General features: G+C 43.5%; 1 protein-coding gene across 2 annotated transcripts; it reads right to left on the bottom strand.

Annotated features, from left to right (window-relative positions):
- Positions 1-52,439: 52,439 nt before the first annotated feature.
- On the bottom strand, positions 52,440-118,044 carry LOC126279078 (ubiquitin-60S ribosomal protein L40-like). 2 transcript variants are annotated; one of them, XM_049979536.1, is made up of 3 exons: positions 117,955-118,044; positions 75,219-75,418; positions 52,440-52,660 (listed from the first exon to the last, which is right to left on the bottom strand). In XM_049979536.1, exons 1-3 carry the CDS (start codon positions 118,020-118,022, stop codon positions 52,461-52,463), a joined length of 468 nt encoding a protein of 155 aa, XP_049835493.1. In that variant the 5' UTR covers positions 118,023-118,044; the 3' UTR covers positions 52,440-52,460. The 2 variants fall into 2 exon arrangements, with proteins under 2 accessions (XP_049835493.1, XP_049835495.1); XM_049979538.1 differs by lacking the exon at positions 117,955-118,044 and adding an exon at positions 94,441-94,511.
- Positions 118,045-132,916: the final 14,872 nt, after the last annotated feature.

Raw genomic sequence — 132,916 nt, 5'->3', positions numbered from 1 at the left:
ACATTTTATGTTTCGTCGTAATAATCAGCAGGTAGTCTTGACAGAGCAACAGTTAAAAGATTTTAAGAGACGCAGCGTTCAGTCAGCAAGCAAACGTACATCCAATATTAGACGGGAAGGTTTCAAGTTATTCGATCTATCCATCTAATGCACACCACTATTCTACAGCACCACATTTCAAAAGCATTTACTCCCTTCTTGTATGAGTTGCTTATCATCCAATTTTCTTTTCCGTAGAAGGTTACACTCCAAAAAGCCACCTTCAGAAAAGATTGCCTAACACTTAAATTTATATCGATTCTATAAAACTCCTCTTTTTCAGAAATGCTTTCCTTGCTACAATCCGTCTGAATTTTATATCCTCTCTACTTCAGTCATCATCAATTATTTTGATGCCCAATAGCAAAACTCTTCTACTAGTTTTAGTGTCTCATTTCCCAATCTAATTCCCTCAGCATCGCCTGATTTAATTCGATTACTTTCCATTTGTAAGCTCTTCCGCCGGCCTGTGTGATCGAGCGGTTCTAGGCGCTACAGTCTCGAACCGCGCTGCTGCTACGGTCGCAAGTTCGAATCCTGCCTCGGGCATGGATGTGTGTGATGTTCTTAGGTTAGTTAGGTTTAAGTAGTTCTAAGTCCTAAGGGACTGATGATATCAGATGTTAAGTCCCATAGTGCTCAGAGCCATTTGAACCATTTGAAGCTCTTCCCGAGACACTACCCATTCCGCTCAACTGACGTTCCAAGTCCTTTGTCGTCTCTGACCAGAACATATCATCGGCAAACTCAAAGTTTCTGTTTATTCTCTCTGGACTTTAATTCCTTCCCCAGATTTTTCTTTTGTTTGCTTTCCTGCTTGCACAATGTACAGCCTGAATAACGTAGCTGATAGGCTGCAACCCCGTCTCATTCTCTTCTCAGCTACTGCTTCCCTTTTGTATCATTCAACTCTTCGAACTGCTGAAAGAGAAATACCGACATTAGCCGCATGTTAGCTTTGAAACAAATCTTTGACGACAAGCAAAAATTTGCGCCGTACCGGGACACAAAAAATGACTTCTAACTTTACGCGACCGTTCACCTTAACCGATCCGGCTATCCAGACACGCTACCCGACCGATCCAAATTCCCAACTTATCGCTCACTATTTCCGTAGTGCTCTCCTGTCCACCATCCCCACTGCTCACAGAATTTTGAATGTTTCTCGCAAGAGGTCGGCTCTTGAATCCACACTGAAGATGTGTAATGAAATGCCTTCAAGAAACATAGATATTACTACTATATGTGTGATGTCCGTTCATTTGGACATGTCCGAAGGAACAGACACCACACATACGAGGGTAATCCCAAAAGTAGGCCTCCAATTTTTTTTATAGGTACAGAACTCTGTTTGTGTGGCAGTTGGTCACACTGTTATGAAGAGTGCTTCATGCGCTGTGTGTAGAACATGCGCACGCTGCGCTGAGGCGCTTAGTCTTGGCTTGACAGCCGTTGAGGATGGAGCTCCCGTTGGATGTTACCACCAAGTGCGAATTGCGCGCAGTAATTCAGTTTTTGAACACAAAGGGAACTGCACCAATTGAAATCCATCGCCAATTGACTGAAGTGTATGGTGAGTCATACATGCATGTCAGAAACGTTCGTAAGTGGTGTAGAGAGTTTGCAGCTGGTCGGACCGAATTCACGACGAACAAAGGAGCGGGAGACCGTCAATTTCTGAGGAGACAGCGTTGGAGGTTGAGTAAAGCATGCGTGAAGATCGGCGGAGCACCCTGGACGATCTCTGCACGTTGGTTCCTGAGGTTTCCCGTAGCCCCGTTCACAGAATTTTAACGGAAACATTGATCTACCGGAATGTGTGCGCAAGATGGGTGCCACGCATGCTGACTGAGGACCACATGCGGCAACGAGTTGATGCTTCCCGCGCATTTCTTCACCGCCTTGCAGCCGAACGGGACAACTTTCTGGACTCAACTGTTATGGGTGACGAAATCTGGGCATACCACTTTACACCTGAGACCAAGCAACAATCACGCCAGTGACGGTATCCCTCTTTGCCAAAACCGCGGATATTCAAACAAACACAATCTGCAGTTAAGTCATGACAACCGTTTTTTGGGGATCGGAAAGGGGTATTGTTGGTCGACTTTATGTCCACTGGGAACACAGTTAACACTGACAGGTACTGTGAGACTCTGAAAAACCTCAGACGGACAATTCAGAACTGGAGAAGAGGAATGTTGAGCAAGGACGTACATATTCTCCATGACAACGGTCGCCCACACGTCACTCGGCAAACCGTTGCTCTCCTGCAACAGTTTCAGAGGAACATCATCACCCACCTACCCTATAGTCCTGACTTGGCGCCCTGTGACTATCACCTGTCCCCTAGGTTAAAAGAACACTTGGCCGGAAAGCGATTCAGCTCCGACGACGAGGTGAAAGAAGAGGTTCATAACTTTCTGAACAGCATGGCAGCGATCTGGTATGACATGGGCGTACAAAACTGCCACAGCGTCTACAAAAATGCATCGACAGAAATGGTGATTATGTCGAAAAATAGCTGAATGTTCAAGCTGTAAACTTATGTAAACCATTGTAGAAATTAACAGGTCTATGTACTTATAAAAAAAATAGGAGACCTTACTTTTGGGATTACCCTCATATAATAGTCTTATAAATGGGGTCCGGTTTCTCTGCAAACTGTATGTAATCTTTCGCTCTTTATAGTTTATCCCTACCATCTTCAAAATTCCAATGAATGTATCTAATGAACACTCTCAAAAGAGTTCTCTAAGTCAACATATGCTATAAATGTAGTTTTGCCTTGCTTTAACTCATCTTTAAGGTAAGTCGTGGGGTCAGTATTGTCTCGCGTGTTACTACAAGACCCTGAAACCAAAATTAATCTTCCTCGATGTTGACAATTATCAATTTTTCAATTCTTCTGTAAATAATTCGTGTCAGTATTTTGCAACTATTACTTATAAGAGTGACAGTTCGATAATATTAGCCCCTGCTTTCTTTAGATTTGGAATTATTAGATTCTGCGTGAAGCCTGAGGGTATTTCGCCTGTCTCATATGTCATCCACACCAGGTGGAGTAGTTTGCCATGGCTGACTCTCCAAGTGACTTCAATAATTCAGGCGTGTTGTCATCTACACTCAAGGCCTTCTTTCGACTTATATATTTCGATGCTTTGTTAAATTCTTCTCAAAATATCATGTCTCCCATTTTATCTTCATATACTTCCTCTTTACTTTCTATTATATTTTCTCTAAGTTCACATTCCTTATAGAGTCTCTCTACATATTCCTGCCACCTTCCAGCTTTCATTTCTGTGCTTAGTACTGGCGTGCCGTCTGAGCTCTTGATATTCATACAGTTTCTTCCCTTTTCTCAAAAGATCTCTTCAATCTTCCAGAAGTTTCTCCTAGTTATATATGCTTGCTGTTTAACCATTTTTCATTTTCTGCCAGCCTCACTTTTTCGTCGTCTGTATTCCCTTTCGTCTGCTTCATTTGCTGCATTTTTATGTAATGTCAAATAAAGTCAGTATGTCCTGTGCTGTGCAAATTTTTCTCATATGCCTTATCTTTTTATTAATTTGATCCTCTGCTGCCTTGGTCTCTGAAAGCTTGCCATTCGTCTTCTGCTATGTTCATTTCTTCTCTTTCAGTGAAGCGTTGTCTAACTATTCCTCCGAAACTCTCAATAATTTCTGGTTCTTTTAACTTATCCAGGTACCATCTCCTTATTTTCATTCCTTCTGGAAATTTCTTAAGTTTTAACCTAATGCCCATGGCTAGAGCTCACATCCAAACCTGAAAGCATCTTACAGTTTACAATCTAGTTTCGAAATCTGTTTTATTATCACATAATCTGTTCATATCTTCCACTATCCCTATGTCTCGTCCACGTATACAGCCTTCTTATACGATTCTTAAACGAAGTGTTAGCAATGATTAAAATACAGTTGTTCAAAATCCTACCAGGCGGCTTCGTTTGTCATTCCTTTTGCCCAGTATATCGGCACTCCAGCAATATTTTTCTAATCAGATCTTGAAAGGAGTCTTGTCTGGTTTTCACCCCTTTAATCATTTTGCATGTCTTTACAGCTGACAAGCTTCGATGCTGGGTCAGTTTACTCCTTGCTACGCAATGCGGCAAAAACAAGGAGTTGACCGTTACTGCACTACTGGCCCTTAAAATTGCTACACCAAGAAGAGATGCAGATGATAAACGGTTATTCATTGGCTAACAGCTTCAACACGATACCACAGTTCATCAAGAGTAGTGACTGGCGTATTGTGACGAGACAGTTGCTCGGCCACTATTGACCAGACTTTTCAATTGGTGAGAGATCTGGAGAATGTGCTGGCCAGGGCAGCAGTCGAACATTTCCTGTATCCAGAAAGGCCCGACAGGACCTGCAAGATGCGGTCGTGCATTATCCTGCTGAAATGTAGGGTTTCGCAGGGATCGAATGAAGGGTAGAGCCACGGATCGTTACACATCTGAAATGTAACGTCCACTGTTCAAAGTGCCGTCAATGCGAACAAGAGGTGACCGAGACGTGTAACCAATGGCACCCCATACCATCACGCCGGGTGATACGCCATTATGGCGATGATGACGAATACACGCTTCCAATGTGCGTTCACCGCGACGTCGTCAAACATGGATGCGACCATCATGATGCTGTAAACAGAACCTGGAGTCATCCGAAAAAATGACATTTTGCCATTCGTGCACCCAGGTTCGTCGTTGAGTACACCATCGCAGGCGCTCTTGTCTGTGATGCAGCGTCAAGGGTAACCGCATCCATGGTCTCCGAGCTGGTAGTCCATGCTGATGCAAACGTCGTCGAACTGTTCGTGCAGATCGTTGTTGTCTTGAAAACGTCCCCATCTGTTGATTCAGGGATCGAGACGTGGCTGCACGATCCGTTACAGCTATGCGGATAAGTCGCCTGTCATCTCGACTGCTAATGATACGAGGCCATTGGGATCCAGCACGGCGTTCCATATTACCATCCTGTACCCACCGATTCCATATTCTCCTAACAGTCATTGGATCTCGACTAACGCGAGCAGCAATGTCGCGATACGATAAACCGCAATCGCGGTAGGCTACAGTCCGGCCTTTATCAAATTCGGAAACGTAATGGTACGCATTTCTCCTCCTTACATGAGGCATCACAACAACGTTTCACCAGGCAACTGCTGTTTGTGTATGGGAAATCGGTTGGAAACTTTCCTCATGTCAGCACGTTGTAGGTGTCCCCACCGGCGCCAACCTTGTGTGAATGCTCTGAATAGCTAATCATTTGCATATAACAGCATCTTCTCCCTATCGGTTAAATTTCGCGTCTGTAGCACGTCATCTTCGTGGTGTAGCAATTTTAATGGCCAGCAGTGTATTACATTACTGTTACAGTCTGTCGTAACCCGCCGTGGATCGCGACTTACTTTAGAAGCTCAGATCAGAGGTGAAGCAGGGTTTTTGGTCATCTGCTCCTTGATACACGAGTGGTTGCGTACAGGAGTGAAACAGCAGTGGGTTGAAGCTAAAAATGTTCAGGTCCCTGTGGGTGGAGACAGCACAGAATGACTTGAATGGTAAGCTAAGAAGGTAGATATGGAGATGATAGGAGAAATGAGATCCTGGGTTGGCTTACTGGTCTGCTTCTTATTGTTTCTTCACGTGTCAGCAAGGGACATGCGGAATGGCACAGACCCTGTTTTTATAAGAACGTAGATGGTGCTTACTAGATTCTCCAATCAGTTACCAGAACGAATGGCCACCGTGGCCTTTAACTTAGTTAAGAATCGGTTATATACAATAGTGTATGGCACTGTAACCATAAACCATGGATGTGCCGCATTCTATCGTTCTAATCGAACCCCTTTAGATTCAAGTACTCGTCACAATTTAGGAGACATACAAACAGAGGTACACGAAGTCAAATGTACGATGGAAACCAATAATGCTAGCCCAGAGGAACTCACAGGCAAGCTTTGCAAGTTCTCCTTAGTGCACAAAGTTAACTGAGCTGTCTGCTAACTTACGTAGCATCTGCTGCAGGCTCGTACATTCGAGGCCGCTGTCGCTCACTGGAACTCCCGAATTCTGTCTTGCTTGGCGTTTGAGCGTCTATAGATACGACGTCTGATATTGTTTGCTTATACAGTGTGATTAAAAATTAGCAGTACACACTTCGGGGGTGTAATGCATGGATCGAAATAAGAGTAAAACGTTAAAGTTTTGTCTGACACTGCTTTATTTCCGAGTTATAATGCATAATGTCACTTGTGATAGGCATTACATCATGGGCCAGTACAGGCTTTCCGCGTGTCGTGTCCGCCTGCATGTCGACTGATGCTGTTTTGTCGGCGGTGCCCCAGCGCATTTCAGTCGGGAGGCAAGAGAGTATCTCAAATGATACGTGTACCGGTTCTGGAGGACCAGTTGCTCGGCCTGCCAGATCTCCGGATCTTAACCCATGGACTTCTACCTTTTGGGCTCTCTCGAGGAGCTCGCGTATGGTGTTGAAACTGAGAAAGTAGCACAACTACATCAGCGAATTGAAAGTGTGCAGAATGAGATGAACAGAGCCGGCATCGTTCCCGAGAGCGGTAAGAAGTCGAGCACGTCTCTGTCTTCTACTACATGGGCATCATTTTGAACCTGTCGTGGGGTAAACGTACGGTACGTAGCTAAGTTGAATTTCGGGTCCCTTCGTGTCATTGGTTTCTGAGAAGAATTAATTTTGTGTTGTTTGTGTTGCTCTTGTGGTCTACTGCAAGACCCTGAAATAAAGCAATTTCAGACAAAACTTTATTAACGTTTTACTCTTATTTTGATGCTTGCGTTACACCGACGAAGTGCGTATAGTCACTTTTGAATCACACTGTATACGATATGCGACTGCGTCGCTTTTTACCACCAATTCACAATCGGAGCGCGTGAAATCATCAGTTAATCTATGTGTATGGCTTCTTGTTGGACTGACGAAAGCGGCTTCCACCGTGTCCTTCTACATAGTTACAAGGCTTACAGCTAATATTCGTACTTGGGTGATTTTTTTCCCTGGAAACCTTTCATGATTAAGTCATTGAAAGCCTTCTAGGATTTATGGACGAGACTTGGTAGATAAAGTATTGATGGAGAACCCATATGCAGAAATGTACCTTTTGAATATGAAATAAGTTTGTAGGTAGGATCACTTTCAAGTTTCCCGCTTCAAGATACGCACACAGCAGAGACAATGAGCTCTAGCCGTTGTGGCCTTCGGAGACCATGGTATGGGCAGTGTTCTGTGTGCTCGTTGCCTTGGTCTCTTCTACCTGATGAAAGACGTCCCCTTCAAGGACGAGAGTGCGACTTGTTCACAGAACACCGCAGTCAACCACCCTAAGATGCAAACGTATTTGTCTCTCACAGTGCTACATCTCCCACGAGGAGATACTTGATAAGAAGTAATAAGACACAGGTAAAGAAGAACAAGAGTTTATTACGACGATAGTAGAGAGGCTTAATAACCAAGTAAAACTCTTCTCAGTCAAAAATAATACAGCTTCTCAGACACTCACAGGCATGCGCCTGGAACACGTAATGAGTAAACGTAGTGGGACGTGAAGACTATGCCACTAATAATCCCTAACGACGGAAGTTTAGTGCCTTGTGCACATGCAAACATGTGATGCTTTACTGTCTGAGGGGCTGTTGACCTCTTTAGGCGAATGGTGGGTACAAGGCACACAGCAGTTGTAGTGGGACGAAAATGGCATGTGATGTCATAATTTTCTACATAAGCTCGAAATTTAACGTGGACTTCAATGCGAGGTTCTTTTAACAGTTTCCACAAGGAAACGCAGTCTCAAAAACTGGCAGAAATTCCGAAAAGATTCTACTCGTATATAAACTACACTGGGCGATAGCAATGGCAATGTTACCGATGACAGCGCCACTAAAGTGGAGTTACTACAAACTATTTTCCGAAATTATTTCACCAAAGAAGATGCAGTAAATATTCTAGATTTCGAATCAAGAACAGTAGCCACCATGAGTAACTTACAAGTAGAAAGCCTCTTTGTAGCTAAGCAACTTAAGTCACTCAATAAAGACAAGTCTTCCGGTCCAAATCGTGTACTAATTAGTTTCCTCTCGGAGTATGCCGAGAAAGTGGTTCCATTTTTAGCAATCATAATCAACAGTTCGCTCGAAGGACTGGAAAGTTACATTGGTAACACAAGAACCGAAACCGAAGTAGTCCGCTGAATCATAGGCCCATGTCACAGACGTCGGTCTGCAGTAGGATTTTGGAACACTGAGAGGCGACAGGCCGTAGTCGCCAGCCATCTCGCATTTTACTTTTACTGACAAGATTTTCGTACAGGTTAATTTTAGTTTCATTTTCTATTTCGTTCGATTTCTCAACTTGAATGACCACAAGATAGAAGTGTCCAAGGAATAGAAAAGCAACTGGAATCACTCAACAGAGGAAAGTCCATTGGACCTGACGGGATACCAATTCGTTTCCACGCAGAATAAGCGAAAGAACTCCCCCCCCCCCCCCCCCCCCCCCCCCCCCCCCCACCCTTCTAACAGCCGTGTACCGCAAGTCTCTAGAGGAACGGAAGGTTCCAAATGAATGGAAAAGAGCACAGGTAGTTCCAGTCTTCAAGAAGGGTCGTCGAGCAGATGCGCAAAACTATAGACCTATATCTCTGACGTCGATCTGTTGTAGAATTTTAGAACATGTTTTTTGCTCGAGTATCATGTCGTTTTTGGAAACCCAGAATCTACTCCGTAGGAATCAACATGGGTTCCGGAAACAGCGATCATGTGAGACTCAACTCGCTTCATTTGTTCATGAGACCCAGAAAATATTAGATACAGGCTCCTAGGTAGATGCTATTTTCCTTGACTTAAGGAAGGCTTTCGATACAGCTCCGCACTGTCGCCTGATAAACAAAGTAAGAGCCTACGGAATATCAGACCAGCTGTGTGGCTGGATTGAAGAGTTTTTAGCAAACAGAACACAGCATGTTGTTCTCAATGGAGAGACGTCTACAGACGTTAAAGTAACATCTGGCATGCCACAGGAGAGTGTCATGGGACCATTGCTTTTCACAATATATATAAACGACCTAGTAGATAGTGTCGGAAGTTCCATGCGGCTTTTCGCGGATGATGCTGTAGTATACAGAGAAGTTGCAGCATTAGAAAATTGTAGCGAAATGCAGGAAGATCTGCAGCGGATAGGCACTTGGTGCAGAGAGTGGCAACTGACCCTTAACACAGACAAATGTAATGTATTGCGAATAGATAGAAAGAAGGATCCTTTATTGTATTATTATATGATAGCGGAACAAACACTGGTAGCAGTTACTTCTGTAAAATATATGGGAGTATGCGTGCGGAACGATTTGAAGTGGAATGATCATATAAAATTAATTGTTGGTAAGGCGGGTACCAGTTTGAGATTCATTGGGAGAGTCCTTAGAAAATGTAGTCCACCTACAAAGGAGGTGGCTGATAAAACACTCGTTCGACCTATACTTGAGTATTGCTCATCAGTGTGGGATCCGTACCAGGTTGGGTTGACAGAGGAGATAGAGAAGATCCAAAGAAAAGCGGCGCATTTCGTCACAGGGTTATTTGGTAACCGTGATAGCGTTACGGAGATGTTTAGCAAACTCAAGTGGCAGACTCTGCAAGAGAGGCTCTCTGCATCGCGGTGTAGCTTGCTCGCCAGGTTTCGAGAGGGTGCGTTTCTGTATGAGGTATCGAATATATTGCTTCCTCCTACTGGTACCTCCTGAGGGGCTCACGAGTGTGAAATTAGAGAGATTAGAGCGCGAACCGAGGCTTTCAGACAGTCGTTCTTCCCGCGAACCATACGCGACTGGAACAGGAAAGGGAGGTAATGACAGTGGCACGTAAAGTGCCCTCCGCCACACACCGTTGGGTGGCTTGCGAAGTATAAATGTAGATGTAGATGTAGATGAACATACTGAGGATTTAGATTAACGATCCTTTACTTTACTTTTCTTTCTCATTATACAGGGTGCCTCTAAAGTCACTATTCATTTCCACTAAAACCCTAATTGTTTTTCCTTGTCCCTTCAGATACTGGTACCTCAGTGAGTGTGTCTCTAAAGTCACTATCCATTTTCCATGAAAACGCTAATTTGTTTTTCTTTACTCTACAATACTGCCACGGTCGTGGAAGATGTTTTCCACAGAAGAACGGATTGCCACTGCTTTTGCACAGTTACGCAGATGGCATACGAAGACGCCAGAGTGGAATTTACCAGTTAATTCCACAAACCAGCCCCATCAAGGGCACACATTCGTCTGCTTGTGAAGAAATTGAAACGTACCGGCAGTGTGTGTGATGAGGCACATTATGGAAGATGACGCGTATCGGTAGAAACAGTGCACCAGGTTCAAATTGCCAGTGACAGGTGTTCGAAGGCATCAACTCGACGCCTCAGTACGGAACTGAAAGTCCCTCGCAACAAAGTGTGGTAAATCCTACCTTTCACTCTGCGAAAACGTTTTTATCACATTCAGGTTCTTCACCATCTCGCAGACGAGGATTTCGCCTGTCGTCGGGCAATGTTTTATGACTTCCTGGGATCTGCAGATAACGAGAATTTAATTGGTAACATTTCATTCTCCGATGAAGCCACGTTCCTCGTTTCTGGCAACATGCATAGGCACAACAGCTGAATATGGGGATATGAAGAACCACATGAGATGTCGGAATGGGAACGTCTTACACCGAAGGTCAATGTTTGGTTGGGTAGACAAAAGCAAAACTGTATGGCCCATTTTTCTTTGCAGAAGGAGCAATAACAGGTAAAGCTACCTCGACATGTTAGAACTGTTTCTTGAAGTGCAGCTTCAGGATGATGGCATACGGCATACAGTTGTGTTCCAGCAAGGTGGTACGCCTCCAAATTTTGCCCACATCGTCTGTGATTACCTGAACAAATCCTTTCCAGAGAAGTGGATAGGCTATGGGTTCCCCGTCCACCAGACCTTACTCCTTCAGACTTTTTTGCATGGGGGTGCATCAAGTCCAAAGCGTACGCTAGCAAAGTGAAAGGTCTGTCTATCTACGGAATCGTATCAGGAAAGCAGCAGGCTACATCACACTTCAAATGTTAAGGTCTACATTTCGTTCCACTACTGAAAAAGAGAAGAGAAATTTGTTAGCACCGAGTATAGATTTAAGTGTCAGGAAGTCGTTTCTGAAAGTATTTGTATGGAGTGTAGCCATGTATGGAATTGAAACATGGACGATAAATAGTTTGGACAAGAAGAGAATAGAAGCTTTCGAAACGTGGTGCTACGGAAGAATGCTGAAGATTATATGGGTAGATCACATAACTAATGAGGAGGTATTGAATAGAATTGGGGAGAAGAGGAGTTTGTGGCACAACTTGACAAGAAGAAGGGACCGGTTGGTAGGACATGTTCTGAGGCCTCAAGGGATCACAAATTTAGTGTTGGAGGGCAGCGTGGAGGGTAAAAATCGTAGAGGGAGACCAAGAGACGAATACACTAAGCAGATTCAGAAGGATATAGGTTGCAGTAAGCACTGGGAGATGAAGAAGCTTGCACAGGATAGAGTAGCATGGAGAGCTGCATCAAACCAGTCTCAGGACTGGAGACAACAACAACAACAACAACAACAACTGAAAAGTGGAATTTGTGTTTTGACCCAGATGGCGGTCATGTAGAAGGGCAGTACAATACGTGTAAAACTTCACAATAAAATTGATTTTTCAATCGATGTCTTCCTTCACTGACGTGGATAGTGACTTTAGAAACACCATGAACAATCAGACTTACTAAAGTCATTACGTTCATATTATTTACCCTTAACTCTACTGTGGGGAGACAAATACGCGATGCGGTTCTACACGCAAGCCTCTTGGGGAGTCCTTGCGTGCCCTCTGCTATGCCGAGAACCGAAGCTACCGTTTGTGGTGATCAAACTAATGCTCGCACAGAGGTCAAACGACTCGGAGGCCTACAGTGTACGGTAGTGCCTGTGAGTAGCCCAGCTCTACGGCTGGACGTTCCGTTAGGCAGCGGCTGTTTCGGCACGCTTGGGTAGTGATTATCTGGAGGATACGATACTATCTTTCAAAACATTCTTGGGAATTACAGCCCAAAATTTCCTGTTACTTCTTACACACCTTTTGCGGCGCGCTCGGAATATTCCTAGCGCGTCAGAACAAAGTTTCGGTGCTCTTTCCGCTTCACCTAGCTTCTGGATTGGCCTGTGCATATTTTACAAACCTGATGGGAGCGAAAAGCTACTATTACAAATCTGCCATTTCAGGGACGTTTGCACCATGCTCTGCAATTGGGCATAGCAGCAGGGAGAGAATGTCTCAACAAAGTTTAGGAGGAAAGCTTTAAGGGAAATTACGGAAGGCACTCTTCATTCAGTCTCGGTTCAGTGAACACACAACTATTTTACACGTACTTGCGCTGGGTTAAGAGTTCTGCTACTTGGGGGAATTTCGCTGATGAGCCGTGGAGGCATAGCGTGTCCTAATGCCACGAATATGACGCGAGTGTTCGGTAAGGCTGCGGAGCGATTGTAACAATACCGGCGAACTTTGTGACAGTTCATTTAGGACAAGTAGACAAATTTCACGTTGTCGGGTCATCTGAGATGTACCACAGGCAGGGGAATCGCTCACACTACCTGCCACATTCTTCTTTCACTGGGTAATTATTCAGGTGATCGTCCACGTTATCTCTTAATCTAAATGCGCTTGTGATCATATTTCGTAACAATCTTTCGGTCTGTCGAATCTAACGCATTTCGGTTTGTCTCTGACATTCTCCACGTTTTCTTTTCGCTTTTACTCTTTTTCATTTTATTATGCAGCTCCAGTTGCCCTATTTTGTAAATTCAAGTGGAATTTTATGTCATCTTCAGTGGAAACGACGGAATGCGTTATCTCACTGGTGGTGACCCAAATGTTATTCTTCTTATCCTTCTTATTCTTTCTTCTTTTTGTCGTTCAAGCTTAAAATCAATCCAGTGTCAATTGTGTTTTTCAGTCATCATTCCTATCGGATAAGCGTTAGTAAATACATCTGTGCCAGATAAACCTATATCATTTAACACCCAGAAGTTTCACCTTGTCAGATCTTAGCAACGTGTTATCTCAGCCAAACTCCGATGTGTTATGGCGAAACAGATGTTATCCAACGCGCAAACAGTGTGCAATCGCACATCATCACATTCGTGGGAACGCCCTACTGTTTCACTAGATCTGGAGTGGCACTGATTAGCACAAGTTCTCTTGTACGTCCACGAGACACCTCGTAGGGAAGCTGACGAGTCACACGACTCAACCAGCATTAGGCATAGTTTCACCATTCTCTTACACACACGCGTCCCTGACTCTCGCAACATGTGTTGTGTTCGAAAAGTGTGAAAAACCTCGAAGAAGGCGATCTACAGGGTGACAATTACTGAACTATATAAAATAAAGTCGTCATAACTTCTGAACGGTTTGCGTTAGGACGTTCAAATTGCACGGTTGGCCGCGGGGCATGTGGGAATTAGTATGCGCATTATGGTTCGGTTTAGTGACGAAGACCACTTTCATTTGAGTGGGTTCGTCAATAATCCGCATTTCGCGATCGAGGAGTCTCTTCTCCCTCAAGGGGGGGGGGGGGGGGGGGGCGTTGCAAGTCCAGTCACAGAATAATCGGTGCGATATCCCTGATAGCACGGTGACTACGAACGATCCCATCAACGCAGAAGAGTGTTTGATGTCCTGGAGGAGCACTTTGGGGACGGCATTCTAGCTCTGGGGTATCCAGAGGCCATTGGCATGGACCTCGATTAGCTGTCATATTCTGCGAATCTGAACATGAGATTCCTTTTTGTGGGGCTGTATTAAAGACAAGATGTACAGCAATAACAAAACCATTGTTGAGCTAAAAACAGCCATTCAAGAGGTCACCAACACCATCGATATTCCGATACTTCAGCGGATCGTGGAGAGTTTCGCTGTTCTTCTGCGCCACATCATAACCAATGATGGCAAGCATATAAAAAACATGTCGTAATCTAAATGCGAACATCTGTAGCGGCGTTTACATGGTGAATAAAGTGTGTTCACGCTGTAGTTTCACATATTTAAATAATTTCACCCTGTATTAACACACAGAAAATATCGTTCTTATGAAACACAACAGGCTCTGCATTAAGACGAAGTGGATCTCAAGTCCATTCGATATTTCTAGATTTCCTCACAAGCGACTTCTAATCAAACTGCGTACCTATTGAGTATCGTCTCAGTGCTGCAACTGCACTCGTGATTTCCCACCAGAAAGATCACAGTTCGTAATAACTGAAGGGAAGACATCGAATCGAGTGAAATAGAGGAGGAGGAGGAGATTAGAGTTTAACGTCCCATCGACAACGAGGTCATTAGAGACGGAGCGCAAGCTCGGGTGAGAGAAGGATGGGGAAGGAAATCGGCCGTGCCCTTTCAAAGGAACCATCCCGGCATTTGCCTGGAGCGATTTAGGGAAATCACGGAAAACCTAAATCAGGATGGCCGGAAACGGGATTGAACCGTCGTCCTCCCGAATGCGAGTCCAGTGTGCTAACCACTGCGCCACCTAGCTCGGTGAATGAAATAGAAGTATATATGATGTTCCCAGGGAAGTGTTATACGCACTCAGCTATTCCTATTCTACATAAACGATTTAGGAACCAATCTCAACAGCCGTTTTAGATTGTTTGCAGATGATGACGTCGTTTGCAGTCTAGTAAAGTCATTAGAAGATCAAAACGAATTGCGATATGACTTAGACAGGCCATCTGTATGGGGTGCGAAAAATGGTAATTGAATCCTAAACAACAAAAAGTCTGGCGTCCTGCACATGAGCACTAAAAAAATCCATTAAATTTCAGTTATACAGAGAATTACGCAAATTTAAAGGTTGTACATTCAACTAAATATTAAAGGATTACAATAACGTACAATTCAAATTTGAATCGTCACACAGAAAATTTTGTGCGAAGACGAACCAAATGTTGCACTTTATTGGCAGAACACTTCGAAGATGCAACAAATGTGAGAAAAAGGCTCGTTCTCTTCTGGAGTATTGCTGCGCAGTATGGGATTCTTACCAGGTAGAATTGACGGTGGACATCGTAAAAGTTGGAAGAAGGGCGGCTTGTTCCGTATTATTTGGGAATAGGTACGAGAGTGCCATGGATATGATACGCGAGATGGGGTGGCAATCAGTAAAACAATGTGTTTTTCGTTGCGGCGATATCTCATCACGAATTTTCAACCACAAACTTTCTCTTCCAGAAGCGGAAATATTTTGTTGACTCTCAGTTATATTACCTGATCAAAAGTATCCGAACACCTATTAGTGGCTTTTAATATGGGGTGAGTCCAACCTATGCCTTTACGACAGCTTGGACTCTGCTGGGAACACTTTCAGTTAAATGTCTAAATGTCTGAGGAGAAACGGAAGCCCATTCTTACTCAGGAACCGAAACCAGAGAAGAAGGAGCTGAGGCCTGGAGCGTAGTTGACGTTCTAACCCATCCCAAAAGTGTTCCATCGGGTTCAGTTCGCGACTCTGTGCTGGTTCAAAAATGGTTCAAATGGCTCTGAGCACCATGGGACTCAATATCTGAGGTCATCAGTCCCCTTCTGCCCTGGTCCATTTCAGGAATACTGGCTCACAGATGCTGCTTTGTGGCAGGGTGCATTGACATGCAAAAACAAGTATTGTCTCGAAACTGTTTCTCTACCGTACGCAGTACACAACGCTGTTACTGCCACCCTCCGCTATGCTCGTCGTGTGTGAGATCTGTCTGGTCTTGATTTAGCTGAGGTTGGTCCTTCGCGTTTCCACTTCACAATTACATCACCAACGCTCGATTTGGGCGGGTTTAGAAGGATTGGAACGTGCCTGATGGATGTGTCATTCAGCTGACGTCCAATGACTAGTACTCATTCAAAGTAACTCTCGTGACATCACTTGTCAACACCACATTATATAGGTTCTATATTCTGACATAACTGTCGTAAGGAGTGTGACCAAAATATAGCTTAAATGTTTATTTGACACTAAAATAATGAAGCCATAGTTACAGTACATAAATTTCTTTCTTAAAAAGGGAGGGGTTACATTGCCGTTTCGACCTACTACGGTCGTCATTTTCAAATGTAAAGCATCAGTTGGAGAATATATAATGGGAATTATGATCATACATCTGACAAAAATTACGAGAAATAGTGATACCAGGCAACCGAGGCAAAGGTGGCCCAACCAAGTCACTACAAGTTATGCCCATGCTTGCCCAAATGTTCATTCCATGTCCTAATGTAGAATATACACTCCTGGAAATTGAAATAAGAACACCGTGAATTCATTGTCCCAGGAAGGGGAAACTTTATTGGCACATTCCTGGGGTCAGATACATCATATGATCACACTGACAGAACCACAGGCACATAGACACAGGCAACAGAGCATGCACAATGTCAGCACTAGTACAGTGTATATCCACCTTTCGCAGCAATGCTGGCTGCTATTCTCCCATGGAGACGATCGTAGAGATGCTGGATGTAGTCCTGTGGAATGCCTTGCCATGCCATTTCCACCTGGCGCCTCAGTTGGACCAGCGTTCGTGCTGGACATGCAGACCGCGTGAGACGACGCTTCATCCAGTCCCAAACATGCTCAATGGGGGACAGATCCGGAGATCTTGCTGGCCAGGGTAGTTGACTTACACCTTCTAGAGCACGTTGGGTGGCACGGGATACATGCGGACGTGCATTGTCCTGTTGGAACAGCAAGTTCCCTTGCCGGTCTAGGAATGGTAGAACGATAGGTTCGATGACGGTTTGGATGTACCGTGCACTATTCAGTGTCCCCTCGACGATCACCAGAGGTGTACGGCCAGTGTAGGAGATCGCTCCCCACACCATGATGCCGGGTGTTGGCCCTGTGTGCCTCGGTTGTATGCAGTCCTGATTGTGGCGCTCACCTGCACGGCGCCAAACACGCATACGACCATCATTGGCACCAAGGCAGAAGTGACTCTCATCGCTGAAGACGACACGTCTCCATTCGTCCCTCCATTCACGCCTGTCGCGACACCACTGGAGGCGGGCTGCACGATGTTGGGGCGTGAGTGGAAGACGGCCTAACGGCGTGCGGGACCGTAGCCCAGCTTCATGGAGACGGTTGCGAATGGTCCTCGCCGATACCCCAGGAGCAACAGTGTCCCTAATTTGCTGGGAAGTGGCGGTGCGGTCCCCTACGGCACTGCGTAGGATCCTACGGTCTTGGCGTGCATCCGTGCGTCGCTGCGGTCCGGTCCCAGGTCGACGGGCACGTGCACCTTCCGCCGACCACTGGCGACAACATCGATGTACTGTGGAGACCTCACGCCCCACGTGTTGAGCAATTCGGCGGTACGTCCACCCGGCCTCCCGCATGCCCACTATACGCCCTCGCTCAAAGTCAGTCAACTGCACATACGGTTCACGTCCACGCTGTCGCGGAATGCTACCAGTGTTAAAGACTGCGATGGAGCTCCGTATGCCACGGCAAACTGGCTGACACTGACGGCGGCGGTGCACAAATGCTGCGCAGCTAGCGCCATTTGACGGCCAACACCGCGGTTCCTGGTGTGTCCGCTGTGCCGTGCGTGTGATCATTGCTTGTACAGCCCTCTCGCAGTGTCCGGAGCAAGTATGGTGGGTCTGACACACCGGTGTCAATGTGTTCTTTTTTCCATTTCCAGGAGTGTATATTTTCGTATTACGGAAGTATAATTACGAATTCCACCAAACACAACACTTTAGTTTCTGAAGCACTGAACTCCAGATTACGATATGCTTCTGTCAGCCAGTCATAGCTCAAGTCACGTTATCCACTGAGAAATGAAAGCAGGTATTCACAACGTAAGATACCTGACGTAGTCAGCCAATAGCTACATCAGTGTTAAGTAGAGCGGAAACACAAATAGTAAAAGTTTATGGTTTAATATACATTTAGTATAGCTACAACAAAAGCTAAGCTTTCACATTCAATAACTTTTTTTTTTTTTTTGCGTATGCTACCCTTTCAGATATATCAAACACAAACGTGCCAGTGAAATTTTAAATGATGATACAAATTTATTTTCTTCTGGGCCCGAAATTCTTCTAACAGTAAGGGTCTGGTCAGCAAAGTGTTAAGTTTTGAATGAGAGTCAATCGCTATGTGATATAGGAAATTCTTCGCACATTCTGAACGTAAAATAATTCATCTACCGTAAAAGGAAATTTACTTTGAAGATAACGCTTCTCAAACCACCATTTGGAATATTTTTCCGCGACGTGTCAGAAATGTAAACTTTTGTCACGTCACGCTTATCGAAAGCAGTTGTTATGAAGTATTGCTTGGTCTTCGTCCTGAAGCCTTTGATACATTTTGCTGTTGGCGAACACGAACTTGCGCACTACGTTTTGTTGTAAGTTTTACATTGGTGTTTCTTCCTCGTTTATCTTTTATTGCCACAATATTATTCTACAGTAGCAGGCTAAAGTACAATTCTTTGTTAGAGTATCGGTTCTTACCAGTCAAAATAACAAAAATTTAACTTAAAAGCAAGACAATGAAAAATTCCCGGAATTCCTGGTTTTCTAGCGGATGAAAAAATTCCCGGGTTTTTTCTGGATTTCCCGGTAGTCCCGGGGCGTATACACGCTTTCTATAGCTCTTAGACGACTCTAGTAGGAACTTGGAAACACCCTGTATATCGTTGGTCGTTTCCACCTGCTAAAATCTTTGAAGGGAGGGTCGCGTAGAAATCATTGGATTCTTGCTTCTGGTCGTGGCTGAGTGGAAAAACTAGTGTCATTCCGCTTCCTGGATTGTGCGATGCTGGTTTGGTGGTGCGTAACTTGGAGTGCTCGAGCACCAAGGAGTTGCAGGTATCACTCAGTATGACACTCTTCTGTTTCACTGCACTGTAGTTTTCGTTGAGTCGCGCTTTTGCTAAAACTTGTTTAAATGAACTATGGGTATCTGTGTGTCTAGCTGGGGATTTATCACGGTCACATAGAGCATAGAGAGAAACACACTCACATCGAACTGTGCTGAGCTTAAAGCTTTTTCTAATTCGATCTGACGATTTTCTCTAAACAAATGCTACTTTTGTACTCAATGTGATTCCTTTTTCTGCTGTTCTGTAACTAATCACTTCTTCAGACCAATGAAGCATTTGGTAGGAACTCAAGTGTTCTCCACCTTTTCTTACCCTAATATTGTTGTGAGAGGTAGTATAAGATAACTTAGGTCTGTGTACAGAAATGCATTCTCGTTCTCATCGCTCGGCGAGTCTACCCCTCTGTATCGAAAGTATGGCCGGCTTCTGTGCCGTGTGCTCCATCCGTTATGAACGAAACATTCTCTTCCGAATTCGGCGATACTGCGGATATGGAGGTAAGCGCATGCCTGCTCTTCTACAATCGTTATCAAACGATTTTAAAGAAAGTATTTGATAAAAAATGATTCTTATTTAATAGGCGCATTCGTAAGATGTATGATTAACTGCCTATCGCTTAGTTAATGATCACATTTATTTCGATTTTTGGCACCATGTAAGATATTGCGAGAAACGTGAATAGTTTGCAATGCAAAATAGGAGTCGCTATGGGTTTGCATTTGTCGCATATTACGTCATGTATTACCGCGTACGAACTGGAGTTAACATACTGAATTGTAGTTTTAAGTTGATACTAGCCCTGTGTCTATCTCCAGTGTCCAGAAAATAAATTGTATGTAGTGCACTCACTTCCGATCGTGTTCGTACAAGATAGAGTGAAAGTGAAGTATTCATAGCATCCCTCATATCTCATAAACGCTTCGAGGTACCGAAAAGAGCTCTTTGGCAAATGATAGCATGCAAAGTGGACAGTATTTTGCCGTATAGTTAACATGTGAAACTTTATCTACTGCGATACTGAGTGACTACAGATTTCTTCAGTGAAATAATGTAGTTATTTCAAGGACGATGGACAGCTCGTAAAATAATAATTGGTTGGTAACATTATAATTACAGTTGGACTTTCTCATAACGACATCGATTACAGCGGCGACTCGGATATAACGTAGTGATTTCTGTGGTACGACCATATTCCTCGACAGGAACATACTTCTCATCCTTGATTAATACGACAAATGTACTATATGCGTGTGCCACGTATATAACGTCATTTTCAGCCTCAGTTAGCAACAGGATGTTCCAAGAATCATTGTACTATACGAGGAAATCTGTTGTAATATGGCAGCCTGGCATATTATTCTCTCTGTCCTCCGTCAACATCAGGTGTATTATAGACTCCTCACTTCATTGTTACCCTAGCGCATTAATACTACAGTAATGACAATCATAGAATTCGCAAACAGTATACGTAATGTCAGTTTCCATAATAATTTGTTACGAAGCGCAAGCATTTTAGAACAGCATAGCCAGCAAAAGAAAAGTTTTAACGGTGGAAGAGAAGGTGAAAGTGATTCTTGAAAACGAGAATGGAGCTAAATAGGTACGTGTGTCGTCAGTTTGGCCTCGTAAATTACACGGTCCAAACGATTTGGAAGAACAAGGATAAAATTTTTACAGCGTTTGAACAAAATGGATCTTAAACGAAGCGGTTACGAAAATCTGAACGGAGCGACGTGGATGAAGCGCTGCTTCATTGGTTTAAGCAACAGAGAAACATCATTGTACTCATTAGTGAACTCCTCTTATGGTGAAAGCAGAACAATTTTTCAGGAAATTAAAAGATGAGGAATTTGTGTGTTGCAGTGGCTGGATTGACAACGTCACATTACTTTTGGAAAACTGAGCAGTGAAGCCAACAGTGTGACAGCGTGCTTGAAGGAATCCAATAATGCCTCACTACCGTATGGTCTACAATTCGTAAAGGATACGCAGATTGTGACATCCTTAATGGAGACGAGGCTGGCATTTTCTTTGAATTGACATCTGACAAAACTCTGAAATTCAAGGGCAATAAATTTGTTAGTGGCAAGTTATCTAAATAACGAATAATAGTTATGCTTTATGCTAAAGCAGATGGAACTGAGAAGAAACAATTGCTTGTGATAGGTAACTCACAAAATCCTAGGTGTTTTAAGCAGGTAAAAAATTGCCAGTGCACTACAATGCTAGTAAAAAGTCCTGGATGACTTCATAACTGTCTGAAGCTGAACTTAGCCGTTGAGATCGGGAGCTTGGAAGTCAGAAAAGGGAGATTCTGGCTCTTGTTGACCACTGTGCAGTGCATCTTGCACTCTCTGCTCCGGAGAATATTCCGTTTTTTTTCTTTTTTCCTGCAAATACGGCAAGCTTATTGCAGCCCATGGACCAAGGAGTAATTAGGAGTCTGAAATGCAACAATCGTAAGCTCACATTGCTGAAAATGATACAATGTATTGAGAGGTTGGTTGATTTGGGGTAGGGGACCAAGCAGTGAGGTCATCGGTCCCATCGGATTAGGGAAGGATAGGGAAGGAAGTCGGCCGTGCCCTTTCAAAGGAACCACCTCAGCATTTGCCTCAAACGATTTACAGAAATCTCGGAAAATCTATATCAGGATGCCCGGACGCGGGTTTGAAGTTTCGTCCTCCCGAATGCGAGTCCAGTATGGTAGCCACTGCGCCACCTCTCTCGGTAATGCATTGAGAAAAAGCAGGATTATTGTAATACACTGATGAACGCGAACAGACACATTACTGAGACATGGAACCATGTCCAACTGTTTTCGTCATGCTGGAATCACAACTGAAGGAATAAATGCAGTCGAAACTGAAGACACGTTCGATGCGACTGATGAACTGCCGTTATCTGCATTGCTGCCAGAAATCAACTGTGACTTTCTCAATCATTGCGACTATGAAATGTCTGCAACAGTAGATGGTGTCCTTGTTACACTTCGGAGATGAAATTGCCAATGAAGTGAAGAATCGGACCATAGTATCCATGAAGTGAGGGACGAAGAAGAAAAAAATGGAGTCCCAATCCCTAGGCGGCCGGAGTGGCATAGCGGTTCTAGTCGCGCAGTCCGGAACCGCGCGACTGCTACGGTCGCAGGTTCAAATCCTGCCTTGGGCATGGGCGTGTGTGATGTCCTTAGGTTAGTTAGGTTTAAGTAGTTCTAAGTTCTAGGGGACTGATGACCACAGACGTTAAGTCCCATAGTGCTCAGAGCCATTTTGAACCCAATCCCTACTATGAGTGACGCCGGAATCTGGGGTACAGTGCTATAACCTATTTGCAGATTGCCTATCTAACGGCTTCCAGGGGCAAAAAAATTGATTTTCAATATTTAGCGCATGAAAATGTTGTCACAATCTGTTCATTAAGAGGTGTGATCTTAGGTTAATAGTTTAACAAGTATAACAGTTAGAAACTATGTTTGTGTCGAGGCAACTTAACTGACAGTGCGCAAAAGCCGGGACTTTACTCATCTATTATTTGAGATCGCGAGCACTTGCCAACTTCCAACAAACTTTACACATAATTTCAAACCTTTTCGAAACTTCATCTCGTTGAAACTTCTCACAAAATGATGATAAAGAAAAGAAGAAAAAAAAAGATTATCGCGTCCTGCATTCTCGCTTTTCATGGAGTAAAACGGCAGCATAATTTATTACTTCTTTAATACCAACTCTACTTGCAACACATTTTGCAAACAGTATCCACGACCACCATTGAATGTGCCTGCAAAACTATATCATTGTACGACATATAGTTCAGGAGATCATCATCATCTTGGACAGTTTCCAGCCTCTTGCCAGGTCTGTATTGAACAAAGGCCTCTCCATAGTCTTCTGTCTTACCACCATCTCTCCGTCTTCACCTTGGTCCAGTCTCCCATAAGTGCAGCCTCTCGTCCAAGTCGTGGGAGATGGGCAACTGGATGAAGTAGGGGATTGCCTATAGGAGCGAGGTATCTACATCTACATTTATACTCCGCAAGCCACCCAACGGTGTGTGGCGGAGGGCACTTTACGTGCCACTGTCATTACCTCTCTTTCCTGTTCCAGTGTCGTATGGTTCGCGGGAAGAACGACTGTCTGAAAGCCTCCGTGCGCGCTCTAATCTCTCTAATTTTACATTCGTGATCTCCTCGGGAGGTATAAGTAGGGGGAAGCAATATATTCGATACCTCATACAGAAACGCACCCTCTCGAAACCTGGCGAGCAAGCTACACCGCGATGCAGAGCGCCTCTCTTGCAGAGTCTGCCACTTGAGTTTGCTAAACATCTCCGTAACGCTATCACGGTTAGCAAATAACCCTGTGACGAAACACGACGCTCTTCTTAGGATCTTCTCTATCTCCTCCGTCAACGCGATCTGGTACGGATCCCACACTGACGAGCAATACTCAAGTATAGGTCGAACGAGTATTTTGTAAGCCACCTCCTTTGTTGATGGACTACATTTTCTAAGGACTCTCCCAATGAATCTCAACCTGGTACCCGCCTTACTAACAATTAATTTTATATGATCATTCCACTTCAAATCGTTCCGCACGCATACTCCCAGATATTTTACAGAAGTAACTGCTACCAGTGTTTGTTCCGCTATCATATAATCATACAATTAAGGATCCTTCTTTCTATGTATTCGCAATACATTACATTTGTCTATGTTAAGGGTCAGTTGCCACTCCCTGCACCAAGTGCCTATCCGCTTCAGATCTTCCTGCATTTCGCTACAATTTTCTAATGCTGCAACTTCTCTGTAAACTACAGCATCATCCGCGAAAAGCCGCACGGAGCTTCCGACACTATCTACAGTGGGGACAGTGAACGCCCCGGGACTGCTACGGTAGCTGTGAAGATCCTACAGGAATCCTGAAAAGTGATCTGGTGAAGCTAAGATAGGCCCATCAAGCCAGTAGTGGATTATGACATCTGCTTTCCAAAATAGAACGGGCCTAGGACAGGACGGATTTAATCGACGACGAACTGGCTACAAACAAAGACTAGGTTCAGGAGACATGACGTCATAAACACTGAGTTGCCTGATACACTAGCTTTTGCTCAAAATGTAGCGCAAATTACTCAGTCCAGCATTTCTTAAAGACTGCATTTAGCGATTTATAACAAACATTACGCATAATTTCAAACCTTTCCTAAACTCCTTCATGCTTACATGCTTAAAGTAAATATTTCATTCCATGCTGCTTCAGCTCAGTGTTAGCATTTGCTCAGTCATGATGACTGGCGAGTGGTTTTGTTCCAGCCTCTCCGAAACCCATGAGCAGACGTTTTCTTAGCGGGTGAAAGGTGAGGAGAACGTGTGGGTGAGAGCAACAATTAAACATGCACTGTACGTAGTTATGTCAAGTCGGCTCAGGAAATATGCGGTCTTCCTTTATCTAGTTGAGAGACAAGTCACATAGACCTAGGTGATAGGACACGACCACCCAGCTTAACACGTTTGAATGTGAAGTCTGCCGTCCAACTGATCGGTTATGCCGGTGATCACCAAACTCATTAGTCAAAAGAGATAAATATTAACAGTACAAGGAATGAAATTTCTTTTGAGAGCAAAGCTTTTAAAAATTTAAACTAGACTGGTGGTTGCATCATTATTTACATAGTTATGGTATTCCTAATCTGGCCTTTCATGAAACGTCCACAAACTGAATAAGGTTCTTTTGCTCAGGTTGATCCATTCCAGACCTCCCATCGAAAACTCGTATGCTTGTTTCGTCTATCTCCTTTAGTTCATCCTTTCTAAACGTCCCAAACACCTCAACATGCCTTTCTCATTACTCCACAACTCCCCCTAAAATTAACTTAATAAACTTTAAGTGTAAGTCTCGTTAAATTTTACGTACATTGACTAAAAGTTGATATCATATACAGAAATGATATTATTTACTGATAAAATTAAATTGCAATGTACCCATAAAATTAAATGATGACAATAACTGACAAACGGTAGTGTGAACAATGGCGTTGCATCTCCTTGGTTTTCGTACGTTGTTTGTATTTTAGGCACGATTCCAGGTTCTCATCAGTAAAATGACTTCTCAATTTACTCCCGGTGAGGTTCATGCTTGAAAATGATTGTTCACGTAAATATGTAGCCTTGAATAAAGAAAGAACAGCAAACGCTAGTTTTTCAGCTGATTATGAGTCAGGAACACTATTCCTGGTCACTTTCAGACGAAAAGTATTCTTCTTTCAATGAAAATGTAAGAACTTGTAGCAGTCAGCAGCTCGATGAAATAGAAACACTGTGTGGGCGGTGCAACTCAGTAATGTTAACTTGAGATTTTCTCGTTGTCCGCGAGATCTTGACGAGAACTGGATACACATTTAAGGTATAATCAGCGTATGTGAAGTGAGAAACAGGTACAACTTAATACATCTCATTGCAGATTTATTGCACCCAGTGACACAGATGTTGCATCTCAAAACCTGTGATCAACAGCGCTCCCTGATTGCCAAAACGCAATCGCTTACATACATTTCGTGACAATAGTGACATTGTTGTTTGAAAAAATTGTGAGCTACAAATAAAAATCATAGCGTTTTGTTAATTTAACATACAGGTGGAAATGTTGCAACTGCTTTTATTCGATTCATGTAAGTAGATTGGCCAGATATTGTTTTTATCACATGAAATTACATCAGCTACGCTTTTCACAGTTTTGTTATTTACAAGCTAAATAATTTAGGTAAACAGTCCTATCATGTTTCCCATGTTTCATTAAACAGATCTTTCATCAGTATTAGCAGACGTTCTCACAGTTAAATGGAAAGTAAGTTTTAGTCGGTTTTTTTATAGTTTCTTACACAATAATTCGTAACATGTCATAACTACTCCGACAGTTAGTGAAGCAAAATAGCTCTTCACAAATAAGCTAATCTTTGCCTGAAGTGTTTTGGCTTATTCCATTATCTGCTAGTTACAACAGGATGTGACAATTTCAGATGTTCCTTCCAATTAACCGAGTTCCATAGATTTATTGCATTGCTGTTTCAAGATCATATACAGCTTGACAGTTATTGAACTACATGAAAAAAAACGTAAATTACTCACAAACTATGCCGTGCACATACTTTATTCAACATGTAAACGTCATTACAGATATTCGGATTTAGGTTGTGACGTTTTCGATATGCCCGCCATCATTGGCGATGACGTGCCGCAGACGAATAACGATATTCTGCATGACCCGTTGAAGTGTCGGAATATAAATGCTGTCGATGTCCTCCTGAATGGCTACTTTCAGATCAGGAATGGTTTTGGGGTTGATGCTGTACAACTCGTCTTTAATAGAGTCCCACAAAAAGGAGTCGCATGTGTTCAGATCCGGAGAATATGGCAGCGAATCGAGGCCCAAAGTGGCCTCAGGGTACCCCAGAGCCAGAATGTGGTCCTCAAAGTGCTCAAATGGTTCAAATGGCTCTGAGCACTATGCGACTTAACTTCTGAGGTCATCAGTCGCATAGAACTTATAACTAATTAAACCTAACTAACCTAAGGACATCACACACATCCATGCCCAAGGCAGGATTCGAACCTGCGACCGTAGCGGTCGCTTGGCTCCAGACTGCGGCGCCTAGAACCGCACGGCCACTCCTGCCGGCTCAAAGTGCGCCTCCAGGACATCAAACACTTTCCTTCTTCGATTGGGCCGAGGTCCATCTTGCATGAACCACATCATGTCGAAAACAGGGACACTTTGGATAATGGGGTTGAAATCATCTCCAAAACCTTCACATACCATTCGGTAGTCACTGTGCAATCAAGGAATGTCGGACCGATTATTCCGTGAATGGACATTGCATACCACACAGTCACCCGCTGAGGGCAAGGAGACTTCTCGATCGCGAAATTCGGATTCTCAGTCCCGCAAACGCGCCTATCTTGCTTTCTGATTAACCCATCCAAATTAAAGTGGGCTTCGTCGCTAAACCAACCATATTCACATACTAATTCAAATCATACAAGTTTGAATGTCCTAACATAAACCGTTTAAAAGTTATGACTACTTTATTTCATATAATTTAATAATTGTCACCCTGTGAATTACTATCATTCACGAGGTAGGGATTACTGGAACGGCCATTGTACTTAAATTATAATTATACTGTTAACTGGAATCTGGGTGATTATATATCCTAAATGAACTAAGGGTTGTTTTATCGATCGATGCAGTAAGCCTCCTAAACTGGTCTGTTGCGTATCGAGTGGCAAGAGCACATGGTCTGAGTGAAGTACACCCCGCCTAACGCCACTTCTTCAAAATGGACTCGCACAGGCCGAAAACTGAGTTCAGCGCATGGGCCACCAAGTTTCTTTCGCAATGTGAGAGTTATTTTCTGGAAGAGCCACACTCATGGGTCCAAAGAGCCGCACGTGGCTCGCAAGGCGCGGGTTGCTTACCACTGGATTACGCGAACCAAAGGTGATCTTGTAATGTACCTAATGGAAATTGGAAATTTGTGGTGAGTTCTATGGGACCAAACTGCTGAGGTCATCGGTCCCTAGGCTTACAAAGTTTACGCTAAGGAAACACACACACAGACACACACACACACACACACACACACACACACACACACACACACACACACACACACACACACACACACACACGTGCCCAAAGGCGGACTCGAACCTCCGACGGGGGGAAGCCGCGCGAACCGTAGCAAGGCGCCATAGACTGCACAGCTACCCCGCGCGGCATGTACCTAATGGCACCCCACATCATCGCTCTGGATCTGGGCCAGTATGACGATAACGTCAGTGTGACAACTTTCCATGGTTCCAACGTCCACCGTGATGTACGCATAACTGGAACTTATCTGAAAAGATAATGTGGGGCCACTCCTCTGTCCAGCATAGTCATTGGGCGCACCTATCGGCACGCCTCAATATGATGCCGCGATAATCATGGTGGTGTTTTTGTCACTGTATGCAGCCCTGTGTGTCGCCGTCATTGGTATTAGGTCGATACATGCGGTGCTATCATTGTTAATTCGGCTCCACTGGTTTGTTTCCAAAAAATGGCTCTGAGCACTATGGGACTTAACATCTGTAGTCATCAGTCCCCTAGAACTTAGAACTACTTAAACCTAACTAACCTAAGGACTCACACACATCCGTGCCCGAGGCAGGATTCGAACCTGCGACCGTAGCGGTCGCGCGGTTACGGACTGAGCGCCTTAACCGCGAGACCACCGCGGCCGGCCTGGTTTGTTTTACGAGGGGTGCTCAACTAGTAGTGCAAAACATTTTTTCCCTGAAAGCAGGTTGGTTTTATTCAGGATTCCAAAACACCATATTATTCCCCACTCCTTTGGCTACAAAACTCTATTTTTCAACACAATCTTCGGTCAGTGAGACGAACTTTCGCCACCTTACGTGGAGGAACTGTATGATCGCGTGGTACCCCTCTACTTTTCGACGTCGGATCCAGCGTCTTGCTGTATCAGTATCCTCCCAATCATCCACGGACTGCTTGCCGTGGAGTGCTTCCTTCGATGAGTCAAAAAATGGAAATCGGAAAACGAGGAACTCAGTGGACCCATACATTTGAGTAGCCCAGCTGTGGACGAGTGTGACAGAGCCACCAACACAGACGTCCAGTTGAACAACAGGGTGTTTGACTGTGATCCATCGATGACCTCGAATGAGAATGTCCGCACGTTCCAACACTGCAGGAGTCACATGTGTGTACTGCCAGCCCAGCCCACACACCGGAGCTAGAACAGGTTTGTGCGACCTTGTCGCCTTGTCAGACGACTCACCGTGCTTTTGTTCACGGCCACGTCTCTGCAGACATTCTGCGAGCACCTATGAAAATTTGCGATGCTGTGGTTTTCCGCCAAAAGAAAGTCAATGCCAGTTCTGTCCTTGGAACGCACCTCTGTTACAGATGTCTTAATTTTTAAGGCTACGTACAGTGCTGCCATCTATCGGAACTTCATGAAAATTTAGGAGCTGGAGTGAGATCATTGCACCAACAAATTCCACATCTTTTTCAACGTAAATGAGTGGAGAAAATAATGTGTTGCATTACCGAACGATCCTCGTATATTCGTCGAGTATGAAGCTGCGCTGATTTCATCATTTAAAATTAGACTGAGATTATCTGCGTATGTCTTTACTGCTACCTTCATCCCATGAATAGCAGCATCCAAGTAGAACAATCTGAGTGATATAGATTCTGCCGCTATCGAACAGACGGAAGTCAACGATGAGCAACTCTGACGGAGAGCCTCCCGTGATTATTATATCTGCTTCAAAAAATTATAATTGATCTTGATTCGAGTGCGTGCATTGCAAACGCATACAGAGACGATCTCGGCAAATTTTCTGTTATAATCTCTATTATTCGTAATTATTTCTAGGTAATCATCTTTCTACTGCATCATATAATTTATGGAAGTAGAGAAATACAATCCGCTCCACAAACCTACACACACTTCCCGAGAAATATGGATGAGGTCTCGATAGTTCTTCAGTGTAACAGTCTTCCGCAGTCCAACACCGCGCAGATTTTTTTTATACTGTCTTGAAAGACTCCTGACACTACAGTCTCACCAGTAACTTCAAATGAACACGGTCCTTTGTAGTTACTATTTACTAGACCTTATTAAATAAATATGTAAAAACAATCAGTACTCACTAAGGCAATCAGTCGTTTATTACCGGATGCAAAGGTTTAGATTTTTCGAGAGGGAGGGGGGGGGGGGAGGGGGAAGAAGAGAGAGAGAGAGAGAGAGAGAGAGAGAGAGAGAGAGAGAGAGAGAGGACTATTACAAAATTTGTGAATTCCAGCAGTAGTTCTTACGCCTCGCAATATTTTATTGCAGGTTTTCTCTAATGTTGCCCCAAGTAAGTATCAGAAATTGCTACAAAATTCTACCGGAAAACCATGAGACCAGCCGATTAATGCTTTGACGATATTTCAAGTACATCATAACTCTCGACCATATGGTTTGCGTCCATTTGATACCTATTCTGCTATTCGGTAATCTCAGATACTGCTCCAGTAACATTGCTTCAATAAGTGCGAGTACTACATTTTCAGTAGAATACAAGAAGGTGAAATATGGCGCTGTAGCCTGTTTGGTGCTCTGTCGTACGTCAAAACAACTCCATCATCCGTCCGAACATTTATTACAAAATGCTGTGCGCTGATTTGAGCTTCTGAACCTGATGTATGCGGTTTCTAATGTTGTCACATATCATTTTCGTCCCTGGCATTGACGCAATAACCTGTTGAGTGCCTCTTTATCAAGCTAATAATTTTGACCTTAATGCATCTTATCGTGACAATGTTATCTTGTGTGGGCGTGCTCGCCTCGTGAAACAGTCGCATTGCCTTTTACCAGGTAACCTTTTCCTTAACATACGAGAGGCTATACTAACAGAAGTCTGGGTTAGATTGTTTTCCGATCTTGAAGTCAGCTGCAATTAAGCTGCTATATGCCTTTACCCCTGCGGACCGTTTGTGTTACCTAAGCAACGATGACATTATATGCAGAATTATTTGAAACGGCTGTGGTGCCAGAATTATGCCGGATATACACTCCTGGAAATGGAAAAAAGAACACATTGACACCGGTGTGTCAGACCCACCATACTTGCTCCGGACACTGCGAGAGGGTTGTACAAGCAATGATAACACTCACGGCACAGCGGACACACCAGGAACCGCGGCGTTGGCCGTCGAATGGCGCTAGCTGCGCAGCATTTGTGCACCGCCGCCGTCAGTGTCAGCCAGTTTGCCGTGGAATACGGAGCTCAATCGCAGTCTTTAACACTGGTAGCATGCCGCGACAGCGTGGACGTGAACCGTATGTGCAGTTGACGGACTTTGAGCGAGGGCGTATAGTGGGCATGCGGGAGGCCGGGTGGACGTACCGCCGAATTGCTCTACACGTGGGGCGTGAGGTCTCCACAGTACATCGATGTTGTCGCCAGTGGTCGGCGGAAGGTGCACGTGCCCGTCGACCTGGGACCGGACCGCAGCGACGCACGGATGCACGCCAAGACCGTAGGATCCTACGCAGTGCCGTAGGGAACCGCACCGCCACTTCCCAGCAAATTAGGGACACTGTTGCTCCTGGGGTATCGGCGAGGACCATTCGCAACCGTCTCCATGAAGCTGGGCTACGGTCCCGCACACCGTTAGGCCGTCTTCCGTTCACGCCCCAACATCGTGCAGCCCGCCTCCAGTGGTGTCGCGACAGGCGTGAATGGAGGGACGAATGGAGACGTGTCGTCTTCAGCGATGAGAGTCGCTTCTGCCTTGGTGCCAATTATGGTCGTATGCGCGTTTGGCGCCGTGCAGGTGAGCGCCACAATCAGGACTGCATACGACCGAGGCACACAGGGCCAACACCCGGCATCATGGTGTGGGGGGCGATCTCCTATACTGGCCGTACACCTCTGGTGATCGTCGAGGGGACACTGAATAGTGCACGGTACATCCAAACCGTCATCGAACCCATCGTTCTACCATTCCTAGACCGGCAAGGGAACTTGCTGTTCCAACAGGACAATGCACGTCCGCATGTATCCCGTGCCACCCAACGTGCTCTAGAAGGTGTAAGTCAACTACCCTGGCCAGCAAGATCTCCGGATCTGTCCCTCATTGAGCATGTTTGGCACTGGATGAAGCGTCGTCTCACGCGGTCTGCACGTCCAGCACGAACGCTGGTCCAACTGAGGCGCCAGGTGGAAATGGCATGGCAAGCCGTTCCACAGGACTACATCCAGCATCTCTACGATCGTCTCCATGGGAGAATAGCAGCCCGCATTGCTGCGAAAGGTGGATATACACTGTACTAGTGCCGACATTGTGCATGCTCTGTTGCCTGTGTCTATGTGCCTGTGGTTCTGTCAGTGTGATCATGTGATGTATCTGACCCCAGGAATGTGTCAATAAAGTTTCCCCTTCCTGGGACAATGATTTCACGGTGTTCTTATTTCAATTTCCAGGAGTGTATTTCGTTTATTAGCTATTGTGATAAAAAAGTAGTCTATCCGACTTTCGGCTTTAAGCTGCCGTATATTGGTATTTCAACCTTCAGACTTCAGAAAACTGAAAGAGGTTGTACCTCGACGCTAACATTTATGTTGGGAGTTTCGAGTATATGCCTGAATTAAATAATAAAAAACCTCTACGAGTCTGATTTGAAGGCTAATGCATCTTGAAAGTCCGGCTATATCTGTGGTGAGCTGCTTGTATTTTTGGTTAGCGTTATATTATTAATCTGGATATCTAAAATGTCAGCTGCGACGCCGCACCCTGATTTGATAGCCGTGGGCGTGCATGATAGCTCTTCTCGTATTAATACTGTCATGCCGACTTCTTTGGCGAGATTCAATATCGCGTCATATCCAGAATATCCACTAATTTAGGGGCTGTAGTTTCTTGCATTAGAATAATATCAGCGTATGCAGCACTGATATAATTGTTGAAAACTTGTTATCTTAGTCGGTTTTGCTCAACTTGCTTCGTCCAATTTGGGCTTTGATCGAGATCAGGTGGGTGCTTCTCTCAGTTTGGCTCCATCATCAACTAGGAATGATTCTGTTTTTCCCTGGTTTGCATTGGTGAAATTGGTATCCATTTCCCTATCCGGCATACTGGTCAGTCTTCTTACAATATCGCTTAAAATGTAACTGCCAGGATGCATACTCATGGCGTGTTTGGTTTTACGCGTTCTGACTGTCTCGTTATAATCAGCCTCTGTCATCTCTTTTAGAGACGTTGTCTGCGATAGTCCCAGTAACTATTCGGATTCGTTTGGATCTCCAATTACTCGAAAGCCTCTTCATCTCTGCTGCATCCTACATGCATCTGAACCTTCTTACTACAGTCAAGCCTTCGTTTCCCTCTACAACGTTTACCCGCACACTTCATTATCAAATCGACTGTTCCTCAGGATGAATCCTGTGAATCAGTTCCTTCTTTTTAGACACATCCAGATAAGACATAATTTTCCCGATTTTCTCGTCGTGTTAATTTCCGTAATGTATGTGAAAGGAAGTAACATGTTGCCCGACTCTTCCTGGGCGTCTGCTCACAAAATTTTAAGAGTGACTCTCTCCGTAATACTGAAACGCCTTTCTCGTTATCTCTGTCATATCGATGCGCGATGTATAGGGAGTAGACAAAATAATATGAACACCCGTACTTACTTCAAAAAATGGTTCAAATGGCTCTAAGTACTATGGGACACTAACATCTGACGTCATCAGTCCCCTAGACTTAGAACTACTTAAACCTAACTAACCTAAGGACATCACACACATCCATGCCCGAGGCAGGATTCGAACCTACGACCGGAGCAGCAGCGCTGTTCTGGACTGAAAGTACTTACTTGGGAATGGTTTATTAATAAGGTGTTGGACCCCTATTTGCCCGTAATACAGCTACAATTCTTCTTGAAATACTGGCGTTTTAGGATTGTATAGTCTCCAATGGAGTGTTATGCCAATCTTTTCGATCAGAAACTCTTCTAAATCCCGTAGCGACGAGGGAGAAGGAAATACTGCTCTAGAGTCTGCGCTCCAATAACGCCCACAAGGGATCGATAATGTTCAAGTCCTGTGATAGTGGTGGCCAGGGAAGACGCTGCAGTTCGGTTGCATGCTCCTCATGTCACGATTGTATTGTCCTGGCTGTGTGAATGGGTGCATTATCATCCTGAAATACGGCATCATTGTTGGGGAACAACATTTGAATCATGGGGTGCACCTGATCACCTAAAATGTTCAAAGAGTCGTTGGCTGTAACATGGTATTTGAGAGTAATGATGGGACCAGCAGAATAGCATAACATGTCTGCCCACATCATCACACTTCCACCTCCATGCTTAACCGTTGGAATGAAGCAATCAGGATTGTAGGCTTCTTTTGGCGTTCTCCAGACGTAAACCGGGCCCGATGTTGCAAATAGCGAAAACGTTGACTCGTCGGACCATATGACGTGTTTCCACTGATCAGCCGTCTAGGATTTATGCTGCTCACATCATATTTTACGCTTCTTTGCATTGGCTGTCGTCACTAATAGTTTCGGTATAGCAGCTCGTACATGAATATTCGCTTTATGGGGTTCTTGGCGGGCAGTGGCTATTGAGCTCTGCAGTCACTTAAGCCGCGTTGTTTTGACACAATTCGTTTTAGCGTACTACGATCTCTGTCATTTAGTTTTGATTTGCGCCCACTATTAAGTTTAAACGATGATGGCTTTCCACGATTTGTTAAGGCTGTCATGGTTGTTGAAACAGTTGCTCTTGAAACATTTAATATGTTGGCTGTTTTGGTTACTGACGCTTCAGGTAATCGGGCCCCCATAATCTGCCCTCTCTGGAACTTTGTTAGGTCTTTCATTGTACGCTGACCATGGCCTCTGAATGCAAATACGAAGTGTGTACTACTGGTAAACAACCTGCACTGATGCCTACTCCGTACTGAACACGCACAGTCCAGCGCGACACATGCCTTACCTGCGTTGTTGACCGACGGACACAAGTATCCCATTACTACCACTGTTCATATTACACTCCTGGAAATGGAAAAAAGAACACATTGACACCGGTGTGTCAGACCCACCATACTTGCTCCGGAGAGGGTTGTACAAGCAATGATCACACGCACGGCACAGCGGACACACCAGGAACCGCGGTGTTGGCCGTCGAATGGCGCTAGCTGCGCAGCGTTTGTGCACCGCCGCCGTCAGTGTCAGCCAGTTTGCCGTGGCATACGGAGCTCCATCGCAGTCTTTAACACTGGTAGCATGCCGCGACAGCGTGGACGTGAACCATATGTGCAGTTGACGGACTTTGAGCGAGGGCGTATAGTGGGCATGCGGGAGGCCGGGTGGACGTACCGCCGAATTGCTCAACACGTGGGGCGTGAGGTCTTCACAGTATATCGATGTTGTCGCCAGTGGTCGTCGGAAGGTGCACGTGCCCGTCGACCTGGGACCGGACCGCAGCGACGCACGGATGCACGAAAAGACCGTAGGATCCTACGGAGTGCCGTAGGGGACCGCACCGCCACTTCCCAGCAAATTAGGGACACTGTTGCTCCTGGGGTATCTGCGAGGACCATTCGCAACCGTCTCCATGAAGCTGGGCTACGGTCCCGCACACCGTTAGGCCGTCTTCCGTTCACGCCCCAACATCGTGCAGCCCGCCTCCAGTGGTGTCGCGACAGGCGTGAATGGAGGGACGAATGGAGACGTGTCGTCTTCAGCGATGAGAGTCGCTTCTGCCTTGGTGCCAATGATGGTCGTATGCGTGTTTGGCGCCGTGCAGGTGAGCGCCACAATCAGGACTGCATACGACCGAGGCACACAGGGCCAACACCCGGCATCATGGCGTGGGGAGCAATCTCCTACACTGGCCGTACACCTCTGATGATCGTCGAGGGGACACTTAATAGTGCACGGTACATCCAAACCGTCATCGAACCCATCGTTCTACCATTCCTAGACCGGCAAGGGAACTTGCTGTTCCAACCGGACAATGCACGTCCGCATGTATCCTGTGCCACCCAACGTGCTCTAGAAGGTGTAAGTCAACTACCCTGGCCAGCAAGATCTCCGGATCTGTCCCCCATTGAGCATGTTTGGGACTGGATGAAGCGTCGTCTCACGCGGTCTGCACGTCCAGCACGAACGCTGGTCCAACTGAGGCGCCAGGTGGAAATGGCATGGCAAGCCGTTCCACAGGACTACATCCAGCATCTCTACGATCGTCTCCATGGGAGAATAGCAGCCTGCATTGCTGCGAAAGGTGGATATACACTGTACTAGTGCCGACATTGTGCATGCTCTGTTGCCTGTGTCTATGTGCCTGTGGTTCTGTCAGTGTGATCATGTGATGTATCTGACCCCAGGAATGTGTCAATAAAGTTTCCCCTTCCTGGGACAATGAATTCACGGTGTTCTTATTTCAATTTCCAGGAGTGTATTTTGCCTATCCCCTGTAGTTTCAATCAATGCAGTTTGCTGAGCATCTCTGTAACGCTCTCGCGCTTGCTAAACGAACCCGCGACGAATTGCGAGGCTTATTGTTGTATTTTCCCTATCTCTTCTACTAGTCTAACCGGGTAAGGATTCACGACTGGCGAGCAGTCCTGAAAAATCGTTCGGACAAGAGTTTTGTAAGCCACTGCTCAATGGATGAATTAAATTTTCTTAAGATTCTTTCAATGAATTCCTTGCACAATACCTGGAAAAAAACGCAACGCCTTCAAGGACTCTGGTCAGTGACACCAACGTATAATATATGCGTAAAGAGAGGCTGTAGTGTTACAGATTCATTTGTCACGGTCATTGGACATCAGATGGCGCTAAAGAGGCCTGCTATGCACCCTCAGTTTTGACACTGCAGCTAATTACTGTGCTGAGTTTATGGCACAACCATGCTCCACCGACGAGTAGGCTACAAACCCTTGCTGAACAACTTCAGCCATTCGAACAGGGACGCATTCCGGGCTTAAGAAGCTGAATGGATGTACCGACGGATGTCATATGTTGGGCACAATGTATCTTTCTGCAGTATCTGTGGAGCATTCCCACATCTGTAGAACAAGTTCTGGACGTTCGCATAGTTCAGACGTATGTTGAGATCGAAACATTTTGCGATTAGCGGTGATCGACCGAATATCGTCTAGGGATCAAACCTGGTCAAATGTCGTACTTGCAGCGTCATAGGGGCCACTTGGAGCCGTCTGCTTGCAGCAGGACTAAGAACACGTGCGGATCTGACCAGACTGCCAGTGACAAAATGATACCGCCAATCATGGTTACTCAGGTGTCGTGAAAGAGTTGACTGGAGAGTGGATTGGTGCTCGGTTGTCTTCAGTGATGAGAGTAGGTTCTGTCTGTATGCGAGTGATGAATGTACGAGTGTATGGTGTAAAATTGTTGAGCTACCTATTTCGGAGTGCATTCGCCTGCGACATGCAGGTCCAATCCCTGGTTTCATGATGGGCGGGAGGGGGGGGGTGGCCTTCATTTACAACTCGCCGTCACATCTGGTGTTTCTGCAGGGTACAGTAACCAGTGCCCGCTACACTGCACAGGCTGTTATCCCCGTCTACTGCCGTTTACTCGACAGAGGGGTGATGAGTGATGTGCTTTTTCAGCATGACCATGCACATCCACAAACGCCTGCTGCAACGCTACTGCCCTTCGCCGCGTCCAACAGCTACCTTGGCCAACAAGATCACCTCAATCTCTCATCGACTGAACATGTATGGCACATGACGAAGTGGGAGCTTACTTGTTCTTCAGAGTGTGCAAGAACGATTGCCGAATTGCAACAAAGGGCGCAAGATGCTTGGGATAATGTATCGCTGGATGCTATACGAACAGTATTGTCGTGTGCAACCGACAACATACGCCTGAGTTGCTGCCGGGGTTGGGAGAGGGGGGGGGGGGGGGGGGGAGCAGACAACGACGACATCATTTACTGTGACATGTGTGTTTCAGTTAGTATGAATTTGTTATAGTACACTCCTACAACGGTGAACTACCTGTATCTTCACTTGTCAGCTGCCGGCCGCGATGACCGAGAGGTTCTAGGCGCTTCAATCCGGAACCACGCGGCTGCTACTGTCGCAGGTTCGAATCCTTCCTCGGGCATGGATGTGTGTGATGTCTTTAGGTTAGTGAGGTTTACGTAGTTCTAAGTCTAGGTGACTGATGACCGCCAATGTTAAGACCCATAGTGCTTAGAGCCATTTGAGCCTTGTCAGCTACTATTGGTTATACGTATTGAGCTTACGGCAATTTAATTAAAGAGAATTTCACCACAAACGTCTCGCTTTTATTTACAAAAAATTTTCCGTGATTATTCTGCAAATTGGCTACATACGTTTGTACATTTTTTGTTGTTTAACGTTGAAAACAGAGTATTTTTATAAAGTTGGTGTGCAAGTTACTTACGGTGTTTCTTTACATATTCGGCTTTTTCCCTCCTTGCTAGCAGCAGTTGGCGTCGCAAGATTTCAATTCGCATATGCACTTGGCAGTTTTCGCCATTCTGCACCGTTTCTTAAGCTGGGTTATTTACACTTCACTTTCATAAACTATTTCTCACTCTGCACAGCAACAATGCTTATGTCTGTCAGTTTGTTTTCGTTCACGTTGTGAGTGTTGCCAGCCTGTGAAGCTACTTTGTGTGTGTGTGTGTGTGTGTGTGTGTGTGTGTGTGTAAGAGAGAGAGAGAGAGAGAGTTAGTGTAAATGAATGAATTGTCTTGTATGTGAGAAGAGATGAGGGGAGTGGTTTATTGCATTTTTTTGTTTTTTTATCCTTGAGGATGTTGCGTTTTTCTTCGGCAGTGTAGTTACATATTCTATTACTACATGCGCTTAATCTTCAAGTATGGAATCAGTTTTTGCTGGTTCCATGCACAAACATGGGCACAGTCCACAACTGTACGAACTAAAGAAGTGGATGATGCTTGTAAGAAGTAACTTGTGTTTATCACGTTATGCTGGTTGGCAATAACACACTTTAAATATTGTAAATGCATTTATTAGACACGAAGAAAGAAGAACAAAGCATGGCAGTACACAAGTTGCGCGCCAAGAGAGGCATAGAACAAAGCTGTTCAAAGAGATCAGAGTCAAAGGTAGGGCGCTCTGTGCCAGAGGCGCCACAAACCTATTGTGAATTACTACACTGAAAACGCTTTCCCAATACTGGTTTTAGTATTTTGACCCTGTCTTGGTTACCTTCCGATTTGATGCCCACATGACCACTTATTGACTGAATAGTTGATTTTGATTAGCTTACTGACTTTACTTAGGGCCAAAATTTATGAAGATATTTGTTCACATCGATTGGCAAAATTTGTTTTCGAATTCACTGAAAGCCTCTCGCATTGCTCTCCTTACGTTCATATTGGTTTCGCTCAGCTTTTGTTTGTCAACAAGCCTTTGACTTCACCTAACTCTGTGCTGAAGCAATCTGTGCTGTCGTTGGAACATATCAGCATGGCAATTGAACCACAGTGTGTTTTCTCATCCCTTACAATCTCGCACAGCGCATGCTGGTCTAAAAAATTTTGTAAAATTGTGTTGAAATTTATCTATTTGTGCTCCATATCTTCGTATCCAGAGCCGAATATTTTATCTTGCTTGCCAAGATGTCCTGTAAATTTATTTCTTGTCAGTCAACTAAGCACGTATATTTTGCAATCATTTTTCACTTTTCTTGTAGTCACCTCTAGTCATTAAGATATTACCGTTTTAACGACAATGATACCCATCTCACATTAATTGATTCGAAAAGCTCTTGTACATTTGCTGTTAGGAGCTTTAAGACGTTCCCTCAAGAAGCGGTTTTCAACTAACTGCCGGAAGTATTTTTCAGAAAAAAAAACGTTCACAACAATCTCACGCGAATTCTTGCCTGTGATATCAGTATTAACCTCACGCCTTTTGCATTCTATAGCTAGCAAATTATTCTGCCCAATTACAGTAGCATAATCAGGAAACATATTACAATATTCCATAGATTTTTTTTTGAAGAGTTCTGATAATTCAGGTCCTGAGACACATGGTCTATAAAAACATCCAACTGCATAGTCATTAAGGTCTCCAACATGTCAAGACTGGTTGATCCAGAATATGAGAAACGGTTTGTACTGCAAGATAAAAGATATTACCCTAGAATGTTTCCCTGTAATGACAGCATATCTTCAATCGATCATAAAATAAGGGAGACCTAGCAACTGATACCCACTGTCAAGTTAAGGGACATACAGTCTCAGCTACTGGCGTTAAAATACAGTTTTAAGACTGCTGACATCACCGGTCAAGTTATGGAGCATACACTCTCATCTTCTGGTGTTATAACACTATTTCAGTTCTGAACGCCTATTTGTTTGTGACAACTATCACTGCTTAGCATGTTATTTTGTGCATAGTTTTCAGATATCCAGTGGAACTTGACATGGGGAAAGAAAAGGTATAGGAGAGTCTCAAGTAAGAAAATTAAATTCTTCAAGCTTTGAAAGGTGTAAAAGTGGAATACCGATAGCAGGTGCTAGTAAATTGTACAAAGCTCCCAGAAGAACTCTGATGTATAAAAATTCTGAAAAATAACTTGTTTGAAGGTAGACAGGTCCTCCTGTAGAATTAATGAAAAATTTGAAGCTCAGTTAGCTAAGAGGATCTTGGAGAGTTAAAAAAATAGAGTCCTTGTTAGTAGATGTCAACTCATAGAAGACGTCCACAGACTAGTATCAGAGTTGAAGATTGACATGCCACTCAAAGATGGGACACCTGGCAACAAATGAATAGAATTATTTTTGCAAAGATGTTCATACTTATACAAAGTTTCCAGAGATAATTACTCCATCAAGATGTAGTATTACTTAAAAAAGAGCAAGACGTAGCATGTACAATATGTTATAAGTGTTTACAAAGAGTATCAGCAAAAGAAGGATATACTACTGGGGTGTTTGATAAACGAATACAGAATCTACGAAAAATCACGAAAAAGATATTGTACTTTTTTGTGTAAATGTATATGCACTAATCAATAAAAATAAATCACTTTAAAGATAGTTCACTTAACCCACGCATGTTTTGTACTGTCACAGAGATATCTTTACATATTTTGATAAATAACGCAGACAATTTTTAGAGTTTTTGGAAGTATTGTACAATGATAGAACTATTTCCATCAGCAAATTATTTTTAAAAGAGTATGTGTATTTTTCACTGCTATAGAAGAAAGCTCTTTGCATCTTGATAATTAATATAAACAATTTACTTGTTTCCTTAAAAATCGAACTATTCTTGTTGACAAGCACACTTCAGGATGTAAGTTAGATTGGCAGGAGTGCCAAGAGTGTTCAGTAATACTACAGAAGTAACTTTTACATATTTTGATAAATAATACAGGAAATGTTTGGTTTCTTTAAACAATGGTACAAAGATCCAACTAAGCATGTCAACATGTGCAGCTTAACCTGTAAGTTGTATCGGTAGTGCCAATATGGAAGCCTTGTGTATATTTTTATATCTCATAGAACAATTAAGTTAAGAGAGTAGTGTCACGTGTCCTGTGCTCGAAACTTTACATATTTTGATAAAAATGCAGACAATATTAATTTGACGCGAGATTGAATTTTTATTCATGATCAATGATCTGTAGTTATACTTGCGTATTACAATACGCAACCTGAATGAGTTTTGCACTTTCCAAGATCGTATTTTCGAGATATCGAACTTTCCTCTCAGTGTGGAACCTTGTTCCATCATTGTCTTGGATGACATTGTGTTTACATTTAGTGTTTGGTGCGTTATGAAGTTATACTTTTGTGTTACGAAAATATGTAGTTTAAGTGATACAAAGCAATGGCGGACTAAGGAAGAGGGACGGAGGGGGCAGCCCACCCTAGGCCTCTGGCCCTGGGAACTCTCCAAATCTCAAGGGCCTTGAGATTGGGAGGCCTCCAGGACCAGACAATTTTTAATCACATCCCGATAAGGCCAAAATATATTCAATAAATAAGAGGCAGACTGGAGTTCGAGGCCCCATACGTATGCAAAATATGAACATAGGTACCTAATTATCTGTTATCAGACCATGCCAGTTGTCAGTGAGTATGTTTAGAATTTTTAGAGTTTTGTAAAATGTTTCATGAAACTTAAAAACTACACTCCTGGAAATTGAAATAAGAACACCGTGAATTCATTGTCCCAGGAAGGGGAAACTTTATTGACACATTCCTGGGGTCAGATACATCACATGATCACACTGACAGAACCACAGGCACATAGACACAGGCAACAGAGCATGCACAATGTCGGCACTAGTACAGTGTATATCCACATTTCACAGCAATGCAGGCTGCTATTCTCCCATGGAGACGATCGTAGAGATGCTGGATGTAGTCCTGTGGAACGGCTTGCCATGCCATTTCCACCTGGCGCCTCAGTTGGACCAGCGTTCGTGCTGGACATGCAGACCGCGTGAGACGACGCTTCATCCAGTCCCAAACATGCTCAATGGGGGACAGATCCGGAGATCTTGCTGGCCAGGGTAGTTGACTTACACCTTCTAGAGAGCGTTGGGTGGCACGGGATACATGCGGACGTGCATTGTCCTGTTGGAACAGCAAGTTCCCTTGCCGGTCTAGGAATGGTAGAACGATGGGTTCGATGACGGTTTGGATGTACCGTGCACTATTAAGTGTCCCCTCGACGATCACCAGAGGTGTACGGCCAGTGTAGGAGATCATTCCCCACACCATGATGCCGGGTGTTGGCCCTGTGTGCCTCGGTCGTATGCAGTCCTGATTGTGGCGCTCACCTGCACGGCGCCAAACGCGCATACGACCATAATTGGCACCAAGGCAGAAGCGACTCTCATCGCTGAAGACGACACGTCTCCATTCGTCCCTCCATTCACGCCTGTCGCGACACCACTGGAAGCGGGCTGCACGATGTTCGGGCGTGAGCGGAAGACGGCGTAATGGTGTGCGGGACCGTAGCCCAGCTTCATGGAGATGGTTGCGAATGGTCCTCGCCGATACCCCAGGAGCAACAGTGTCCCTAATTTGCTGGGAAGTGGCGGTGCGGTCCCCTACGGCACTGCGTAGGATCCTACGGTCTTGGCGTGCATCCATGCGTCGGTGCGGTCCGGTCCCAGGTCGACGGGCACGTGCACCTTCCGCCGACCACTGGCGACAACATCGATGTACTGTGGAGACCTCACGCCCCACGTGTTGAGCAATTCGGCGGTACGTCCACCCGGCCTCCCGCATGCCCACTATACGCCCTCGCTCAAAGTCCGTCAACTGCACATACGGTTCACGTCCACACTGTCGCGGCATGCTACCAGTGTTAAAGACTGCGATGGAGCTCCGTATGCCACGGCAAACTGGCTGACACTGACGGTGCACAAATGCTGCGCAGCTAGCGCCATTCGACGGCCAACACCGCGGTTCCTGGTGTCTGCTGTGCCGTGCGTGTGATCATTGCTTGTACAGCCCTCTCGCAGTGTCCGGAGCAAGTATGGTGGGTCTGACACACCGGTGTCAATGTGTTCTTTTTTCCATTTCCAGGAGTGTATACAAAGATAACCAGCTGCCTGTTAAAAAGCCACAATTATTCTACTGGAAATGTTTATTGACATCTATGCCATCTACACAGGTGTAGTATAGGTACAGTTTCAAAATATGTGTGTAAGTGCAGTGAAGAGCTTACCAATGATTCATTAATTTTTTTTAAAACGTATTACATTCTAAAAATTACTTTTTTAAAGATTGTACACATTTATTATGCAGCTTATCTTATGAATACGATTACACAACTAGATGAACTAGAGAATATGTGAAAAGATATTCAACAGCGGCTGGAAAAATGGGCGGCATATTACGTTGAGCAGGGCCAAAGGCTATGGCAGTGAAGAGCTTACCGATGACTCATTATTGTTTTTAAAAACGTATTACATTCTAAAAATTACTTTTTAAAGATTGTACACATTTCTTATGTAGTTTATCTTATGAATGCGATTATACATGTACAGTATCAGGTGTATCTGGAAGAGCACTACGAAAACTTCGAGAATTTTATCCGAAAGCTTTGTTCAGTCCCTGTGCTAGACATCCCTTAAATCTTTGTGGAGTTCATGCATTGTTAAGCATTCCTTTAACGTTGTCTATTTTGTAACGGTAGATATGTTAAAGCTATTTTTCTCATCTTCTACTTATATGTGGGAACTAGAGAACCCGACAATGCATCACAATTGCTAAAAATGCATGGGAATTGCATGTACATCCTAAATACTTTGCATACTCCATCTCTGCCCATTTTTTCATTTCATTCTCTCTCTCTCTTTCTCTCTCTCTCTCTCTCTCTTTACATCTCCTCATCTCCCCATCTCTCTGTGCTTAACATCTCCCCTCTCTCTGCCCATCTCCTCTCCCCCTCTCTACGTCCATTTCCATCCCAAAGTTCAGCAGAGTATAATATAAAATTTTGAAGTAAATCCGACAAGATCTTCTCGAAAATTTTGGTAGCAACGTTTTTCCTTTATATTTTGCATATATGATACGTAATATATTACTTAAATATATATTCTATGTATGTCTGAGTTATCATTGAAGTATCATATAATAACAGGTAGTAATTCAGTCGCGATCTTTTCGAGATTTGTGGTAACAATGCTTCCGCACTGCGTATTTCATACATAAGAATGTATTACATATATTACAAAATGTATAGTCTATATTAGGTTGTATCTTAGTTAGAACAGTGTGTATAAAATTTGAAGTAAATCAGTAAAGAACTTATCCAGATTTGTAGTAACTATGCTTTGCTTTTATGTATTATGTATATATTTTATAAATTAGAAAAATATAAAGCCTACATCTGTCCAAACATTCATTAGACGGTGGTGTAAAAATTTGTAGTAAATTGATCAAGAACTTTTCGAGATTATCGGTAGCACTTTCCCTTTATATATTACATTTGCTTATATATATATGATTTTTTGTTACGAAAAATGTGATGGCAGAACTGTCAACATGACTACAAAATTTTTTACCATCCACAATTACAAAAAAAAAATAAATAAAGAAAAGAAAAGTAACAAATCAGCCAAATCAGCCAAGCCATTTTCAAGTGATGTTATTTCACAACTGATTTTAGTTTCCAAATTTTCTGGTTGATTTTGCAAAAAAATTCTTTAATATAAACTTTGTCCAGGCAGTTATAAACACGACAAAGGCAAAAATCAACCAAATCTGTCGAGTCACTCTTAAATGGTGAAATTTCATACATGTGGCAACTGATGTTAATTTTCGACTTTCCCACTGAATTTTCTACAAATTTTCTTACATACTAATCTTGTACTGACAATAACGAACACAAATAAAAAATCAACCAAACTGGTCAAGCCATTCACTGGTGATGTCTTTCACACCTGCAGCAACTGATTTTTATTGATGTAGATTACTTGTAGAAAAAACAGGAACTAGTTTGAAACGACTGTCCAATAGTCTTTGGAGTGCTCATTACAAAAGAAAATGTGGAAACCATTGTGAGCACTATGCACTATGAAAGATATGCAAGTTCCATCCAAGGCAAACCTTGATACTAGATCAGCAGCAAGTTTGTTCTTTCCAGCTGTATGCTGTTTTACCTTTTTGATCCACATCAACATGACTGTGGACTGAGGACTCACCAAATTAAAAACTCTGACAGAGTTTTAGTGACAGAATGAACTACAATTATAGACACTGCTGTTACTTTTGGCACTAAAAAATACAATGATATGGACATTAACACTGACCAAGAAAGAAGACGGAGGGTAAATGAAACAATGTCAGATGAATCTGCTTATGACGACAGATTGTCGAGTCAGGAAGTAGTTTATTGATCAGTGTTTGAATGTATAGATTGATTTATATAAGAACTGTCACAATGATACACAGCCATGAAAGTATTTAACAAAAGTTTCCAAATCGTTGAAACAAAATTTGTGCTTGAAGCTTCTGATGACGCTCTGGCTATAGCAATGGAGAATCTGGTACAAATTTATGATGAGTCTGATAAGGAGTATGTGCTGCAAGCAATGGGAAGGTATCATAGAATCTATGTGCAACTGATACCAATACAGACGTTGCTGTAAAAGAAATCTTCAGTTTATAATTAAATGGAACTTCAGTGAATCATTACCCTGTACATAACTTATAATGCAATACTTCTTCATCTCTTGTGTCTCTGTTACACCATGCAAGAGAAGTTTTTCTAGACTGAAACTAACAAAAAATTATTCTTGCTCGACAATGAATCAAGAATGACTAGCCACCCTGTCCATTTTATCAATTGAAAGAAATCCTGCAAATGAAACAGATAGCAGTGACATTATTTATTTCAGCAAAATAAAGAGTCAAATTACCATAATAATATCAATAATAACTAGTATCTTGTACTAAGGTTACAAAACTGATATTATAATAGTACATATTTTGTTTCCAGAGATACAAAATGAAAAGTAATTTTTTATTCTATTCTTTATCAATTCTTTGTACCTATCTGAGGGTTACTGTGCTAAATGCTGATTTGTATACTAAGCTTCTCGCCTGTATCTTTAGGATATATATTACAATTACTAGCGTGTGGAGACACACATTATACATAAGTAATTTTTTGGCAGCCATTACATATACATTATTCATTTTTTTACAAAATGCCCACAACAAATTCCTCAGTTTCTAAACAGACTGTGGACCTCATTCAGTTTCGTCTCCCAGGGTCTCTGTTGGGCTTGGTCCACTGCTGATACAACACATTTAAGATCTCGTTAAAAAGCACCATTTTGTATGGTTTGTTTTGTTAGAATGTCGGAAAAGGTAAGTTGGTGTATAAATGTGCTAACGCAAAAATTTTCACGTCCAAAAGTAATAAAAAATAAGCTATATTAGCCAGTCAGTAAAATTATTTCTCCCCCTAAAATCGTTCCTGGTCAAGTTTGTTTTTCTGTATAGCCTCATTTAGGCCAAAGATGGAACGTCACCTTCCTGCTTAGCATATTATTTTAGCAGAGCAATAAAACTGAGGCACATAATTAGAGATTCCACAGTGATGTTTTAGGCATCAAGTTTAGTATTGCATTCTTCCAGTAACTGGAACGTTATTGTAGCTAACTTGAGTTTTATTGAACAACAACACCAACATTTTACAAATGATAACATTGGCATAACCATTTTGTATCTGTTTGTGCTTACATAATTTTGATAAATAATACATTTTTATGTACTACCAGAACATAGCCTCATTTAGACCTATGGGGAACTGTCTAATATTACCACCCCATGTTATTTTAGCCATCTGTGTTTTTTGCTATTAAAGAACAATTTGGAAATGGAAATATTTAGTTTAAGGATCCCTTTGGGCCTTACACTAAATGTGGTACAGTAATCAAACTACGTCTGTTGACAAAAGCAACTCAACCTGTAATTTACATCAGCAGTAGTGTGCTGTGTATTTTGATAAACAATACAGATATTTTAGACATGGAAACATGGAATTTTAGAGCTCAATGTTCCTTTCATCAAATGCAGTCCAAGACCGAACTATGCTCATTGACACATGAAACTTAGCCTGTTAGTTACACCCTTTATGTATTTTTGAGAAATAATACAAGCCGTTAGAAAAAAATTGAACATGTCATCAAATTCAGTTTACATGGATACTTCTGTATGTGGTCAATATGGCGGCTCTGGAGCTACATTGTGACTGGCTTTTTCGATATAGTGGCCAGTAAATTATTGCGATGACTGACTGCTTCATTTTAATGACTGGTAAAATACTGGGCTATGATTGCAAGAGCTAAATATGGGTGTGGGAGCTCTCTGATTGCCCTAATTCTAAGGAAGTGCAGCATCGTTTAGGAGAAGGGGTCGTGGCTTACAGCCATCTTGGAATGTGCAAAAGATAGTCGTGCTAGTTAATGCCTCCTGGTAGCTAAACGACATTTACTCGATGCATTTTTTAGTTTACTTCTGGACAAAAGTTATTTGGCGTCGTCAAGACATCGAACACCCTGCATACATACTTGCTGCATTAGAAAAAATGTACTGATTGACAACAATACTATATTCTGCGTAACTGGCTAATCTGTAAACTGCCAAAGCCACTCTCTCTTTTAGTGGCAGAGACTCTTGGATATAATCAATGATTGTGTACAGCATGAACGTCAATGTTTCTCAGATGGAGAAGCCACTTCAAGTTTCCAGAAAGTTGGAGTACAGTTATCTTCCATCAGTGATCGTTCATACTGTTTACCACAAAATGCATAAGTGGGGTGGTTTCGTAAGACAGTTTCGAACACCTTAGTTGGTGTGGATAAGATTTTATAATGTCTCTTCTTGAACATTCTGTCGACGTTCTCCTCATGAGTTCACTGACTTTCATAAGGAAATTAGGCCCATCTCCTTTTAAAATATTATGAAAGCACTGGTAACGCCACTTCACAGTGAAGGTTAATCAGAAAATTGATTTACAGATACTTCTTCCTTTCCTAGCGTTTAACCATTCGTATGGGGTCCATTATTACACTCCTGGGAAAAATTAGTATATCCTTCTAGAGGTTTCCAATTCACTCAAGATTTACTGTTACAGCAATGCATATGGAGTATATGAAATGATTACCTGTACAGATCAATCGCGCAGGCGGTACTGAGGTATCAGGTATCTAGCCATGCTGAAACCCTCCGCACAAGTCAGTTCTCGTCCCACCACATCTCACACGTGCTCGGTTCATTACAAGTCCAGAGATTGTGACATCCAAGAAAGTTTCTGCATGTCTTGCAGTGCCCGTTGAGTTTCACAGGCAGTATGTGTCTGAGCATTATCCTGTTGAAACAGCACATCACCTTCCTGTTGCAAGAACGACAAAAGAATGTGTCTCAACATCAACCGAGTGATTATTAGCATCCCCTGAAGAACCACCAACAGTGAATGAGAGTTGTGGCTTATCGCACCCCAGACCACAAGGCCTGGGATGGAGCCAGTATGTCTTGGGCAAATGCACTGTATGAGGCAGCGCTCGCCAGGTCTACATGGTACATTCAAGCGACCATCACTTATGTGAAGGAGGAACCTGCTTTCATCGCCGAAGACCATGACGAGCCATTCCATCCCCCAAGGGATCCTCGGACGACCCCACTCGAGCCGCGTACATTGATGCTGTGGCGTGAGTGGAAGATGAGCTGGAGGTGTGCATGCCTGTAGTTCCATTACCAGTAACTGGTTCGCAACAGTTCTTGTTGACATGCCCAGGCTCACAAGCCCTCTTACCTGTGCTGTGATCTGCTACTGCTGCCCTTACAATACGACGACCTTGCGGGTATCTGTGCTATGTGGACGTCCAGAACCCCGTCTATGGGTGTGAGAATGTCTATGTGGCCACTGATACCAGCATCATTCCAGAACTGACGCAGCACGTCCAACTTGGGTGGCAATTCTCCGAAAGACCTTGCCATCGCTCGGAAGGCCACAATTTTACCCCTTTCAGACTAGCTTAGTTGGCTCTATGAAGCATGAAAGCAGCTCTGTGCATGGTTGCCTGCTTGCTTTACACGTTTTCACAACACTGAGCCTTTTGGCTGTGAGCATTCCCTATTAAATGGTAGATACAGATGGGGCTCTGGTAGCTATTGCCGCTATCTGTTGGTGGATGGCGTGAAACCATTATCGGTACATCTACTGTCCCCCAGGTGGCATATGCCATCACTAAGTATTTTCTTAGATGTAAATTGGTGATCAGCCCAGCATTTGCCTAAATGAGATTGGAAACCATATAAACTGCACACACAGGTGGCGTATGTACCACACCAACGGTCGTTATTCAACCACGTGGATTCAATACCGGTCTCACTCACCCCCATGTCTTAGAAGCCAGTGTGCTGTGCATAAGTTGTACAGTAGACACAGGTGTCCGCAGGGGGGAGAAAGGGCAAGAGGGGGCGCTTTTTAAATGTTTTTTTTTTCTTTAGTCTTCAGCCATCGACAATTACACAGTTTTTCCGTCAACGATTGCACTATTCGGCCTTCAACAATTACAAAAATAATTTTTTGTAAACATATAATTGTACAATTTACTTAAAGATTGGCCCCTCTTGGAACCTCCTTTAGACAATTGTCTGTGATTCTACTAAATTTCAGGTTTAACACTACTGAGTATGCTGGAAAATACTGTTATTTTTAAAGTTTCATTCTGTTTTTGCACTTACAGGGGTAATAACTTGGCATTTTATCCGCTTAGTTTTGCTGTTAACTGACAGGATTTACTCAGGCGTAACGATTGCTGTTGATGACATCCTGAATGGCTGTTTTCAGTTCAGCAATGGTTTTGCGATTATTGCTGTGCACCTTGTCTTTAATACAGCCACACAAAAAGGAGTCGCATGTGTTCAGATCCAGAAAACGTACCGGCTAATTGAGGCCCATGCCAGTGGCCTCTGGGTACCCGAGAGCCAGAATTAGGCCCTCAAAGTGCCCCTCCAGGACATAAAACACTCTCCTGCTTCGAAGGGGTAGAGCTCCATCTTGCACGAATCACATCTTGTCGAAATTAGGGTCACTTTGGATAATGGGGATGAAATCATCTACCAAAACCTTCACGTACTTTACGGTAGTCACTGTGCTATCAAGGAATATTGCACTGATGATTCTGTGACTGGACATTACACACCACACAGTCACCTGTTAAGGGTGAAGAAACTTCTCGATAGCGAAATGCGGATTCTCAGTCCCCCAAATGCACAAATTTTGCTTATTGATGAACTTATCCAAATGAAAGTGAACTTTGTCGCTAAACCAAACCATACAGCCCCTACTAATTCCCATCATTCCCCGCGGCCAACAACCAAGCAGTTTGAATGTCCTAACGCAAACCTTTCAGAAGTTATGACGATTTTATATCATATAATTTAATAATTGTCACACTGTATGAATGAAATATACCTACCATTTCAGTATCAAAGTAATATATTAAAAAAATAAAATCATTAATTGGATACCTGTGAATCATTTGAGATACTATAAGTTTTGTGTAAATTTAACTTCTGGGCCACTATTCACCCATTAAACCACCAAATCAATTACAGTGTCTACAAATATTAATGTACCAATTGCCATAATCTGAATAAACACCTTGGACCCACTACAAAACTTGCTGAGAGAGTGTCAATGAAGTTCTGGAAGGTATCGATATGCTTGTGAAGCTATGTTGACTCCAGTGCCAAGGACAGGTGCACTAGCCTTCCCAGTTGAGAGTCCATGACGCATACAGCCTGATTGAGGTGGTCCCACAGGTTCTCGATTGTGTTTAAATATGAGTAGTTGGGTGGCCAGGAGAGTATAGTCCTGTTGCTATTCAAACCACACACATACACTCTGGCATGGTTGAAATGTTGGGCTGTCCCACTGGTAGATGCCATCATGCTGAGGAAAAACACATTGCATCAATGAGTGGACATGGTCCCCAAGGATAGATGCATACTTGTGTTGATCTACTGTGCCTCCGAGAATGAAGAGCTCATCCACTCTCCAGACCATAGTGATCCCTCCTTCGTCCTGGACCCTTCCAACGATAGTTGCAGGGTGTTTGCTTTCAGGTGTTTCATGCTGTACTCGCCAATGACCATCTGTCTTATGGAGCATAAAACATGATTCATCTGAAAACGCCACATATCACCACTCATTGGGCGTCCACTTGAGGTAATGGCACGCAAATTCCAGCCTTTGTTGCCGATGAACAGCAGTCAGCATGGGTGCATGAACCAGGACCTGCTGCAGAGGCCCATGTGCACCAACATTTGCTCAACAGTTGTTGAGGAGGCACTGCTGGTAGCCCCTTGGTCTGGGCGCTGTTGCTCAACAGTTGCACGCCAGTTTGCCGGTACACATCTCCATAGCCATTGTTCACCCATCATCTATGACCCTTGGCATACCCAAGTTGCCTCGGCGCCAGTTCTTGATAGCTCTATTTTGGCATCAACTGTATACTTAACCACAGTGGCATGCGAACAGTTTACAAAATTAGCCATTTCGGAAATGCTTCCACCCTTGGCCCAAAAGCCAATGATCACGCCATTTTGGTCGTCAGATAAATCACTCCATTTCCACATTACCACATTACGACAACGACTGCACTGTTTTCCGTGTCCTATTTATTTACCCTCAACGGCTAGTGCTACCCATCTGTGAGCGGTTACTGCTAGTGGGCATCAAACATAGGCAGTATCACATTGAGACAGGTGTGTGTGTATGTAGAAATGGCAATCCTCTTGGATAAATTTACGAGGGCACCCTTGGCGGTAAGTCAGTTAATTTACTGAAACTATTTGTGTAAAACTGAAGTTAGCAAAACCAAGATTTGATCACGCTAGCAAAATCGATTAGGCCTAATAGCGTGCCGACCATTATGGTCGAGCGGTTCTAGGTGCTTCAGTCCGGAACCGCGCTGCTGCTACGGTCGCAGGTTCGAATCCTGCCTCGGGCATGGATGTGTGAGATGTCCTTAGGTTTATGTCTTGGGGACTGATGACCTCAGACGTTAAGTCCCATAGTGCTCAGAGCCACTTCAACCATTTGAACCTAACAGCGAAACATAACATCGAATAACAGTTCCTGGAATCCGTTTTCGTCCTCTGCAAATTTCTTACCTTGTAAACACGGTGTCAGATCCAAAAATTAAGCCGAACAACCTTTTCATTAATTTATTAAGCATTGTCAAGTATACACAGAAGAAACTTCAAGAGGTTGGAATCCATAATTTAAATTATACTATTTATAGAACAAAATCTGAGATGCAACGGAAATGACACAGCGAGTGTTCAGGCCTTGAGCTTCTTCTTGGGGCGGAGGTCGGCGTTGTGGCCGCACATCCTGTTGCGGCAGTTGGTAGCCCTGGGGTGGAGGCGCGCGTAGCACTTGCGGCAGATGAGCTTGTCGCAGTTATACTTCTGCGCCAGCAGCCGCAGCGATGGCTCGATCACGCCGCCTCGCAGGCGCAGCACCATGTGCAGGGTCGACTCTGCCAAATTACAAAGACCTCTCTGATTTCCCAGCACCACTGTTTGTCGGCGTAGTCTAGTCTACGCTGGGTGACACAAGTCGCGGGGTACTGATGAGCATATTTACAGAATGCGGCAGTACTGCGTACACGAGGTATAAAAGAACAGCGCATTGGTGGAGCTGTCATTTACACTTATGTGATTCGAGTTTCCGACGGGAACGGAGAGACTTTGAACACGGAATTGTAGTTGGTAGTTCCATTTCGGAAATCGTTGGGGAATTCAATATGCAGTGGTTTTCACAGTGTCAAGAGTGTGCCGAGAATACCAAATTTCAGGTATTACCTCTCACCATGGACAAAGCAGAGGCCGACGGCAATCGCTTAACGGCCGACAGCAGCAGTGTTTACGTAGAGTAGTCAGTGCTGACAGATAAATAACACTGAGTGAATGACGTGTGACGAACGTATCCGTTAGGACAGTGTGGCGAAATCTGGCGTTAATGGAATATGGTAGCAGATGACCGATGTGAGCGCCTTTGCTAACAGCACGACATCACCTGCAGCACCTCTCCTGGGCTCGTGGCCTTGTCAGATGAGTCCCGATTTCAGTTGGTAAGAGCTGATGGTAGGGTGCAGAGTGTACAGCAGACCCCCGAAGCAAGTACCCAGGTTGTCAATAAGGCACTGTGGACGATGGTGGAGGCTCCATAATGGTGTGGGCTGTTTTTAAATGGAAGAGACTGGGTCCTCTGATCCAACTGTACCTCTGGGAGACCATTTTCACAACTTGTTGACTCAATGCCACATCTGGTTGCTGCAATACTCGGGGCAAAAGGATGTTCGACACGATGTTAGGAGGTATCCCCCGACTTTTGTCACCTCAGTGTATAGTTTGTTCACAACGTTCTGAGTGAATTCTCAGTGAGATTACGGATTGCAGAAGATACAAGCGCCTCCCACCAACTCCCGGCAAATTACTAGCCAAAGGCGGTGATACAACATGGGAGAACAAGCCGCGCAATGACCAGGCAGTGCTGGCACTACATTCTTGTGATTTTTGTTTGGCACGGCATGGTATGGCACGGCACGGCACGATAATCACTTCGTAAGGCATGAGGTAAACACTGGTTGCGGCCGGACACAAAATACACTACTGGCCATTAAAATTCCTACACAAAGAAGAAATGCAGATGATAAACGGATATTCATTAGGTAAATATATTATACTAGAATTGACATGTGATCACATTTTCATGCAATTTGGCTGCATAGATCCTGAGAAAGCAGTACCCAGAACAACCACCTCTGGCCACAATAACGGCCTTGATACGACTGGGCATCGAGTCAGAGCTTGGATGGCGTATACAGGTACAGCTGCCCATGCAGCTTCAACACGATACCACAGTTCATCAAGAGTAGTGACTGGCATATTGTGATGAGCCAGTTGCTCGGCCACCATTGACCAGCAGTTTTCAGTTGGTGAGAGATCTGGGGAATGTGCTGGCCAGGGCAGCAGTCAAACATTTTCTGTATCTAGAGAGTCCCGTACAGGACCTGCAACATGCGATCGTGCATTATCCTGCTGAAATGTAGGGTTTCGTGCCCGCCTCTCGTGGTCGTGAGGTAGCATTCTCGCTTCCCACGCCCGGGTTCGATTCCCGGCGGGGTCAGGGATTTTCTGTGCCTCGTGATGGCTGGGTGTTGTGTGATGTCCTTAGGTTAGTTCGGTTCTAGGGGACTGATGACCATAGATTTTAAGTCCCATAGTGCTCAGAGCCATTTGAACCATTGCAGGATTTCGCAGGGATTGAATGAAGGGTAGAGCCAGGGGTCGTAACACATCAGAAATGTAACGTCCACTGTTCGCCGGAAGATACCCCAGTATGGCGACGACGAATACATTCTTCCAATGTGTGTTCACCGCGATGTCGCCAAACACGGATGCTGTAAACAGAACCTGGATTCATCCGAAAAAAATCACGTTTTGCCATTCGTACACCCAGGTTCGTCGTAGAGTACACCATCGCAGGCGTCCTGTCTGTGGTGGTGGTGGTGGTTAGTGTTTAACGTCCCGTCAGCAACTAGGTCATTAGAGACGGAGCCCAAGCTCGGGTTAGGGAAGGATTGGGAAGGAAATCGGCCGTGCCCTTTCAAAGGAACCATCCCGGCATTTGTCTGAAACGATTTAGGGAAATCACGGAAAACCTAAATCAGGATGGCCAGATACGGGATTGAGCTGTCGTCCTCCTGTCTGTGGTGCAGCGTCAAGGGTAACTGCAGCCATGGTCTCCAATCTGATACTCCGTGCTGCTGCAAACGTCGTCGAACTGTTCGTGCAGATGGTTGTTGTCTTGTAAACGTCCCCATCTGTTGACTCAGGGACCGAGACGTGGCTGCACGATCCGTTACAGCCATGAAGATAAGATGCCTGTCATCTCGACTGCTAGTGATACGAGGCCGTTGGGATCCAGCACGGCGTTCCATATTACCCTCCTGAACCCACCGATTCCATATTCTGCTGACAGTCATTGGATCGAGACCAACTCGAGTAGCAATGTCGCGATACGATAAACCGCAATCGCGATAGGCTACAATCCGACCTTTATCAAAGTCGGAAGCGTGATGATACGCGTTTCTCGTCCTTACACGAGGCATCACAACAACGTTTCACCAGGCAAAGCCGAGAACCGATAGAGGTACTCAGGGTACCCTCCGCCACACACCGTCAGGTGGCTTGCGGAGTATGGATGTAGATGTAGATGTAGAACTGCTGTTTGTGTATGAGAAATCGGTTGGAAACTTTCGTCATGTCAGCAGGTTGTAGTTGTCGCCACCGGCTCCAACCTTGCGTGAATGCTCTGAGAAGCTAATCATTTGCATATCACAGCATCTTCTTCCTGTCGGTTAAATTTCGCGTCTGTAGCATGTCATATTCGTGGTGTACCAATTTTAATGGCCAGTAGTATATTAGCGAGCCGAAGTTGACCGATTTCTGCAGACTTCTGCCGATCCAGAACTAGACACCTGCTTCAGGACGTTGCAAACTTGCACTCAGTAGTGTATAAATATTTGCACCACTTTTTCACTAGGTGAAACATACGGGGCGACGTGGTTAAGACAGGCGTCCAAGAAACACGTCCATAACGAGTAAATACGTCGAGTGTTTTCGCTAAATTATAATGGACAATGTCGCGAAATTATAACGTACCGGAAGGGTATCATAATAACCGGCATGCCAAGATCTTTGGAAGGCAGACATTGGCTGGACATTGACGGCCCGACAACGTGAGTTTTAGAACTGAACGCGCATTCGTTTTCCAGAGTTACGGAATAGGAAGCGAGCATCCAGTACGGGAGAGCGCTGCATAGGGAGTAGAGAGAATTTTGAATGAATCAAAGAAATACTGACTGTTGCTATTATTAAATTGAAATAATAAAAAATATTGAATTTAATTGATGAAAGGAGAAAATATAAAAATGCAGTAAATGAAGCAGGCAAAAAGGAATACAGACGTATCAAAAACGAGATCGACAGGAAGTGCAAAATGGTTAAGCAGGGATGACTAGAGGACAAATGTAAGGATGTAGAGGCTTATCTCACTAGGGGTAAGATAGATACTGCCTACAGGAAAATTAGAGAGACCTTTGGAGATAAGAGAACCACTTGTATGAACATCAAGAGCTCAGATGGAAACCCAGTTCTAAGCAAAGAATGGAAAGCAGAAAGGTGAAAAGAGTATATAGAGGGTCTATACAAGGGCGATGTACTTGAGGACAATATTATAGAAATGGAAGAGGATGTAGATGAAGACGAAATGGGAGATACGATACTGCGTGTAGAGTTTGACAGAGCACTGAAAGACCTGGGTCGAAACAAGGCCCCCGGAGTAGACAACATTCCATTAGAACTACTGACGGCCTTGGGTGAACCAGTCCTGACAAAACTCTACCATCTGGTGAGCAAGATGTATGAAACAGGCGAAATACCCTCAGACTTCAAGAAGAATATAATAATTCCAATCCCAAAAAAAAGCAGGTGTTGACAGATGTGAAAATTACCGAACTATCAGTTTAATTAGTCACAGCTGCAAAATACTAACGCGAATTCTTTACAGACGAATGGAAAAACTAGTAGAAGCCGACCTCGGGGAAGATCAGTTTGGATTCTGTAGAAATGTTGGAACACGTGAGGCAATACTGACCCTACGACTTATCTTAGAAGGTACATTACGGAAGGACAAACCTACGTTTCTAGCATTTGTAGACTTAGAGAAAGCTTTTGACAATGTTGACTGGAATACACTCTATCAAATTCTGAAGGTGAAAGGTGTAAAATACAGGGAGCGAAAGGCTAGTTACAATTTGTACAGAAACCAGATGGCAGGTATAAGAGTCGTGGGACATGAAAGGGAAGCAGTGGTTGGGAAGGGAGTGAGACAGGGTTGTAGTCTCTGCCCGATGTTATTCAATCTGTATATTGAGCAAGCAGTAAAGGAAACAAAAGAAAAATTTGGAGTAGGTATTAAAATCCATGGAGTAGAAATAAAAACTTTGAGGTTCGCCGATGACATCGTAATTCTCTCAGAGACAGCAAAGGACTTGGAAGAGCAGTTGAATGGCATGGATAGTGTCTTGAAAAGAGGATATAAGATGAACATCAACAAAAGCAAAACGAGGATAATTGAATGTAGTCGAATTTAGTCAGGTGATGTTGAGGGAATTAGATTGGGAAATGAGGCACTTAAAGTAGTAAAGGAGTTTTGCTATTTGGGGAGCAAAATAACTGATGGTGGTCGAATTAGAGAGGATATAAAATGTAGACTGGCAACGGCAAGGAAAGCGTCTCTGAAGAAGAGAAATTTGTTAACATCGAGTATAGATTTAAGTGTCAGGATGTCATTTCTGAAAGTATTTGTATGGAGTGTAGCCATGTATGGAAGTGAAACATGGACGATAAATAGTTTGGACAAGAAGAGAATAGAAGCTTTCGAAATGTGGTGATACAGAAGAATGCTGAAGATTAGATGGGTACATCACATAACTAATGAGGAAGTATTGAACAGGATTGGGGAGAAGAGGAGCTTGTGGCACAACTTGACCGGAAGAAAGGATCGGTTGGTAGGACATGTTCTGAGGCATCAAGGAATCACCAATTTAGTATTGGAGGGCAGCGTAGAGGGAAAAATCGTAGAGGGAGACTAAGAGGTGACTACACTAAGCAGATTCAGAAGGACGTGGGTTGCAGTGGGTACTGGGAGATGAAGAAGCTTGCACAGGATAGAGTAGCATGGAGAGCTGCATCAAACCAGTCTCAAGACTGAAGACCACAACAACAACAACATAGTGTTAGACCAACTCATCACAAAATAGGGGAAGGAAGTCCAGGGTATATACATCTGGTCGTCGGGACACAGAAGCAAAGCGTAGTGCCTAGCTTTTGCTGGAGATCCAACTATTTTCACTAAGACTAGCCAAGAATCCAAGCGCGCCATAGAGAAGTTAAGGGGTAGCATCAAAGACAGGACCCAAAATACCCTATGAAAAGACTCATTTAATGGAAAATTTAAATCAAAACATCAGAAGATCCTCACTGCAAACGAAAAATGGGGCAATTCTATATGTCACTTCCTTTATATATCTCGGACAAATCATAGTACCATCTCAACTAGAAAGTAATGCCAACTTGGAAGGGGCCACCAACGTCAAGAAAGCGTACAGAACAACGTGGAATCACTGCAATAAATGAGTGATATCCCTCAAAGCAAAACTTCAGCATCACAAAACAACTATTGCACTTGAAGGATTACAGACCTCAGAAACAAAGTTTCTACGAAGCCATTCAAAATCAGATGAAACTGGAAAGGAAATGTGAAAAATTATCAGAAAAATTTATGACCCCATTAAACATAAATGGCATATGAATTTAAAGGAAAAACTATAGAATATACACAGCAACAGGCAAGTTCACTGATGCAATATAGAGAAGACGCTTGAAATTCTATGCACAATGAATTTCTCTCCGTAAAATGGACAAGACTAGATTAACTAAAAAGCTACTTAATATAATGAATTGAAAAGAGGTAAATTCATTTGTCCTAGCTGCGAACCACACATTCACACAAAAAGCTAAAAAGACCACTAAAAACAATGGGCACAGGAACGCAAAATACAGCGAATTCATGATGAGCTTTTGGGAATAGAAGAAGAAAAGGAAGCTGCAAGTTGACAAATTCAGTGGATCTCTTTAACCTGGCACGACGAGAAAAAAGGAGCACATGAAATAAATGTCGATGGGAGATACGAAGTAGAAAAGTGAGAAAAAGAAGCATTTACTCGCAAATTAAAGAAGTCATGGGAACGCAACGTAATAATAGTAAACTGCCACAGCGATCTTCCGCGTGTATCACTACTAGGGTTGCCGTATCTACACTATGTGATCAAAAGTATCTGGACACCCACAAAAACATGCATTAGGTGCATTGTGCTGCCACCTACTGCTAAGTACTCCATATCAGCGGCCTCAGTAGTAATTAGACATCATAAGAGACCAGAATGGGGCGCACCGCAGAACTCACGGACTTAGAATGTGGTCAGGTGATTGGATGTCACTTGTGTCATACGTCAGTACGCGAGATTTCCACACTCCTAAACATCTCTAGGTCCACTGTTTCTGATGTGATGGTCTGTTGACTGACAGAGACCGTCGACAATTGAAGAGGGTCCACTGTTTCTGATGTGATGGTCTGTTGACTGACAGAGACCGTCGACAATTGAAGAGGGTAGTAACGTGTAATAGACAGACATCTATCCAGACCATCACACAGGAATTCCAAACTGCTTCAGGATCCACTGCAGGTACTATGACAGTTAGGCGGGAGGTGACAAAACTTGGATTTCATGGTCGAGAGGCTGCTCATAAGCCACACATCACGCCAGTAAATGCCGAACGGTGCCTCGCTTGGCGTAAGGAGCGTAAACATTGGACGATTGAAAAGTGGATAAACATTGTGTGGAGTGACTAATCATGGTACACAATGTGGCGATTCGATGGCAGGGTGTGTGTATGGCGAATGCACAGTGAACGTGAACGTCAGCTGCCAGCGTTTGTAGCGCCAACAGTAAAACTCAGAGGCAGTGGTGTTATGGTGTGGTCGTGTTTTTCGTGGAGGGGCTTGCACCCCTTGTTGTTTTGCGTGGCACTATCACAGCACAGGCCTACATTGATGTTTTAATCACCTTCTTGTTTCCCACTGTTGAAGAGCAATTCGGGGATGGTGATTGCATCTTTCAACACGATCGAGCACCTGTTCATAAAGCACGGCCTGTGGTGGAGTGGTTACACGACAATAACATCCCTGTGATGGACTGGCCTGCACAGTGCCCTTGACCTGAGTCCTACAGAACACCTTTGGGATATTTTGGAACGCCGACTTCGTGCCAGGCCTCACCAACCGACAGCGATACCTCTCCTCAGTGCAGCACTCCGTGAAGAATGGGCTGCCATTCCCCAAGAAACCTTCCAGTACCTGATTGAACGTATGCCTGCGAGTGGTAGTCTAAACACCCCGTGTAAGAAATGTGGATCTAGCTGCTTGAGGAAACCGAAAATTCTGAACGAAATGTCAGGTGCCAAAATTATGCGAGTTTTTGTTTGCTATTCCCGCACAAAACGCCACCGTGAAAAGAGTATTTTCGCTGATGTCGAGCCAGTGGGCTAATGAAAGAATCGACTTTGGCCAGGGACTGTGGAATGAATGTTATAGTGGCAGTTTAACTACAAGCAATTAATTTCTGTTTAGAACACAATTACATGGAACTTGTTGCGGCAGAAGTAGTTAGTATACCACATATTTAGGAAGATTACACCACTTTTAGCAAGTCGTTTCCACCTTTTACGTATTTATAAAACTCCGTGTAAGTACAATGAGATTTATAAACATGTAAAAAGGAAAAAAGACTTGCTGAAAAGGTGAAATCTTCCTAAAAATATTGTGTACCAACACATTCCACGTAATTTTGTTCTAAATATAAATTAATTATATTAAACAAATCTTTTACTTCATCTCTACAACCCCATCCCAGAGTGTCCTGACGAGGTCCCAGCTACACTATGTGATCAAAAGTATCCGGATACCTGACTGAAATGACTTACAAGTTCGTGGTGCCCTGCATCGGTAATGCTGGAATTCAATATGGTGTTGGCGTACCCTTAGTCTTGATGACAGAGTCTACTCTCGTACGTCCAATTAGGTGCTGGAAGGTTTCTTGGAGAATGGCATCCAATTCTTTGCGGAGTGCTGCACTGAGGAGAGGCCGATGTCGGTCGGTGAGGCAAGGCACGAATTCGGCGGTCCAAAACATCCCAAAGGTGTTCCATAGGATTCAGGTCAGGACCCTGTGCAGGCCATTCCATTACAGGGATGTTATTGTCGTGTAAGCACTCCGCCACAGGCCGTGCATTATGAGCAGGTGCTAGATCGTGTTGAAAGATGCAATCACCATCCCCGAATTGCTCTTCAACAGTGGGAAGCAAGAAGATGCTTAAAACATCAATGTAGACCTGTGCTGTGATTGTGCCACACAAAACAAGGAGTGGAAGCCCCCTCCAAGAAAAACATGACCACACTATAACACCACCTCCTCCGAGTTTTACTGTTGGCACTACATACGCTCACAGATGACGTTCATCAGGTATTCGCCATACCCACACCCTGCCATCGGATCGCCACATTGTATACAGTGATTCGTCACTCCACCAAACGTTTATTCCCTGTTCAATCGTCCAATGTTTACATTCCATACACCGAGCGAGGCGTCGTTTGGCATTTACTGGCGTGATGTGTGGCTTATGAGCAGCCACTCGACCATGAAAACTCTCCCGCCTAACTGTCATAGTACTTGCAGTGGATCCTGATGCAGTTTGGAATTTCTGTGTGATGGTCTGGATAGATGTCTGCCTATTACACGTTACTACCCTCTTCAACTGTTGGCAGTCTGTCAGTCAACAGACGAGGTCAGCTTGTGTGCTTTTGTGCTTCACGTTTCCACTTCACTATCACATCGGAAACAATGGACCTAGGGATGTTTAGGAGTGTGGAAATTGCGCGTACGGACGTATGACACAAGTGACACCCAATCATCTGACCACGTTCGAAGTCCGTGAGTTACGTGGAGCGCCCCATTCTGGTCTCTCACGACGTCTAATAACTAATGAGGTCGATAACATGGAGTACCTAGCAGTAGGTGCCAGCACAATGCACCTAATATGAAAAACGTATGATTTTTTGGGGTGTCCAGATACTTTTGATCACATAGTGTATCTCCTAGACGTACAGAGTGTGGAACTTAAAACTCTTTGAAAATAATTGTCTCCGTATTATCGGAGTAAGAAAGATGACTTACTCAAACATTAATCACCGACGTTTATAAGAGCAAAGTAATCACAACCTTCATACAATTGCCTGGTTTGAGAAAATCATCATCAATGAACTTCTTAAAGCAATCAATTCTTGAACTAACATCATTCTGGCGAACGTCTGTTAGGCTGGCAGGTCCGTGAGGTGACGCAGGGTGACTCACGGTGAGTTTTTGCGAACCACACAACTGACTGGTGCTGCGCACGTTAGAGCGCAGCGTGGCGTGACGCAGTTCCTGCGCTTGGTACCCTGAGGACCGCAGTCTCCTGTACGCAGTTTACTGCGAGGCTCACGGTGGTTCTGGCCGTTGGTAGTTCGAAATGGAGAAAAAGCTAATTGAAGCCGTACGTGTTCGCAAAGTTCTGTATGATACAAGCCACGAAGATTACTTGAAATCGAAGCTGAAAGCTGAGAAGTGGGAGGAAGTGGCCAAGGAAACGGACATACGAAATGGTAAGTTGAATTGTAATTCGTTGTTAACATTCTACATTGACATTGTTAAAACTCTGTAGCAAATTTTCGTGATGTGCTCTGTCCTGGTTAAATGTTTATCAAAAAGATGCCTAGGTTCCTTACTAGCGTGTAGCCCTCCATATCTACCAGTGAAAACGGAATAAATGGATTTAATCACGTCTTTGATATTAATATAGAATCGAAACTATCATCCGAGACACACCGTTTTGAACTCAAACTCGGAATCCGATTCTGAACTTATATCTACACTCCTGGAAATGGAAAAAAGAACACATTGACACCGGTGTGTTAGACCCACCATACTTGCTCCGGACACTGCGAGAGGGCTGTACAAGCAATGATCACACGCACGGCACAGCGGACTCACCAGGAACCACGGTGTTGGCCGTCGAATGGCGCTAGCTGCGCAGCATTTGTGAACCGCCGCCGTCAGTGTCAGCCAGTTTGCCGTGGCATACGGAGCTCCATCGCAGTCTTTAACACTGGTAGCATGCCGCGACAGCGTGGACGTGAACCGTATGTGCAGTTGACGGACTTTGAGTGAGGGCGTATAGTGGGCATGCGGGAGGCCGGGTGGACGTACCGCCGAATTGCTCTACACGTGGGGCGTGAGGTCTCCACAGTACATCGATATTGTCGCCAGTGGTCGGTGGAAGGTGCACGTGCCCGTCGACCTGGGACCGGACCGCAGCGACGCACGGATGCACGCCAAGACCGTAGGATCCTACGCAGTGCCGTAGGGGACCGCACCGCCACTTCCCAGCAAATTAGGGACACTGTTGCTCCTGGGGTATCGGCGAGGACCATTCGCAACCGTCTCCATGAAGCTGGGCTACGGTCCCGCACATCGTTAGGCCGTCTTCCGCTCACGCCCCAACATCGTGCAGCCCGCCTCCAGTGGTGTCGCGACAGGCGTGAATGGAGGGACGAATGGAGACGTGTCGTCTTCAGCGATGAGAGTCGCTTCTGCCTTGGTGCCAATGATGGTCGTATGCGTGTTTGGCGCCGTGCAGGTGAGCGCCACAATCAGGACTGCATACGACCGAGGCACACAGGGCCAACACCCGGCATCATGGTGTGGGCAGCGATCTCCTACACTGGCCGTACACGTCTGGTGATCGTCGAGGGGACACTGAATAGTGCACGGTACATCCAAACCGTCATCGAACCCATCGTTCTACCATTCCTAGACCGGCAAGGGAACTTGCTGTTCCAACAGGACAATGCACGTCCGCATGTATCCCGTGCCACCCAACGTGCTCTAGAAGGTGTAAGTCAACTACCCTGGCCAGCAAGATCTCCGGATCTGTCCCCCATTGAGCAGGTTTGGGACTGGATGAAGCGTCGTCTCACGCGGTCTGCACGTCCAGCACGAACGTTGGTCCAACTGAGGCGCCAGGTGGAAATGGCATGGCAAGCCGTTCCACAGGACTACATCCAGCATCTTTACGATCGTCTCCATGGGAGAATAGCAGCCTGCATTGCTGCGAAAGGTGGATATACACTGTACTAGTGCCGACATTGTGCATGCTCTGTTGCCTGTGTCTATGTGCCTGTGGTTCTGTCAGTGTGATCATGTGATGTATCTGACCCCAGGAATGTGTCAATAAAGTTTCCCCTTCCTGGGACAATGAATTCATGGTGTTCTTATTTCAATTTCCAGGAGTGTATTAACATAGCACAAGTAGTTGCCATCTCTGCCAGAGCCTCAGCAAACTGCGTATTGAAACTGCGACCCAACTTGCGATGATTGTCGCCGTGACTCACGCTGCCGTGAGGAATTTGGCGTAAGCCCCCCTGCGTCACCACACGGGCCGGCATCTCATCTTGCAGCCCGCCTTACTCAAACGTCAATGAGCATGAGACTGTGGTGGGAATCACATACGACCAGAAACAGTATCGAGGTAATGTTTTTCGAACAACTCTGCACAAAGTCAGCTGCCTTGACAACACCTACATGTTTACCATTTGTAGGCGCAACATGGTAGGGTACATTGGCTGCCTTTTGAGAAAACCCTTAACTGTTCTTCCTTCCAGAAATAGTAGCACCCAGGGTTTACTTTTCAATTGCAGTTTTTCATTTTCTTTTTCAGTCAGAGAAGTAAGAGAGAGACATCCCGGACTATTAATAGACTCTATGACGGGATCGAAACATAGCGCGGCTGCAGCGGCGGATCAGAAGCGGCGCAGCGCTACGACAAAGGAGCCGCTTCTCTTTCCAGTAACGCCCTGTGGATGTTCGGTAAGGCTTAAACGGAGCGATAATGACACCCCTAAATACACCGATGGAAAAAAAATCGCAGTATCAAGAAGGAGTTTGCGACATAGAGGAAAGTTGGTAGACGTATTTCTATTTCCGAAAGATGATGACTATTCAAATTTCGCGCCAGTCACATAAGAGAGGCGCTAGTAGAACCACTATGCGGTGAAAATCAAATTTCCGTTAAATACACGCTGCAATGGTCATGAAAGTATGTTGCCTTTGTCCTTGTCCTTGTACGTAGTGAGTTTATGGTAGTCACGCCTTTAAGGCTACAGAGACGCCATTATTAACACCTCACTGAGGGCCGATACACGATCCACGATGGATCAACGGAGTTTGAACGAGGTCGTGCAGCAGGGCTACGAGAAGCGCGATGTTCCTTCTGCGATATTGCAGGAACAAGTGGCAGGAATGTAGCCACTGTTCATGATTGCTGGCAGTGGTGGTTACGAGAATGTACGGCAGCAAGAAGACCGGGCCCCGAACGGCAGCGTTGAAGCACCAAGAGGGAAGAAAATCCTGTTCAGCATATGGCTCTGTCACATCGTACTGCATTTGAGCAGCAGTTGGCCCCACACGAAGTGTTACAAATCAGTTACTTTAAGGACGGATCCGAGCCAGACTGACCCGAAACCACTGCAATTTGCGCCTTCAGTGGGATTAAGCGAGAACTCATTGGAAGGCAGAGTGGAGATCTGTTGTGTTTTCTGATGAAAGCTGGTTCTACCGCAGTGCCAGTGGTGGCCACGTGTTAGAAGGATACCGTTAGAAGCCCTGCAACCAACCGGTCTACATGCTAGACAAATTGGACCTACACCTGGGGTTATGGTTATGGGGTGCCATATCGTATGACAGTAGGAGCACTCGCATGGTTATTCCACAAACTGCAAACCTGTAAGTCAATCTGGTGATTCGACCTGTTGTGCTGCCATTCCTGGGCAGCATCCAGGAGAGTTTTTCAACACGATGACGTTCGCCCACAGACCGCTGTTGTCAACTAACATGCTCTACAGATTGTCGACATGTTGCCTTGGCCTGCTCAATCACGAGATCTGTCTCCAATCGGGCAAGTATGGGACATCATCGGCTACAACCCCAGCGCCATCTACAAACAGCATTAATCGTTCCTTTATTGACCGACTAAGTGGAACGGGCGTGGAGCTCAGTTCCACAAGCTAACATCTAGTACCTGTACAACACAACGCACACACATTTGCATGCTTGCATCCAACATTCTGGCGGTCAAACTGCTTATTAATGTACCAGCATTTCACATTTGCAGCGGCTTATCTCGCGCTTACATTAACCTGTGATCTTGTTATGTTAACACTTAAATACGTTACCTAGACAAATTTATTCCGGAAATTTCATTACCCTACATTACTTATTTTTTGATGTTGCGATTTATTTCCGGCAGTCTATCAGGATATCCCATGGAGATCAGGATGTTTGGCAATGCTATGTTACGTTTGTCAGAGGGTTTAACCCTGTGTGTGATTTGTCCTTATATTAACTGACTACGCCCCCCCTCCCCGATGGTATATATGGCAGGTGGCGTACGCAAGCCATACTCTGTAGTTCTACGTTTCCCACGTACTTTAGAGTGGGCAAGAAGAGTTGCCTCGTCACTGCTGTTCTAAGGAGAAATGCGCATACCGGCGAACCTCCATCGAGCTGTGCCGCCGTCTGCGTGCATTTTCCTCCTGTTTCCGTTCTGATAAGGTCGCGTGGCAGTCTGTTTTGTAGGTCGAGTCAGGTCTTACAGTCAGACAGGTAACAACTGCAATGCACTGCACCGAAGACTACACCGATGTGATACTGATCTATCGGGAGACGCACCGCAATGCACCTGAAGCCCGAAGGCTGTCTGCACAACCTTCTCCAACGCGACGTCATTATTTTAGACGTACAAAAATGCGTTTAAAAACGGAGGAAGATTTCCACGTACAATGTGTCTTGGAAATACGAATCTGCGACACATCCGATTTTGTTCGGAATGTTACTGAGTATTTTGAAGCACATCCCACGCACAGTAAGCATAGCTTAAATGAAAATAAGGTGTACGACGTACAATGCTATATAAACGAAAGTGTTATCATGCTAATGCATTTAGATGCAGTATTATTTGTACCTATAATAATGATAATAATAAAACAACACGTTCCCACATACAAGTATGCACCACAAAATGTACTGGAGAATGATGAATGCAAGTTATACTGGAACAGAACCATTATAACAGATAAAACAACACCACATAACAAACCTGACATCATACTCACCAATAAAAAGAAGAAATTAACACAACTAATCGAAATATCCATACGCAATACACCAAATATACAGAAGAAAACAGGAGAAAAAATTGAAAAATACATTCAACTGGCTGAGGAAGTCAAGGGCATGTGGCATCAGGATAAAGTTCACATTGTACCAATTATACTATCAACTACAGGAGTCATACCACACAATATCCACCAGTACATCAACGCAATACAGCTACATCCAAACGTATATATACAACTACAGAAATATGTAATTATTGATACATGTTAGATTACCCGAAAGTTCCTAAATGCAATGTGACATATACCGCACAGTTTAAAGGAAGTCACGCTTGATCAAGGTCCGCGTCACTTTCCATTTTTAACCAGACATAACGAAAAAATGGTTCAAATGGCTCTGAGCACTATGGGACTCAACTGCTGTGGTCATCAGTCCCCTAGAACTTAGAACTACTTAAACCTAACTAACTTAAGGACATCACACACATCCATTCCCGAGGCAGGATTCGAACCTGCGACCGTAGCAGTCACACGGTTCTGGACTGCGTGCCTAGAACCGCGAGACCACCACGGCCGGCCAGACATAACGTCTGAGAAAGGAAAGAAATAATAATACTATTATGGTCATTATTATTCATATGATGAAAGTCATTAGATCTCGCTCAGTAATTCCTATTTCTCATCGTAATTAGGACAAAGAAGAGCTGCAGCGGACCTAGGGATATTGAGGTCTTCGGTGCAAAGGATTGTGGAGGAACGAAAATGGCATCCCTTTAAGGCGCACCTACACCAGAAGCTATATGGAAACGATCTGCAAAATCGGGAGTCTTTCTGTGGACGTCTCGTAAATAAAGTAACCGTAAATCCGGGTTTCATCAGGCAGATTTAATAGGGAGATGAATGCTATTTCGCCAATGACGCCACTGTCAACACGCACAATCTACGAGGGCTATTCAGAAAGTAAGGAACAATACGTCGCGAATTGGAAACCACAGTGAAAAACAAAACAAAACTGTTTTATTTGCAATGGTTAGCTACACCCTCCAGCTACTTCTCTACACAGTGGCATCTCAGACATCTGTGGTAGCGTTGCACCAACTTTTCAACTCCCTCGTTTCTACTCTGGACTGCAACTCGTTGTCTGTGTCAAAATATTGTCTTCATAGCCAGCGGTTCATTTGAGCAGAGATGAACCTCAGGGGTAGTCAATTAGGGGCTGTATTGTAGGTGACCAAACACTTCCCATCGAAAACGCTGCAGGAGCATCTTTATTGCCCCTGCAGGGTGCGGCCGAGAATTGTCATACAGAACGAACCACATGACAGTTATGCTGTGTGGATTGCTTAGCTTCAGGCGAAATCTTTCGCCAGGCCCTCATACTTGGTGGAAGATGCTAATTTCTAGCCATCTTCACTTTCTCACTGTTAGCTCAGAATTGAAAACAGCGACATGATGCGATGGACAGGCGTACTAGACACAGTGCCCAACGCATCTGTGCAACACTTCATCAGATTTTCACAGTATTTTCCATTTCGAGAGCGATCGTTCCTTACTTTCTGAACAGCCCTCGTACATTACTGGGCTCCTGCAAATACTCGGCGGTTTTGGCCACATCACATGCAAGCGCAGTGGGGTATCAACATATGGAGCGGCATTCTAGGAAACCAGCTTATTTGGCTCCCAGACTAACTGGCTGTATTTGCAACTCCTACAGAATGAGCTTAATCTTCGGCATCTCGTACAAGGCATCCCACTTCAGCTACCTGTGAGGCAGTGGTTTCAGCACGATCGTGCGGCACACCATTATTGAAGAGGGCTTGAGGAATATCTCAACAATGTATAACCCAAACGGTGGATAAGTCGTGATGTTTTATTCGATGGCCATAGAGATCGCCTGATTTAACACCCTTGGATTTTTTCTTATGGGGCTATATCAAAACCAGCATTTACGAAACAGAACCGGAAAATTCACATGTGTTCAAAGGAAGAATACATCATGCTTGCATTTCAGTATCTGCAGAAATGTTAAGAGGTGTCCATGCTAATACTGAGAGGCGCTTCTTACATCAATGCCCCCAACAAGGCGGACATGGATTTGAACGTTTGTATTAGGAAGAATGCAATTATAAAGACGTCGGTTTATAACATAGGTTTAAAGGAACATAATTTGTGATATTCATTATATTCATTGTCCTTTATTGCAATCAAAGACGTTACATCGTTTATGTAATACTGCCATCTATGAAGCACGAATTGATGCATTATGTATTGTTAACAAATTAGCTGTCATATGTTGATATGACTTTAAATAGATATGGTTCGGCCCTTGTGCGTAATTTTTTGGTAAAGAACAATCACTCTTCTACAAAGACACATTTATTGAGCCCACGAATCCTCCGCAAGTAAGTTTTTGAGCGACGAGCTACAGGACCAGTTATAGCTGTTAATCGTTTGTTTTCGAACACTGGTCGTAAATTTCGCTGGGTCTGCTCCCTGTTGGTGTGGCGCCCCCTTCGATGTTCTGCCTACGCAAATCTTTCGGTGTCTGTGGTATTCGGGATCAACTAATGCCAACAATTCGTGGCGAGAAATTGTTTTCGTGTTTCAAAAGCTTTTGCATACACGTCAGTTTCTTGTTTTGCTTTGAGAAATCAAGAACATTGCACTACAATTAAGTCCTTGTATAAATAAATAATAACGCAGAAGAGCAATAACACATTTGTAAGATGCAAGCTTGTTGATGCACGATCTGTTGCGATAGTACAAGATGGTTTAATGTTATACTTTTCGAGAATTATTAACAGCGTACTGAAAATACCTTTATCTAATCAAATTTCTAATTCAGTAATGTAGAGAAAAAATAATTGCAAATAACTCTCTCGAGAACAGACATACATATAAACGGTGATTCAAAAAGAGAGAACAGTTTTCAGATGTTTTTTACGACCACCTATAAAAGAAAGAAACATATTGCGCATATCACTAGATATGCAGTCGTTTCAGCGAGAAGCCCCCTCTGCACAGGCAGATATATGACTGGCACAAAACGTTCTTGGAAGTTTGTTGCATAGACAGAGGGAAGAGCACTGGTCGGCCAAACACGTCTGATGAAAATGTCGAGTGCATCCGAGATGCGTTCACACGGAGCCCTCAAAATTCCAGAAGACTGGTAGGCCAGGAACTTGGAGTTCCTTAAATAACGGTGCTTATGAAGTCCTACACAAGTTGTAGTTACTGCAGTAACTGCGTCCCGGCGAGCATAACAGAAGGTACGAATCTTCCATTCCAGTTCTCCAGGATATGGCAGAGGATACTTTTTCCGGACGACTCATCATTTCGGACGAATCGGCGTTTCATCTATCGGGTAAAGTAAACACCCATAATGTAAGAATTTCGGGGTCACAGTATCCTGATGCCGTCGTCGATCATTAAAGAGTCACCGATACTGAGTGTGTTATGTGCCGTTTCTGTTCACAATGTTTATGGACCTTCCTCTTTTGTGGGGAAAACTGTGACAGGAATGTCATACTTTTCAGATGTGCTGCAAAATTTGTTGTTACCTCAACTGGACAAAGATTCCAATGATTACACTTTTATGCATGATGGCACCTCACCATGCATGATGGCATCCCACTTCAGTTTCACCTTAAGGTGTGGTGTTATCTTAACAAAACCGCCCCACATCGTTGGAATGGAAGAGGTGGACAACAAGACCTTGTTCATTGCTTTTGGACTCTGGGTTACCAGAACGCACATCTTGCAATTTTTCTATAGGTGTATATACAAGACAAAGTCTTTGTCCCACCTGAGACAGCTACTCTGTTCCTGGTTCTGAGAAATCGAATCGTTTGAAGCTGTTGATTCAATAAACAGGAACCTGTTGAGACGTGTGTAGATTGAAATGGGCTAGCGGTTTGATGTTTCTCGAGCAATGCATTTGAAGCGTGTATAGTATAATGTCTGTGAGAACATAAGACTTTGAACCTTCCTCTATCCAGTGACACACGTAATGTGTTTCCGTCTTTCACAGATTGTCAATAATAAAGAATTGAAATTGGTTCTCTCTTTTTGAACCACCCTGTATTTTTAAATAGGTTTTATTGGAAATCATTCCACTTTCCTCCATCATGATACTAATGTCTGTACCTGATAGTAAAAACTAAAAAACAAAAAGTCAGTAGGCTTAGATGAAGTACCAAAGTGTCTACTGAAACAATGCATAGAGATTATACAAGGCCCCTTAACAAATGTAATAAATGAATCCTACACATCAGGGACATTTCCAGAGCAGTTAAAACAGGGAAGAGTTGTATCTTTGCCTAAGAAAGTTAATGCAGAAAATGTAGAAAATTATTGGCCCATTTCCCTGCTGTCACCATTCTTAAAAATAATAGAACAAATATGAAAGACAGATTAATGAATTACCTGAATAAATACAATCTTTTAAGCAAATCACAGCTTGGTTTCTGAAGTGGCAAAAATATGGAGTTAGCCATAGTAGAATTCACAAAAGATGTACTTAATGCTCTTGACAAAGATGTGTGTGTGTCACACGCATAGTTTTGAATCTCTCTAAGGCCACACGATTCTATCAAATAAATTGGAAGCATTACGAATAAGTGGGGTAGCTAACGACTTGTTTCAATTGTACCTAGCAGACAGGGTACAAAGAGATAACACATACTTCAAATAGATCTAAACATTTAGTAAAACATATTAATACAGGGGTTACGCAAGGTAGTATATTATGACCAATACTATTCCTGATATACATCAATGACTTCCCCAGTAGGCCCATATAAAAAGATACTCGTCAGAATTGAGCTTCTTCTTTCTTCTTGTAGACAAAGTAAACAGCTTGTCCGGCACCAAAGTACCATATGGAACCTTAGCAAGAAGTCTCTCATGGTGAAAAAATTCTCTTCGTTGATGGCAGCAGTATTTTATTCACTGAGAAAACAAGAGAATTCCTTGCAGAGAAAGTAAATGAAGCTCTCAAGGAAGTTTACGATTGGTCAATAAGCAATAAAATGACATTGAACGTAAAGAAAACTAATGCCATGAATTTCAGTTTGAAGAGGGGAAATGACAATGTTAAATTAAATGTAGATGGCACCTCTATAGATTGTGTAACATATGCAAAATTTCTAGGAATCAATATTGATTCTCAGCTGAAGTGGCGTGAACACACAAAGGTACTTGCGAACAGAATGTCATCAGCATGTTATGCCCTTAGATTACCAGTATGTGTTGTGTGTGTAGTGAGTGAAGGGTTATAAAACAATGTGTATATAGTGTGTGCAGTGACTGATAGTGAGATATGAGTGAACAGTGTGGCATTACATAATTTAATAAGTTATTTGTACAAAAAAGATATTGTATACCAGGAGTAAATCTAATGATTGTCTCTAACTAGGAGTCTGTAAATGTATGTTTATATGGATTAGCTTATTTTAAAATGATATAAGCTTGTAAATACTTCGACATGTCCTATATCCTTGTAAAAAGAGATCTACTGATGAATAAAGCTACTACTACGACTAAGTAAATGAGTGAGATTGTTTCTCATTTCTTCTCCTATAAACATAAGATATTTCGTCATGCATTGTTAGATTGAAGCATATTACCGTTTGATAAATCATTAAACTTTTGTAGCTTGATTACTGTGAGATATGATTTGAATGATTATTTCTGTTTAGCTATTATATATGCAGATTTCAACAACAAAGCAGCTGTGATTCCTTTTTCTTGATGTTGCTTTCTCCACAAATTTTCACTTTCACTCATGCATTTTTCTAAACTTTGTCTTTCTTTGCTACGTATAATTTCTATGCATTTCATGGGTGAGTTGCACTTCGTATGAGCACCGATTTTATAATTTATTTTTTTGGTACAATTAGCAGAAACACCAACTAATCGATACACAAACGTCCCTTGCTTTTCACCTTGAGTTCACAAACTTATGAACACACTGTGCATATTACCAAGTTTTTGCCATTTGCAGACATCTGCGGCTTAGTCTTTTGACAGTTTTGAAAATGTAATAAAGAAACAGAATTTTCTCACTATAATTTTAAGCCAATTGTTAGTCCCATTTCTACCTTGTAGACTTCGTATAGTTTTTAGTCTGTGAAGATTCACTATATTTTTCTTTGTTAACACTAGGTCCTGCTCTAGGGAGGGGGGGGGGGGTTTCTGCCTCAGGCGGTAATTACAGGGGTCGCCAATTTCGCATTCTTGAAACAAACTTGTTTCACAGAGCGCCTAGCACCCAGCGTGCGTTGGTCTATCGATTATTCATATGATCTTAAAACTCATCCCTGTTGGTTTCTGAACATTTTTAACATATTCTAAGTTGATTTCTGAACGAATCATGAGTCAATTTTTGAAAGCATGCATAGTGTATGTGATTTCTCTGCTAGGGGAATCCCTGTCACATGTAGAAATAAAAAACTTTCCCGCAGACAAAAGGGGATGAGTCTATACGAGATGAGCCCAATAAACCCAAAAGGGTGAATGCAGGTCGCTTTTTGTTTAAATGGTTGACTGGATGTGCGAATGATCGGCCTTGTTAGAATTATTAGCGGAATCCGTAGATTCAGACTACCAGAGTGAAAAAACGGCTAACAGGTATAACATGTAAGAAAGATTACATATTATCTTCTCGGTGTATCCAATAAAATGAAATTTTGGCAGAAAATTTTGGCCAGAAGGCTACATTTCTACGGGCTAGTTGTAGCCTACAGTCAAACAGGCTGACTGGAAGCAGCAAAGGCATCACAGGACATTTTAATTTCCACTGTCCTGAATATTGGTTTGATAGCTTTCATTACAAAATATGCTTGTTTGAATTCCTCAGAGCGAAATACAATGACGTGTGATAGAACAATGCTGTGTGAAGAGGTGTGACACTGCACTTTGGCATGCTTAAATAAATAACATGTCTTACATTTCCTCAAACATATATGTTTTATGTATCAAACGTCTCAGAAACATGTGCTACAAAATGAACTTATTACCGAAAAATGTTTTCTTTTAATTTTTTACCATCCTATTTCAAACACTCGAGGGTTTTTTGCCCTGGTTCAGAAATATCGTGGATCCAGGACTGGCCAGCATTATCATTATGTTTTTTCTTTTTTTTTTTAGATTCACTGTCTGTTTTAAAACTTTAGCACCAATGCTAGTATCGTGTCAACATCTGCAGTCGGCAGACGTTTTCGATAATGTTCTGCTCTTGAGGAATAATGAAATTTTGCTTCGTTTGAAAGACATGTTGGAATTTTGTAGTCCTTACAAGCCTGCACGCATTCAACTTTTACTAATAATGCTACTTGCCTCGTAGCTACTTGCCTCGTAGCTACTTGCCTCCGACTTATGTCGGAGCTTAGATTAAAGCAGCAACGGCACCACGAGAACGAAGATTCAATCTGAAATGTTTTGAAATGTCCAAATACATAACGATTTTTCCAAAATTAATGAGCACACACGTTCATGTTAAAATACTAATAGCGTATTAAGACTTTCGTTGCATGGTTCCACAAATTTAAATCAAAAATGTATTTTTACACATCCAGTGAGAGGAATACAAATTCCGTGGTTGGGATGGGTAATTTACAGTCAGGGTATGGGATGGTCTGATACAGAGGCGGAGAGGGAGGTTCACCCATCCATCTTCCCCCTACAAATCACACACTGGTTTAACCAGACGCAGGATTAACGTCACAGTGCTCAGCAACAACTTCTACCCTCAGATCTAAGGTTAAACATTGAAAGAAACTATTTTATCGTAAGATTGTTTTTACTCAATAAAAATTTATTAATCCTGTTCTCAGGAGGAGCAACATAATAACATACTGTTACGTTGTGGCTATGGTCCTAGCATTCAATTGGAAATCACACAGTAGCAGAAATTGGCGGATCAAAAAACATAAGTACTTTTTTGGTGAGTAAACGCTGTCTTGCAGGAAAAATGATTTAATTTTATAACTGTGTCATGGCTGTGGACCTATGCATAAAGGAAAATGTTTCTGCAAAAAGGGTTATTTAAAAACCACATTCTATTGCACATCGATAACATAAATGACAACAGAAAGCAATTTGGAAACGGCCAAATATTTATAGTAACGGAAACATACCATTCTGAATATTATAGTCCGACAATGTAGAACCTTCCTCCAGTTCTCGTCCCCCAAACAGCAGCCTCAGTTGATCAAGAGGCACACTATCCTTGTACTGGATCTTTGTTTTCACACCTTCTATCGTGTCTGAATCACTCAGATCAAGTGTAATGGTTCTTCCATTTAGCGTCTTCACAAAAACCTGCATTACGAAGAATCTGAAATGATAAAAAGTACACTATTGTTAGTTCACTTCTGTACATAAAAAAGAACACTTCACTGTCGCCAATTTTTAAAAAGGTCGTATACGTATGACCACCAATAGTCAGCAACATTGATTAGTGTAGAAGTATCTTCTCGAAGCAACCTTACTGGGTTCCGATTTTCGTAGATAATTATATCACAAAAGACAGCCGATAAAAAGTAATACGGGAATGAGCCATCTCGTAAAAATCTAACATGTGTAACTGGTTTGCAAACAATAAACAAGGATCGCTTTTTAAGGAAAGAGATTACTCAGAACTGTTATCTTTCAAAAGCATCAAATGGTTCCAACGGCTCTAAGCACTGTGGGACTTAACATTTGAGGTCATCAGTCCCCTAGTCTTAGAACTACTTAAACCTAACTAACCTTAGGATGTCACACACATACAAGACCGATGCAGGATTCTAACCTGCGACCGTAGCAGCCGCGTTGTTCCGGACTGAAGTGCCTAGGAACCGCTCGGCCAAACTGGCTGGCTCAAAAGCATCATTGAATTTTCTTGATACGCCTTCATTTTCTACACTGAAGGCGATTTGTGATTCTAGATAATAACATTTCTCGGATTACCAATCTTGATGGGTAATTAGAATACCTTTATATACAAATGACCTAGCAGTGGATAATGTCGTAAGCTTCATGAGGCTGTTCGAGAATGGTGCTGTGTGTAGAGAAGTCACAAATACAGGAAGACCTGCAATGGGTCGATGCTTGGTGCACGAACTGGTGATGTTCCTCGTTGCATACAAATGTAAGTTATTAGGTATAAATAGGAGGAAAGACCCATTACAGTTTAATGGTTCAAATGGCTCTGAGCACTGTGGGACTCAACTGCTGTGGTCATTAGTCCCCTAGAACTTAGAACTACTTAAATCTAACTAACCTAAGAACATCACACACATCCATGCCCGAAGCAGGATTTGAACCTGCGACCGTAGCAGTCGCACGGTTCCGGACTGCGCGCCTAGAACCGCGAGACCACCGCGGCCGGCTACAGTTTGATGACACGATAGTCGAACAATCACACATCCTGGAAGTATGCTTATGGAGCGATTTAAAGTAAAGCTAACCATACCACATAGAGACTCATTGGTAGAATCCTCAGGGAACGCCATGAACCCATGTAGGAGATAGCTTACAATACTTGAGAACTGCTTCTCAGTGCGGGACTATTACCAGGTAGGGCCGATGGAGGAAACAGCAAACTTAGTTTGTTGAAAAGCCAAAAACTTTATCAGAGGACCTTATTTGCAGGGCTAATTTTACTCATATTAGCTTTATACAGGGTGAGTCATCTAACAGTACCGCTGGATATATTTCGTAAACCGCATCAAATACTGACGAATCGATTCCACAGACCGAACGTGAGGAGAGGGGCTAGTGTAATTGGTTAATACAAACCATAAGAAATGCACGGAAGTATGTTTTTGAACACAAACCTACGTTTTTTTAAATGGAACTCCGTTAGTTTTGTTAGCACATCTGAACATATAAACAAATACGTAATCAGTGCCGTTTGTTGCATTGTGAAATGTTAATTACATCCAGAGATATTGTAACCCATAGTTGACGCTTGAGTACCACTCCTCCGCTGTTCGATTGTGTGAATCGGAGAGCACCGAATTACGTAGGGATCCAAAGGGAACGGTGATGGACCTTAGGAACAGAAGAGACTGGGACAGCACATTACGTCCACATGCTAACACCTTTTTATTGGTCTTTTTCACTGAGGCACATTTACATTACTATGAGGGGTGAGGTACACGTACACACGTGGTTTCCGTTTTCCATTACGGAGTGGAATAGAGCGTATCCCGACATGTCAGGCCAATAGATGTTCCATGTGGTGGCCATCATTTGTTGCACACAATTGCAATCTCTGGAGTATTGAATGTCGTACACACCGCAGTACATCTGGTGGAATGTCGCTGCAGACTGCCACAATACGTTGTTTCTTATCCTCTGGGGTTGTAGGCACATCACGGTACATATTCTCCTTTAACGCACCCCACACAAAGAAGTCCAGAGGTGTAAGATCAGGAGAACGGGCTGGCCAATTTATGAGTCCTCCACGTCCTATGAAACGCCCGTCGAACATCCTGTCACGGGGTCAGCCTAGTGTTAATTGCGGAATGTGCAGGTGCACCATCATGCTGATACGACATACGAAATGGCTCAAATGGCTCTGAGCACTATGCGACTCAACTGCTGTGGTCATTAGTCCCCTAGAACTTAGAACTACTTAAACCTAACTAACCTAAGGACATCACACACATCCATGCCCGAGGTAGGATTCGAACCTGCGACCGTAGGAGTCGCACGGTTCCGGACTGCGCGCCTAGAACCGCTAGACCACCGCAGCCGGCTACCACATACGTCGACGCGTTTCCAGTGGGACATTTTCGAGCAACGTTGGCATATCATTCTGTAGAAACGCGATGTATGTTGTAGCTGTTTGGGCCCCTGCAATGAAGTGAGGACCAATGAGGTGGTCGCCAATGATTCCGCACCATACATTTACAGTCCACGGTCACTGTCGATCCACCTGTCTGAGTCAGTGATTGTCCACGGACCAGTAATGCATGTTGGGTAGATTCACTGCCCCGTGGTTTGGGAAACCCGCTTCATTGGTAAACAGATAGACCTGCAACGCATTCTCTGTTAATGTCCATTGACAGAATTGCACTCGATGATTAAAGTCATCACCATGTAATTGCTGATGTAGCAACACATGAAACGGGTGAAAGCGGTGACGATGCAGTATGCTCATGACACTACTTTGACTCAGCCCACCGGCTCTCGCAATGTCCCGTGTACTCATGTGTGGGTTCATGGCAACAGCAGCTAGCACACCAACTGCACCCGCTTCTCCTGTGACGGGCCTGTTACGGACCCGTTTGCGCGCTACGACCATACCTGTTGCATACAGTTGGCGATAGAATAGATGTTTTGCAATGTGCGGCACGTTGGATGGTCTCTGTCCGGGTACCGTTCTGCATACACCCTGCAGGCTTCAGCTGCATTTCGTCGACACTCGCCATAGATGAGTATCATCTCCGCCTTTTCAGAGTTCGAATACACCATGGTCACAGTTCCTACAACACTACACTATCAATGTCTGGTAACACGGTGTACTACAGTTGGTCTGCGTGCGGAGACGAATGCAGATTAACAATAGCAGCAAGCACTACATGCGGACACTGCGACAGCTACTCTCGTAAACACGGTCGTCATCGTAAACATGTCCTGCAGATGCTGCTCGCCGACCGTGGCCCGTGTTTGTTACAACACGCAACTGAACGTCGGAGGTTTCAAGCGTCAACTTTAGGTTACAATATCTCCGGATGTAATTAACATTTTACAATGCAACAAACGGCACTGATTACGTATTTGTTTATATGTTCAGATGTGCTAACAAAACTAACGTGATTCCATTTAAAAAGACGTAGGTTTGTGTTAAAAAAACATACTTCCGTGCATTTTTGTATGGTTTGTATTAAACAGTTACACTAGCCCCTCTCCTCACGTTCGCTCTGTGGAATCGGTTCGTCAGTATTTGATGTGGTTTACGAAATATATCCAGCGGTAACGTTAGGTGACTCACCCTGTATAAGCTTTTCATGCTATTACAATTTCAACTACGTGGCCGCCCCAGGTACTGCCAGCACTGAGATTGACCTCCCACCCATGGTCGAGTGGGAGGTCGTTTCAAGATGTGGCTGGCAGTGAAAGATTTCCCAGGGGGGAGCCTCCCTGATCCGTCTAATGAGCAGGTTTCGGAAGCTGTCTGCGGCTGAGAAAGTCCCTAAGCCAAATGAATTAGATCGCCTTATTCCAGAGGCAGCCTCTAGGCACATAAGGTCTGGGCTTCATAGAGGATGGGATTACTGTTAGTTGGGAGCTCATATGTTATCTGCATAGAGGGGCCGCTTAGCGATGTGGCTCTGAAGGAAGGGAAGGAATCCAATATGCAGTATGCGTGCATACCGGGAGGAGTCATTCCAAATGTGGAATGAGTGCTCCTGGGTACCATGAAGAGCACAAGGTGAATCCCATTGCAAGTGGTAGTTTATACAGGTGTCGCTCCCGACTGGAAAAGATTCTCTCTGGTTTCGGGAGGCTAGCTGAAGTGTTAAAGACTGCCAGTCTTGCTTGGTAGATGAAGGCAGAGATCACCATCTGCAGCGTCGTCGACAGAACCGACAGTGGTACAGAGCCGAGTGGAGAGTCTGAATCAGAGGCTCAGGCACTTTTGTGTCCTTGTGTATTGCAGCAGATTCCTCGACTTGTACCACGGGATGATGGGTATATGGCTTCCTCCAAATAGGTCAGGGTTCGACTACACACAGGAAGTGGCTACAAGGAGAGTGGGGACCTTGTGACGGGTACTGGTCAGTCTTTTCGGGTAGAAGGTCTTGGGAAAGTCCAGAAAGTGCCTCAGTTTCAAAGCGTGCAGGACAAACACTGGTAGAGGTTACACATAGCAACAATCAATATTGTAGTTGTGAACTGTCCTATCTATGTTGGGAAAGAACCAGAGCTAAAAGCACTAATAGAAAGCACTGAATCTCAAATCGTTATAGATAAGGAAATCTGGCTAAGGCCAGAAATATGTTCACACGAATCTTTTACCAAGGATCTAGCCGTGTGCAGAAAGAACAGATTAAATACAGTTGGTGGTGGAGTTTTTATTCCTATCAGAAGTAGTTCAGCTCGTAGTGAAGTTGAAGCAGGTTAATATGGACAGAGGTTATACTGAAAACTTAACTCCGTCCGAACAGGCCTTGGAAGGTCCAGCGGTACCGACCAGCCGCCATGTCATCCACAGCCCATAGGCGTCACTGGATGTAGACGTAGAGGAGTACTTGGTCAGCACATCGCTCTCCCGGCCGTATGCCAGATTAAGAGGCCGTAGCCGCTACTTCTCAGACAAGTAGCTCCTCAGTTTGCCTCGCAAGGGCTGAGTGCACCTCGCTTGCCACGCGGTATGGTAACCCATCCACATGCTAGCCCAGCCCGACAGCGCTTATCTTCGGTGATCTGACGGGAACCGGTGTTACTACTGCGCCAAGGCCGCTGGATCAAAGGTTATACTTGACAGCCGGAATACATTAAAAATTGGTTCCTTTTATCGACTCCCCAACTCAGATGACTCAGTTGCTTAACAGTTCAAAGAAACCTTGAGTCTCATTACAAACAGGTACGCCACTAATATAATTATAGTTGTGATGAATTCAATTTATCCTCGTTATGTTGTCGAAAAAGTCGGTGGTAGGCATAAAACGACGCCCGGACTCGTACTGAATGCTTTCTCAGAAAATTATTTTGAACAATTGTTTTAGGAGCCCACTCGAAGTGTACATGGTTGCAATAACATACTTGACCTCTTAGCAACAAATAATCCTGACTAAATAGAGAGCATCATGGCAGATACAGAGACTACTGAACACAAAGGTGTTGTAGCTAGACAGAATACCGTGACATCCAAACCCACCAAATGTTGTTGTTGTCTTCAGTCCTGAGACTGGTTTGATGCAGCTCTCCATGCTACTCTATCCTGTGCAAGCTGCTTCATCTCCCAGTACCTACTGCGACCTACATCCTTCTGAATCTGCTTAGTGTACTCATCTCTCGGTCTCCCTCTACGATTTTTACCCTCCACGCTGCCCTCCAATGCTAAATTTGTGATCCCTTGATGCCTCAAAACATCTCCTACCAACCGATCCCTTCTTCTAGTCAAGTTGTGCCACAAACTTCTCTTCTCCCCAATCCTATTCAATACCTCCTCATTAGTTACGTGATCTATCCACATTATCTTCAGTATTCTTCTGTAGCACCACATTTCGAAAGCTTCTATTCTCTTCTTGTCCAAACTAGTTATCGTCCATGTTTCACTTCCATACATGGCTACACTCCAAACAAATACTTTCAGAAACGACTTCCTGGTACATAAATCTATATTCGATGTTAACAAATTTCTCTTCTTCAGAAACGCTTTTCTTGCCATTGCCAGTCTACATTTTATATCCTCTCTACTTCGACCATCATCAGTTATTTTACTTCCTAAATAGCAAAACTCCTTTACTACTTTAAGTGTCTCATTTCCTAATCTAATTCCCTCAGAATCACCCGATTTAATTTGGCTACATTCCATTATCCTCGTTTTGCTTTTGTTGATGTTCATCTTATATCCTCCTTTCAAATCACTGTCCATTCCGTTCAACTGCTCTTCCAAGTCCTTTGCCGTCTCTGGCAGAATTACAATGTCATCGGCGAACCTCAAAGTTTTTACTTCTTCTCCATGAATTTTAATACCTACTCCAAATTTTTCTTTTGTTTCCTTTACAGCTACAGATTGAATAACATCGGGAAGAGGCTACAACACTGTCTCACTCCTTTCCCAACCACTGCTTCCCTTTCATGCCCCTCGACTCTTATGACTGCCATCTGGTTTCTGTACAAATTGTAAATAGCCTTTCGCTCCCTGTATTTTACCCCTGCCACCTTTAGAATCTAAAAAAGAGTATTCCAATCAACATTGTCAAAAGCTTTCTCTAAGTCTACAAATGCTACAAACGTAGGTTTGGCTTTTCTTAATCTTTCTTCTAAGATAAGTCGTAAGGTCAGTATTGCCTCACGTGTTCCAACATTTCTACGAAATCCAAACTGATCCTCCCCGAGGTCCGCATCTACCAGTTTTTCCATTCGTCTGTAAAGAATTCGCGATAGTATTTTGCAGCTGTGACTTATTAAACTGATAGTTCGGTAATTTTCACATCTGTCAGCACCTGCTTTCTTTGGGATTGGAATTATTATATTCTTCTTGAAGTCGGAGGGTATTTCGCCGGACTCATACATTTTGCTCACCAGATGGTAGAGTTTTGTCAGGACTGGCTCTCCTAAGGCTGTCAGTAGTTCTAATGGAATGTTGCCAACTCCCGGGGCCTTGTTTCGACTTAGGTCTTTCAGTGCTCTATCAAACTCTTCACGCAGTATGACTTCACGCAGTATGATATCTTCCATTTCATCTTCATCAACATCCTCTTCCATTTCTATAACATTGCCCTCAAGTACATCGCCCTTGTATAGACCCTCTATATACTCCTTCCACCTTTCTGCCTTCCCTTCTTTGCTTAGAACTGGGTTTCCATCTGAGCTCTTGATATTCATACACGTGGTTCTCCTCTCTCCAAAGGTCTCTGTAATTTTCCTGTACCCCTAGTGAGATAAGCCTCTACATCCTTACATTTGTCCTCTATCCATCCCTGTTTAGCCATATTGCACTTCCTGTCGATCTCATTTTTGAGACGTTTGTATTCCTTTTTGCCTGCTTCATTTACTGCATTTTTATATTTTCTCCTTTCATCAATTAAATTCAATATTTCTTCTGTTACCCAAGGATTTCTAGCAGCCCTCGTCTTTTTACCTACTTTATCCTCTGCTGCCTTCACTACATCATCCCTCAGAGCTACCCGTTCTTCTTCTACTGTATTTCTTTCCCCCATTCCTGTCAATTGTTCCCTTATGCTCTCCCTGAAACTCTGTACAACCTCTGGTTCTTTCAGTTTATCTTGGTCCCATCTCCTTAATTTCCCACATTTTTGCAGGTTCTTCAGTTTTAATCTACAGGTCATAACCAATAGATTGTGGTCAGAGTCCACATCTGCCACTGGAAATGTCTTACAACTTAAAACCTGGTTCCTAAATCTCTGTCTTACCATTATATAATCTATCTGATACCTTTTAGTATCTCCAGGGTTCTTCCATGTATACAACCTTCTTTCATGATTCTTAAACCAAGTGTTAGCTATGATTAAGTTGTGCTCTGTGCAAAATTCTACTAGGCGGCTTCCTCTTTCATTTCTTAGCCCCAATCCATATTCACCTACTATGTTTCCTTCTCTCCCTTTTCCTACATTCGAATTCCAGTCACCCATTACTATTAAATTTTCGTCTCCCTTCACTATCTGAATAATTTCTTTTATTTCATCGTACATTTCTTCAATTTCTTCGTCATCTGCAGAGCTAGTTGGCATATAAACTTGTACTACTGTAATAGGTGTGGGCTTCGTATCTATCTTGGACACAATAATGCGTTCACTATGCTGTTTGTAGTAGCTTACCCGCATTCCTATTTTCCTATTCATTATTAAACCTACTCCTGCATTACCCCTATTTGATTTTGTGTTTATAACCCTGTAGTCACCTGACCAGAAGTCTTGTTCCTCCTGCCACCGAACTTCACTCATTCCCACTATATCTAACTTTAACCTATCCATTTCCCTTTTTAAATTTTCTAACCTACCTGCCCGATTAAGGAATCTGACATTCCACGCTCCGATCCGTAGAACGCCAGTTTTCTTTCTCCTGATAACGACATCCTCTTGAGTAGTCCCCGCCCGGAGATCCGAATGGGGGACTATTTTACCTCCGGAATATTTTACCCAAGAGGACGCCATCATCATTTAATCATACAGTAAAGCTGCATGTCCTCGGGAAAAATTACGGCTGTAGTTTCCCCTTGCTTTCAGCCGTTCGCAGTACCGGCACAGCAAGGCCGTTTTGGTTAATGTTGTAAGGCCAGATCAGTCAATCATCCAGACTGTTGCACCTGCAACTACTGAAAAGGCTGCTGCCCCTCTTCAGGAACCACATGTTCGTCTGGGCTCTCAACAGATACCCCTCCGTTGTGGTTGCACCTACGGTACGGCCATCTGTATCGCTGAGGCACGCAAGCCTCCCCACCAACGGCAAGGTCCATGGTTCATGGGGGGGACCCACCAAATATAAACACAAAATACATCTATTTTTTTAAAAAATCGGGTAAAGATTTGCTTGTCACGTTTCTAGGAGACAGACTCCACTCCTTCTGCTCTGACTATGTAAGCGCAGACTAGATGTGGTTTGAATACGAAGAAATGGTATCGACGACAACTAATTGATGTATCCCCGATAAATTAATAAGATATGATACTGATACGTCATGGTACAAATAAGAGGTTAGAACAATGTTGTAAAAGGAACGGAAAAAGCATGCCAAATTTAAAATAACACAAAATCCCTAATATTGACGAAGTTTCACAGACGTTCGAAATTTAGCACGATGTTCAATGCGAGATGCTTTTAATAGTTTGCGTTAAGGACCTCTTTCTCGAAACCGGACAGAAAACCCAAAGGGATTCTGGTCGTAAGTAAATTACACCAGCGCAAAGACGCAATCATTACGTTCACTGGGCGAGAACGATGGTCATGTTATTGACAACAGCGCCACTAAAGCAGAGTTACTAAATACGGTTTTACGAACTTCCTTCACAAAAGGAGACGAGGTAAATATTAAAAGAAATGTTTCAAATGGCTCGGAGCACTATGGGACTTAACTTCTAAGGTCATCAGTCCCCTAGAACTTAGACTACTTAAACCCAACTAACCTAAGGACATAACACGTATCCATGCACGAGGCAGGATTTGGACCTGCGATCGTAGCGGACGTGCGGTTGCAGACTGTAGCGCCTAGAACCGCTCGGCCACCCCGTCCGGCCGTAAATATTCCAGAATTCGAATCAAGAACAATTGCCATCATGAGGAAGTAGATTTCCTCGGTGTAGCGAAACAGCTTAAAACAATAACGGCATGGCCTCCAGCCCAGACTGCATACCAGTCAGGTACCTTTCAGATTATGCTGCTACAATAGCATCATACTTAGCCATCACATTCAACCGCTCGCTCGCAGAAAGTTCCGTACCCAAAGAGCAGAAAGTTGCACAAGTCATACCAATATCCAAGAAACGAAATACGAGTAATCCGTTGAAATACAGACTCATATCACTAATGTCAATTTGCACTAGGATTTTGGAACATATACTGTGCTCGAACATTATTAATAACACAAAAAACCTATTTATTGACAAATAGCCAACACGGATTCAGAAAACATTGTTCTGGTGAAACTCAACTAGCTCTTTATTCTCCCGAAGTAATGAATGATATCGACAGGGGACGACAAATTGATTCCATAGTTTTAGATTTCCAGAAGGCTTTTGAGACTGTTTCTCACAACAGACTTCTAATAACATCGTGTGCCCATGGGAAATCCTGTCAGTTGTGTGACTGGATTCGTGATTTCCTGTCGGAAAGGTCACAGTTCATAGTAATTGACGGGAAGTCATCAAGTGAAACAGAGGTAATATCTGCCGTTTCCCAAGGAAGTGTTGTAGGCTTCTGTTGATCGTGATCCATACAAACGATTTAGAAGACAATCTCAACAACCCTCTTAGACTGTTTGCATATGATGCTGTCATTTACCGTCTCGTGATGTTATCAGATGATCAAAACTAATTGGAAAGTGATTTAGACAAGATATCTGTTTGATGTCAAAAAAGGCAATTGACTCTAAACAAAGAAAAGTGCTAAATATCGGTTACACGATAAACCACACAAAATTACTGTAAATTTAACGAAATACTTAGGGGTTACAATTACGAATAAATTTAATTGGAACGATCACATAGATAACGTGGAGGAAAGCAAACCAAAGACTGCAATTTATTGGCAGAAGACTTAGAATACGCAACAGGTTTACTACAGAGACAGCTTACACTACGCTTTTCCGCCCTCTTCTGCAGTACTTCTGTGCTGAGTGGGATCCATATCGGATAGGAATGGCGGAGGACATCGAAAAATTCTATAAATGCATGATTTTTCTGAAACAGAAAAATTAGCGCTTTCGTACAAAATCGGCAATGTCGTGAAAACTATTGACGATGAAGCAGGCAAACAGAGATGTGACGAAAGTCATGAGACAGGGATATGCCCGTAGTATTGCGTACACAAGGTATAAAAGGATAGTGCATTGGCGTAGCTGTCATTTTTACTCAAGTGAATCATGTGAAAAGGTGTCCGACGTGATTACCGCCGCGGACTTCAAACGCGGAATGGCAGTTGGAACTAGGTGCATGGGACATTCCATTTCAGAAAGCGTTAGGAAATTCAATACTCACAGATCCACAGTCTCAAGAGTGAGCCGAGAATACCAAATATCAAGCATTAGCTCTCACCGTGGACAACGCAGTGACCGAAGGGCTTCACTTCACAACTGAGAGCGCATAAATCAATGTGTAACGTACGACGAACACTTCCACTGGGACAGTGCGGCGAAATTTGGCGTTAATGGACCGACGGAAGTGGCTTTGCTATCATTTCTGTTGGACCCTAGAAGAATGGGGCCGGCCGGTGTGGCCGAGCGGTTCTAGGCGCTTCAGTCTGGAACCGCGCGACCGCTACGGTCACATGTTCGAATTCTGCCTCGGACATGGATGTGTGTGATGTTCTTAAGTTAGGTAGGTTTAAGTAGTTCTAAGTTTTAGAGGACTGATGACCTGAGATGTTAAGTCCCATAGTGCTCAGAGCCATTTGAACCTAGAAGAATGGAACCTGTGATATGGTCAAATGAGTCCATGTTTTAGCTGGTAAAGTAAATGGCAGAGCTAAGAGTGTAGCGCATCTCACAGGAATCCATGGATCCAGGCTGCCAAGAAAGCACTTTGCAAGCTGGTGGTGTCTTCATAATGGTGTGTGCTGCGTTTACATGAAATGGACTGGGTCCTCTGGTCCAACTGAACGAATCAGTGACTGGAAACGGTTATGTTCGGCTACTTGGAGACCATTTTCACCCATTCATGGCCTTTATTTTCAAATGGTTGAAATGGCTCTAAGCACTATGGGACTTAACATCTGAGGTCATCAGTCCGCTAGAACTTAGAACTGCATAAACCTAACTAACCTAAGGACGTCGCACACATCCATACCCGAGGCAGGATTCGAACCTGCGGCCGTAGCAGCCGCGTGGTTCCGGATTGAAGCGCCTAGCACCGCTCGGCCACCGCGGCCGGCGCCTTCATGTCCCCCAAACATACCACTGGGCCACAAATGTTCGCAATTGGTTTGAAGAACATTCTGGACAATTTGAGCGACTGATTTGGCGACCCAGATTGCCCGACATGAATCTCATTGAACATTTACGGGACATAAATCAAGATGGCAGTTCGTCCATAAAAATGCTGCAACGCCAACACTTTTGCAATTATGGACGGCTATAGAGGCAGCGTGTCTCATTATTTCTGCTGGTGACTTCCACGATATGTTGAGTCCATACCACGTCGAGCTGCTGCACTCGCCGGGCAAAAGGATGCACGACAAGATATTAAGAGGTCTCTCATGATTTTGTCCCTTCAGTGTAGGGCTACCACATGTTCATGTTTCTCGGACTGTCCTAGTTTTGAGGGCATTCGGGAGCAACAAAATGTTCAAATGTGCGTGAAAGCTTATGGGACTTAGCTGCTAAGGTCATCAGTCCCTAAGCTTACTCACTACTTAGCCTAACTTATCCTAAGGACAAACACGCACACCCATGCCCGAGGGAGGACTCGAACCTCCGCCGGGACCAGCCGCACAGTCCATGACTGCAGCGCACAGTCCATGACTGCAGCGCCTCAGACCGCTCAGCTAATCCAGCGCGGCTCGGGAGCATCCTGGTGGAGGGGGGAAGGTGTACAACTGTCTGAGGAAAACCTGTATCTTTGTTTTCCGTCTGTAAGTAAACAGATTTTGATAAATCTTAGTTAAATTTCACTATACGAGAACAGACGCGTGGATAGTTTCATTCGGTCTACATTTAAAAGCCAGTGACGAGCTCGGTTAGACGCTCACTTATACACACATTTTCCGTTCTTGTTTATTGAGAACAATGGAAATGGAAATACCGAATGGCTAGGGCTTCCCGGCGGTAGAACGTTCGCCTGGTGCAAGTCTTTCGATTTGACGCCACTTCGGCGACTTGCGCGTCGATGGGGATGAAATGATCATGACAAGGACAATACAACACCCAGTCCCTGAGCGGAGAAAATCTCCGACCCAGCCGGGAATCGAACCCGGGCCGTTAGGTATGACATTCAGTCGCGCTGACCACTCAGCTACCAGGGGCGGACATTGAAAACAAGCCACGCCGCTGCTCCTCCAGCCAGACAGTTTTGCACAGGCAAGGTATTGTGCAGGTGGATGTTTCACTCCACACGTTTGTGCCCCAAACATAATATCTCGATACCACAGTACACTGGCTTACGTAAGTTTGTATCATTTATATTCGTTAAGGTTTTTCAACTCGCCGCGTCTGTACCCAACATTAGCGGCTAATGGCAATCGGTAGAAAATGATTTGAAGGCTCCGTTTTAGCAGTTCTGCGACGTTTCGCATCCATATGTTTGGCCACCCAGATCGCCCGACATGAAAATATGGGACATAAATCAAGATGGCAGTTAGTGCACAAAATTCTACATCCCCAACACTTACGCAATTTAGGTCAGCGCAAACGTGTTGCTGTTCTCCTGTATAAATTTAAAAATAAACAATTATAAATTTTGCAGCAACTGATAAAGGCATAGCATTTTTCATTTGGAGTATCTACATCTACATTATTACTGTGCAACTCACATTTAAGTGCTTGGCAGAAGGTTCATCGAACCACACTCATTCTATCTCTCTACCATTCCACTCCCGAACAGCGCGCGGGAAAAACGAACACCTAAACCTTTCTGTTCGAGCTCTGATTTCTCTTATTTTATTTTGATGATCATTCCTACCTATGTAGGTTGGGATCAACAAAATATTTTCGCATTCGGAAGAGAAAGTTGGTGACTGAAATTTGGTAAATAGATCTCGCCGCGACGAAAAACGTCGTTGCTTTAATGACTTCCATCTCAACTCGCGTATCATATCTGCCACACTCTCTCCCCTATTACGTGACAATACAAAACGAGCTGCCCTTTTTTGCACCCTTTCGATGTTCTCCGTCAATCCCACCTGGTAAGGATCCCACACCGCGCAGCAATATTCTAACAGAGGACGAACGAGTGTAGTGTAAGCTGTCTCTTTAGTGGACTTGTTGCATCTTCTAAGTGTCCTGCCAATGAAACGCAACCTTTGGCTCGCCTTCCTCACAATATTATCTATGTGGTCTTTCCAACTGAAGTTGTTCGTAATTTTAACACCCAGGTACTTAGTTGAACTGACAGCCTTGAGAATTCTACTATTTATCGAGTAATCGAATTCCAACGGATTTCTTTTGGAACTCATGTGGATCACCTCACACTTTTCGTTATTTAGCGTCAACTCCCACCTGCCACACCATACAACAATCTTTTCTAAATAGCTTTGCAACTGATACTGGTCTTCGGATGACCTTATGCTAGACTTACATCACCTTCGCTTTATCGGAATCATAGACAATCAGGTCCAGAAGTGTGTAGAATTCTGTAATGAATAAAAATTTGATGAGTAGAATCTATGAGGCTGGAGACATAACATCAGGCTCGGGAAAAAATTTCATCCACACAATCCCGAAGATAGCGTACATGCGTGTACTATGGCAAAATCAACTTATGAGCTCATGCCTCCCAGTTTCTGTCATGAATAATGCCTTTAGATGACGATCAGTTTGGTGTTACGAAAGGCAAAGACACCAGAGGGGCAGTTCTGACGCGCTTGATAACAGAAGCAATCCAAGACACCACCGTGGAGCCAACAACAAGTCAGGGGGTAAGGTATTCATGAAACAACTTGACGCACGAATAAACCTTTAAACAGGATGAGGTAATATTATGTCGAGATTTTAGTTTACATTTTTTAGTACACCTATTCTGGAGCTAGGTGGGGCTCTTGTTCCCTTGAATTTTTCTTAGCTGATGTATGATGTACTTTACCTTGCCCATTCGTATGATTCTGTATCTTCCACACACAATTTACAACCTCCGCCATGCGCCTTGTGGTGGCTTGCATGTGTGTCGCTGTAGGTGCAGACAATGAGAAATGAGGGCAGTTTTTATAAGACTCAATAACTACAAAATTTGCAAAATTGAGGTATATGTATTCGTGTTTTTCTGAATGAGACATCAATTGCAATACTCAGCTTTTGTGAAACATTGCTATTTGCCTATTTAATATACAGGTTGAGTCAGGAGTAAAGCTATATGCTTTGAGAGGTGATAGTGTTAGTGATTCTGAACAAGTGCCCATTCCGAATGGTTTCCGAGATAGAACACATTTAATATCACTTTTGTACGTTTTTCTTGAATAACTCAAAAACCGCACCCTCCAGCGAAGAGGTGTCGCAGTACAAAATTAAACTACATTAAATTTCCTACAAAAAAGGTCCTATTCATTTTTTTCCTCTAGGACTAATGGTTTGTGCGAAGAGAGCGCGACAATGTTGAAAAACTCGCTCGACGCGCATGAGCTGTACCGTAGTTTTTGTAGGCCAATTTGAGGTAGCAAGTTTAGACGAACAGTTCGATACAGGACCCTTTTGGTCTATCAAGTCGGGAAACTACACATCAGAAGTAGCCTGAGAGCTGTCTCGGAAGGTCTTAGACTAGTGTGTTGAGATGAACATGATAATGAAAATAATGAAGTAGAGTACCTTAACGAATCAATTTATTAAATTATTTGCTCAGTAGGTTAAAATAAAATAGAACAGTACAGTTAAAAAAATTTATCTGTTAATGTTCAGTTTTGGAAAAAAATCATGATTATTACATATTTTTTACTTGTAACTGAACTCTCTTAAAAAACATTTCCACCATTTTATTATTTATCTCGAGTTTATTTTTGAAATATAATTTTTTAAGATACTGGCAATGCATACTGCTCAACTAAATCAATGAAATGTGTTTCCTGAAAATGTCTTTAGTAAATTTTGACTTTATTGAAAACATCCTCAATTGATAGACGCCAATGATACCGCAAAAGCCTACTTACGAAGTTTCAAAAACCAGTATTAAGTAAAAAAATCTAGAAATATACTACAGCGCCCCTGTATCGCTTCGTAGGGGCCGAAACCACAAGATTTGCGCTTTTTACGTAAACGGAGCGGGCAGAATTACTAAAGTAACCCGTACACTTGGTCAAATTCGCTCTTTACTATCCACGTTTGCCCAACAAGGGCGCACATATAGCAGCAAAGTTTGACAATTTAACCTCGTTTTTGAAGCAGACGCTGTCCGTGTTGTCAAGTATTTTGACATTTGTGGGAATGGCTACCAGACAAAACGTTTCTTGGATTAACTGTATCACTGTGTAAAATGAGAGGAAGAAAACAAGACGCTGGTTGGGAAATGATTGAAGCTGTGAGAGAAATACATCCATGAAAACCTCCAAAAGAAATACGGTGTTACACTCAGAAACTGATGAATACATCAACTTTCTCGAAAGGGCAGTGAAACTTTTTAATAACTGTGTTACTTCACCCTCACACTGAAAAGGAAAACACAAGTATGCGAAAATTTATCCTCTTCTACTTGGTCCTCTAATAACAGTGCATTACAACACCACAATGAGGGAACATATACATCGTGTGTGTAGAATACTAATTTTGAACCTCTTCCTGCATAACATACAGGGTGATTCAAAATTTCTATTACAGGCTTCTAGGGATTGTAGAGCAGACTTAGTAGATGAAGTTTTGATGAGGAACCCATGCCCGGTAATCTACCATTTGGATGTAAGATCAGTTTGAGGATCGGATGGTCTCCCGACCCACCTTAGTCCGTAGCTTATGGTCGTGCGGTAGCGTTCTCGCTTCCCGCGCCCGGGTTCGATTCCCGGCGGGGTCAGAGATTTTCTCTGCCTCGTAATGACTGGGTGTTGTGTGATGTCCTTAGGTTAGTTAAGTTTTAGTAGTTCTAAGTTAGTCCGTAGCTTATGGTCGTGCGGTAGCGTTCTCGCTTCCCGCGCCCGGGTTCGATTCCCGGCGGGGTCAGAGATTTTCTCTGCCTCGTAATGACTGGGTGTTGTGTGATGTCCTTAGGTTAGTTAAGTTTTAGTAGTTCTAAGTTAGTCCGTAGCTTATGGTCGTGCGGTAGCGTTCTCGCTTCCCGCGCCCGGGTTCGATTCCCGGCGCGGTCAGAGATTTTCTCTGCCTCGTAATGACTCGGTGTTGTGTGATGTCCTTAGGTTAGTTAAGTTTTAGTAGTTCTAAGTTAGTCCGTAGCTTATGGTCGTGCGGTAGCGTTCTCGCTTCCCGCGCCCGGGTTCGATTCCCGGCGCGGTCAGAGATTTTCTCTGCCTCGTAATGACTGGGTGTTGTGTGATGTCCTTAGGTTAGTTAGGTTTTAGTAGTTCTAAGTTCTAGGGAACTGATGACCATAGATGTTAAGTCCTATAGTGCTCAGAGCCATTTTTTGAACCGACCCACGTTACGCACACTGTGTAGACAATGAGCTCTGACTAGGATTGCCATCCGTCCCAATATATCGGGACCGTCACCGTTATGGACCTTCTCGTCCCTGCAAGACCCAATTTTGTCCTGATTTTGCAAAATACTGTTACAAGCGTGGCTCCAGTATTGAAATAACGCCAAGTGTAAGAACATGTAAATGCAGACACAGTTAGTTTTATTTGTGTCAACAAGTTTATGTTGACAAGGTCACCTCACAGATGACGTTGCATGTCACGCATACTGTATCGACAATGCAAGCACCTTCTAGATCTAGCGCCATCATAGGAGAAAATACCTGAACGCAAATGTCAACTGATAACAATGATGTGACTGTTTTCTATTCCCACACACAACGCCACTGTGGAAAGAGTATTCTCGCTGATGCCGACTAATTGGATAGATGAAAAAAATTGATTGCTGCCAGAAACAGTGGAATCAATCTTACGGTGCCAGTGTAACTACAAACCGACTTCCGTGGAGTTTTATAAATACGTAAAAGGGAAAATAAGACTTGCTGAAGAAGGTAAAAGCTTCCGAAAAATATGGTGTACCAATTAACTCTGCCGCATCAAATTCCGTGTAACTGTGTTCTAAATAAAAAGCAATTATATTAAGTACATTTTTTACTTCATTTCTACGCCCCAATCTCAGAGTGAACCGACGTAAACACCACAGCACACCTGATGTAAATGGCAAATATAACGTACACTGTAACAGGACCATAGGCTATTTTGAAAAAAACTGCTACCAAAAAAAAGTAGCCTGTGGTAAGTATAATAAACGCCCCTAAAACCCGCGGCTCGAAACAGAATGAAAATGGGCAAATTAAGCATTAAGCAAATTAATTGATTACAGGATTAAATCAATCACATAAAATTGTAAGCAAAATCTACTGAGAATCAAAAGGATTGCTATTTATTAAAAATAGAAAAGAATCATTTGGAAGATAGTAAAAAAATAAGACACTTAAAATGAATAAAGAAAGAGAGAAAACTTCCTTAAACATAAAAACGAACTGATTACAATTCGCCCCAAAATTGAAGGCGCTTTCAATAATTCTTTTTATGTAAATAGCACACAACTTGTGTCTGAATACTTCGTTACTATGACCACACTTACGTAAGTGCAAATGCAGATGCTGGTCTGAGTCAGTGAACGCAAGTGTTCTCTAGGGAATCTGCGAATAGAATGCAATTTTCGTTCCGATACACAGCTGAAATTCTGATATTTTCGTATGTCCCTATTAAATTTCTTCGCGAAGTTAAGAGTATATAACTGTCTGCTCTCGTCATTCGAGTGATTACGTAAGTATTAATTAGTTACGAAACAATATCATTCCGCTACACACGTACTGAATATCAGTAGATGGTACGTGTCTTGTAGCCTTGCTACATAACAGTGTTTCGCTAATAACTACCATACGACGGTCGCGGTGGTAAAAGTCTATCTAACGTTAAAGAAGAATATACCGTAGCTCAAACTCTCTAAGATAATTTTAGAGTGCACCAAAAGCAAGTAAAGAAGACTAATTTACGCGCTACTATAAAATCGACAGCTTTGCTCTGTGCTAACGACATTGTTACGAAGCTTCATATAAACAATTAGCGCGCATTTTCATAATGTTTTCAGAATAAATGAAATTATTGTACAAAGTCAACTCTTGTTTGCTGATGTGTCATATACAAAGAAGAAAGTAAATCCGAGTCACTTACTTCTTAACACAGCTTTGAACAGCGAGTCGTGAAATTCCTTTTCATGCACAACAACAATCGGAAAGAGGAGCGCAACAACTGTAGAAGAAAGCAAGTTCTGCAGTGATCTCTGTATTCTGTATCCTCCTGTCAATTCAAAGAGATAATTTATACTTTCACCCACGCCGATTAGAGAGCCATATTTTTTACGCTGTGCAATAAACCGAGGAATTCAGAGTTCAACACGAAGTATTTCGTGTGGAAACATTTTGTAGAAACCGCGGAAATCTAATAGCCATTTTCTGAAACAGAATTTGACATGATATTGTGTATTTAATGCGAGTACGGTAACAGCTTTCATAGTTTCCCTCAGCAACAAATTCGACTCATCATTCTAATCAGAAACTAAACTTTTTTATGTCCATCTGTAATTTGACTGAGAGTGGTGTTGCTGTATGGTGAAGAGTGCAGGTGCAAATATAGCTACCTTTCCTGTACTGCACTGTATATTTACGTTAAATATTACTTCTCGCTGTCCCTTGTGAGGCAGGCAGAGAGGATCGAGTGCCGAGGGTCCTGTCCTTGGTCACCCACACAACCCCGATCAACAGATCAATAAATATATACAGTATAATCAGAAGGATGTGTCTGATGAACTTTGAGTCAACAGTGATAAGTCGGTGAAATTGGTTCCTGGCAATATTGATTCATTTTCACTCGATTTTAGAAAAACCTTTTGTACGTTTCGATGTCACTTTTGTCACAATTTGACAAAATCACGCCGCGATAACAATTAAAAACCACCTGAATGGCGCATTCTATTGTTTTCGATTGTGCAAACCCTACATCAAAGCCCCTATGTACAGCAGCTTGGCGCGTGCCCTGACAAACTGCGCTCTTAACCGTAAGTACCACACGCGAACCCGGCGCAAGCGGACGGGTAGCAGTGGTAGCGAGGCATGGGAGTGGCTGCATCTCGAATACGTCCGCGTACGGATGAAAAACTCGTCACGAGAACACGTTCTTATAGAAAATCAAACTTGGAAAGTAAACTGTTGTTACTTCAAGTAGATTTAGTAACCGTAAATGACGAAAGATTGGTATGTGGTAGAGTAATAAGAAAGTGGGATAATATCTAGTTTGACATTTGTCAGGGGTGAACCCAGATACTTTTGAGGGGGGGGGGGGGGGGGGGAGGGGGGAGAAGATCTTTAGCTCCTTAGGCCCCATCTAGATTCGCTACTGGATAAAACCCAAGAGATACTCAATGGCATAATCAATATTTACACACCTAAAATTGGTACACTCCTAAATAAGCTAAAATAAAATGTATTGTATAACCATCGAATGATAAAGTCAGAGACACTAAAGATACTCGGATGAAAGATAGATTCTACTGCAATGATTTACATGCCAGAAGGATGTACAGAAAACAAGAAGAGAAAGCAAAGAAGGAAAGCAATGCCAGATTTATTGAAGAGGCATTGAGGGACCTTGCAAGGCACTGAGGGACCTGCTTGCAGTCCCGATGCCGAAAGTCGGATAGACTGCTTTTTTATCACAATAGCTAATAAGCGAAATACACTCCTGGAAATTGAAATACGAACACCGTGAATTCATTGTACCAGAAAGGGGAAACTTTATTGACACATTCCTGGGGTCTGATACATCACATGATCACACTGACAGAACCACAGGCACATAGACACAGGCAACAGAGCATGCACAATGTCGGCACTAGTACAGTGTATATCCACCTTCCGCAGCAATGCAGGCTGCTATTCTCCCATGGAGACCATCGTAGAGATGCTGGATGTAGTCCTGTGGAACGGCTTGCCATGCCATTTCCACCTGGCGCCTCAGTTGGACCAGCGTTCGTACTGGACGTGCAGACCGCGTGAATCGACGCTTCATCCAGTCCCAAACATGCTCAATGGGGGACAGATCCGGAGATCTTGCTGGCCAGGGTAGTTGACTTACACCTTCTAGAGCACGTTGGGTGACACGGGATACATGCGGACGTGCATTGTCCTGTTGGAACAGCAAGTTCCCTTGCCGGTCTAGGAATGGTAGAACGATGGGTTCGATGACGGTTTGGATGTACCGTGCACTATTCAGTGTCTCCTCGACGATCACCAGAGGTGTACGGCCAGTGTAGGAGATCGCTCCTCACACCATGATGCCGGGTGTTGGCCCTGTGTGCCTCGGTAGTATGCAGTCCTGATTGTGGCGCTCACCTGCACGGCGCCAAACACGCATACGACCATCATTGGCACCAAGGCAGAAGCGACTCTCATCGCTGAAGACGACACTTCTCCATTCGTCCCTCCATTCACGCCTGTCGCGACACCACTGGAGGCGGGCTGCACGATGTTGGGGCGTGAGCGGAAGACGGCCTAACGGTGTGCGGGACCGTAGCCCAGCTTCATGGAGACGGTTGCGAATGGTCCTCGCCGATACCCCAGGAGCAACAGCGTCCCTAATTTGCTGGGAAGTGGCGGTGCGGTCCCCTACGGCACTGCGTAGGATCCTACGGTCTTGGCGTGCATCCGTGCGTCGCTGCGGTCTGGTCCCAGGTCGACGGGCACGTGCACCTTCCGCCGACCACTGGCGACAACATCGATGTACTGTGGAGACCTCACGCCCCACGTGTAGAGCAATTCGGCGGTACGTCCACCCGGCCTCCCGCATGCCCACTATACGCCCTCGCTCAAAGTCCGTCAACTGCACATACGGTTCACGTCCACGCTGTCGCGGCATGCTACCAGTGTTAAAGACTGCGATGGAGCTCCGTATGCCACGGCAAACTGGCTGACACTGACGGCGGCGGTGCACAAATGCTCCGCAGCTAGCGCCATTCGACGGCCAACACCGCGGTTCCTGGTGTGTCCGCTGTGCCGTGCGTGTGATCATTGCTTGTACAGCCCTCTCGCAGTGTCCGGAGCAAGTATGGTGGGTCTGACACACCGGTGTCAATGTGTTCTTTTTTCCATTTCCAGGAGTGTATTTTCCAAAAATAGGGAAAAGCACAGTAGGTGAAATTCCCAACTTTGGAACAGATCCTACATTCCAGAATGAGATTTTCACTCTCCAGCAGAGTGTGCGCTGATATGAAAATTCGTGGCACATTAAAACTGTATGCCAGACTGAGACTCGAACTCGGGACCTTTGCCTTTCGCGGGCAAGTGTTCTACCATCTGAGCTACCCAAGCATGACTCACGTCCCGTCCTCATAGCTTCACTTCTGCCAGCACCTCGTCTCATACCTCCCAAACCTTACAGAAGCTCTCCTCTCCTGTAAAGTTTGGAAGGTAGGAGACGAGGTACTGGCAGAACTGAAGCTATGAGGACGGGCTGGGTAGCTCAGATGGCAGAGCACTTGCCCGCGAAAGGCAAAGGTCCCAAGTTCGAGTCTCGATTCGGCATACAGTTTTAATCTGCCAGGAAGTTTCAGATCCTGCATTTTCTGTGAAATCTGGAAGTAAATGTGGTGGTGGTGATGGTTGTTGGGATGTTTAAGGGGGATTAAACAGCTAAGGTCATCAGTCCCCCAGGAAGTAAATGCACCATGGTAATGTAGAAGAGAGTGTAACTGAAAAACATGATAAAAATACTTAAAAACTACAAACGATTAGGGAGCCGTGATATTTGTGGCATTTCCTGTACTATATTAAAAACTGAAATATGCAAAATTGCTCAACCCCTGACTTCCTCAATGTAGCATGCACAGCACCAGTTTATAAAAAAACGTAATCTACATGAAGTATCAAGTTCCATGCCTAAATATGTAACATCAGTACTAAGGTGATGGAGTCCATAATAAAAGATCAGCTATTAAGTTATTTTGAAGGAAATAGCGTCTTTTATGATACACAGCACGGATTTCAGAGGGGCAAATCAACAGAAGTACTCTGGCAACACTGTAACCACATGTATGGTAATTGGTAAATATCCCTGTTGGGATAGGTAACTTGTGCCGTATAGTTGGTGCAATAGATATTTATTTATTTATTTATTTATCCTGTGGATCACATATTGTACAAAGTACACATGATATAGGACAAGACATTTTTCTTAACAACTATGTAGTTTGGATGAAAAAAAAAAAATTGTGTTGGCATGCAGGAGGTCAAGGGTTCAATCCTGCGTTGAATGGGCCTTTTTTTTTAATTCGCTAATTTCATTCTGATATTTCTTGCTGTAATATAAGGCGTTTCTTAGGTCACTTGTATCCTAATTTTCCGACGTTTTGTGCCGCTGAACATAACAAATTCGTGGTTAGACAAATAAGAAATGGACAATTGAAACAAATAACCTGTCATACGACAGAATAACTACAAAACAGTATTAGTTTTGAGATGCTAAAGATAACAGCACAATACAGTAACACAACATCTACTTGTCATATATACTTCTTGTAATATGAGCGCTCAGATGTACATTAGCAACCAGTGACAATAATAATATACATATTAATGACTGTATGACTTTCACAACAGAATACGTTGTCCTCAGAACAACAGATACTCAAAGCGGCCTCCCTGCGCGTCCAAACATTGCGCAACCAACCGGATCGTACAGCTCTGGACCCTTTGCAGCAAAGCTGCATCCACAGTAACAAAGGCAGCATGAACACACCCTTCCAATTCTTCCACATTCGTAGGCGGAGTGGAGTGCACGTGCTCGTTCAGGTGTCCCCATAGCAAGAAACCCAGGGATTTAGATCATGTGAGAGTGGTGATCATACAACTGGACCTCCACGCCAGAGCCATTTACTGGAAATGTTCTGTTCAAATACTGTCACACATCAATTCCAGAGTGTGGAGGTGCACCATCATGTTGGAACCATATCCTCTGCCGAGAATTTAGTGTAACATCTTCCAGTGGGTCAGACAGATAGTTTGAGACGAATGCATCATACCTTTGTGCAGTCAACCAGTCAGGCAACATGTAGGATCCCAAACACCTATCGCCCAATATTCCGGCCCAGATGTTGATACCAAATCGAACTTGATATCCACGGCCACGGGTGACCTGCAGGCTAACTTCACACCAATGGTGGGCATTGTGCATAGTGAAGACACCTCTCACGAATGAATGCTGCTTCATCCAACCATATCAAGGTGTTCACAAAGTCATCGTCAGCTTCCTGTTGTTGTTGGAACCATTCACAGAATTGCATTTACTGATGGCGATCTGCAGGATGCAGGTGTTACGTTAAAGCATAACGATAGGGGTGCAGCCCACGCTCATGCAGCACTTTAACAACCGTGCATTGCGAGATGCACAGCTGCCTTGCTGGCAAACATGCCTTCGCCCTAGCCAGATTACGCTCCCATATTTTATTTACTCAGGCTTGTCTGACATTTGATATTAACCGCCAAAGGCCTCACACTTAAAGTTCCCATCTCTGGCTTAACCCTTCTTTCCATCAGTCCCTATACCAGTTCCAAACTGAACAACCCATAGTCCTCACCCGCCTAATCCTTCACATACACATCAACTCAGACGCTGAACACACCCGTCAACTCCTATCCCTAATAAATTCCTCAATTTTCCTCTCCCACATCCACACCAGCTGTTCAGAGCATCCTCCTACATCCCCACAAATTAGAACAGCATGCCACCCTCCACCTCAAAAACTACCCAATCTCCTGGTTTCCCACCTCTGGAAAGGCAACTCCCTCGCCTTCCACAACCTTTCCAACAAACCTCAACCTCCTCTGATTGCACACAGACCTAGTCTCTCCCATCTACTCAATCTGCCACTTCCAGCTCCACTCTCCCCAAAACCTCAAAATTCTAATCAACACAATCTGGAACCACAACACCCCAGTTCAGTAGTTAACCTTTCCTCCAAACCTCTCTCCCAATCCGAAACCTTTGTCCTATCCAAAGGCCTCATCTCCCGCCTTTGTCAAAGATTTACCGTCCTACACTTGTACTCTCTGCTGGAAATATTGCTTTCCCATGAAGAAAAATAATCCTAATCCTACTCCTAATGATCCAACTCCCCAAGACACTATCCAAATTGAACCCTGCCTGGAACAGTTCGTTCCTCCATCACAGCAGGACCCACCTCCTCTTCCTCAGACTCACACTCTCCAAATCTCCCAGGAATTTCTCACTTCCAGCCTTGCCTCTCAATCCTTCTTGAAAAACCTTCACCCTACTCCCAACATCACCACAGCTGAAGCCCAGGCTATCCGTGATCTGAAGGCTGAGTGATCCATCGTCATTCTTCCAGCAGACAAGGGTTCCACGACCATGGTAATTGATCGTTGGGAGTATGTGGCTGAGGGACTGCGTCAGCTTTCAAACAACACTACATACATAATTTGCCAAGGTAATCCCATTCCTGATGTACAGACGGAGCTTCAAGGAATCCTCAGAACCTTAGGCCCCCTACAAAACCTTTCACCTGACTCTGTCAACCTCCTGACCCCACTGACACCCCACACCCCTACCTTCTACCTACTACCTAAAATTCACAACCCCAATCATCCCGGCCTCCCCATTGTAGCTAGTTACCAAGACCCCACAGAACGTATTTCTGCCTACGTAGATCAACACCTTCAACCCATTACATGCAATCTCCCATCCTTTGTCAAAGACACCAACCACTTTCTCGAACGCCTGGAATCCTTACCCAATCTGTTACCCCCGAAAACCATCCTTGTAGCCATTGATGCCACTTCCTTATACACAAATATCAGGCACGTCCAGGGCCTCGCTGTGATGGAGCCCTTCCTTTCACGCCGATCACATGCTACCCTACCTAAAACCTCTTTCCTCACTACCTTATCCAGCTTCATCCTAACCAACAACTTCTTCACTTTTGAAGGCCAGACATACCAACAATTAAAGGGAACAGCCATGGGTACCAGGATGGCCCCCTCCTACGCCTACCTATTTATGGGTCGCTTAGAGGAAGCCTTCTTGGTTACCCAAGCATGCCAACCCAAAGTTTGGTACAGATTTATTGGTGACAGCTTCATGATCTGGACTCACAGTAAAGAAGAACTCCAGAATTTCCTCTCCAACCTCAACTCCATTGGTTCCATCAGATTCACCTAGTCCTACTCCAAATCCCATGCCACTTTCCTCGACGTTGACCTCCATCTGTCTAATGGCCAACTTCACACATCTGTCCACATCAAACCCGCCAAGAAGCAACAGTACCTCCATTTTTACCGCTCCCACCCAATCCATATCAAACAGTCGCTTCCCTACAGCTTAGGTCTTCGTGGCAATCGAATCTGCTCCAGTCCTGAATCCATGAACCATTACACCAAAAACCTGAAAACAGCTTTCGCATCCCACAACTACCCTCCCGACCTGGTACAGAAGCAAATACCTAGAGCCACTTCCTCATCCCCTCAAACCCAGAACCTCCCACAGAAGAACCCCAAAAGTGCCCCACTTGTGACACGGTACTTTCCGGGACTGGATCAGACTCTGAATGTGGCTCTCCAGCAGGGATATGACTTCCTCAAATCCTGCACTGAAATTATACCCATCCTTCATGAAATCCTCCCCACTCCATCAAGAGTGTCTTTCCGCCGTCCTCCTAACCTTTGTAACCTCTTGGTTCATCCCTATGAAATCCCCAAACCACATTCCCTACCCTCTGGCTCCACACCCGGTGTAAGACCTGTCCCATGCACACTCCCACCACCACCTACTCCAGTCCTGTAGCCCTTAAGGTGTACACGGTCAAAAGCAGAGCCACGTGTGAAAGCACACACGTGATTTACCAACTGACATGCCTAAACTGTGAAGCCTTCTATGTGGGAATGACCAGCAACAAGTTGTCCATTCGCATGGACGGACACAGGCAGACAGTGTTTGTTGGTAATGAGGATCATGCTGTGGCTAAACATGCCTTGGTGCACGGCCAGCACATCTTGGCAGTTTTACACCATCCAGGTTATCTGGATACTTCCCACTGACACCAACCTATCACAACTCCGGAGATGAGAACTTGCCCTTCAATATAATCTCTCTGCCTGTTACCCACCAGGCCTCAACCTCCGCTAATTTCAAGTTGCCGCCAATCGTACCTCACCTGTCATTCAACAACATCCTTGCCTCCCACTTCCGCATTGATTGACATCTCTGCCCAACATCTTTGCATTTACATATGTCTGCCTCTGTCTGTATATGTGCGGATGGATATGTGTGTGTGTGTGTGTGTGTGTGTGTGTGTGTGTGTGTGTGTGTGTGTGTGTGTGTGCGCGCGCGAGTGTATACCTGTCCTTTTTCCCCCCATAAGGTAAGTTTTTCCGCTACCGGGATTGGAATGACTCCATACCCTCTCCCTTAAAACCCACATCCTTTCGTCTTTCCCTCTCATACCCTTTTTCCTGATCAAGCAACCTTGGGTTGTGAAAGCTTGAAATTTCTGTGTATATTTGTGTGTTTTTTATTGTCTCTATCAACGTACCAATGCTTATGTTTGGTAAGTTACAGCATCTTTGATTTTAGACACACACACTTATATATATATATATATATATATATATATATATATATATATAGAAACTGACACATGGTAAAAAAAGATATTAAAAACAAAGATTCCAAGACTTACCAAGCGGGAAAGCGCCGGTAGACAGGCACAATAAAATATCACACAAACACACACACACAAAATTTGAGCTTTCACAACCGGCAGCTGCTTCATCAGGAAAGAGGGAAGGAAAAGGAAAGATGAAAGGATGTGGGTTTTAAGGGAGAGGGTAAGGAGTCATTCCAATCCCGGGAGCGGAAAGACTTACCTTAGGGGGAAAAAAGGATAGGTATATACTCGCGCGCGCACACACACACACACACACACACACACACACACACACACACACACACACACACACACACACACACACACACATATCCATACATCATACATGTATCCATACATCCATACATGTATGGATGGATGTGTGTGAGTGTGTGTGTGTGTGCGCGAGTATATACCTATCCTTTTTTCCCCCTAAGGTAAGTCCTTCCACTCCCGGGATTGGAATGACTCCTTACCCTCTCCCTTAAAACCCACATCCTTTCATCTTTCCTTTTCCTTCCCTCTTTCCTGACGAAGCAGCCGCCGGTTGCAAAAGCTTAAATTTTGTGTGTGTGTGTGTGTTTGTGCGTTATTTTATTGTGCCTGTCTACCGGTCCTTTCCCGCTTTTTAATATATATACGAAACAAAGATTCCAAGACTTACCAAGCGGGAAAGCGCCGGCAGACAGGCACAATGAGCAAAACACACACACAGAATTACTAGCTTTCGCAACCGATGGTTGCTTCTTCAGGAAAGAGGGAAGGAGAGGGAAAGACGAAAGGATGTGGGTTTTAAGGGAGAGGGTAAGAAGTCATTCCAATCCCGGGAGTGGAAAGACCTCCCATAGGGGAAAAAAGGACAGGTACACTCGCACACACATACATATCCATCCGCACATACACAGACACAAGCAGACAGTCTGTGTATGTGCGGATGGATATGTGTGTGTGTGTGCGAGTGTACCTGTCCTTTTTTCCCCCTAAGGGAGGTCTTTCCGCTCCCGGGATTGGAATGACTCCTTACCCTCTCCCTTAAAACCCACATCCTTTTGTCTTTCCCTCTTTCCTGAAGAAGGTTGCGAAAGCTAGTAATTCTGTGTGTGTGTTTGTGTGTTTTGTTCATTGTGCCTGTCTGCCGGCGCTTTCCCGCTTGGTAAGTCGTGGAATCTTTGTTTTTAATATATTTTTCCCATGTGGAAGTTTCTTTATATATATATATATATAACAGAAAGAAACTTCCACATGGGAAAAATATATTAAAAACAAAGATTCCAAGACTTACCAAGTGGGAAAGCGCCGGCAGACAGGCACATGAACAAAACACACAAACACACACACAGAATTACGAGCTTTCGCAACTGGCAGTTGCTTCGTCAGGAAAGAGGGAAGGAGAGGGAAAAATGAAAGGATGTGGGTTTTAAGGGAGAGGGTAAGGAGTCATTCCAATCCCGGGAGCGGAAAGACTTCCCTTAGGGGAAAAAAAGGACAGGTGTACACTCGCGCACACACACACACACACACATATCCATCCGCACATACACAGACACAAGCAGACATATTTAAAGGCAAAGAGTAAGGGCAGAGATGTCAGTCGAGGCAGATGCAATTATGTTATGTATAAAACATTTTGTGCTATAACCCAGAACTCCCAGACCCTAGTCAAATTAGATTCTCCCTTCTCCATGACCCTGGAGTACTAGACTAATCAATCATAGGTCTTATAACATAATATAATTATTATTTAACTTTATATACCCTAAGGAAAAAAATGATTCACCATGAAGGAATTATCTAAATGGGATAGAAACTGGTAGATCTGATCTACATGTACAGGCAAACAAATGATTACAGTTTCATAAAAAATTGGATGATTTATTCAAGAGATAGAGGTTCCCAAATTTAGGAAGTCAATAACAGATTATTCCACATCTGGCCTTATGCCAGCGTTTATTTGGCTTTTAAATGATTGATAGAGTTGTTGGATGTCCTCCTAAGGGATGTCACACCAAATTCTGTCCAATTGATGTGTTAGATCGTCAAACTCTCAAAATGGTTTGAGGACCCTGCTCATTGTGCTCCCATTGTTATCAGTTGGGGAGGGACCTGTTGACCTTGATGGCCAAGGTAAGGTTTGGCAGGCAAGAAGGCAAGCAGTAGAAATTCTAACTGTGTGTGGGTGGGCATCATGTTGCTGAAATGTAAGCCCAGGATGACTTGCCTTGAAGCACAACAAAATGGGGCAATTAATATCTTTGATACCGCTGAGATGTAACAGTGCCACATGTGACAACCAAAGAGGTCCTGCTAAGAAACGAAAAGGCACTCCTGGTTGTCTGGTTGTGTGGCAGGCAACAGTCAGGTTGGTATCCCACCACTGTCTGGGGTGTCTTAAGACACGTCTTTGACCTGGAATCTCATTGATTGGAGTAGAATGTCTTCAGTCTTCAGTGATGATTCCTGATGAACAGTGAAGACATGTCTGGAGACTCCCCAGACGTGGGGGGGGATATAAATTTGATTCTCACCCGCCATATGGACCGACAACAAGGAGTGATGATCTGGGGTGCCATTTCAGTTCATAGGTTGTCCTCCTTGGCACCCTTGCAGCACAGTGGTATTTTGACAATATTGTATATCCTGTTGTGTTGCCATACATGGCATTTGATCCTGTTCTTATGTTTCAGGAAGATAATACCTGTCTGCAGATAGTAAAAGTTTCTACTGCTTGTCTTCATGCTTGCCAAACCTTGCCTTGGTTAGTGAGGTTGCCAGATTTCTCCCCAATTGAGAATGTTTCAAGTGTTATGTCCTCTGACCAGCATGGGCTTCTGACACTCTAGCATGCCAGTGGTACAGAATTTCGCATGATATCCCTCAAGAGTTCATCCAACATCTATCAGTCAATGCCAAGCTGCATTCTTGACTTGCTCAATTTGTGAAGCTCTTTCTCTTGAATAAATCATTCAATTTTTTCTGAAATTGTCATCATTTGTTTGTCTATATTCACATCACATCTGCTGAATCCAATTCCATTCAGGTAAAACCCTAATGATGCATCATTTTATTTCTGTCTCAAGAGTGTATTAATCCAGATAAAAACAAAGGATACTATTATCAATAACTTAGCCACAGCTAGGTTGTTAGTGCAGTTGTGCAGAATTTCAATTCTGGCATTCCTTACATTAAAATAGGAATTTCATTCATAACAATTTTCTCCTTTATTTAATAATTATATTGCTGTTTTTTCTCCTTTTTATGGTGTATCATTTGTTTATATATGAGTGTGTAATTGTGAATGTCTTTATTAAAACCAGTTTTCATATTCAAATATTAATAACATTACTCCTATGTGTGCTATATTGGTGGTGAAAAGTGTTTTGGAACCATCCTTTTATTACTACTTCAGTGATGTATTCAGATTTGCTACAGTCTGTTTTGCTAGCTTTTGTTGAATGTTTCAAATATTCCATATTGGTGCTGATAGGTTCTTGCTGTGGTGGGCTCACTTCCAAGCTGCCACATAGACTGGATACTCAGTAGTTTAGAGAAATCCAGGCAGGGCACTCACTGCCAGCTACCACTATCCCTGGCCCACTTGCTATTGACTCTCCCTTACTTACATCAGCCACCACGCTACATCGGCTAGCAACCTGATTCAAATTCATACTCGTTTTCCAGTGAACTGTACACAGAGGGCAATCACTTAGCACTTGCACCACCAGTATTTTGGACATGGAAGGTACTATTGACACGTGGTTTTCACAGAATCAAACTGTAGGCAAGGGCACATATTTGCAGCTAATACACAGATTTTGAGACACTGTCAGAAGTGTAGTATTTATCAGCAGTTACAAATTTTTAAACAGGAAAATGCCTATTGACAGTAAAACCCCAAAGTAATATAATGCAAGTAGTTTATGAGTTACTGTGCTGTGAACCTTATAAACACGGACAGCTGTGTGTTCCATCCTGTCACTTATATGCTAGATGACATTGTTATTTTTGTTTACATTGTATTTTTGGTACACTGCGATTGCATTTCAACTGTCCTGTCACTTATTATAAAATAGTGGACATAGTAGGATGAAGATGGTATTTCCCAGTGTGAAAAAAAATGGGTACACTCATGTCTTATGCTGACTGTAGGAAGTGTGCCATTTGCTTGTGTACCATGTATGCTGAAAGAAATCCCAACAAAACATCAGCATATTACTGCTACCTGCTCTGCAATTTCTCCTGAAGTGCTAGAAGTGTGCAGTAATTGTTGCATGGCAGATTGCAAGCTTGTATTGATGCTGGTGGTGATCATTTTGAGCACAGGCTTTGAGGAGACATTGGTTCTTTGTGTGTCAGACCACACTGAGATACTGCATTCACCTTTGTTTTTCTGTTGTTTCTCCTAGGCAATGTCTCATTAAAATAACATGACACTTCTAGAGACTTAGTAACATCTGTGTAGAGCTGTACATACACATCCATGTTAAATTCATTTTCATTTATGCTACAACATGTAACAAACAACTGTCATTGTTTACAATGTTCAAATAACAATATCTCATAAACTACTCGCACTAGACTCCAGCAACAAACACCATTCACGTTCTAATTTAGTCTACTTCGATTGTAATACTGCCAATAAGTGTAAGTCCATTGAAATATTTGTACCCTCTTTCAAAAAAAATTCACATCTGTAACTCATGCATGGGCTACATAGGCGGGCCCCTGCCTACCATTCCAATTTTTGAAATCTGTTTGTCTATGGTCCCTTCCATTATCTTTATCAAAATATTTGTGGTGCTTGTTTTAGGTGATTCACCCTGTATGTGATAACTCTTACTTGTAATGTCACACACCCCCACTTTGTGTTACATTAGCTTGCTACATGAGATGCAGTGTAGCACTAGATAAATATAAAAACATGTTATTCACTCTGATTACATCAGTACACATTTGTTAAATTTGTAGTGGTGAGTTAGCATGCTTAGTTAATCTTGTATCTAACATAAGTATCTACACACATAAATTCATAAAAATAATTATACTTTTAATTAAATAGTAATTAAAAAACACACACACTCCGTCTACAGGCCACAAGTGGCCCATCGGGACTGTCCAACCGCCGTGCCATCCGCAGTGGAGGACGCAGATAGGAGGGGTATGTGGTCGGCAGACTGCTCTCCTGAGTAATAAACTTTTAAATTATTCCCATTTTTTGTCCTTCCCTCACACTTCAGCTGTAATGTAACCCTGCTGTTGTGCTGATGGTGATTCTATTGTTCCAACTGCAGATCTTCTACCCATAAGTGTTTGTACACAGCCAGCAGACTGTGTGAAGTACACTATGACTCCTAGTGGTCAGGCTATGTGAACTCTTCTTAGATTATCAGACATTCACTGTGCAGTGCCCTTAATTGAAGCTAATCAAAGCAATAAGAACAAATATACATGCATATTTAAATACAAACATCTGCATTCTTTCGAAGACTATACTATGCTTCAGACAATCTCGTAACATCATGACTTTGGTAGTATGCATATACATCAATTTCATTTCATTATTCAACAACTACAATAATAATAGTACCCCAAAGCACAAAATTTGGCTCCAAGTGCCAAGTTGTTCACATAAACAAATAACCCGTTAAGAAAATTTCATCTGGTAGTGTATAATTTTCAACCCCCCACATAATATTTACGTTCCTCAATATTAATCTATATGGCACAATGGCCTGGCTACAGCATAAATTAAATTTCATCTCCCACATCCCTTTGTGTACTACCATACCCACAAAACATAAACTTCCACCAAAATTTTTATAGTTACTTACATTATAAATTACAGGCACACATTCAGATTTACATAGAATTAATCAGCTCATTTCTACTCACACTTTCCATTGCTTAACTTGAGTCATTACTTTGAGCTGATTATATAAAGGCATTTATTATTTATTAATTTATTTATTATTCCTGTAGATCATACGTGTAGTACAGTAAAGCACATCATGATATAGGACAAGTCAATTAAAAATTATGGTAAGATGGCATATGATGAGAGATGGTGATGGTGGAATGTACTTCATGCAGCAGAATACATATAAGACATACAGGCAGAAACATAAGACTATAAGATACAATAGTTCAAATTATTCTACTAAGTAGAAATACATACAAGTAAATGAGAAATGAAAATTTACATCACTAAGAAATAATCCATGTTTTCCATAGTTATCATTGTTAAGAATATTCCATACAGATGGGTCCTTACTGGAGATTATATTTGTATTACCAAATAATTTTGTTCGTGTAGTGCACACACAGATAAAAATTATGTACTGTACATTATATGTCACCTCTACTGGTTATCAGAATATTGGTGTCATTCACATACAGAAAGGAGCTGGCATTTGTTGTGTGCTTTGGAAGGTCATTGATGAACAGTACGAAAATAACAGGACCAAGAACATCAATTTGTTTGTATGTAGTGTTCCTGACCTGCTTACCTGGATGTCTTAGAGTTTCTTATTTCCACATATTGCTTTCTTTCACTGAGGTAGCTACAGAACCAGTTGTGGGCTACACCTCAAGTCCCATACTTTTAGAGTTTCATGAGGACTTTTGGTCAACCATAACAAATGCTTTGGATTGATCAAGAAATATATCTACAGCAAGTTGTTTGTGATCAACAAAGCCTGAGCATATTTTCATAAATGCTTACAAAGCATTTGTGGTGGACCTATTTTTCTGAAGTCCATGTTGAGAAGATAAGACTATGTAATTAGAATTTAAAAATATATGTAATCCTATTGACATATTGTATTCAAAGATTTTTGAGAAAAAAAGATAATATAACAATTGACCTGTAGTTTGCTATGTTAGTTTTCTCTCCTTTCTTGTAGAAAGGTATAATTTTAGCAAGTTTTAGCTGGTTCAGAAACACTCCCTCTAGAAATGAGGTATTTATGATATTTGACAGGAGCCCACTGACGTAGTCTGGACACTTACGAAGTAAGAAGGGGAGTATCATATAATGCATTGCAGAATAAAACTTTTTAATTTTTTTCCTTATAATACCTTCAATTTCATTTAGTGTTGTAGGAGATAGGAAAAAGGACTTAAAGGAAGTTTTTGTGAAGAGAGATACGGTGTTCGGAGAGTTGGTCAGGAGATTTGTGCAAATTTATATTTATTAGCGGTTTCATCACATGTCTTTTGCCCTTATGTATTCAGTATGATTTTATCCTCAATCCTCATCTTCATTTACTATGCCGTAGACAGTCTTGCATTTGTTAGTATGCCTTGAACTCTTTGCATTTGCCACTATCCAGTTTGCAATGTCTGTGCTGCAGCCTTATCTTTTCTGATGAAGTTTTAATGCCTTTTGTTACTCACGCATTCTCTTTTCTTTTGGTGATAGTTTTTTTTTCTGGGAAATAGTAATTAAAGTAATATTTAAATATCTGCAAAAAATTATCTAACTTCTCATTTGTAGTTGAAGAGGTAAATACACTTTGCCAGTCTTCTTTCTTTAAGCTAAGTGCAAAGATATTTATGTTACTGTCACTGTAACTTCTACATTTAATAGTTATTTTTTCTGTTGAGAGTACATTGCATGGTGGTTTAAATGTATTGTAAGTGCACTGTGATATGGAAAACCAACATCTGTAATCTTTACAGGATGTTGGCGGCTACCTGGTCACTGGTCAAGACAGCTGTTTAATATTGTTGCTGGTATGACTTTTATATTCAAGATAAATGATATAATTAAATTTGTTAATTGTGAACTTCTAGCAGATTCTTCAAGAAAATCAATGTTGAGATCACTACATATTATCACATTTTTTGAATTATTATAAAATGCTTTCTCTAATAATAATGCAAAATTTCTAAGGAAGACAGAAAAGTTAACACTAGCTGATCTATATACACATATTATACACACATTTAGGTCAGCAAGTGTCACCCTAGCTGCTTCATTGTTCTTGTCTAAGGAATATCCTTCACAAGGATGGAAAGGTTCACAACTCATGCTATTTCTCAAGGCAGATACAAGTTCAACCACCTTTGTAATTTTTCCTGGAATAGTGGTGAACTAATCTGAAGTTTTAAATACACTGATACGCTAATTCTGATTCTTTTAGCCAGTGTCCACTAATACACAATAAATACACATTTGACAATACATTAATATCACTCAGAAGAATTTCAAGTTCACTTACTTTATTTCGAAATCCATATATATTGTGATAGTTACTTCATGTACAATAAACATACTTTTATATGTCTTTCAACTTTCAGTCTCTACATCCTTCTTAAACAAATTCCAAAATATTTCTTCAGTATTTTTCTCGCCATTTAATTGCTCCATCTTCCTGACAAGTTTCAGTTTTAAATTAGCCCATTCCTTGGGAAATCAATTTTATGGAACTTACAATAAGATACCAAATCAGTGATGCTGTATTCTCCTTCCTCCTTCCTCATTCATTCACTGCTAATACTTCATTCTGAGCCACATGACTTTCCTCCACCAAAATATATGTTTTAATTTCTTATTCAAGGCAACCTTCATAACACTATGGGATTCTGGATACGGATCGTAATATACGTAATAAACAGTTCCCAAGTTTTCTATATACACATATATTTTACCATAAATACTGTTACACATGAACACTGGATGAAGTACAAAGGCAGACTGAATTAAACATGGTGGCTCGTCAGAGCAGTTAATATTCCAAAGATTGTAATTTGTATGGGTGATGTGACCTATTGATGCCACACAGCCCCCCCCCTCTCCAAACTCAGTATGGAGTATGGCCTATGAGACCTGAGGGGGGGGGGGGGGGTCATGTGGGTCTCAGTGTCGGCATGAATAGTGTAAGGTGGCATGACTGGAAGCTCTATCTCCGTCGGGTCGGCGTGCAAAGGGTGCGGACGGCGGCCACCGGTCCAACTCGTAATCAAAAACAGGGACGAGGGGGGGGGGGGGGGGGGGGGGAGAGCAATGAAGCATTGGCTAACTTGGGAGTAGCAGTATGGGAGAGGAGGTGGCATGTGAGCATGCCAGTCCCGAATGCAGACTGAGCCATCCAAGCTGTGCACTATCTTGACATTGAGTTCCTCGGTTTGGGTCGGGCCTGTGCTGTCAGTGAGCAGTACAAGCACATGATTATCTAACACCATAATCAACACATCGTTGACGGGGTCAGGTGGTACGTTGCAGCGTAAAATGTAGGACGGGGCTTCCGCCTCTCTAGTACCTGAAATGTCTTCAAAATCTGTGAATGGCGGTGATGATGACACGCCTGAGGAACCCCCGAATTATGGTGGTGAATTGTTGGATTGAGAAAAGCCATCCATAGGTTGAACGGACTCGTTAGCAGGTTCGTCCAAAGGACATGTGCTCAGGCAGTCCGACTGGGACGGCAGAGGGGTGTCAGAGTCTACGAAGGCAGGCTTGGGCCTGTTTAGAGAAATAGTTTGGGGGCGATCTTTTATCATAATGTTGAATGTCGCCTCGCCGCTCCGGAGTACTTCGAAGGGGCCAAGGTAAGGGGGTTGTAAGGGTTGTCTGACAGAGTCATCCCTGAGCATGACGTGTGAGCAAGAGCTGAGTGCGGTCGGCATGTAAGTGTCAGGTGGGGAATGACTGACAGGTGAGTGTAGCCGGGTGTTTCTAAAGTGTGCACGCATCCTTCCGATAAAGTCTGGGAAGGAGGGGGTAGCCCGGGGCTTGGGGGAGAATTAGTTCCCCAGGTAAAACCAGGTTTTCGACAAAAATGAATTTAGAAATCGTGCCATGTAAAACTGGTTTAAATGCAGAACATAGGCCCAGAAACACCCAAGGAAGTGCTTCGGACCAGAGACAGTCGAGGCACCTGAGTGCAGTTTTAAGGGTGTGGTGCCAGCGTTCCACCAACCTGTTGCTTTGCAGGTGGTAGGCTGTCATATGGACCTTTTTAATACCGTAAATATTACAGAGAATCATAAAAAATGGAGATTTGAACTGTCAACCCTGGTCAATTGTGATAGTGGACAGACAGCCGAACCTAGTGATCTAAGAAGAAACAAATCTTTTGGCCACAGTTTCTGCTGTGATGTTGGGTAAGGGGACAACTTCCACTCAACGAGACATTTGGTCTATTGTGGACAGAATATACCTGTGGCCCTCTGACAGAGGCAGGGGACTGATAAGGTTGATATGTACATGACGGAAACGTCCCTAAGGGATGTCGTGGTGGAGAGGTGTGACGTCCTATTTTGTTTCATTTACTGGAAATGCAGCTGCATGCCCATGTTTGACAGACCCGTTTCAAATCTTTCCACACAAAATGCTCAGTGACGAGGCGAGTGGTGGCTTAGACACCGGGGAGGGCGAGATTATGCAAGGCGTCAAAAACCTGTCGGCACAGCATGTCAGGAGCAAAGGCTGCACAATGCCAGTAGAAGAGTCACAACATGCTTCGACCGAAATGCCAGGGAACTTAGACTTGGTAAACATGAACGAAGACACCGGGTCTGTCAGCAGAACCTGAGTGTCCTTGGCCAAAGCCTGTAGAGTGCCGAGGTCAGATAAATCGACAATACTTGAAACAGCATTAATCTGCAAGAGGAAATCAGCAGGGATGTTCTCCATGCCTTTGATGTAGCAAACGTCCATAATAAATTGAGAGACCAGGTCAAAGTGGCGGAAACATTTGGGGGGGGGGGGGGGAGGATCCTCTGGTGGGTTGCAGAAGGTGCCTGCCAGCGGTTTGTAATCAGTAAGAATGAAGAAAGGACGGCCCTCGATGTCAGTGCGGAGATGTTTGACGGTCTCGTACACCGCCAGAAGCTCTCTGTCAAAAGTGGAAAATTTCTTCTGTGCAGTAGACAGTTTTTTTGGAGAAGAAATGAAGTGGTGAAACCGTGCCGCCTTTGCTCTGTTGTAATACTGCCCTAACTGCAATGATGCTGGCGTCCGTAGTGATGAACAAATCAGCAGATGGATCAGGCTCGGCGAGTTTGACTGTGTGAGCTAAAGCTGTTTTAAGAGCCCTGAAAGCCTCTAGTGTGGGTTCAGTCCAACGGACTGGTTTAACACCTGAAGTTTGTTTGCCGGAGAGTGCGTCTGTCAGTGGGGCCTGCACGACAGTGGCAGAAGGTACATCACGGCGGTAGTCATTCATAGTACCTAGGAAACATCTGAGTTCTCTGTACATAGCTGGGGGTGGCAATGACGTGATAGCCTGCATGCAGGATTTGGGAGGCTGTATTCTGTCTGCAGAGACAGTATAAACCCAGAAATGTGACAGAAGACTGACGCAATTGGAATTTTTCTTTGTTGACCTTGACACCATTGGATGCCAAAGTCTGGAGGACCTAGGATAAATGATCTTCATGGTCTTCAGTCGATATGCTGAAAATGAGTATGTCATCCAGGTATGCGAAACAGAACTCGGATCGTAGTAAGACTGAGTCAATGAAACATTGCCACATTTGTGCCGCATTCTTTAAACCGATGACATGAAGTTGTACTGGAACAGACTGAGCGGTGTGATGATCGCAGTCTTTATAATGACTTCAGCACGATGGGAATCTGATGAAATGCATGTTTGCAGTCAATCACACTGAAGATTGTGGCACCTGATAACATATGAGTGCAGTTTGGCATGGGATAATTGTCCATGACAGTGCATGCATTTAAACATCTGTAATTACCACAAATTTGAAAAGAACTATCGTGTTTGGTGATGAGGTGAACTGGTGAAGACCGATTGCTGTCCAATGGCTGTAGAATGCCTGCTTCCAGAAGTTCGTTAATTTGCTGCCGGGGCCACACACAACTTAATGGGTTTGAGACGTCTAACCTTGTGTCTAATAGGAGGGCCAGCAGTGGTAATTACCTTGTGTGTCATTCCATCAGTGACGGAAGAGACTGAGAACTGCACATGAGGCTGAGTAACATTCTGAGGCAGAGTTTTGGGACAAATGGGATGTGATGAGGTGTAGCCATTAGCGTGAGTGGGAAAAGGCAGCACGAAAGTCACACGCCTACTACGCGAGTGCGGCGTGCACTTGTTTGTAGAGGTCGGCTGCACATGTAGCACGGAGCGGAGTGGGGGGCGCAGTGACTGTCTGTTGTTAACTTTGCCTTGGGTAACCACATGGAAGAGGGGGAATGTTTATCAACCAGTGAGGTCTGTGTAATAGGCGTGGTCCTGCTGCGTGAGTGACTGTTATTAGAGACACCGTTTGAAACACGAGGCACTGTGCGTAGTGGGTGTTTGGGCAGTGCGGAGGTCACTGAACACGAATCATCACACGCAATGAATGTTTTTGAACTAACCTGGTGAGTGTTCGAGCTGATGCTTTGCGATGAAGTTCGATCCACGGAAGGAACTGCAGATAGCAGTTTCAACAGCGAGGCGCGGGCCACAGTTTCATATTGTCATTCTCCCAGCAAAGGTGCACTGTTGAGTTGTATTCCGAAAGTAGGTTAGTGACACAGGTCACAATCTTGCCTGCGAGGGCAGAACACTCGCAAACTAAATCCCATGTTGCAGTGGAAACGGAACGAGAAGTATGGGTGCTGGAGCTTCGCATCTGAGTGTTATACGGGTGGTGTAACACTGAACACTGGACTATGTTTGGGGAGAGCTCGTAATGGGACAAAAAATCCATACCGAGAATTGGCTCGTCAATGTCAGCAATGTAGAAGGTCCACGGGAAATGCAGAGAAGGGGATAGGTGCAACATCACTTTGACAGAACCAACAGTTTGTAACGTTGATGCATTGACAGCTCATAGGAGAGACTTCGTCTGTGAAAAGTCAGTAGGAGCCAACGATCGAGGTATGATAGACACATCAGTGCCAGTGTTAATTAGGTAGACAAACTGTGATGAAATGTCTGTCATGTATAAACAACCACTCACCACTCAACTGAGGGGACAAGTAGACAGAGTGCAATGTTAGGGGACACCTGCGAAGTTCCTTGCAGGACTTGGCTTCACTTAGTTCCCGCGTTCGGCACTTGGGTGTTGGCAAGGTAACCTGCACTTCTTGGCCTCAGCCCCGAAAATCTTGTGGTACCAACAGTACAGATGAACCAGATGTGGTGGTAGCAGTGACTGTGAGAGCGGGAGAGGCTTGTCCTCGCTGATCTGTTCTGGGATGTAAAGCAGGATGTATGGAGTGTGGGCAAGTCTTGAGTGCTCAGAAAAAGGAGAGAGCGAACAAGTACTGCCTGGCAGCATAGAAGGTGTGGAAGCAGAGCAGGCCCTGCCCCTGCCTACAGATGGCTGGTAAACAGGAGGTGTAGTGTCACACAGCAATGGGGAATGCGCTGGGTGTTTCTGGCGCAGGAGCACATACAGCTGATCTGAGATGCGTAGGCAAGAACCAATAGACTCAAAAGAGTGTGGCAGTAGGTGTATCTGTAGGTCAGTAGGTAACTTGGCAGACCATATCGCCCACAAACTGACGTCTGGCATCGTGTGTTCACTCATGAGTAACCTGAGGCGGCGCCAAAGTTGTGACGGAGTGCGGTACCCTAGGTGTTCCTTGTACAGAATCTCAATTATCAATTCCTGTGGCGAGCAGGCAATTCGATCCAATATTGTTTTCTTGGCAAACTCGTACTTCGGTGGTGGAGGCGAAAGTAGCAGATCACAAATTACATCTGAGTGATCGTGAAGGTGTGTGACCAAACATAGGAACTTGGAGTTGTCGTCAGTCACTTTACGTAGCATGAAGAGGTGCTCCACCAATGCAAACCATGAAACTGGATTGTCCTCATATAGGGGTTGAAATGGCTCTGAGCACTATGGGACTTAACATCTATGGTCCTCAGTCCCCTAGAACTTAGAACTACTTAAACCTAACTAACCTAAGGACAGCACACAACACCCAGCCATCACGAGGCAGAGAAAATCCCTGACCCCGTCGGGAATCGAACCCGGGAACCGGGGCATGGTAAGCAAGAACGCTACCGCACGACCACGTCATATAGGGGATGTAGCTTGGGTAAGCGACCTGGAGGTGGAGACAAAGTTGGCTTTGGCGTGTCTTGGAAGGACTGTAGTCTCGCTGCACAAGATTCCATGCTGGGATCCGTCATCACCGGGATGGAAATGTTACTAGCACACACCATCGGTACAATGGCTGTTTCTAATGTCTCTGAAGACGCCCAAAAACACAACGGGGCAGGCACGGTCGGTACCATGTGAGCAAACGGGAGAGCAGCACGTAATGAGGACCTGTAAACTGTACCGGAAATTGCAGGAATAGCATTGAAATTGTCTAACTCGGAAATAACGCAGAAGGTCAGTGGGGCACACACAGATGGTACTGCGGAAGGAGTGACTGGTTTTATGGTCGGAATCGAGGACCCCCATGGGTGAGGATGGGGTAGGGGGGGTGGCCTTGAGCTTAAAGTGGCAACAACGAGGGTTTACCGCGCACACTGGCCATGCACCCTTCGTGTTAGGACCATAAAACACTGGTGAAATTTGTTGTTGGTCACACTGCCGTAGTACAATATTGCTGGGTGAAGAGGTTATGTTGGGTGCACCCGTAACCACGTGGTCGCGAAACTGGGCTGCCGATCCAGTGGTTTGTTCTGGCGAACTGGATGCATAAAAATGTCTGTTACTGATTTGTGAGGAAGGCGAGGCTGGCGTAGCTTGGTAATAATTGACAGCATGTGCATTTTGCACAAATGGGGAGTTGCACATGGCACTACTGTAACTGATGTTATGGCTGGTAGAGCACCAAAGCACGTGGGCGAATTTTGGTCCCTTTGAATTTCATACAAGTGATCGATTGGCACAGTATTTAGTAGATCATCCACTTCACTTTTCATTTGTTGTTGTGTGTAATCTGGCGAAACAAAGCCTGAGTCCATTGTTTGAGGTAACTGCGTAACACTCGGTCGTTTTGGAGTTGCTAAAGTAGAGGTTATCCTCATCAAAGATCATAGATCATTGTCCGTTACCTGCGAAATATCTGATAGTGGAGGGCTGTGTTGGCCTGGTAGTAAGAGCAGGGCCTCCTAATCTTCATAAAGAATGTTCAGTGATGTAGCCATGGCTTCGGACGTGAAAACTGTTGATTCTATACGACCAGCGCAGAAGTCACAGAAGACGTAGAACTTTTTGTCCGGGATCACCAATATGGGATTCTGGATATGGACCGTAATATACATAATAAAAAGTTCCCAATTTTTCTATGTACACATATATTTTACCATAAAGACTGATACACATGGACACTGCTTGAAGTACAAAGGCAGACTGAATTAAACATGGCGGCTTGTCAGAAATGTTAATATTCCAAAGATTGTAATTTGTGTGGTCAATCTGCTCTATCGATGCCACAATACCATTACCATTATTGCAACTCACTCTTACTTCATTTGTCAACTTATTATTACTACAGCTAGAATTATCATGTACATTCATTAGTACTTGCATATCATTAACAATTATTTCACCATCCATAACATTATTGCTACACACATCAATATCATCTACCACAGAAAGATTACCCCACATTTTCTGCCCATGCATCAACATACAGCATGTGGTGTCACCGCCAGACACCACACTTGCTAGGTAGTAGCCTTTAAATCGGCCGTGGTCCGGTAGTATACGTCGGACCCGCTTGTCGCCGCTATCAGTGATTGCAGACCAAGCGCCGCCACACGGCAGGTCTAGAGAGACTTCCTAACACTCGCCCCAGTTGTACAGCCGACTTTGCTAGCGATGGTTCACTGCCTACTTACGCTCTCAATTGCCGAGAAGGTAGTTTAGCATAAGCCTTCAGCTACGTCATTTGCTACGGCCTAGCAAGGCGCCATTATCAGTTACTATTGATATTGTGAACTATGAACCGTCAAGAGCAACGTTCATCATTAATGGATTAAAGTTAAGTATTCCACCAGCTACGTCCGTTGTTTCTAAATTATAATTTCCTTGTTCTGTTCCAGACCTCACACCAGCCTGCGTGAGCTAAATCGCGTGCCTTTCGGCCTCCTCTAGTAACACGGTGTTGGCTCTCCTGCCAACCACAAAATTGGCGACGAGGCACAACCGCGTTCTTATCGATATTGCTCTAATTTACTTCTGTAATGGCTTTGCCATAATCTCCAGATGTACTGTCCGAATTTTATCGCTTACAGAATCAGCAGACGCAGGCCTTACTGGATGCCCTTGGACAGCTTGTCCATGGTCAACGTGCTATGCAAAATGATGTGGCAGCAGCTGCTTCACTGCTAACGCAGCCACAACCTGCTGTTGCACCAACTTTTCGAATTTTTGATGCTGCACTAGAAAGCTGGACGGAGTGGTCACGCCAATTTGGATTCCATCTTGCCGCCTACAGAATTCAAGGTAATGAGCAGCAGCCTTTTTTGTTATCTTCAGTCGGGGTGAACACGTACAGTGTGATAGTCAAATTATTACCCACCGCAATGTAGCAACTCTGTCCTACAAAGAAATTTTGTCTGCATTAGATTCATATTTCAAAGAATCAGTCAATGTAGCTGCGAAAAGGTATAGCGTACAAAACGTACGGCAGGTCAGACTAATCGGGAGTGGGTTGCAATCTTGCAAGGCCTTACTAGGGATTGTGCTTTTGAATGTCAATGTGGACTCCCTTATTCAGATACTATGGTACGTGATGCAATTGCACAGAATGTTTCTGATGTTCGCATAAAGGGAACAGATTTTGAAACTAGTAAATCCCTCCCTTCAACAAGTGGTGGACATATTGGATCGTCAGGACACACTTGACTTTGCTCAGGAATCATTTGAAACTTCGCCAGCAGTGTGTCGGGTTAACCAGCCTGCCAGGCGAGCTGCACGGAGCAGTGAACAGCCCTCGCGCCCGGCTGCGCCGCTGCCGCCAGGCTCTCAGCCACGTGTGCCGCGCCGGCAAGCAAATGCAGGGATCAAATCGTGCCCGCGGTGTGCTACTAAACATTCACGTGAGAATTGCCCATCACGCTAAGCTATTTGCTTTTATTGTAATAAAAAAGAACATGTTCAGAGTGTTTGCCAGAAAAAGCTCAGATCAGAAGCTCAAAACCATTCCAGGCCCTTAGCTTTGCGCCAGAATCGGAATCGAACCAAGGATACTCAGGCTTGCGAAACTTCGCCCATAGAAATTCATGTAGTTCATTCCACTCCGCGTAGTGCCACTCTCTCTAACAGTGACTGTGTTCGTCCCAAAAATAGCGTGCGTCGACATCGCCGGAACTCCCGTCAAGTCGCAAGTGATTATGTACCAGTGTCAGTTCACGTTGCACGAGACAGTTGCTCTTGTCGTCAGCAGGACAATAAACTTTTTGTAGACTTGGACATTAATGGCAAAGTGATACCATTCCAGCTCGATACCGGAGCTGTACTTTCACTGATCAATCAAAACACTTACAAACTGCTGGGCACACCTCCGGTGCGTGCCGCAAATGGTAAATTATCTAGCTATTCAGGTCAAGAGATCCCTGTGTTAGGACAGTGCAGCCTTCTTGCAACATACAAAGGACAAACGAAACTTGTGTCATTTTACGTCCTTCGTTCTTCTTCTGCAGTGAACTTGTTTGGTTTCAATTTATTTCAGTTGTTTAACTTGTCTATAGTAAATCAGGTCTTATCAGTGAACCAGATGGTGCCTTCGGACAGTGTTTCTCGCCTATGTGGAGAATTTGCAGACATTTTTGCACCGGGCCTCGGTTGCGCTAAGAACTATAAAGCACATTTGGAACTGAAAGTAAACGCGTAACCGAAATTTTTCAGAGCGCGCAATGTTCCCCACGCATTGCGTGATGAGGTCGCAAAAACATTACACAATTTGGAATCACAAGGTGTAATTGAATGTGTGCAGACTTCTCTCTGGGCATCACCCTTAGTAATTTTGCCAAAACCTTCCGGAAAGTTGAGACTTTGTGTGGACTTCTAGGCAACAGTGAATCCACAGCTAGTGATTGCAACTTTTCCTTTACCCCGCCCGGAAGATCTTTTTGACAAACTGTGCCCGGGTTAATACTTTTCGAAGTTGTACCTCGCAGGTCCGTACTTGCAAATACAGGTGGACAAAGAATCCCAGTGCGTTTTGGTGGTTAACACGCATCTTAGGTTGTATCAATTCAAACGACTGCCATTCGGGTGTGCATCCGCCCCTGCATTGTTTCAGCAATATCTGCAAACTGTTTGTGCTTCAGTCACTACTACAGCAAATTATCTGGACGATATTGTGATCTCTGGAAAGACGGTCTTCGCTTGCAGAAGGACAAATGTGTGTTTTTTGCTTGTGACTTGCCATACCTGGGACATGTACTCAATACCCAAGGCATACGTCCCACGCACCTTCATGCCATACAAGACTTGCCTTCGCCGCAGAATTTGAAGCAGCTATAGAGTGTGCTGGAAAAAATAAATTATTACCACCGCTATGTGCCGCATGCCTCTTCCATTTCAGCTCCGCTTCATCACTTACGCCGTAAGGGTGTTCCGTTCGTCTGGACGACGGAATGCGACTGCGCCTTTCGTCAGTTAAAATCTGCGTTGCTTTCCAATGCTTGCCTTATGCCATTCGATCCCCAGAAGCCCCTCTTGTTGATGGTGGATGCATCGGATTTCGGGATCGGTGCTGTGCTTGTGCACAAAAATGGATCTCACGATCGCCCTATTGCCTTTGCGTCCAAATTGCTCTCGTCTGCCCAAAGAAATTATTTACAGATCGAGAAAGAAGCATTGGCTCTCGTATTTGGTGTTACAAAGTTTCATGATTTCTTGTATGGTCGTCACTTTACCATAATCACAGACCACAAACCTTTGACATCACTTTTTCTTCCGACCAAGCCTGTACCTCCACGTACAGCGCAGAAATTCATTCGCTGGTCTATTTTCCTCTCGCAATACCGCTACGATGTCTTGTATCAGTCCACTGCTAAGCACGGAGACGCCGATGTGTTGTCCCGCTTGCCTGTTGCTGAAGATAGGGCATTCGATTCCTCCGAACTTGCTTGCATGTTGATTGATACGAAAACCGATGACGTGGTCGAATCGTTTCCGATTGATTTCCGTCATGTAGTTACAGCCACAGCTGCCGACCCTGTCCTTGCTCCCGTTCTGCGTTTTGTTGCTACGCAATGGCCCTTGTCAAAGACACGGTTCGGGGACCCGTTGGTTCGCCGATTTTTTGCTCACGAGGAGAGACTTTTTGAACGACGTGGTGTTTTGCTGTTGTGTTCTGATAATGTACCACGTTCGTTACAGTCCTCTGTCTTACAGCTTCCCCACTAAGGACATTGGGGTATAGTGAGAACGAAACAACTTGCTCGTCAGCACTGTACTTGGTTCGGAATCGATGCCGCGATTACGAATATGTGCTCTTCTTGCATGGTGTGTGCCGAACAACAATCAGCGCCACCGCGGAAATTCTTTCCATGGCCAAAAGCCACTTCCCCTTGGCAACGCTTACACATCGATTTTACTAGTCCATTCTGGAATGCTCGATGGTTGGTTGTGGTAGATTCATTCAGTAATTTTCCTTTTGTTGTCCGGATGTCTTCCACGACATCATCTGCCACCATCCAAGCGTTATCCGCTATCTTTTGCATTGAAGGTCTTCCACAGACTATTGTTTCCGACAATGGCCCACAATTCATGTCCGCAGAATTTCAGTCATTCTGCAAGGCCAATGGTATTCAACATCTGACGTCCGCGCCGTTTTCGCCACAGTCAAACGGTGCCGCTGAACGATTGGTCAGGACTTTCAAGTCACAGATGTTGAAGTTGAAAGAGTCGCATTCTCGGGAGAACGCGTTATTGCTCTTTTTGTCCTCGTATCGCTCTCAGCCCCGAGATGGTAGCTCGCCAGCTGAGTTGCTCCACGGTCGTCGTCATCGAACCTTGATGTCTTTGCTACATCCGCCGCATCAGGTTCCTGTGCAGCGGCAGACACCTGCTTTTGCTCCAGGTGACATTGTCTACTATCGCCACTATCGAGGTTCACGGCGTTGGCTCGAAGGTAGCATTCTTCGCTGCCTTGGCAGCGCTATGTATCTGATTTTGGGGGCCTCTGGTGAGGTGCGTCGGCATCTGAATCAGCTGCGCCTCTGTCGTCGCACAGGATCTGCCGCTCGCTGTCTGCTTTCAGCGACAGTGCCATCCGGTCAGCACCCCGGGGACCCATCTACTGGCTCGCCTCAGCCCCAGGTGTTACCGACGCTGCCTTCCATTTTACCCCATGGCGACGCGACGCCGCCACGGCTGCCTGTTCTCCCGCCGGCGACGCCCGCAGTAGACGCGTCGCTGCAACCGCCGGGCGCATCCCTGGGTCACGCGCCGCTGATCACTTCCTGTGAACAGTAGTCCTCCGAAATGCAACTCTTGCCCGTCAGGTGCCCCGGCCCAATGGAGGTTGACCCTTCGGCCCCTCCTGTCTCTCTACGGGTGCATACACTGCATGTTGGCGTGCACCCTGGAGCAGGTTTTCAGGCGTCTCCTAGCTCCCCGCGGTCCGAATGGCAGGGTGCGGGTGGCACAGCCTCGCCTCGCCTGTTGTTAGGCTCGCCACCTTGTCGCATCCGTCAACATGGGGTCCTCCCCACGGCGGGCGGAAGCCTTATGCCACAACCGTACGGCGAATTGCGGGGGAGGAATGTGGTGTCACCGTCAGACACCACACTTGCTAGATGGTAGCCTTTAAATCAGCCACGGTCTGGTAGTATATGTTGGACCCGCGTGTCGCCACTATCAGTGATTGCAGACCGAGCGCCGCCACACGGCAGGTCTAGAGAGACTTCCTAGCACTCGCCCCAGTTGTACAGCCGACTTTGCTAGTGATGGTTCACTGCCTACTTACGCTCTCAATTGCCGAGAAGATAGTTTAGCATAGCCTTCAGCTACATCATTTGCTACGACCTAGCTAGGCACCATTATCAGTTACTATTGATATTGTGAACTATGTACCGTCAAGAGCGACATTCATCATTAATGGATTAAAGTTAAGTATTCCACCAGCTACATCCGTTGTTTCTAAATTCTAATTTCCTTGTCCTGTTCCAGACCTCACGCCAGCCTGCGTGAGCTAAATCGCGTGCCTTTCGGCCTCCTCTAGTAACACGGTGTTGGCTCTCCTGCCAACCACAAAACAGCATCTCATTACAGTCAATTTCATTGGTATTAATTACCTTGCCCCTCATTTTGATATTAACATCTGCTTCCATTTCTGTCGTAACATCCATCTCTGTCTCAGATACTTTTGTGATTTCTGCTGAAGCTGTTTCCATATTATTCTTATCTTCTATTTCACCCACTTTATTCCTGTCAACTAATACCCCAATAAAATAATTGGTGTACTCATTGTCATCGCTAGTTTCGTTAACTTTCTGTATTCTGTTTCTCTTATTTTTCTATTATAATCATTATAACCTCCACATATCTCTACATCACCCAAAATTGCATCCTTATAACTTCCTTCCCTTCTTTTTTACATTTACTGTTCAAGCTACTGGAATACAGCTTGGTCCTGTTCATTGCATTACAATCAGCCTCTGTCACTGCGGACCTTGAATGAGGCACCTGATAATTTCCCTGCTATCTCCTCTGAAAATTTTCATTTTGTGCACCGTATCTTCTTTTCTACACCTTTCCCTTTCATCTTGTCTTCTCTGATCAAAGTTTTCTCTCCTCCTCCCACAGTTTCTATTATCTTTCTACTGGCTGATTTTCCAGTTTCTGTTCTCATTACTGTGCCCATTTCTCTCATCATTCGAGCTATAGCCATTGTTTCCAATGATGATAATAATATTATTATTAATATTTCACCTATCCTGATTTCTGCCATTCTTTATCTGTTCAGCATATCATAGTCTTTAACACAGGGTCTTGCCCATATCTTCTATAAAGTTGAGAAAATCATCCAGAGAATCAATTGAACTGTCAATAAGTTCCCACTGCAAAGATTCTGGCAAGCATCTTTTTAGAATGGGGACATCAGTGGTCTAGTGGTCTGTATAAATAAATCAATTTATTCAATTCCCTTACACAAAATTCTTTTATTTTTTTCCCACTCCTGTAGTGACATCCATTCAAAAAATCATTCTGTAATTTTAGCTGCTTTGCATGCCTCCAGTACTTATCTAAGAACATTGTTTCAAAGGTCATATAATCAACAAGTTTCTCCACATTTTGGTTTGCTCAGGTTTGAGCCATCCTTTCTAACTGCCTTTTTAAGAAATGTAATCACAGAAACCTCACTCATACTAAGTATGAAATTATCTTGGGGAGGGGGGGGGGGGGGGCAACCGAGAAATCCAGTGCATGATATCTACCCTCACCATTAAAAGCTTTGGTATGAAAATTGTTCCCTATTGGATATCATACCATTAAATTGGCCTGTCCTGCTGCTAAATTGTACACAATTTCTTTCAAAGTATATATCTAGCCTGCTAATTCTTCTTATTACTATTTATCCCTTTACGGCATCCAGAAATTTCTATTTTAATAGACGGATTCTGCATGTGTCATGTAGAGTAGAGTAGAGTTTTATTGGTCCTGGTAATCATATAGTACACAAATAGTACATTCTGATGATTTTGAGGAGAAACATTGTCAGATTCCTGTTTCACTATACTCCACACAGCTTTCATTTTGTTATTGGAGTTATGTAGCAGTCATCTGCCATTACTTTAGCTTCTTTGATCACTTTTTCGAGTATCATTTTATAATTCTTGAAATATGCAAGGAATCCATTGGATAGTATGAAAGACTTGGAGATCTCATATAGTCTTTGTTTTTCAGCACATGCCTTATTTGTACCTGCTGTTAACCAACAATTTTTTTTCTGTTGAGTTTACTACACTTGATTTTCTGATTTTTTGCTGGAAATGACACGTTAAAATAATGTGTAAATATATCCGTAAATATGTTGAACTTCACATCTGTGTTATCGTATCTGTACATTTCAGTCCATGTTTCCTTCTGTAGTGAATTCCATGTTTTGGTGGCTGAAGGTTCTTCATATTTTTATTGTTTCTGTTAGTTTAATTAAGTTCAGCATTGAAGGTATTTCACGAAGCTGTGCATAGTGGTCACTGAAACCAGTGTTGAAGTTTCTAGCTGCATGTTCATGGCATATCAATAGTGGTCCTGGATACATTTGTAACTCTTGTAGGGGAATTTATAATTGGGAGCAGGTTGTATGTTGCACAAATGGCCATAAGATCATCTCTATCTTTTGAAACTTTGTTAAAGCCACTGCTAAAGTCTCCAGATATTATAACTATTTTGTATAGGTCCCCTATACTGTCAAGACTACCTTCAAGTAGGTTAAGGACATTTTTATGTTTGAGTTTGTACTTCTGTACAGGCAAATGATGATTGTTTTTATTGAGGTTAGTTCTACAGCAGAAATTTCAAAATCATCTTCTTTTCCTAATTTTTCGAGAGATTGTGAAATTCACAGTTGGATCCATGGTGTAAGAAATAAATAAATAAAATAAAATAAAAGATACTTCTATTAATTGATCTGACAGTAATACTTCTGGCTCATTAATTTTGTTTTGATGGACAATTATATACTTGAGGTTTCTGCTTGGCATATCTGATTCATCACTTACCTTTTTTTTGTCTCTGCCTTCCTTTCGTTTTAATCTGAAGAACACTTCTGGGATGAACTATGGAGGTGCTGTCTTCATCTGTGGCCAGTAAAAATACTCACGTCTTGATGGTGGTTGTCTTGCTCTAACAGGTTGTGTCTCCTCACTGTTGTATAGGAAGCTAATAATGTGTTCTATTCCTTAGAAGTCTTTCTTTAATTACTTCACTCACGCGATCACAAACAACCCTTGTCCCTTCGTAGTTTAAATGCATTCCGTGCTTCATGTGCAGATTTCGATTGCAGCTTGCTTATATCCAGTACATCACACTTAGCGTATTGAGAACACAGTTTCCTTATTTTAATGCTTGTTTTCCAAATTTCTTTGTTTACACACGAACTATAAATTAGATTGTGCCGATGAGACAGTGAGGAAACTACTGTGTTTCTGCATTTGTTAGCTTGTAGAAAATTCTGCAGCATTTTCACGCAAACCTCTGCTTCATTTTTTGCCACATCATTTGAATCCATTATACATACCCCCCCCTCCCCCAATGAACCATGATGGACCATGCCATTGGTGGGGAGGCTTGCGTGCCTCAGCGATACAGATGGCCGTACCATAGGTGCAACCACAATGGAGGGATATCTGTTGAGGTGCCAGACAAACATGTGGGTCCTGAAGAGGGGCAGCAGCCTTTTCAGTAGTTGCAGGGGCAACAGTCTGGACGATTGACTGATCTGGCCATGTAACACTAACCAAAACGGCCTTGCTGTGCTGGTACTGTGAATGGCCGAAAGCAAGGGGAAACTACAGCCGTAATTTTTCCCAAGGGCATGCAGCTTTACTGTAAGGTTAAATGATGATGGCATCCTCCTGGGTAAAATATTCCGGAGGTAAAATAGTCCCCCATTCGGATCTCCAGGCAGGGACTACTCAAGAGGACATCATTATCGGGAGAAAGAAAACTGGCGTTCTACGGACAGGAGTGTGGAATGTCAGATCTCTTAATTGTGCAAGTAGGTTAGAAAATTTAAAAAAGGAAATGGATAGGTTAAAGTTAGATACAGTGGGAATTAGTGAATTTTGGTGGCTGGTCATGTGAATACAAGGTTATAAATACAAAATCAAATAGGGGTAATGCAGGAGTAGGTTTAATAATGAATAAAAAATAGGAGTGTGTGTAAGCTACTACAAACAGCATAGTGAATGCATTATTGTGGCCAAGATAGACACGAAGCCCATGCCTACTACAGTAGTACAAGTTTATATGCCAACTACCTCTGCAGATGATGAAGAAATTGATGAAATGTATGATGAGATAAAAGAAGTTATTCAGGAAGTGAAGGGAGACGAAAATTAAATAGTCATGGGTGACTGGAATTCAAGAGTAGGAAAGGAAGAGAAGGAAAAGTAGTAGATGAATATGGATTGGGGATAAGAAATGAAAGAGGAAGCCGTCTAGTAGAATTCTGCACAGTGCATAACTTCATCATAGGTAACACTTGGTTCAAGAATCATAAAAGAAAGTTGTATACATGGAAGAATCCTGGAGATACTAGAAGGTATCAGATAGATTATATAATGGTAAGACAGCGATTTAGGAACCAGGTTTTAAATTTTAAGACATTTCCGAGGGCAGATGTGGACTCTGACCACAATCTATTGGTTATGAACTGTAGATTAAAACTGAAGAAACTGCAAAAATGTGGGAATTTAAGGAGATGGGACCTGGATAAACTGACTAAACCAGAGGTAGTACAGAGTTTCAGAGAGAGCGTAAGGGAACAATTGACAGGAATGGGGGAAAGAAATACAGTAGAAGAAGAACGGGTAGCTTCGAGGGACGAAGTAGTGAAGGCAGCAGAGGATCAAGTAGGTAAAGAGACAAGGGCTAGTATAAAGCCTTGGATAACAGAAGAAATATTGAATTTAATTGATAAAATGAGAAACTATAAAAATGCAGTAAGTGAAGCAGGCAAAAAGGAATACGAATGTCTCAAAAATGAGATCGACAGGAAGTGCAAAATGGCTAAGCAGGGATTTCTAGAGGACAAATGTAAGGATGTAGAGGCACATATCACTAGGGGTAAGATACTGCCTACAGGAAAATTAAAGAGATCTTTGGAGAAAAGAGAACCACTCGTATGAATGTCAAGAGCTCAGATGGAAACCCAGTTCTAAGCAAAGAAGGGAAAGCAGAAAGATGAAAGGAGTATATAGAGGATCTATACAAGGGCGATGTACTTGAGGACAATATTATGGAAATGGAAGAGAATGTAGATGAAGATGAAATGGGAGATACGATACTGCGTGAAGAGTTTGACAGAGCACTGACAGACCTGAGTCGAAACTAGGCCCCGGGAGTAGAGAACGTTCCATTAGAATTACTGACGGCATTGGGAAAGCAAGTCCTGAGAAAACTCTACCATCTGGTGAGCTAGATGTACGAGACAGGCGAAATACCCTCAGATTTCAAGAAGAATATAATAATACCAATCCCAAAGAAAGCAGGTGTAGACAGATGTGAAAATTACCAAACTATCAGTTTAAAAAGTCACAGCTGCAAATTACTAACACGAATTGTTTACAGACGAATGGCAAAACTGGTAGAAGCAGACCTCGAGGAAGATCAGTTTGGATTCCGTAGAAATATTGGAACATGTGAGGCAATACTGACTTATCTTAGAAGAAAGATTAAGGAAAGGCAAACCTACATTTCTAGCATTTGTAGACTTAGAGAAAGCTTTTGACAATGCTGACTGGAGTACTCTCTTTCAAATTCTAAAGGTGGCAGGGATAAAATACAGGGAGCGAAAGGCTATTTACAATTTGTACAGAAACCAGACAGCAGTTATAAGAGTCGAGGGGCATAAAAGGGAAGCAGTGGTTGGGAAGGGAGTGAGACAGGCTTGTAGCCTCTCCCCGATGTTATTCAATCTGTTCTCCCCGATGTTATTCAATCTGTATATTGAGCAAGCAGTAAAGGAAACAAAAGAAAAATGAGGAGTAGAAATTAAAATATATGGGGAAAAAATAAATACTTTGAGGTTAGCCGATGACATTGTAATTCTGTCAGAGACAGCAAAGGACATGGAAGAGCAGTTGAAAACATCAACAACAGCAAAACGAGGATAATGGAATGTAGTTGAATTAAGTCGGGTGATGCTGAGGGAATTAGATTAGGAAAGGAAACACTTAAAGGAGTAAAGGAGTTTTGCTATTTGGGGAGCAAAATAACTGAGGATGGTCGAAGTAGAGAAGATATAAAATGTAGACTAGCAATCGCAAGGAAAGCGTTTCTGAAGAAGAGAAATTTGTTAACATCGAGTATAGATTTAAGTGTCAGGAAGTCGTTTCTGAAACTATTTGTATGGAGTGTAGGCATGTATGGAAGTGAAACGTGGATGATAAATACTGGACAAGAAGAGAATAGAAGCTTTCGAAATGTGGTGCTACAGTAGAATGCTGAAGATTAGATGGGTAGATCACATAACTAATGAGGAGGTATTGAATATAATTGGAGAGAAGAGGTGTTTGTGGCACAACTTGACAAGAAGAAGGGACCTGTTGGTAGGACATGTTTTGAGGCATCAAGGGATCACAAATTGAGCATTGGAGGACAGCATGGAGGGTAAAAATCGTAGAGGGAGACCAAGCGATGAATACATTAAGCAGATTCAGAAGGATGTAGGCTGCAGTAAGTACTGGGAGATGAATAAGCTTGAACAGGATAGGGTATCATGGAGAGCTGCATCAACCCAGTCTCGGGACTGAAGACCACAACAACAACAACAACAACAACAACAACAACATACAGACGGTAAAATCATTTTCCTGCATTAATTTTGCCTAAGAGTTAGTGTCTACAACATTTTTACATCCCACTCCTGGTTTCATTACACTAGTCACCGCTATGTCATGATTTTTCTCACGGAGCATGCTGGATAGATTTCTGCCATTACTGTCTGTTCGTAATAGTATATTACACTTTCTCCCTGACAATCTGTGCTTGTTTTACATTTTTTGCAAAAACACTATTCATTTTCAGTTTTTACAAGTTCATAATCATTTGGAGAGTCATTATCAGTCACTTGTTAGCAAAACATGGTATTTGTTTTTATCGGGAAATATGACAGTTTTCGCAGAGTTTGTTGTTCTTTTTGCAGTTGGAAAACAATCTTTCTATGATACTTTTATCCACTTGGATGATTTATTACTTTTGACTTGCATCACTTCACTTTGTGCTGGCTTCGATCATAGATCCCAATTTTCTTTCTTGAGTGAATCAATATTGCTTCTTAAAGCACTGACTATGAATTGTAAGCTTGCAATTTGTTCTTTTAGCATTGTTATTTCAATGTTACAATTCTTACAAACTCCCTTTTTAACCACGTAGCTATAAGTATTTCTCAAGTTAAAATCACACACTTCTACACTCGCAGCCATTTCGTATGGCATCACATACTACACTTCTGTTCTTGTGCCTGTATCTGCTCCATGAGTTCAGTTTACACCGTTTTCATGTTCATAACTAGTCATTTTTACACCCCGTCTACCCTCTACTCAACTTCTTGCACCAATTTTACATTATTTTCAATTCTACTGGAAGTAGATGTGAATTTGGCTTCCCAGTGATCAAATCTGTCACCTACTTTAGTTGTTTTACCCCATCTCTATTTTTAATTCATCGATATTTTCTCCAAACTCAGTTTTAATTCCCCGATTAATTCTCTGTTCTTGAATCCATCTTTTCAAATTTTGAATCCTAAGGTTTCCTTCTATATCTTCAAATTTTGATTGTTATCTTGAAATTATCCCCAAGGTTTGATTCTATTTTTGCAGAATTATTACCAAACTTGGAATTTAATGCATGTAAGTGAGATGCAATCTGATTTTTTGGCACCCATTCTATACCTTCTTTCTGTATTCTAGCAATATTTGCTCACTTTAAATTTAAGGAGGTATTAGACACATGGCTCAAAAATAAAGCATATTACTTAATTGAAGAATATCTTGGAAGTAATTTGAAAGGACTGTATAAACAATGAAATAATGTAACTATCATTAACTAAATGCGTAAAACCGTATAATTAATTCTTGAACGTAAACTGTATGATGTTTATTGCTGAAATTGTCTGATTAGTAAGAAGTTTGTGTATTTATGTATATGTAAAATGATGACGGGAGTAAAATGTACAAATTACTAACTACTAAAAAGATGTATTTGTATATGAAAAACAAAGATTCCAAGACTTACCAAGCGGGAAAGCGCCGGCAGACAGGCACATGAACAAAACACACAAACACACACACAGAATTACGAGCTTTCGCAACTGGCAGTTGCTTCGTCAGGAAAGAGGGAAGGAGAGGGAAAAATGAAAGGATGTGGGTTTTAAGGGAGAGGGTAAGGAGTCATTCCAATCCCGGGAGCGGAAAGACTTCCCTTAGGGGAAAAAAAGGACAGGTGTACACTCGCACACACACACACACATATCCATCCGCACATACACAGACACAAGCAGACGTATTTGTATATGTATGCATAATGTACAAATGTAAAAATTAGTAACATCTATACTTATATGAAATATGTAAAATGTATTTTGATGAAGCCAATTGTGTGGTAAACACGCAGAACAGCTAATAAATAAACATATGAAACATTAGTTCCAGCACACTCTGACATGCAATCACTCAAAGATTTCCCTACCTTATCGGCCATAGCAGACAATTTGAAAAAAACAATAATAAATGGGCAACTGCTGCTCCACTTATCTGGAACTTTCTCGCTCAGAGTTACAGTGTGTTGCGCTGAGTTAGGCATCGTGGCACAGATGTGATATGATGGACAGGCAATGCGGAGACTCGGTGGCCTGAAATCGATGGCACAGAGCCGATGCGGCAAGGAGTTAATGACCCTGATGGGTGAGACACCACAGAAATGGTGGCATTGTCACACGTGTGGAGATGCACCAGCCTGTAGGAGACACTACAGAGTCAGTGGGATTGACATACTGTAGTCAAAGCGCAGCCTGGGCAGGCATTGATGTAGACAGGCACTACGGCTGCAACACAAACATGGCATGAACAGGTGAGATGGAGGTGGCTGTGGCAACGACAGCAGTGTGTAGCTGTGCAGCGAGGGAAGCACTGCAGAATGGCTAAGTGTTGGGGTGGATAGGCACAACAACAAGAACATGATGGCTCGGCAAAGAAACAGTGACACTGGATGGCAGTGATGTGTCAATTGCAGTGTGGACAGATGGGAAATCAAACATGGCGACTCTGTGAAGACCCGTGGCCTGCAGCATTAAGGATTTGTGAAACAAAGGACTGTGGCACAGAGTAT

Source organism: Schistocerca gregaria, chromosome 6 (assembly GCF_023897955.1).
Source record: "Schistocerca gregaria isolate iqSchGreg1 chromosome 6, iqSchGreg1.2, whole genome shotgun sequence".
NCBI classification, from domain to species: Eukaryota; Metazoa; Arthropoda; class Insecta; order Orthoptera; family Acrididae; genus Schistocerca; species Schistocerca gregaria.
Note: the sequence above shows the minus strand (reverse complement) of the source record. Positions and strands in the feature narration are given on the sequence as shown.

Coding starts and splice junctions, on each gene's coding strand:
- LOC126279078 (XM_049979536.1), bottom strand. CDS start 118,022: ATGAAGATTAGGAGGCCCTGCTCTTACTACCAGGCCAACACAGCCCTC. Junction 75,419..117,954: donor CACTATCAGATATTTCGCAG/GTAACGGACAAT, acceptor TTATCATTTCAG/ATTCTTCGTAATGCAGGTTT. Junction 52,661..75,218: donor GGACTATAATATTCAGAATG/GTATGTTTCCGT, acceptor GTAATTTGGCAG/AGTCGACCCTGCACATGGTG.